Source organism: Mauremys reevesii, linkage group 27 (genome assembly GCF_016161935.1).
Source record: "Mauremys reevesii isolate NIE-2019 linkage group 27, ASM1616193v1, whole genome shotgun sequence".
NCBI classification, from domain to species: Eukaryota; Metazoa; Chordata; order Testudines; family Geoemydidae; genus Mauremys; species Mauremys reevesii.
In genome coordinates, this window is record NC_052649.1 from 9350101 (window position 1) to 9492239 (window position 142139).

The following is a 142139-nucleotide window of genomic DNA, read 5'->3' on the forward strand; positions in this document are numbered from 1 at the left end:
CCCCCTGGTGCCCGGCCCCGGCCTGCATTTCAGATCAGCTGCAGCCACCCAGGTTTGGAACCATCTGCCAAACCTACCCAGCTTTAGATTGGGAGCGTCTCCGTGCTGTGCACAGAGGGGCTGGCTCCTCCATACAAATAATGAAACGCCTGGAGCCAAGAGGGCACCTGTGACAGCATCCACAACAGAGGCGATTTTGGGCATTGGGCTCAGAACCTGACAAATTCAGGCGTGTTTTCTGCTTCGAGAGAGACTTGAGGCATAAGAGAGGCAGGTGCAGATACATCTGTCTGTGGCCATAGCATCTCACAAGCCTCCTGGCAGGCAGCACAGGGCTGTTATCTCCATTGTACAGATGGGAACAGAGGCACACAGCAGCTGAGTAACGGACCTAAGGTCACACAGGGAGTCTCAGGCAGGGTGGGGATTTGAACCCAGGTCTCAAGTCCTAGGCTCGCACCATGACCACAAGACCACACCTCCTTGCAAGCCTGAGAGTCACAGACACCCAACGGCCGGGACACAGGGTCACTGTCTCCATTAAACCCAAGAGAAACTGCGAACGTTTGGGTACTGCTGGGTCTGCCCAGATTCTGCCCTTCTGGCATCTACCTCTGCCACTTCCTCCCACAGACCTGAGGAAGGGCTCCGGGTAACTCAAAAGCTCGTCTCTATCACCAACTGAAGCTGGTCCAATAAAAGATGTTACCTCCCCCACCTTGTCTATCTAGTTCCCTCCCAGTCAGTGCCCATCCAGCCACTGCAGCAGCAATCAGCCATTCAGTAATTACACAGCATGACAGAAAGATGAGTCCTGAAATCCTTGTCTCCCTGGGACAAATAAGAACTGGTATCACTGTCCTGACAAGAGGAATTGACTCATCCCATTTACAAGAGACCAAGTGTCACCCAGATTCTACAGTCCTAATTTACAACCCATTTAATAACCTGAAGTCATAAAACTACTAGAGTAAAAAAAATACTGCAAAATGAAACTTGAAACAAACAACTAGCTGTGCTAATCTGCATGGATACCCAATCTTCCACCTTTGTGACAGCCTTAGTGTGCATTGCAGCATTTTCCATGATAACAGAGAATCTATTTCAGATCCAGTGAGCGATGCAATGAATTAGCCAGTAATTCTGCACCCTTATCAGCTGTGGTTTTGCACATTTGCAGTTGGATGCCGTGTGGAATGGCAAATTGGCAACTGACGTGCAAGTAAATGTAAAAAATCCAATTATGCAACTGAGCAGTGACATTTTCTTGAAAAACTAAAGAAAATATGAGGCTGAATTCTGGATGTTGTCAGGACCCAGGCAGATGTTCTCCATAGGCAGGTGGCTGCATCAGAATCTCCTGTGCCCAGTGGCACATGAGGCAACCCACTGCTGTCAGTCCACAGCAAGGTGTTCGCCTGTGTCAGAAGGATTGTGCCAAAGAAGGCTTTGCATCTCTGTACCCCTTACGTTGGCAGCAGATGGGAGCTTGAATTAATCTCTTTTCTGTTTCTGAGCCTTGTCCACTGAGAGGTGCCAAGACGTTCCAATAACCTCCGTTGACATTCTGCGCTGGTTCTGCTTGTCCCCACCTGCATCTCACTGTCCCTTTACTTATGACACTTTCCTCTGCTGAAGCATTTGTAAGTGAAAGCTTTTCGCGCTGCTTCTTCTAACCCTGCGCCCAGACAGATGGAGCTTTTGGTCTTCACAGTGGTCTACAGTGATGGCAGGTGTGAGTGGGTATCTGTTTGGACAAGCCTTTGATTAATATAAAGACCCGATATTAGGAACTACGAGGTGGTCTTTGAAATCTGTTGGCTGTTCCAGCTGGTGTTAAGTACTCCACCACCCAAAAAAACCCAGCCCCATAATGCTCCTGTCTGCAAAGTCCATGAGAGAGTGGACATGGTCAATCAAAAACAACGAGGAGTCCAGTGGCACCTTAAAGACTAACATTTATTTGGGCATAAGCTTTCGTGGGTAAAAAAAACTTCTAAAAACCACTTGAAGAAGTGGGTTTTTTTACCCACGAAAGCTTATGCCCAAATAAATCTGTTAGTCTGTAAGATGCCACCGGACTCCTCATTGTTTTTGAGGATACAGACTAACATGGCTACCCCTCTGATAATGATTAATCAAGACCTTTTAGATTTTATTGCATCACTTACACAAACATTTGCTCTTTACTTCCAAAGTGTTACACAAACGGATTCATCCTCACAACATCCCTGCTAAGTGGATCCTCCTATTCAATTTTATCAATGGGGGTCACACAGTGGCCAGTGCAGAATTAGAGTTCAGGGAGTCCTAGCATCTGCCCCCCCCAGTCCATTTGACTGTGCTTCCTCTCAGCAAGTGATGATTTGGACATGGAAATTGGAACGGAAATTGGAACTTTTTGCCTTAGTCTGGACTATGCAAGCTTTGTTTATCAGGTATGGACAAGAGCTCCTACAAGTGGTGGGACTAGGGCATCCATCTCTCTCTCTCACTCACAAAATGTGGGCTTGTCCCAGGCTCTCCTCTTTCCAGCCAAGATGTCTCATGAAGAGCTTTGCTGCATCTGGTTTGCCTGTACTCAGTTTATTCCACCATCTCTCCCACACTAGTTACAAGAGATGTGTGTGCGCCAAAACGCATAGTCCTAGGGAGTGGGAAAGATCTCAGAGGCAGAATGGCAGGAGTTTGCTACCAACACTTAATTTGAGAGGATTGTTTCATCCAGCGTGCAAATATCTAGCATGACTTTCCCATATTACATTCAACCAGCGAGACCAGATTCTCTCTCTGCTTGAAGTTCTTTCAATTTGCAGGATACCTGGTGAAGGGCTGCTGCAGAACGTCATGGACTTAGCCTGGGCCACTGGTCCCTGGGCTCCATTCTTTCCCATTTGCAATGAGCAGCATGGCTGGATGCTCTATTGTGGGATCACATGAAACAACCCCCCCAATACTACAACAAGGCCAAACCCTCTCTTCCTATCCAGCTCTACCATCAAGCTTGCAGAACCATGTGCTGACTTGCCGGCAGCTGCAGTGGAACTTTTATCCCCTCTTTTCAGTGTCACTAAGCCACGGCAGCTCCCTTTTCCCAGCTTGCATGCCTCCAGATGGTGGGGCTCAGAGTACTCCTTCGCACACTGCTAATCACACCCTGTTGCGATGCTGACTTTATCCATTCTGTATCTGAATCAGCCTGGCCCTTCCCCACAAACTGAAGCATTGACTAATCATCGCAGATGTGTATTTTACATCATTAAAGTCAATAAAAGTGACTTACAAAACCATTTGTTTTGTTTGCTCTTGTTACCTTAAGGGAAGCCTGTAATTGCTTTTTTAAGTTGTATTTGCATATTTCTATACTGGCATGTAAGACAGTCTTGGTGGATTCATTGTAATTTAAATATTAATAAAACAATCAAATTCCAGTTTAATTTTTTAAAAGCAATATTCCTTCTGTTCTCAGAATGCTGTATTTTCATAGCCCGTTGTTCATTACTCCTTTTGTTTTTATTTTAAAAGGCGAGTGTAGCAGAAATTCAAGGACTATCCAAAACATTGAAACACTTGTAACAGCTTCCCCTTCTCTCCCCCACTGTGCCCGAGTAAGCAAATGAGACGAAGATGCCATTCATACACACATTTTCAAGTTCAGTCTAATTTCCTGCCAGACTTCTTTGGGCTGTTCCAGTAGCCCCTAGGGGACAGCATCTTCTCCTTGAACTCTTAAAGGGGACATGTTCACTATCTCTCTTTTATAGCAAACTTTGCTGTGAACTAATCAAAACTTAACACTCTTGTTATATGCAGGGTTGGTGTAGCCTTGTGGGTCCCAGGATACGAGAGAGACAAGCTAGTGTCTCTCACCAACAGAAGTTGGTCCAATAAAAGATATTACTTCACCTTCCTTGTTTCTCTAAATGTTAATGCTGTTAGCTGTGCACGCCGAGTGCACAGGAAGCTGGGAGTTAAGGCTAGTGTTAGTTTGCTTTGTTGGGCACAGATGCTCTGAACAATCACATGGCATGGCTCGGTCCAGGCACAAGGGAGGTGAAGCATGCATAAGCCACATCACAGTATTTGCACCTGCTGCTATGCCTGGGAAAGGGCTAGGACACACAGAAGAGGCTGGAAGTTAGGCTACACTATGGCAGACTTAACTTTGAATTTCCTCCTTCCGCGTATTAACATGTGAGCCAATCCCCATATAGACTTATGGGCGCACGAGTGATTTGGCAGCAGAGCCTGCAGATGAGGGCTGGGAGGCAGGAGCCCAGGCACACTTCACTCTAGCAGTTCAGTTGTTTCTAGGAAGCAATGCTTGCGCTGACACTTCCCAGAGAACCAGCCCTGCTGCACTGGGTGGAGCAAAGCAAGTGTAAGCGGGGGAATTGTCCCACGATTGTGGGAAACTTTCCTGGCTTCTGCACTACCCTGGTGAAGTGGGCTAGCGAAAGGATCTGAGTCCTCGCTCCCACTTCCTTTACCCAGAGACCTGCCTGACCTCGAGGGCTCCCCTTCCACTCTCCCCTGTGGCAGAGTCCTCGTGCCCCTGACAAGGCTGGGCCCAGGATTCCTGGGGGGGGCTCAACCCCCAACCTTGTCGTGGTCACTTAGGGCAGGGGCTAGGGTATCCCCACTCCGGGGTGCTCTCTCTGCACTGGATGCTTCCCTGACCCACTGATCATGACATACAGTTCAAACAAATACAATTTATTTAACAGCAATCAACTAAAAAAAATAAGGAAAAAACAGGACAAGTTAAAGGAAAACCCGTCACCCCGCTCTGTGGCACAGGGACGTCATAAGGGACATCTCTGGAACGCAAGGGAAGTTCAGTCTGTTCCTCACAAGTCCCAGGCCCCTGCCCAGGCCCTGGCTACGCTGCAGGGATGCTGCAAGTCAGACACTTGCTCTGGCGGTGGCCACGCCCTCAGGCTCTAGGTGGCAGGACCCTTCTTCCCACTGTCGCCTCCCCTTCCTCCCCAGGGTTACAATCCCCCTCCAAGTCTGGGGCCATCTCCCTGTGCAGGGCCCGCTGCCCAGGGTCCCCCTCGCTCTCCCCAACTGCTCACCGTACCCGACTCCAGCTCCACTGCTCTGCCTCCAGCTCCCTGGGCTGCTTCTCTGTCCCCTCTGGCTCTGGTTGCTGCAGCTCTGCTCCCAGCACAGGTCTGCTCTGTGGGCTGCTTCTGTGACTCTGCTCCCAGTTCTGACCTGCTTCCTGGACTGCTTCTCTGGCCCCTCTGGCTGGCACAGCTCTGCTGCCCAGCTCAGGCCCCTGCTCTCTCCTTAGCTCGGCCCCACTCTGTCTGACCCAGGCAATTCCAGCTCACCTGGAGGACAGGACCCCCCTGGCCTCCTGACTCCTTGATCAGCCTGCCCGTCCTGTCAATCAAGCTGACCTGGAACATTGGCCTCTCCCCATTGTTCCTGGGGACTGTCAGTCTCAGGGTCCTGACTTCCCATCAACCCTTCCCCTTCCTTTGGTACTGGGAGCTAGCAACCAAAACACCCCCACTGAGTGTTAGTACGGGGACAACAGTCCCCTTACACAAGCTTCCTCATGCTGACCCATCACTGCCTCTCAGCCTTTGGCTGGGGTACCCCTTTGAAGGGGTAAGAAGGTAAGTCAGGCTCCATGTCCATCTAGCCATTGCCTCCTGTGCAGAAACTGACAAGGCAGCCAAGCTAGTGGCAGCTGTGATGCTGCTGATTTTTGTGATACCCAGGATACCTGCTGTGACACAAGCTCTGGTGCCTGCTAACAAAGTGTTCACTAGTCACTGGGGGAGGAAGCTGGGGCTACCAAATCATTTCACAGATGGTAACATGGATTTAGGTCACTACCACCTTGGACCAAATTGGAACCAGGTTCTTTAATCCCACTCAGTCCTTAGCAATGCCTTTGTTAAGGAGCCCAATTGGAAACAGGCCTAGACTGTAATTCCCACATGCCAGGATCTCAGCAGCACCATCCCCAGTGAAGGAAAGAGATAACTAGGTATTCAGGTGAGAGATGGAGCAGTCACTTCCAGGTTACGTACTGTAGGCCTTGCCCCTCATTCCTGTTAATACACTAGACCTCCACCCTCAAAATCCAATCAGCAAGCTCTAAAGATGTCTAAAGCACAGCCCGTAAAGTGGCACAGGAAGAGGCCTGCGTTTGTGACAAAGCCTCCTGAATCTTCCCTCTGTCCTGGCTGCACACGGGGGAGGAGGCTGATGGTGTGTGGACAATAGTTGAGCTCACATTTCCTGCACCAAGGCAAAGTTGGGCTGAGGGAAACTGACCAGCTCCTTTGAGCACCTTGGCTGTTGTGCGGAAGCTCTGTGGAGTTTCCAGAACACTTGAAAGTGCCAGTGCATTGATATGGAGCAGTAAATGGAACAGGCTGGAACCCTCAGAACAGCCCTCCTGCTGAAACAAGAGTGGAAATGCCTCCCAACTCAGACACACGTGGGAACAAACCACCACATACAGGCTGCCACTTGGCCTACTCAGAGTTATACCACGCTAGTGAAAATGGTAATGGAGTTTAAATCTACAGCCACTTTCTACTAAGTTATACGTCTTGCCGTGGCAGATTATATTAGTGTTAAGCAATCCTGTACATGGAGTCAGACTAGCTGCTAAAAGTCTAATACGCTGTCTGCCAACTCATTTGGGAAATGTGAGCTGGCTGTCCCTCCTCCCCGTGAGTTCCCTCTCCTGCTCCCTGGAAGAGGAGCAGTCCAGTCGTCTTGCTTTTAACTCCGCAATCCCCACCTACATCTATGCCACCAGGTAAAAGCAAAATGCTATCAGGTTGCCATGGCAACTGCTGGGACAAATGACAACCACCTGATGTGGTCTGGGCTCTTTGCCCGCCGCCCATCGTTCAGAACCAGCTACTCTTACAAAGCCACAGAGCTTCCAGGGCCAGACCGATTCTGTGGGAACAGCGAGATACAGGAGGGAGTGGGGCCCGGAGCCTGGAGCCTGTTTTCACTCCCTTTCCAAAGCACCTCGAGGCACATTACCATTTTAGTCTGTACATCACATGACCGTCAGAGCTTTCTTCAGAATGCCCAGAGCAGATGCTCCCCTTGCCCCATCACCCTCCCATGGGTGCAGACAGCTCTAAAGATACAGTGATCCAGCTCTTCTACTAAAACTGCCTTTGGAAACTGCTTTCTGTAAGGGAGCATGACTGGAGCCAGAACTGGAACTACAGTTATAAACAAGGGGCCCAAATTCAGACCTGGTGTAAACAGGAGCCGCCTCCCCAGTTTAGATCTCTGGGAAAACAGTGGGTAAGTTAGCCAAAGAATGAGCCTAGGTGGCTTATGTGAGCAGCATAACTTGCGCTGATTTGGTGTGCAGAGTGAGTGCGCCTGATATGCTGAGGAAGAGGTGATGCAAGGAAGGTGAGTAACTGGGAAGCGTAAGTGAAAGGAGGGCCTCCTCTACTTTATCTCACGTCCACTTAAATTTCTTTCTCCGCCATGCTCCCATAGCTTGTAGCATGCACCTCTATTTATACCACTACTGAATCTGGCCCAGGGATCCTGCATCCAGGGCTTTTGTGCTAAAAAAAGAGAGAGAAAAGGAAGATTCTCCAAGTAACAAATGGTCGTAAGGTCTTGTAGGACAATCTATCATTCCTACTTTTAAAATATGGATGGTTCAGAGGGCTGCTGCCTGCTGACACCAACTTTAAACCCACCATTATCTAGACTCCCAGAATACTTGCATGTCACCCAGCCCCACCTTTTCAGAAGGTCCCAAGGCTGCTGAAGTCACACAATGGCAGACCGACAGAAATCACGAAACACGGGAGGACCTGTCTGCTTGAGTGAGCCTTTTCCAGCAAGCCAGTGATAAAGCTACATACAGATTGCCTTCGTCTGAGGGGTCACTCAGACTGACTCAGACCAAGACATATTCGGTGGATTAAGATTACACTGTGAATTCTGAAGACAAGGAGAAGTGATTTTTCCAAGGCCCCACCAAGGGGTAAAGCTGCCTCGGCATTAAGTGCACATACATGCTACAGACTGATAAAGTCTCCGGCCTTTCTGGTGAGAAGGGAACACTGATATTTAATACAGATGCACATGATCGTATCCAGAAGTGCTGCAAGATAATAAACTAGACAGAGCAATTTGTCCAAGGCCTGTATGCTGCCTCAGAGAAGGTGCTGTCAGCTTTGTCGTACCTTTCCTACAGGCTACCATTGCCTTCATTTACCATTCCTAAGTCACAAGCTACAAAGCAAACTCCAATTAGATTCTGCGTCCCTGGTATTAAGCCTGCTGAGTGTAGAGCATTTCCCACAAGAACATCAACTGAAGCAGCGCTTGATTCCTCCAATTGAAACTAAGCAATGCAAAATCTTCAGTAGACATTTGGAGTCCCTACAATGCTGCTTTGTGTTGTTAAACCTTCCCTCCACAAAGGTAGCGCTTTCAACCTCAGGTCTTTAGCTTTGGAGAGCCATGTTTAGTTACACAGGGAGAAAGACACTTTCGGGAGACCAAAGCCAATATTTTCAAACCTGGATGGCTAATGACAGGAACCTAAATAAGCAGCTAGATTTGCAGAGATGCTGAGCTCTCATAACTCCAGCTGACAGCGACAGGTGCAATGGGCGTTCGCTTCTTCAGTTGAGCACCAACATTTAAAAATCTTGGCCACACTTTCTATATACCAGTCTGTAGAAAAGTGACTCTAGTTTCAAGCTCTCTCTCCTAGAAACAAGTCTTTGCCTGAATTAACATTAAGGCAAGGGATTTTACATGCCACATGGTAAGCTCTGGAACACATCTCATGAGTGAACAGTGCAACCGGTTTAATGCACTGATAAGCAAGATGGTCAAGCACTTCCCAATACAGGCTTCTAGCATCACAAAACCAGGTAGCTTTATGCTGTAATGCTCAGCCACGAATTAGATAGATATTTTGCTTGACATACTGTTTGTTTTTAAGTCACATATTGTTGAATTTGATCCCTGTAGGTCTCTATTACAGCAGGCCTCTGAGCGACAGGCACATGAGCTCACAGTAGCTATGGACACTCAGGACAACCCAGCAGAGATGCCATGACAATACTCATTGTTGCTCTAGCTTCATGCTCCAGTTTCCCGTTTTCTATTTTACATGCAGTCCATTGGCCTAGCACTAGTTGAATGTGCACACACATGCTGTAGGAACACAGAATCCTTTCACCCGCTTATTCACCAGCGCCTAAAGAGACTGTCTATCCAAACCTCTATATGGCATTCATTAATGCAATATTTGTACATCTAAGACAAACCGTTATTTCAGTGAGGATCTCACATTCACACTCCAGGGAAGTCGGGTTAGATTTCTAGAGAGGGACTGAACTTAGACTTGAAGAGATGACTCTCATGTTCCCAAACTGCAAGAGGACTGAGGCTAGAAACACAGAAAATAGCAAACAGGAGATGGGGCAAGAGAGCATGGTTTCAAGTCAGCCTCCTTTACATCTTGCTTAAGTTTTCCCTCACTGTTTTGTTCATCTGAAGTTAAGGGGCCAAAAATTAAACCAGGAAAATCAAAGAGTTTTCTTAGCTGAGCTGGAACTTATTCAAGAGCTGACATGACATTTTAGGCCCCTTTCAGGTTGTGATAGCCGTTAAAATCTTGTAAAACGTTCCTGATTGCTAGAGGCAGCCAAGCAGTGACAGAGAGGCCAGATTCCTTGAAGGAGGTAATAACCTCATTAGAGGAGAAATTCGAAAGAGAACAGGTTTCAGATTGATGAGGCAGTGTGGCTGCTGGGAGATTGTAGGGGGCAGGAGCTGTACAGAACAGAAGTTACTGGAGGAAATTAAAGTCCAAGATAAAAACTGTTATACAGACGTAGGGAGGAGAGAGGGAATAAGAACAAACAACATGGAAGTCAGAAGCATGATGTGGTCCCTCTGAGAGAACGTAAAACCAAAGTGCATCAAAGGAGAAAAGTCTCTAACAGATGCAGAGAAGGGAGAGAGAAAAGATGGTTAAACATGGCCCTGCTCACCTAGGGCCAGACTGGGATGCTTTAACTTACTATTCCACGTGGGCAAGTTATTTCAGCCTGGCCCTTTGATTCTTAGCATTACAAGGCAGAGGAGGGCATCTTCTCTCAAGTCACCTGCTTTAACCCAGCACGTACCCGTGACACTGAAGGAAAGGGGGCCTATGCAGAGAAGGAGTGATGGTGACTATGCCCATTTTGTTGGGTTCAGAATTCCAATCAGCCTCCGGGAAAGCAAACATTGCCTTTTCCTCTCTGGAGGAGGCTAGCCTGTTCTTGGATCAACTTTTGTCAAGACTCCAAGGCAGAGGCGGCGATGATCATTTCTGACATGAATGCAGACAGCTGGGGCTCATGCCAGTAGAAATTTGCTCTTAGCAGCTGTAGTTACTATTAGACTCCACCACCATCATTGCAGTAGGCGTAAAAGTGAGACATAGGAGAAGGAAGGGAGATGCAGCTCTACCACCACCTTATTTGGAGAGCAATCTCAATGATACCTTTCCAGGTATGAGAGGGGCATTCAGTCAGTCTCCATAGCTCAATCAATCACAGGCCTCTGCTACAATGCTCACAACAAAGGGAACAATCTAATTAGGATTGTGTTTGTGACTCTCACACCTGCACTACTAGGAACTGGACTGAGGCCCCACCCAGTTCACTTCCCAGGGGTCAATGGTAGACTTCTGAGGACCACTCACCAGAGCAGGACTGGAACCAGTGGAGATGAAAGGCTCCAACTCATTGGCAAACTAAAGAGCCAGTCTCAATTCTATTAGTTGAGTCTCCCCCTTTTTCTTCAAAAAAAAACCAACCAAACAACAGGAGTACTTGTGGCACCTTAAAGACTAACAAATTTATTTAGTTAGTTAGTCTTTAAGGTGCCACAAGTACTCCTGTTTTTTTTGCGGATACAGACTAACACGGCTGCTACTCTGACCCCTTTTTCTTGTTATTTTAACAGTAATTGACAGGCTGTCCCTGCATTCTCTCTCCTTATTTCCCCGTCACTGTATGTTGTAACGATCGGGAGCAGATCATCAAGGAAACATTCCAATCACAAACAAAAATAAAGAACCATCCACCAAAATGTATACCCATCCAAACCAACCCATACACACATACTGTCATGCATATTTACAGGAAGAAAGTGCAGTGGCAACATCAGCCGTAACTGTTCTAATCCCTCAGCAATCTCGGAAAATCCAACTTTCACCCAAAACAAACTGACACAAACAGGAAACCTCTGCACCAAGAACCACTGCTCAAAGCCTCTCTCTTCAGCCCTTTGCCTGAGTTTTGCATTTTGTGTAACTTTATGCAGAGCCCCTGTATGCTATGGCTTGTTGTGTGTGGCCTTTCTGTAATGTCTGTAGGCTCATTCTGGGGATGACATGGGTGCAGGGTATGTGACAGATATTGCAATCCCATGCTCTATCTTTGGGGACCACACTGTATAGTTATGCATCATAGTGGGCCTGGGGCTCTCTGCAAATCCAGCAGGGAAGGTTCCCAGGAACCAAAACAGTGAGGGATATAACTTTAGATAATGTTTTACCCCTCAGCCATTACAGTGGATATAAACTATTTAAGCTCTTGATGAGTATCCCTTCACTTCAGCATTTGCTTTTAGCAGCGGTAGTTACAGACATGGCTGTTTTTCCAAGGATTTTACTTGGCTCAACCTTTCTGCTGGTGTAGTGCGAGACATCCAAATTAAGTCTGATATTTCTCCATCACTGTATACACTTGAATCTAAGTGTTAGTTCTGCCATCACAATATTGTTTACTCAGACTTCATACTGATGTTACCAGCCCTCTCCATGCCTGAGAACCAGTTAAATTCATATCTACTGCTCAAATCCTAGGGAAGCTTGTTAGTTTTGAATAATTTCAATGCCATGCAAGCTAGCAATTGCCAACTGCTATTTAATGGAATTAGTTAGCTAGAGCAGCAGTTCTCAGACCTTAGCAACCCCAGGACCCCCATTTTGATTTTAAAATTTTTGTGGACCCCTAAGCCCTCTGCTCAGCCCCAGGCCCCACCTCCACTCCACCCCTTCCCCCAAGAACCTACCCCACCCCCTGTCCTCCTCACTCCGCCCCTTCCCTCCTACATGCCACTGAACAGCTGTTCCATGGCATGCAGGAGGCACTGGGAGGGAGGGGGAAGAGTCACGGACCTCAGTTTGAGAAATGCTGAGCTAGAGATCGGATTGAGCCTCAGCCCTATGGTGTTCAGACGGAAATGTAAGTCACACCTTTCTGATAATGCTTTCCCCAACACCACCACATTTATCAGTATAAATCATTGGCAAAGCACAGCCCCGGCAATCCAGGAGCATGGAAAGAGAAAAGCCTCTCTGGAACTTCATGCTCATCCATAATTTTGTTCTGTGTCTAATCCTAAGGAGCTGTAGTGCCTTAGACATATCTAAGATCTTTTTTGGATTCACCTACTGCACAAAGTCACCCCAGGATGTCACAAAGGACACGCAATCCTGATTACTAGGAGTTTCCCCTCAGATTGTCCTGATGAAGTTGGCAGTTGAGCTGCAGAATACTGTCAGACTAGAGCAGATACCCATAGTTTAGCTGCACAATCTGCTATGTCCTAGGGGCTTGGTTTCAGTCATTACGCATCAGCGATGTGCCGGAATGCAACATTTTCACAGGGAACAGAGAAAAGTCTCAGGACAGAGATACTAGAAAGCTGCAAGAAACATGCCAATACAATATGAAATCTGAATCTATGCTAACGAAGAGTCCTTTATGATGGGGAATGAGGTGCCAACTGTAATTTATTGAAGCCATATGATTTAACCAGATTTTAAATTGGGTGAAGCTAGTTAATTTCCCCCTGCAGGCTCTACAAGTCCTTCTCTGAGCTCTAGGCTCACACTCTCACCCTGGGAGCTCCCTACGACATCCACAAACTTTGCCCATGAAGTGAAGGGTCACCACTATGTGATGTGACTCTCCCTCTTTTCAGAGGCTGCTCTTGCAGGACTCCCAGCCCTTCCTGACCTGAAGCATGAGAGGGAGGGAACTTGCACCTAGTCTCCAGCTTAAGGCACTGCCCTTGGGCTGACCTAAAGCTGGTAATTTTTTTTTTTTTTAAATGGCAAACAGAATGAGGAGGAAAGAGAAAATGATCTGGTGAACATAAAGTTCTAATGCATCCAGAACCAGAAAATACACCTTAGGGCAGAGGGGCAAGTTGCAGCTTCAATTAATCCCTATGGTAACATAAAAAAAAAAAGTAAGTAATCCTCAACTGGGTTCTCAAAATAATTGAGCTTTTCACTCAAAGCTTAACTCAGATGCAGATTACTATGCAAAATTTGTACATGGTACTGCTTAGAAACAGCTTCCAGAGACCTTGTCACCTGTACAGCAGCTTTTCACAGAGGGAGGAGGACAGCGTCACACGTATTGTGCCTACTGACAATAATCTAGCAGGAACTATTACATTACCTCCTGGAAAGGACAACTCTTGTGTCCAGATCAGAGGAACAATTTCACAGTGGCAGCTGTGAGAGGGGCTCGGCCTTTCCCTCTCATCTAGCAGGCAACATTTACCCCCCTCTCCCCACAGCTATAATCTTTTGAGAGGTAGATAAAAAATCCAATGTGGACTCCAGAGATAAGAGGAATGTCAGCCTGAAGGTGAGGCTGTGCTGAGCAGCCGTGACAGTTATGAAATACTGTCACACAAGCTTGAAAAAGGAACCAAAAAAAAAGGAAAAACAACAATATAAGCAGATTGAGGCAAATGCTCCCAGCACTCATCCTACTCGCAGTAAGTCCTAGCTAGACTACATCTGCCCGTGTTTAACACTTGATAACACATCTGCTTCTCATTCTGATGGAACCTACATACAATTGTGTCTCCAGCTCTGAAATTCCAATTTATAATTATAAAATCTCTTCCAGCTGGCCTCCTCCTCCACCTCCCCCCATCGCCAGGAGATTAGATTTAGAAATATTTCCATATGGGTCTTAGTGCCAAGGCTGAATGGCTGAGTCACACCCAGAGAGCTGCACAATTAAGGAAAATACTTGCCAGTCACATTTATTTGCTTTGAATATTCTAACATTTACAAATATACTTTATACAAATATTCTAGACCAGCCTACTGCAGGTCATTGTATCAAACAATTCTTTGAACTGTACTATAAACAATTTTTTAAAAATATAACTATGAAAACAGTTTCTCTGCTCTGAAAGTACAATATTATTTATGAAGGTGGATTCCTTGGCAACAGGCAAAAGCAATATGTTCTTTCTACTTGTGACCTCTCATTTTGCAGGCATGAAGTATTAGGATCAAAGAGTTTTTTAGGGCTTTATAGGTAGCAGGGATGTGACAATACATCTTGTTCACAACTACATCAGGATGCTATAAATACTCTCATATAGAACTAAAATTATCACAAAGCAATCACTAATAGAGGTTAAGGACTGATTTACTTTAACTTGTTAGTGACTGTTGGTTAAGTTGGCTTCTTTTTTTAGGCTCTTTCTTGCAGATAAGTTTTTAGGATAGAAAAATTGTGTTAAGTGCCAACTAACAACAAAAGAGCTGTTTGTACTATTTTCTAAACAGCTTTTTCCATGGTCCAGAAAAAAATGAGTTGATGTACCATTGATCCCAAAACTATTATATTTCAATGTGTTGGCATAAGCACTATACAGTGGGTATTTATGTAAGCAAAAATCAGGGAGATAAATGGCACTTGCACTGCTGAGTTAATTCAAGCCCCAAGCTCCATATAACTCTTGTAAATAGTTATGTTTCCAAAACATCCTGGAGTAAATAGTCAGGACCTGGCTGGGGTGGTAAATAATGCATCAGTGTTTCTCTTTGGAGGTCGGGCTTTAAATCCCTGATAGGTGACAAATGTGTTTGATTCACTACATACATTTTATAGGGCTACTTTGAGCAAGAAGTTTTACAGTCTTGAAACAGTAGCAGTTATGCAACTTTTATAGGGCAAAGGCAGAATTAAATATTTTTGTGCTGATTGAAGTAAAACTTTGGATAATTTGTCTTGAAACAACATTGCTTATTAATGACAAATGGTGTACAAGATATTCTAAAAATACCTGGTCCTTAAGTGCCTGCACTGATAAGGATTTCTGAGCAATGGGAACAGAAGAGCAGCAGCACCATCATGACTGGGAGACAAGGTAGGTATCAAACTCCTGACACTCATAGCATGCAACGCTGTCTAAAACCCACTCTCGGGTCACCACGGCAGTACACTTCTGTTGGATTGCTGCAAAACAAAATATGAATGATAAAATCATATCTGCAGGTCAGGGTGAGATTCAGATTGTGAGCTATTCTATTTCAGCATTATTTTCATTAACAGTGTTCAAAATATCATTTCAAATCAGTTACATGGTGGCTACTACTCTACACGTCCTGACGTTGCATAAAATGCAGCTGTTTCATGGCCACTTGACAAATCGCCAGTATCTACACAGGAACTCTTTAAACCGCCATACAAGAGAGACTACTAAAGGTAAGAGCTGAGCAGTCTTTGATAAGCATCACTTAAGGATTTCCAAATCACAGACTCTCAGTTTCTCCCCGCACACACACATTCAGCGTGTGGGGCATGTTTCTAGACATGTGAGGACACTCTCATAGGGGAGGATGGCACAAAAGGGTGTTTGTGGCATTAAAAGGCTCCCAGGTTACATCCATTTTTCAGTTTAGGTGAGGTAGGGAGAAAAAGAAACGAAGGGACCCTCTTGTCCCAACCACTGCCCAGAAGGCTGAATGTCAAGGGGGCTGTGTCTTTTTTAAATAAGTGGGGTGGATGGCCAGACACAAATGAGGTTTTTATATTTTATTTTGGGGTTGGGGTACTGGTGCTTGAATAGTTGGAAAAGGAAGATTGTTGGCCGCTTACTGCTGGGTATTCTCTCTCTCTGCTGAGGTTTTCTGCTAGATCTCACTGGTCTCTACAATGCAAAGCCTCTCCTAAACTCTGTACATTTTAGAAAAGTAGCCCTGCTGCCAGGGATAGATTTCAGTTAAACCTGACTCTGGAGACATGCAGGATACATGGGCTGGCAGTTTATTTTAGTGCATATTTACATTCACATTTCATCACAACCTTCCTACTACACATCAGGCTAGGAGACTGCCTGGCAAACCACCTCTCAGGACTTTGTTTACTCTCAAGATAGGTAAGGGAAAAATTTGAATGACCAACTGTGTCTGTTTTGAAATGTAGGAATGTGCTCCCAATTCCAAACATAACAGGACTTTATTCTGCTTCCTTTATAGAACCCTACTACTATTTTATTACTCAAACCAGTGGAACCATAAGCACTCACCATGTGCACCACAAAGCAATTCATAGCTCCATATAATCTTACCTCTGTACCCTGAGTTTTCGAGCCAAGCATCAGGCTGTACAACTATTACAGCAGTAGAGTTCTAGGATTTCAAGATAAGAAACAAGATAAAAATAGCTACCGTTATTGGTATTACATAAAATCAACCCTTCCCATCTGTCTGCAGATAGCAATAACTAGGTATTTCTTTGCTTCACCGCATAGCTCCAGTGAAGGAGTCAAGAGGAGGAAAAATAAAAAGTGTATTAAGTTTTGTAAGAATATTCTACAAGAGTTTCTGTTCAGGGAGACTTGGTGACTATAAGTTAATGCACGAGAGCCTTTTTGCTCCTGAAAGCTGAAGCCGGAGGTGAGCCCCTATGACAGTGGTCCCCAACCTTTTTGGTCTGGCGCCCGCCAGACAAAGGACCATGGCAGCAGTGGAGCACCCGTCGAAATGCTGCCGAAATTCGGGGGCGACGCCTCTTGATGATGCCGCTTGTCAGCAGCGAGCGGCGTCATCCAGAGGCGTCGCCGCCAAAATGCTGCAGAAATTCGGAGGCATTTCGGTGGATGCTCCACCGCCAGCCAGGACGCGGGCACACTTAGATGCCCCCGCGGGAACCTCTGCCCTATGAGATGAGTTAAGTGGCCAGTACACAGTGCTCTGTGAACCTCAACACAGCAAGACCAGCACGTATCTTGGCACTACTGGCACTGTGCTCAGGGGAGGCCAAGCTTGAGAGAGAAGGGCTGCTACAGATCAATCTCTGGTTCACCCACAGAAGTGTGAATGGCACCTACCTCTATCTATATCTGGATACATCAGTCTTTTACAAGCACCAAAAATCACTAAGTATTTAGGGAGGGGAAAAAATCAATAGGACAGTTTACCTTACACCATCATCACTGAATACTTACAGCTTTGTGTGTGAACAGATGAGGCTGCTTCACCACTGAGGCGCCACAAAGCTCCGCCATCCATTCTAGATCACCTGATTAAGTCACACAAAAGTAGCACATTACAATTATGACTGCGCTGCCCTGGGGACCAGCATGTCAGAGGTCCAGCCCTGGTTCTCCATACCTTGCTAGTGTGGTTGTTACAAGTGAAATAATTTTATCCCCTTTATTTGTGGCATAAGCAGAGAACAAGGAGCCCTGCTCTTACTAGTCTGTGCAGGCCAATTATTACTATAGTCCTATCCTAGGTTCTTCAGTAGGGAGAACCACCATGGGAGCCTCGGGGTCCCAGGGAGACAACAGACAGCCCCTGGAAAAAAATGCTGCCAGTCAGTTCATCTTAACTTAAAGAGCCAAAGCATGAAATTACAACTGGAATCAAAAGTTACAGATCTGTGATAATTTTTCATTAACACAAACTAGCCAGAGTGTTTAATTCCCATTAATTTGCTGAACTCTTGATGAAAAAACATAACAAAATCTCCTAAGCAGAGGAGCCTGTAATTGCTCATCACAGCACTAGGAGTGAGCACTGCACACGCTGTGGTAATTACTGTAAATGTCAAGAGATGTGGGGATAATTCATCCAGTCAGAAATAAATGTGATATTGGACAAATCAGAGTTTGCTGCAGAGAAGAGAATGAAGAGCAAAGATGGGAAGATATGTGCTTTTACTACTGAAAAGTTAAGCTACAAGTTTTGCTGCTTAATTGTCTTCATAAGAGACACCACATACCTGCAGCTTTAAACTAATGAGAAAGCTGCAATTGTTTTCATCTACTTATCCTATGTGCATAATTGCAGGCTTTAATATGTGTTTTACTTTTCACAACTGCTCTTTTGTAAGATTAGGACGAGATAAAGTTACACTGTGGCTGTCTCAGTTGTTGAGATAATGGGTAGGAGCTGTGTGTGAGGGTAGAAAAGTACTCAAATAACTTCAAATGTTCAACAGTGAGTACATAAACTTTTTCCAGAGAGAGTGGTGCTTACATATCTGCGTGCTTTTTTTTTTTTAAATGTGAAAAGAAAATTTCAAACATTGAATGGAAGGATTATGTCTAAAAATATTTGACGTGGCCAAGGCAGACACTGGTGGGAATGCATTTAGGGCTGCCAATATTCTAATGGCAGAAAACTGAACACCCTTGCTCCGCCCCTTCTCTGAGGCCTCACCCCTGCTCACGCCATCACTCCTCCTTCAGTTGCTCACTTGCTCATTTTCACGGGGCTGGGGAAGGGGGTTGGAGTGTGTGTGTGTGTGGGGGGGGGGAATCAGGGCTGGGACAGGGGTGCGGGAGGGGGTGAGGGCTCCAGGCAGCACTTACCTCAGGCTACTCCCCAGGAAGCAGCCAGCATGTCCCTCCGGCTCCTAGGCATGGGGTGGGGGGGGTCTCTCCACAGGCACTCTCCCTGCAGCTCCCACTGGCTGCAGTTCCTGGCCAACCAGTGCTGCAGAGCCGGTGCTTGGGGCGGGGGTAGTACACGGAGGCCCTATGACCGTCCCTATGCCCAGGAGCTGGAGGGACATGCCAGCTGCTTCCTGGAAGCCACCCAGAGCCGGGTAGAGTGTCTGCCAGCCCCATACCAATTGGACTTTTAACGGCCTGGTCAGCGGTGCTGACTGGAGTCGCCAGGGTACCTTTTCAACTGGGTGTTTCTGTCGAAAACTGGACACCTAGCAACCCTAGAGACATTATGCAAAAATCTTTGGACAATCAGGGAGCAGAGCCAGAAATGCCTAATTTCATGATTAAGTAGATTCTTCTAAGAATTGCCTACTGAGTAATAAGAAGAATGAACAGTCTTCTACAGACACTTGGGCAGATGAGGCCGGGAGAGACAAGATTCTCTCTCTCTGATTGGGCTGTTCACACAGGCCTGACTTTTCCATCCTCACCTCAGGTTGGGTAGTACCTGACCTCACAAGTAGTGTATTTCAGTGGAGCTACGTGCAGTGTAAAGTACAGCTCAGTTTGAGGGTGACAGAATCTAGCCCTTTGATATTTCTGACAGTTTAGAGGACTGAGACTTGCCACATTCAGTAAAAGAAATTTAAATGCCAGATTTGTCAAGACTCTTTTTTAATTTTTTTAAATAAAGTACTTCTGCTCTAACCCCTTCACTGCACTGCACTCTAGTTATTACTGGTCTTGAGTGCTTTAATTTGTTACTTATGGTAAGAGTATTCATTGGAATAGGTGGGCATTACAGAACTTGGAAATCTTACTTTCCATAATCCTAAACTGTGCAGTATTTTCCTCAAGGCTCTAGTTCTTTCCTTTTTATTCAATTTACCTATAGGGATTTCTGTAGGGCTCATCACCTTACATTAAAAACACCATCACATTAGTAACATCATGGTATGAATTTCTGTGCTGTAAGGAGAGCTTGGGGCCATCACTGTATTTGTTAGGGCCTCTAGTCACCTGCAAGTGCTTTGGGGACAGACTTCCAAGACGAAAAGTGTTTTATAAAGCCAAATCTTATTCTATTTTGTGCCATCCCTATGCCACCAACACAGAGATGGAATTCTCCTGAGATCGGTGTATCATGGCATGATGAGCTTTCCCCCAAAAAGAATTGCATCCAAACTTTTTTTTTTTTTTTAATATAAAGTCAAGCAGTCTCTTGTGAGCTAAGGAGATAAAACTGGAAAAAAATACCTAGTGTATGTTTCATTGTGCTATACTGTAAATTGCAGTTTAAATAGCCCTAAAAGGTGGGTCTCCATGAAAGGGCCAGCAAAGGCAACAATTCTGGAGAATTTGCAATGGCCACTGCAGATATTTTCTGTGGATTCTAGAAATGATAGTACATTCCCTTAATCCAGAACCCCTCACCTGTGCGCATATCGGTGAAAGGTCCATAGCAACAGATCTCAAAGTCTTTGAAGAGCTGAAAAACAAGGCACATGTGAACAAAGGGTAGTGGTTCCAGGGCAAAAGGGACATTCAATGAAATGTTTGTTTTATTAGAGTGATGTATCAGGTCCCCTCTATGGTTGGGATTCTCAAGCTATGCTCTGTGAAGCAGCTGTGGTGCAGTAAACTCTTCCTGGTAGTCCACAAATTAATGCTTTGACAACCAAGCAGGGGACGGTTGTGGAACTGGAAGAGGAATCTCTTTCTCATGAAGTTGTCTGAAGAATGAAAGCACTGGAGACCCCTGCACAACAGTATACAGGTATCCTCTGGGAAATGTTAGTTCCTGCGACTTTGGTACATGACTTATGCTAATATATACACAAGATCACAGTGTATATTTTGGAAAATACACCCCTCACTTATCTTATTAGTTATGCTTGCAGCTTGAACATCAATGGATTTCCTCACTGCTAGCTGGTTAATTTAAAACTGATATTCTATGTTGAATTGCTCATGGATAGTAGAAATTGATCATGCCTACAATACATTTTTTGGGATCTGCTAGAATTATTTCAACAATTGTTTCAGAAACAAATTCCCATTCACGCAGCGTTGTGTCAACCACCCTCACTTCAGTGGCCCATAGGCAAGGTATACAGTTTCTTCTTTCCTATGGAAAGGGTTTATTAGGTCAAGGAGAGAGCCATTCTGCAATTCATGCTTGTTCCATAACCCACTTGCTTAATCATTCAATTAAAATCTGCAACACTTATGATAACTGCTTAAAGATCTTTGAAATTCCAATGACCATTCAAAATTGGGAGAGAAGAGTTGCCAGACCACGCCCAGCCCTGGCAGTGCTGTTGTCCTCAGAAAGTCAGAGCAAACACACCCAAGAGTGTGCACTAGATTTAGAAGTAGCTTAGTGTGAACATCACATTGGATCCTGACATTTTATGGGCACCACACAGAGAAAACACATCACAGAATACTGATCATAAATCAACAAGCACAGCTGCAACCAGACATTCTTGTGTTGTGAGCCCAGCAGATATCACAAGGCAGGCAGGAATGCACCAAATCATTACACTTCCAACTACCAAACCTAGGTGCTACAGAAGTGGTGTTAACAACAGAATGTGGCACAATTATCTCTAAGTCAGCACTGAAATAAAACTCCAGCATGATGTTAGGGGAACTGTGCTTCCAGAGATGCCATCTTCTGAAGGAGGTATAAAACCCCTTCTGGACATATTAAAATAGCACCCTTCATGAGCGTAGGGCTATCCTGCCTAATTTCCAAAGCAAGTAATTACACTATCTAAATTTCCTATGCATTTTCAATGGATGCAGTATCCTACAGCATTCCAGATGTAGCTGAGGAGGTGCTAATCTTTATCTACACTCATAGGGCTTTGTTCACTAATATTGGTAAAATATGGGACTTTGAAAACTTGGGATGAAAGCTACCATAGACTTGAAAAGTATTATTTTAGCTCCTATAGGAGCAAAAAGAAAAAAATCAATTATATTGCTGGCAAAGACTGAAGAGCACACTCTTTCTACAGTACATGCATATTACATCTTGCTTTTAATTTATTTTTATTTTTCTCCTTCTACTGCTGCTTCCCAGAAGTGCCAGCCCAGAGAACTATACAAGACACTGCTGCTCCACAAAGCAACCCATATGCTATAAAAAAGGATAAAACTGGAGTTTCTTTAGGTTTAATACTCGAGTTTGGCAATTGTGTTAAAAAAAGGAAAGGAACACTGTATGAAGTCTTGTATCTTGTTAACGGTTATTCTTGTATTTACAGTTTCTTAATGAATATTACCAAACATGCTAACCAGAGAACAGGGTGAGAAATGTCTCCAAGTAAGTGCATTGCACATACATGTATAACTAAGGGGGGGAAGATCAGGGATGAATTGCCTCTCTCTCCTTTGCAGTAGGATTCAATTTGAGAGAGAACCTCTGGCTTCTCATTCTCCAGCCCAGTGGAGACAACAGTCTGTTTCCAGCGGATGGCTCTGGCATCCTTCTAATGGCAGTCACACAGAGCATTATTAATGCCATTCTATGGGAACACAACACATTTCCCCAGCAAACTGGAGGGGTTGGTACCACAATGGCAAATGTTAATGGGAAGGAGCTTGAGGAAAAACCCATGTGGTTCCAGGATAAGGGCTGGGCTTTCCCCAAACGTAGATGATTGGGGTCTCATCTGACAGCATAAACAATGTGGTGTGAAACAGCAACAAATTATGCCTGCAACATTTTAAGGTCATGGACTATTTGCACAGGACCTTGAAGATAATGAACACCCAGATTTGATAAATGAGAGAAAAAAATTCAAATTTTCTGCATTTTTTGTTAACAGCTGAAGTGCAGTTTGAACACAGCCCTAAACCCAAGAATAAACAATATTTATCATTTTGAGATTTGGTTTTGTACAAACCCATTTCTTTCCTACTGCAGTGGCAAGACAGCATGACATTTAGTATTTTACAGTTCCATCACTCTGCAAACTGTTTTCTGTAGAAGTTTAGTCAAAAGGTACCTACACAGAGAATATAAATAACTATCTTAAAAAAAATCCTACGCTTAAATCGTGGGAAGAGTGTTTCATGTACAGAGAGAAAGTTTCAGAGGTTAAACAGCAGGTGATCAATGGAAACATTGCCTGTTTCTTTTAGCTGAGAATTAGTGTAGATTGGTTATACCTATCCCTTCCCCCAGGCCTCTGTTTCCCAGAGCCCGGAGGATCACCTACACATATTTTTAGTTAAAATTCACCCTGCCTGCAAAAATCATGTCTTGTATCTCACTCATTCTATTTTCTGTAGAAGGATTATAGGATCTCCCTTCAGAACCTATCAACACTGATCCTTAATCAGGCAGAGGGATTGCAAATAGTTTCCTAGGGAGCTGTCTCTATAGCAGAGCACCTCCTTTGAGCCAGCCCACACCATAAAAGATGTAATTCACTTACAGTATGCGTGTTGCATGACTGGCAAGCTCTAGGAGCAGCACTGCAGAGACAGAGCCAACTACACCGTTTATGTACAGTTCTGTACCTTTGATTTCATGGGAGGATAAAAGACAATTTTAAAATATTTCAGCTATTCAGCTGGCATCATAAACAACAGTTTATGCAGAATGGGATTCTTCTGACAGCTATGAATGGTTTCTTATGCTGATGTGCCTGTACCTTTCCAGCCTGGGATCGTCTAGCTCTCTTGGGGCCTTGGTGGTTTCTCCCATTGATCACGTCTCCTCTCACTTCAAAGTTGTACTGGAAGATAATGTAAAGAATCAGAAGTCAGAGACAGAAAAGGCCGGCATGGTGAGCCCATGATAAAAGATAAAAGAGCAGTTGTATGGGACTCAATTAATGCAAATCACCTTGAGTTTATGAAAACTAGAACCAGTCAAACTAACCTGATATCTTTGGGTTTTTTTTTTTTGTTTGTTTGGTTTTTTTTTTTAGGAGATTATAAATCTGAGAGCTGGAAACGGCTCAGATTTCAGAAACTGGAAACCTTACAACAAACACACGCAGATGACTGACTAAAAAGCATTGTCCTTTATCAGTTAGGACATTCAAGCATTCAAGATAATTTTCTTCTGAGTTATCAGTGACTCGGTAACCAGTAATGCTATTTTTGACATAGAATGCCATTCCCCCTCCCCCTTTCCCTCATTCAGTCCTTCCTAAATAGGTTATAGCCATTGATTTTAACATTCCAATTAAGAGACTTGCCCCACCAAGGTTTCAGTAATACCAATTAGACTGAATTTATGCTAAAAACACCGAGCAATTCCAATTCCTCTTGTTTGCTACCCAGGCTCCTAGCAATGGTAGAGAAGAAATTATCCAATTGCCTATACATCAGAAGTTAGAAATTGTAGAAAAATTGATAAGGAAGCAAAAGGACAGAAGGAGAAATTTATGGCCAGCAGAGTTAAGGAAAATTAGAAAGAATTTTTAAAATATATTAAGAACAAAAAGAATGCTACCAATGGTATTGGACCATTACTAGATGGAAATAGTAGAATCATCATTGATAATGCAGAAAAAGGAGAGTTCAATAAATATTTCCGTTCCGTATTTGGAGAAAAAACAGATGATATAGTCTCACCATATGGTGATAACACTCTTTCCATTCCACTAACATCCTCCAAAGATACCATACAGAAACTTTAAATATTTTTAAATCAGCAGGTCCAGATTACTTGCAACCAAGAATTTTAAAAGAGCTGACTGAGGAGCTTGCTGGAACATTAATGTTAATTTTCAGTAAGTCTTGGAACACTGGGTAAGTTCCAGAAAACTAGAAGACAGCTAAACGAGATGACCTTGGTCATTATAGGCAGGTCAGCCTGACAGCAATCCCAGGCAAGATAAAAGAACAGTTGTATGGGACTCAATTAATAAAGAATGAAAACAGGGTAATGTAATTAATGCAAATCACCTTGAGTTTATGGAAACTAGAACCAGTCAAACTAACCTGATATCTTTGGGGTTTTTTTTAGGAGATTATAAATCTGGTTGATGAAGGTAATAGTGTTGATGTAATATACTTAGATTTCTACAATGTGTTTGACTTGGTACCACATAACATGATGATTAAAAAGCTAGAATGAAATTAAACTAACATGGCACACATTAAATAGATTAAAAATTGTAGCAGATAATTACCTCCACCCTGCATTTGCCAACATCAACAGTCATATTTTATCTTTGGAACTGTTGCTAGACAAAAGGTCAAGAAAATATCACAGGGGAGGCTCTTTGTTCAGCAGCACGGAATACCTACATTCTGCAGAACTTGGTACGGCCTAGAAGCCTCACTCCGGTCCTATGCCAAATTCTCCTCTGTCTCAAACACCCCCAACTAATTTTCAGTTTCAAATATTTAATTCCTGGTTCTGTCTCAGACATGATTAATATGCTTTATCGCCATAGTGTCTGGATGCTAGTGCAATGGACATATTATGCATTTCACTCTTAAGACATCAGACCCACCTCATCAAGTATCCTTCCTTCCTTAAAAGACTGAACAATCCCTAAACAAAAAGAACAGAGAAGAACAGATCACATTAAATCAGGCAGGATGCTCTAATCAGCGCCACCAGTCTAATTATGAAGAGAAAGTATTTCTTTGGGAGAAATCGCTTACAGTTATTTGAATGAAGCACTAGATACTTAAAAAAAAAGTGAGTGTTATCGTTAAATATCTAAATATTCAGATGGTACTCTGAAAAATACCAGATGCTAAAATATGAAATATAAAGGAGGTGGTATTAGGAAACTGGGGAGGACAGGACACATAGCTGCTCCAAAGAGTATTATACTTACATTCATAGCTAACTACCCATTTTCTTCCCGCAATGCCCAGAAAGTACTTCAGTGTCCGCTCACACACTAGCTCCATATCTGCAGATTGAGTAGAAATATACTGGGATCACTCTCAGTTTTGCCATCTAAATAACGTAAAGCAACTTTGAAAGTTGATTCATATTTAAAGTGATAGGCCACCAGAAAAACACATACTACCCAATGACACGGTTGACGAAGGTACTTTCAAGGGGGTTCAAACTACCAATGTCCTAATGCTGCTCCCTCCTGGGTCTCCTCAAAGGGAGGAATCTAGTATAGTAGTCCGTGGAGAGTCTCTGATTGTACACCCCCACCCTCCAGCCCAGGTTTCCTATTGAATTGAGCTCAGAGATGTTCGAAAGGCAAAATACAAGACTCTGAATTTGTATGCAAGTGAAATATTCAAACCCTCCCAATTTTCCCCTTGTGGCTTCCTCACCAGCTTTCATTAGGAGAGGAGAAAAATAGTATGTTGAGGATCTAATGGATTAAAAATGATAAAGACTTTTTTCCCTTTCTACATCATTTTTTTAAACTGGTAAGAAGAATCTTGAAAGAATTTTGAAATGTTCCTATGAAGCAAACTAAGGACAGAGTAGGCTATTTTATTATAAATAACGAAATCCTGTAACACAGCAGATCAACTAGCAGCAGTAGCTCATAAAATACTTTACAGTTTAATTTTTCAAGTTTTTTGTTTAACATTTACTGATAAAATAGATCTAGTAAGGAGCTTAAAACTAACCTATGCCAAGTCATTTTAAATTTTGAGGAACAAATGTGAAAGGAGAGGTCTGATGCCTTCTTGAAAACCAATCAAATAATCTTATGCTAATCAGTTAAGAGTTTGATTTGCATTTGTAAAATCTGAAGCTGTTCTGTGTACTAAAGTTTATATAAAGTTTATTCAAGTCTTTAAGAGAGATGAGTGAGCTCTACTAAAGAACAAAAAGCAATTTAAGTGCTGTAATTAAAAAAAAGTCAAGTCTTTTACTTTCTGAAGTTAATGTGATCTTGCAACACTGTTACTTTGTTCCAATGGAAGTATGGCCTCCATTGATTTTCTCAGCTACTATTAGAAAGCCAAATAAAATTCAGTTTTGGTCTGTTTTTGATTACAACAGACTATTTTGACTTTTGAGAAAGAATTTAAGTGAGCTTTTTAAAAACACAAACAAAGGATGCTGTAAGAAGGAAATGTCTGGCTCTCCCTTTGGTTGGTTGTGAATTATCTAAAGTCAATGTGCTGCTGACACCTTCTTAAATGTACAGGCATGACATGACATCAATTGCTCATCATAATGATATATCAATTTCAAATTCTAATTGTAACCATGTCAATGCCACCATATAACAAGCAACCAAAATAGAAACTTCTCATCTGGACTCCATTTAATGGAATAAAAGACAGATGGGTCAAGTTTTAGTTTAGACTTGGGATCACACAAACTCTGATACAGAATAAAAGAGCAGTGAACTGTAAATCCCACATCCTAATCAAACATCTTCAGACCATCATGCTGAATGATCGTCAATGTGCTCTTTGTTTAGCCTGGAGTTAGTGTTTTATGTGGCATTAAAATATCTGGTTTGTTCACAGAGCTTCCAACACACCTGTTTTCATTATGACATGGGTTGTTCCTTCAGTAATTTGATTAGATAAAGTGCTCTGGGTTTTCCTGGCAAACTTCTGCACCAGTAACTGAAAGCAAATAAATATTGAATTAGAAAGTATTGATTTAATTGGAACATTAGACATCTCTGCCTTTGAATAGGAGTTTCCACATTACAAGATTAGCTTTCTAATACGGCTGAGAATTAAATATAGGTCAATGGAAGTTGTAAATACAACAAACAGTGGAGAGGTACTTTGAAACAAATGGAGAAATGAAGTTAAACTGTTACTTCAAAAATGATGTTCATTTTGCTTTTAATAACAGAAAGTATTTGACTGGCTTACATAAACTCAAGTAAAGCAATACCCTGCTATACAATAATTCAGATCAATCAGTAATTTATGAACCAAGTGAAATGGAAACATGTGCTGCAGTTATCTGAGGCATTAAGCCCATATTCAACTTCTGATGGCAACAAAACATTCAAAACCCAGATGATGTGAAAGCTCAGTGATATAACCATCCGTTTCAACCGACTTACAGAGAAGGGTTTTAACCAGCACGTTCATTGTTGTAGAAATCTAGAGTTTTCCAGTTACCTATTAACTAAATAAAATTAATAGCCGTATATGCAAATCTGTTACTCCTCCAGCATCATAACTGGTAACTATTGATTGGTAAATAACTTTCTTTATTAGAAGCCACTATTTATCAATGAACACCACCAAAATTAGTATTTTTATATTGTATAAATATTGTAATTTAAGTTATTTCTCTCATGCTGCTTCATCGAGTAGTCTACATGACCCAGGGAAAGCCTTTTATAAGTTTAGCTCATTTCAACAAATCCAAATAGCACCAAAAGTTTCTCCCTCGCTAGTTAAAGCTAGGATATACTTAGCCATTAGTGATGTAATCCACAGCTTAAAAGATAGCTGTTGCCAGTGCAGCTAATAAATCCTTTGCTTTATTAGACCAAACTGGATTCTCTGCAATTACCAATACAATAGATCCAATGTCTGGGTAGCAGCTGCATGATAACTGACTAAATATACTGAAACATTTTAAGCAAGCGGTTTGCCTCAGATATACTAGTTGAACGCACTTTGTGTGACTGCAAGGAAAGCTTTGGCCATCAGATCTTTGAGTATCGAGTGCAAATTATGGGGAGGCTGCAGCTTACTGAGTCTCTTGTGAATACACCTTCCAAGACATTTAAACTCAGGAGGGAGATACTGTAGGCATAGCATGCCAAGTCATAACATCACCAATTTTGGGGCAGAGGTTGCACAGACAACTGAGATATGATTTTATGCTAGTGATGACTGGTTCGGAAAGTCAGTCCAATTGCTTACACTACAGTTGGAGAAGCACTGCTCTATGTAAGGTGGTTTTAAGTATATACCACAATATGAGCCTCTAAAACTTGCAAGGAGTCTACTCAAATGTATAAAAACTAAATAAATTATGTTCTTTGAGGTGAGAGTTTCCCCTTGCTTTGGAACAGCGAGCCTTCTTTTTGCCTGCTTATGTGGACGGCTTTCCAATCCATTTAGAAGCTCTGAACCGTACTTAATTGCATCATTACATTCAAACCCCCATATTTATCAGTACTAGCAAACAAGGCAGTATCTAATTTCAAATACTCTGGTATTATTAATGGGTAATTCATGTCAAATTAAGTTGTGTTGCATATAGGATCTCTTTAGGGAGAGGTTAAAATTTTATTTAGGATCACAGGCATCATGGTATGTGTATATTAACAGGGGATTGACAAAGATAGCGAAATACACTTACAAGCTCACTCTGGTTCAGACCTGATGCCACAATTGACATTTGTCTTCTACAAGTCACAACTGGGCTTTTGGCATTTTCTTTTACAACTCCAGTGTGCAGAGCAGATGCAGAGGAAAATGCCCTTCTCTCCTGCTTACATCCCTGATTACTCTTCCCATTAACAACATTCCACGATACAGCTACACTATTCGTTGATTCTGCAGTTTGACAGTGGGTAAGTCTTTCAGAAAATTTCAAGGGAGAGCTGTTTGGAGTCCTCCTCTCATTCCCACACGGAACAGCTGCACTGTTTATCTTTGTTCCAAATTCCTGCTCAGCTGCATTTTCTGAAGGAAAGAGGAATCAGTCACTGAAACAGTCCCAGTCTTTAATTAAGGTTTCTCATTGCAGTCATGTTGGAGGATGTTGCTCCATCTTTTAAATTTATAGGCTACAGTCATTTTCTCCGCTTAATTATTCACTATTTCACCTTTACCTCATTCATTATTTAAAATCACCAGGAATCATAATTTTTCCTGATCTAAAGCTAAGGTGCTCAAACACCTGTGAAACCTTTCAGGATACAATTAGCATTTCCTGGAAAAACTATACATTTGGGACTAAAACATTACAATTCATTATTATATCAGAGTATTATCCCCTCCCAAACTGCACCTTTTGATAGCATGGGATCCCACAAGGAATTATCAATGTTTCAATAGATTAAAAGTCTCTTGATTCACAAGAAAACACTATATAGTTAATTTAAACGCATGTTCTTTACGATTTCTCTCATTACAGATATATAAACCAGGCCAATGACTGGGGTATAAGTAGAAGCCAAAATGCATGTGTTGGGTTTGATCAGTCCCGTGTGTTACCTGGTTCAATTCTATACTGATTACATTGTTTCACTGCCTCTTGTTCCAACAGCACTGCCACATCAACCCGCTGAAATGTTCCCTCCTGGGAGTGAGTTTTGGCTTTCCAAAGGCTCGGGCACCAGTGGCCTTGCTCCAGAGCTTCTTTTTTTAATAGATGGGATTTAGGATGGGAAAGGTGTAAAGCAGGCGAGCTAGAACTAAAAAAAAAAGATAAACAATTTATCATCTCCTTAGCTATCAGAAACATTGGATAGCAACAGTGGTATTACGTGTTGGGGAATGATTAGCAACAGAACTGGTATGAAGACACAAAAGCAGTACTGTTGAATTTAAATTGACTAAAATATTTTAAAAACTGCATGTCGACATGTCAAACTGTCATGTAAATGTTCTCAAACTAACCCCAAAAGATAAATGCTAATAGCTTGCTGCTTAACAACATACCAGCTGTGTTTCACCACACTATCCAGCCTTGTGAAACAAACTTAATTTTGGTCTCTCCTCCATGCATCTACGTTCCAGAAATTTTGCTAGAACCTGGGTCTCCCTTAAAAAGAACAGAAATCTTTGCTGATTTCACAGGACCAATTTATTAGGGCCGTCGATTAATTGCAGTTAACTCACAAGATTAACTCAAAAAAATTAATTGTGATTAATTTTTAAAAAATTGTTAAAAAAATTAACAGTGCGATTAATCATGATTAAACAATAGAATACCAATTGAAATTTATTAAATATTTTGGGATTTTTTTCTACATTTTCAAATATATTGATTTCTATTACAACACAGAATACAAAGTGTATAGTGCTCACTTTGTATTATTTTTTATTACAAATATTTGCGCTGTAAAAATGATAAACAAAAATAGTATTTTTCAATTTTCCTCATACAAGTACTGTAGTGCAATCTCTATTGTGAAAGTGCAACTTAGAAATGTAGATTTTTGTTGTTGTTACATAACTGCATTCAAAAATAAAACAATGTAAAACTTTAGAGCCTATAAGTCCACTCAGTCCTACTTCAGGCAACCGCTCAGACAAACAAGTTTGTTTACATTTACAGGAGATACTGCTGCCTGCTTCTTATTTACAATGTTACCTGATGCATTAATTAAATTTGTGACTGAACTCCTTGGGGGAGAAATGTATGTCTCCTGTTCTGCCGCATTCCGCCATATTTCATGATATAGCAGTCTCGGATGATGACCCAGCACGTTTGTTTTAAGAACACTTTTACAGCAGATTTGACAAAATGCAAAGAAGGTACCAATGTGAGATTTCTAAAAATAGCTACAGCACTCGACCCAAGGTTTAAGAATCCAAAAGTGAATTTGAAGTGCCTTCCAAAATCTGAGAGGGAGGAAGTGTGGAGGATGCTTTCAGAAGTCTTAAAAGAGCAACACTCAAATGCAGAAACTACAGAACCCAAACCACCAAAAAAGAAAATCAACCTTCTGCTGGTGGCATCTGACTCAGATGATGAAAATGAACATGCGTCGGTCCGCTCTGCTTTGGACTGTTATCGAGCAGAACCTGTCATCAGCATGGATGCATGTCCTCTGGAATGGTAGTTGCAGCATGAAGGGACATATGAATCATTAGCACATCTGGCATGTAAATATCTTGCAACGCCGGCTACAACAGTGCAACGTGAACACCTGTTCTCACTTTCAGGTGACATTGTAAACAAGAAGCAGGCAGCATTATCTCCTGCAAATTGTAACCAAACTTGTTTATCTGAGCGATTGGTTGAAGTAGGACTGAGTGGACTTCTAGGCTCTCAAGTTTTACACTGTTGTATTTTTGAGTGACTTTTTTGCACATAATTCTACATTTCTAAGTTTAACTTTCATGATAAAGAGATTGCACTACAGTACTTGTAGTAAGTGAACTGAAAAATACTATTTATGTTGTTTTTTTACAGTGCAAATATTTGTAATAAAAACAAATATAAAGTGAGCACTGTACACTTTGTATTCTGTGATGTAATTGAAATCAATATATTTGAAAATGTAGAAAACATCAAAAAATATTTAAATAAGTGGTATTCTATTGTTTAATAGCATGATTAATCTTTTTAATTGCGCGATTAATCATGGTTAATGTTTTTAATTGCTTGACAGCCCAATTTATCTTTCCTCCTCTACCTCATCCAACCAATACCTCAAGTTCCTATTTAATATCCCAGCTGTCTTTGACTGACACATGCAATGTTTGCTTACATTTAGGAAACACACAATCAACCACCGAACAGTAATTAAACAAGGGCGACTGAATAAATAAATATTTCAAACTATCTTCCTGCATTGAGTTACATAGAAGAGGTTTGTCTTCTCTATGCTTATATCTTATAGACAGAATATTTGCTAGTAATTTTAGTTTTAACATTTTAATTTTGGGCACACAGCATAGAAATTAGTGCTGGAAAAGACCTACTAACCATCTCCAAAGCCCAATGAAGACTTGCTCTCTACAATTTGTTTTCTAGTATTTTGTACAGTCCAAATTTAAAGGATATAGTTGATGGGGCTTTGTTATTCCAGTCTAACAAATCTCACTGCTGGGACAAGTTTCCATGATATTTAGCCTGAAGTTTTCCCCTTTGCTCAATTTGGTTCTGTTACTTGTAATTAAGTTTCCTCAGATCAACCTTAACTATTCTTCTTCTTCCTTGACGTTTACGCCCTTCAATTATTTGTGCAGCGTTTACCTGTCTTCATTTTAAAAATGGAAGCCAACCTCTTCCTTTTCTATTAACCAAAGGCACTGGCCATAAATAACTTCAGGGCACAACACAGTATGGATCATTTGTAAACTAATCACTCTTCTGTGGAATAGTTCATCTCTAGTTAAATCCCATCTCTATTGAAGTCGGTTATTGACTTAAGAGGGGACAGGATTTTATCCCTATTGCTTGAACGGATAGCTTGGAGGGCCTTGAAAAGAAACTTCCAGGTCCCACTGATCTCTACACAGCCAACACAAGAACAGCCCCTACACTTCTCTATCCCAAATGAGGGAAAAACAAGTCTGCTCTAAACTCAGGTTTCCTGTATGCATGCGTGAAAAGGGTTAATCCTGCACCACTGAAAGAGTTTGCATATCTGTTATTAAGCAGAGATGACAGAACAAGCTACATGAAATCTAAATAAATAAAAAAAACAGATTATTTTGACTAGAGATGGAATCGCCAATCAAGGAAATACTAACAAAATGCAGTTCTTCTTCTTCTTCAAGGGGCTAATTGTTCATAGAAGACCATAAATGACAAACAAAAAGCATTTACCCTTCTTTTTCTAGCTCTTTATTCTTTGTGTTGGAATGATCACTTGGCATTACATGGAACCCATCAGCTGAAAGTCCCTTTGAACTGCTGATTTTGTGATTTTCAAGATTTACTTCTGAAATTAATGCTGTTCCTTCAAAAGAAAAACAATATTTACAAAAATCCAAGAGAAATAAAAACACTAGTGTTTTCAACCTTGTTCTTAAGGTAGGAATTCAATTATTTCTCCAAAGCAGCAACCTTAAGACAAATCAGATTTGTTTTAAAAGAGAAAGAATTCCTGATAAAAAAATAAATGCAAAATATCAAGTAAAGCAACAAGTATATGAAACTGTTATCACCAGGAGAATGACTGAAAAAGAACAATTCTCTCGGCTAAGGACATAAAGATACGTACGAACAATACATGGTTTGAGTGAACTATAGTGCCAGTGGCACATTTACTGTCAATAATGGTGAAGTGAGATTAGTTTTTATGTAATTTTCAGTATTCTGCAGAATTATAATGCAGCATTAACCATGAAAAAAAGGAGCCATATTAATTTCTGACCCCTGCAAAAGAAAAAAAAAAGTTACATCTTACAGACTCTAAAATCCCAATGTCCTCAAATCAAAATGTGTATAAAATACTACCCCAGTTGAAACATAGCAAACTTCATATATTCAATCATTTACAAAAACAAGGTGTCAACTGATGTATTAGGTGGAACTAATGATGAAATAGGGAAAAGTAGAAACATTAAGGCAGAATTCTGCTAATTTTATACACTTTTTATTTATAAAGCCTCGAAAACACATGAACGTATCTCTGTTCACCAGTAAGTATTTTAGAAAGGCAAATACTTAATGGCTGGGAGATGCTTGTAATTTTTAACAAACCATCAATAATTGTAATCAGTTTTTAAGCTTTTATGAGAAAGCCTGAAATCCATATTCTAGCATGACAATGTAAACAAAGTTTATATTAAATTGTTTTAAGTCACTTTGTAGCCTGAAGGAAACTAATCATTGATTTCCCGACTTAATCCTCAAACACAGTATTTATAGTTATCTTATGATTTAGGCTTATTGGATCTAGAAATGTCACACACACTCATTCAAAAGTTAGCTCCATCAGGAATAATGTATCTCTCCTACCGAATTAGGCCCACCAGTGTCAACACACTTTTCAGTTTCTCTACCTGTCAGCAGTCTGGACCTGTCCTGCATCACCTCCTACAGCCAACCAATACTGAAATCCACTCCATTCTGTTTTGCCAAAGGACAGACCTTCAGTGACAGAAGCTGGAAACCTGTTGGGAATTTAGTAGCTTTCACAGCCCCCATCCATCCAAGGGACAGAAGACACACAGACTGGAATGAATGCCCACAAAACAAGCAGCATGGATCGGTATTGCTAAGCCATGAGGCCTACCCAATTTATTTTTGAAAATATCTTAAGCAAGAATAATTGTATGAGAGTCAGGAACAGATAAGTATGTGTTTTGTAGCCTATATATTTTACCGTGTAAATCATATAAATACAAAAAAGCCACTACTATTGTCCTGTGCATTTCACTGAATAATTGAGTTTAAGCAAAACTATATTAAGATTAAGCCAGCTCGACCCAACACCTCAGCTTCTGGGGGGAAAAATAATCATGAGATTCTCAGCGAGTTGTTTGGAATAAAGGTTAAAAATAATTTTCATTGATGTTCTGTTACCTCTAGCTGGTCTCATCTGTCCCACTGTGAGTGTCCCTTCCACTCTGGAATTAGGCGGTTCACTGGCTGGGGGTGGAAATTCAAAGCCCTGGCTTCCATGCTCTTCCAGCACAGCCTCAAGCACGGCCATTTCCTGTTGAAGTTTTTTTAAGTTGTTTTGCATGGCATCCTTCTGCTGCAATAGAAGAAACTACATTGTGCTACCAGGAATCAGCTCAGTAAAAAATAATTTCTATTCAAATGCTTATGAATGGAACCACAGCAGAACAACTCTGATCCAAAATACTGAATCTAATTCATTTACATACTGGGTGCTTGGGAAATTACAGTGAGTTTTTATTGTAAAAACAAACCATGTCATGGCAGAAGAAAAAAATATATTCACTTTGCAATTGTAAAACATTTTGGAATAGATTCCAAGTTATCACAGCCTCGCAGTAGGAGCAAATACAGGCATTGGCTTCTACAGAATGATTTACACAATTCAAATAATAGATTACTACTTTTTCCTTCCAGTCATCTTAACCTGTTGAATGCCCTAAGACAACACGTCTAACAAAGTGGCCCTTGCATGCCCATTGAATTGGTCCTAAAATTGCACATGCTATTTATTCAGCAGTGGAAAAGGTCCCTATTACATGAATTCCAAGCATACTGAGCCTAGTACGTGAAGGGTTAATAGGCCACTTTATTTAGAAAGTGGTAGTACAGAGCCTCTAATTAAAATTTATGTTTGCTCTCTACTATGACTCAGAAACCCAACAGCTGTTTTCAAATAGGAAAAAATTGCATCCCTTCCCTTCTTAATGCTGTCTCGGATCCTTGAGAACTGCTGTCCTCTCTACTAAAAATATGACATTTACCTCTTACACCACACAGAATACATGTTTCAAAAGGATGCTTTTATAAACAAACAGTTTTCCAAGCTTGACAAAGGTGGTTTCTATAACAGTGGCTATTACATTGCCAGTTCCACCACTGCCACCACGTGGAACTTTCTGGTTATTGCATCACTGACCAAGCCAGAAATGAGAAGAACAACTCTTTCATCAATAAGTCCAGCCCAAAGCTCTTAGGGCTTGTCTACACTGGGCTTTTCAGGGCATGTCTACACTAAAAAATTCAGTCGACATGACTTACTTCGGCATACAGCCGCTGCAGTAATTACATTGCTTGTGCGTGTCTACTCTTGGCTCCTTGTGTTGGCGGTGCACATCCTCACCGGGAGAGCTTGTATCGATTATACTGTCAGTGTGGGGCACTGTGGGACGGCTTCTGAAAGCCAGTAACAGTTGATGAAAGAAAAGCAGTGTCTACACCAACAATGCACTGACCTAATTACATCGACTCTATGCCTCCATAGAGGTGGAGTTATTAAGTCGGCGTAGCTGGGTAGTTACATCACGGGAGTGAAATTTTAGTGGAGACACATAGTTAGCTTGATGAAAACTGCCTTGTGTCAATCTAACTCTATGGTGTAGACCAAGTCTCAGTCACCAATGAAGTAGCACCACTGCAAACCCACAGCATAGTTGTGCTACACCAGTACGAACCATGACTTGCAATAGTGCAGCACACACTGGTTTGAACATGGAAGGGTCACCCACACAACAGAAAGGTGAAATTTATTCTTCCTTGGATTCTCTGTTGAGACAGCCAACAGGGTGTGACAGGAGGCCAAGGGGGAGTTCTGTGGGGAGACCTGTCCACTAGAAACTGGACTGAGGTCAACCAGCCAGTACATATGACCCAAGGCACCCTTCCAACGTAGTCTGGTCTGGAATCAGTGACCAAGAAGGCAAATACTTTTTGCTTCTAATTAATCACCATAGCAATCCAGTACCTCTTTCCCCACAGACAACTGGAATCAGATAATACAGTTAACCAGGGTTATAATTTTAAAAGTCTTTTTACCATAAATCCAATATCAATTCCTACCAATGCAAACCTTTGGTGTAGGAAGCACAAGTTTCCAGCACTAATCGAATGCAGAAAGGAAGTTACAGACACAACCCACAATTAAGCATCAAAATCTTAATGCTATATGGTGAATAACCTGTAGTAGGAATGTGTTGCTAATGCATAAGGCAAAATCTGTCAAATATCAGCATTAAAGCAGCTCTGCAGTTCTGGATAGCTTAGTACCTGAAACTAACAGCACCTTTTCTGTAGGCCTGTGGCATCCAGTGATGACAGCTCCATAATTTTCACATAAAAAAAAAAGGTAATATAATTGGAGATATACCAATCTCCTAGAACTGGAAGGGACCTTGAAAGGTCATTGAGTCCAGCCCCCTGCCTTCACTAGCAGGACCAATTTTTGCCCCAGATCCCTAAGTGGCCCCCTTGAGGATTGAACTCACAACCCTGGGTTTAGTAGGCCACCGTATCCAACCATATCTGGAAAGTGCATTAAGCAGTTAGAGAGCTCAGTGCATGAACTTTCATACCTGCGTGGTAAGGATCTCACATTGGGAGGACAGCCCAGAAGAATCTCCTGGGTGACTGGCTTCACTGTCATATCCGGATGCTTCACCTTGAAAAACAGACACTATGATTCATATATTAAAAAGTACTGTTAACAACAACGTCTCTCACTCACCACGGGGCCCATCGCTGCATGTTCACAATGAAGAGATTAAGGGTGATGTTTTCAAAAGCACCTAAATTACTTAGGAGCAAAAGTCCCATATTCAGAAGTGACGTAGGTTCCTAAGGGAGTGATCTTCTAAAGCATCAAAGTAACAAGAGCACAAGTCCCTTCCAATGGGACTGGTGCTCTTAAGTCCCTTGGGCACTTCTGAAAAATATTTATTTCTATTACTGTAGCACGTGGGAGTCCTAGTTATGCCCATCCTGAGTCTCACTTAATATCAATGGAACTTAAGAGCTTTTGAAAATTTTACCTTAGGTCGGTATCCTAAGAATAGCTTATGCAAGCATCTTTAGAAAAAAAAAAAAAAGTATAATTATCCTGTGAATTTAAAGCTTCTCTTAGCGTAGTAAGTAATGTAGAGCTGAACAGCAAAAGATATCAATTTCCATTTCAATGGATATTTTTTTGGGGAAAACCACCTTAGAACTAACAGTGAAGTTTTGTCAGCAGATCCAGGAATCAAATTCTTATATGAAATTCAACCCTTTAGTCAACAGGTGCTGGGGCCAAATTAATTCCAGGCTCTATTTTAGTCATTTCCTCTCTGCTCTAAGAATTACTACGAGAATTTAACTTAAAGGAAACAAAAATGAACAAAAATGCAGAAAAGTAAATAATTTATTTATGCTTCTGATTTGATTGCATGTTACTTAGATAGTAAGCTTTTGGTGCATGGACCATCTTTTTGTTCTGTGTTTGTACTACACCTGACCCAATGGGACTCCTAAGTATTCAGTAATACAAATAATAAATTGGAGCAAGGATATCTTCCTTTGTACCTAAATTTGGTGGCACATTCTGGTCTCGTTGGTGTCCGCCTTCCAAATCAGTTTTTCTTCCTGTCAGCTCTTCATTACCATTTGGAGTAGCTTCTCTGCTTACATTCAAACTGCTCATTTCTTTGGAACAAGGAGCTAATGTTATGGGCTTCTTCAACTCTTGTGGTCTATTGGTTGAATCTTCGGATATGTTGGACTGGGAAGAAAATAAGTTAACTGAGCATTCTGACTCTTGGCTTGGAGAAACACACGTATCTCTCAAGATGACTCCAGGTGTTTTCTGTACAGCTTTATTATTGCCACTGCTACTGTTCAGCAATGCTAGAATCTCTGCCGGGGATGAAGACTCTACCATAGACATGATCTGTTCTGTAGGCTGCAATGGTGTGCTTGCTGATTTGCCAAATATTAATGCCTGAAAGCACGGTAGTTCTTCATCTTCACTAGAATCCTCCTCAGAGGACTGCAATTTCCAGGCCGGTCTTCTGGGTTCCCGAACAAAGTTTTGAGACCTAGACTTAGAACTACTGCTGCCACTGTCCAGTTCTCTTAATGAGGTATCCTGACCCTTTTTAACAAATACAGCAGAAATTTCTTTCCTATCTATTTCACAAATGCTTATGTTCTCTTTAATGTCACCAGCAGAGCACAATAAGCCATCAGGGGTCTCTGACAGCAATGGAAAACCACTAGTATCTTCAGTGGGTTGTTCCAGAGCCTCCTCTGAAATTAAGCACTCAGGCACACCTACACTGGCAATTTGGGATACTTGTTCTTTATCACTCTTTACTTGTTTGCACTCCCCTTCATAACCGTTCTTTTCAATTACTTTGCAGCTAAATTCAGCAGGGCTTTGTTGACAAACTACAGGAAATCTCAGGACTGGCTTAGGCTGTAAATTTAATACCGGCCCTTTGTTTTCAGCTTCTTCAGCTTTTACTCCTGGATTGCTTTCTGTTTCATTCATTGTGCTTAAATCAGTTATTTGGAAAATTTGCTCTTCTATATTACTCCGGTCACCTAGGCTTCCATTACTTTTGTTTAGGTTCTGACTTAATTGACTTTCTACCACCATTTCAGGTGAAATTCTCTTTTCCTTTGGTTGTCTTCGTTTTTGCAGTCTGCCCCTACTCTTGGCTGTGGCTGCTCTTGGTGGTGAGAATAACTGCACTTGATCTGGAAGTTGTGAAATAGTCTCGCCATCATCACCAACGTGTCCATATTCAGTGACCCTGGAAAAGTGAGTTCCTGGCCTATGCCCAGAAATACCTTTACCACAGTCAGATGTTTTAGGCTCTTCTCTCTCACAAACCTCATCCAGACCCACTGTTTTTTTAACATACGTAGGTTCATTTTTTAAGTCTCTATTGTTATGCCTATATTCTACACAGCTAGCACTTGATTTCCTTAGAGTTTCAGAAGCAGTGCTTTCTGTCACTGATTCCTTCACTGGACTAGGATGAAGGGTAAATGATAGTCTTTTTGAATGTCTGAACATATTTCGGAGGTACTGTGTATCTAGCTCACTGTCTTCAGTTTCTGTGTTCAACTCTGAAATGATTTTAGCTTCAGGTGACTTTGGGTTTCTGAACCTTTCCAAGTCATTTTCTGTGCAATGTCTATTGGTCTTGGGTGAACCCGCACACGACTCTTTCTTCTGGGGCTCAATTGTCGCACACTGATTATTCTCAGACAAATTCTGCACTGGCCAGGCAGCTTGATCCACATTTGTGGAATGAGGCTGCGGGAGTGACTGGCTGCCTTGATTTTCACAAACTTGAGAATCTGTATCAGGCATAACAGAACAAGCATTTAAATCCTCCACTGATATTTTGACATAGAAGAGGCCCTTTCCAGTTTGCATACCGTCAGAACAATTTTCAGGATTAGGGTGTGTTTTATCTGCTTGCAAGTCATTGCCCTTCAGATCAGTGTCTGACAGAGGTATGCTATAGTTCAGTACATCCTGCTGCTCATCAGGGTCTTTGCATTCAGGAACATGGACCAACACATTCCTCTGTAACCCAGAGGAGGAATCTTTGCTTTCACTGGCATGCTTTCTTGCTCTCTCATTTGGCTCACCTCTTCTCCTGGTTTCTTGTGTCATTTTTTCAGTCAGTAACTGAAGCCTCCTGCTGCGTCTGACTCTTTTTTCTGAATCAACTTCTCTTGGCTCTTCACTGCTTGGGTAACTATCAATCTGCATCTCAGTCTGATCAGGGCAACTTGAGTTTCTATGCACTACCAGCTGTAGAGAACACACAGGCCTACCCGAATGTCTGCTTCTTTTTGTTTGTGAGCTTCTCATTTTTTTAGTACTCTTTCGGTCACAGGTATTCTGTGCTGGCTCTCTATCAGTGCTGTTGCAAGTTACTTTCTCAGTATCATTTTTCAATATGGATTTCCCCTCTTGGAGGGGAAGTTCTGCTGGTATATTGTCCCCATTTTTCACACCCATGGGACTCCCATTAACAACAGTGGAACCTTTACCACCTTTTTTCCTTCCAGTATTTCTACCAACAAGGCACTGATTAACACCCTCAGAGTGCTTCTTTAGATCCTTTTCGTCTCTCTTCTTGATGAAGTCCACAGGTTGCAGATCAGAGGCAGTCTTTCTTTTCCGTTTTAATTTACTTGTTCCGGAATTACTTGAGGGTTTCACATCAGTAGTAACATCTTCCACTTTTGGACTCCGTGGCATCTCTCTCGTGTGGACTAGGGAGTTTGACTTCCTCTCTCTTTTATAAGTTTTCCCAAATATTTTATCTTCAATATTATGCACAATTGATTTTGACAAACTCCTATCATTTTCACATCCCATCACAACTTCCGTGCAGTTTACCATCAGGTCAGTCTTCTCTGAAATACAGGACTCTCTATCTGATAAATATGAATCGTCATCTTCTGTGTCAGCTGCCCCAGCAGGAGCATCCTGGGAGGAACTAGAAGACAGCATCTCATTGCTTTTAGAAAACCACTCGTTGACCTTTTGAATGCTTCTCTTCAGTCTTTTCCCAGAAACTTGACTCAAAGGATTGCTGTGAAGAGTCTTAGGTTGCAACAGGCTTTCCAAAGCAGGTTCCCTTTCATGCAGGGCGTTACTCTCAGGTTGACATGTTTCTACAGCTTCAGTATGCTGGACACCAATACCTGTCTTCTTGCTTTTATCTAATTGGTTTTCTGAGCTGTGTGCTAAACCAGACTCTTTGTTTTTACTACTGAATGGAGTTTCCTCAGCATCCATTTCTTCTGCACTGTGGAATAAACTTGTGTCCTCATTCAGTAAAGAGCTGGTGTTGGCTGTTCTGTCACACTGCTCTGCCTGTGAGTTTGAAGCAGAAATGCCCTGGCTCTCCTTTAAATGACCCTCAGCCACATTCACTTGAGCAGCCTCTAAATCTTCGATGCCGTTCCAAGTGCCTTTGCTGTCTTCCTCTGAGACACCACATTCACCTGAAAATACATAAAAGACTTACAAGATGTTAAGCACCTCAGGGTTTGTATACACAGGAATAATGAAGTGCTTAACTGCTAATATTTTGTTTGCAAATATGCAGAATTTTATTCATAAAAACTAGTTATAGCTTAAAAAAACCTACCTACATGCACACTCAGATACAACTATCAGACTCACTTGATATCTTTTGTGTAATTATTCCAGACCTAACTCATCTCTCATTTTTCCCAGGATACTTAATTTCAGAGTTTTTGTTACCTCCTCTACACTGTCCTATTCCCTGATCTTCAAAGGCTAATTAACACCAACTCATTCTTCATTTTTCTGCATTTTGAGGTGGGCACGTTATTCCATTTAAACTACAATGAGTCTTTCAATTGCCAATCCTTCAAAACATTTTTAGAAATATTATGACAACCAGTATGAGTAGGTTACAAAAGCAGACTTTGTTTGAATACCTGGAACTAACAGAAAGTTCACCAGCAAAAGAAAGACAGAACTGCTCGTTAGTAGTTTGATTATACAGGCATGAAAGAGCCTCACTAACCCCTGCAGCTCCTGAAATTTCTCTGGATTGAATTAAGTTCAAGGTCTCTGTCCTTATCTTCAAGGTGCTATTTGGCCTGAGCACAGGACACCTAAAACATGACCAGAATCCTCATCCTGGGGCTTTAGTCGACTACTCTGCTGCCCTGGTAAAATGGAACTTTTCCCATAAGGGTAATGCTCATCTGTGCAAGAGTCAGAGGCTTCTCTGAGACTGTGGAATGAACTCCCACAGGAACTAAGGACCATCACAAACCTCACCACTTTGCACTCCAAGTGCAAGACACACTTTTTCAACTTGTCTTCTTTAATTTAAAAACAAAAACAAAACCCTACCAATAGAGTTCGCTGCACACACTATTCTCCATATGTGGAGAGGATGGGAGAAACACTGAACCACATGTGACATATGTTCACAGTGATGCTTAATGCACTACTGGAAGGTACTCAGATACTACTGTGATGAGGGTGATATAGGAACCCATGCAGAGAAGAATTTGTTTTGCACTTTAAACAAGTTCATTTTTCTGTTTCCATGCACACAGACAGTTAAATATCTGCTAATAAGTCTGATACAGACAACCAAATGCCTAACATTTTTGTGTGTCTAATCTGTAAACAGCTAGCCTCATAACTACACACACTCTACTGAATTCATTTTTGTTAATGACTTTGACTACAGTACTGAGAGTGCACATTACCTAAACATGGAAATGAAAGTTTTAATTGATAGGAAGCCAAAATTAATACTTTAAGTACATATGGAGAGGAAGGAAGTTTGAAATATCTGGCACAAAAATATCACACATACCTAAGATATCTGACAAGAGTATTTCTCCTGCATTTGACTTGATAGGCCATATGTTGTATGGACTTTCACTTTCCTTCTCAGCATACTTTAGTTCTTCCTCACACTCTCCTTTTTGAGGTGGTGTCTGAAATAATTCTTTGTCTCCCATTCTGTTTGGAAGGATTGTGAAAAAGAAAATCCATGTAGTCACAAGTGCAATAATGCTTTGACATAATCAGAAAATACTATTTTATACCCAATAGCAAACAAAGATTAATTTACCAGATAATAATAATTATTATTATTTCTGCTCCTCTGAAGACATCGTATTGCAGGATTCATTCTCATTCAACCCAGCTCCTCCCCTCAGAGTGTGGGTAACTGTTTCTGAAGTCTTTTCCCTCTTGCACCTGATTTTTCACTCTCTCATATAGATAGAGAGAGAGAGAGAGAATGAACTGTTGTGGTTATGATGGTGCTGTATCAAATCCTTTGGGATATACAGTACCTGATGTTTGCACCATGGAAAAGAATGATCTGAACCTTCATAAATGAATCATCAGAATAGAAACCTAGAACATGAGGACTGTGTACGAAGGGAAGCTTGCCATTGTGAATTGAAAAGAATTGAAAAAAGATGTAAGATAGAAACATGTGAAATCTCAGAGTTGCAGTGGAATGGCAGGGGACATTTCACGATGATGGATGGGTATGCCATGTACTACGCAGGCTCTGTGAAAGTGAGAGAAAAAGTGGTTACATTTATCTTATCCAAGGAGACATCCAAGCATGTATTTGGACATAATCTAGTCAGCAACAGAATAATCAGAATTTGCCTTTGAGATAAGCCAGTTAACATTGATCATATAGGTTTATGTTCCTACGACAGCAGCTGATGACAATGCAGCTGATGAGTTATATGATCGGTTTGAAAAGATACCCATTGAAACACCAAGTAAAGACATCATCCTGGTAACTGGAAACCTGAATGAGAAAGTTGGAGCTATAAGCCCTCAAAGAAGTAATGGGAAACAATGATCTGGGTTTACAAAATGAGAGAGGAAGGTGTTTCGTTGAATTCTGCTGTTTAATCATCTAGTCATTACAATTATCATCTTCACCCAGCATCCTAGACGTTTATAGACATGGAGGTCACCTGACAGTGTGACAAAGATCCAAATCACCTATGTAATGATACAGGGACATTGGAGATCAAGCATCCAATGGGCGAAGATTTTCTTGAGTGCAGATTGTGAGTCAGACCATCAACTGTTTGCCTCAAACATAAAATTAAAACTTAAGATAACATGTTTGGCAGGTCTACTACATCTGGACCTGTCCAAAATCAATGAAAACTACATGACTTCTGTAAAGAATGCATCTAAGTCATTGTCACAGGTGAAAGAGGAGAACAACCTGAATAAACTCTGGGATAAAATGAAAAACTAGCATGCTCAAAGCCTCCAAACAACACTTTCTGAAAAGCCAGCATCAGATGGCACTACAGTTAATGGAGAAGTTGTTTGAGCTGGCAAAAACACAATGCAGAGTGAAAGAGAGGTGTGGAGACTGAAGAATGCAAGAGAAAATACAAGGACCTGAGCAGATGGATTCAAAGGCAGACTAGACGAGACTGACAGATGCTGCGACTGAAGGACAGGAGTTATAGCACTCGATAATTGCCCTGTTCTTTTCGTTCTCCTTGAAACATCCGGCATTGGTCACTGTCGGAAGACAGGACACTGGGCTAGATGAACCATTGGTCTGACCCAGTACGGTCATTCTTATGTTCTTATGACAAGAATAAAAACACAATAGGGCAAAATGCAAGGAACTTGAGAATTATAAAGGCAGTAATACTAAAAAAGCTATTTTCCCAGTGGTCAGTCTCCTTACTAAAAAGTTTTCCCCACGACCACCCATAATAAAAAGATTACGATGACAGAGTTCTTACTGAAGATGATAATATCAAATGCAAGGGGAGCAATTACTGTACCAATCTATATGCTTCATCAGAACCACTAACTATACATGACAGCAGAGAAGAGAATACAGAGCTGAAGCCATAAATCCTGAGGGGAAGTGGGGTGTTATATTATGAAAATTAAGCCTAGGAAAGCACCATGGGTGGATAACATACCAGCAGAATTGCTAAATGCGAATGGTGTCCACAATATTGACCTCATGTGGAAAATCTGCAATGATGTATGGATGACTAAAAACTGGCTGGACAACAACTGGACAAAGGGAATCTTTCTGCCCTTGCTAAAGAACAGGGATATAACCGAATGCAGTAACTATTGTACCATCTCCCTGATATCGCACATGAGCAAAGTGCAGCTCTACATAATTCAGGATACCATGAAGTACAATAGGAGCAGAACTACCACTACAACTATGTGATTTCAGAGAGGAATGAGACACAGGGGATCAAATTTGCAAATATCCATATCACTGAAAAACCCAAGGAGTATAAACACCCATTGATCACGTGACGCCATCTGACATAACCATCATTGGAGGATATACACGGGGACTCCAAAGCATCTAATTAAACTCATTGCAAGTCTCTTCTGTCAACAACAGGCCATGGCGTGAAAAGCAGAGATTGGTTTTCCATTGAGCAGAGTGTGAGACCACGGTGCATTTTTCCCTCGAGTCTTTTCCACGTGTTCACAAAATTTATTAAAATTCAAGCTCTGGAAAGTTTTGAAAAAGTGGAAGGAGCTGAGGTTCCATTGGTGGACACTTCTTAACTGATCTCAGATATGCTGATGATATAACACTTTTTGCTGCAACCACGGACACAATGCAATGAATAAGGAAGCCTGTAAAAACATGTAATCAGGAATATGGACTATTCCTGAATGTGGCAAAAATGAAATGCATGTATGTTGCCATGATCAACAACATGATACAAGTGGACATTACGATTAATGGTCAAGCTGTAGAGGCAATAGATGAATTTAATTATCTGGGATCATATACATACCAACCAAGGAGGCTACTCTGAAGAAGTTGGAAGACTAGGAATGGCTTCCCTTTTGAAAGTGTGGAAAAAACAATGGAATCTGGAAATGTATGAAGGTTCAGCTGGTGAAAAGTGTAATATTTTCCATAGTAACTTATGGATGTGAATCCTGGGACACTAATGTTAGCTGTCAAGGGAGTGCAGAATGTGGGTAGAAACTGGATTTAACTGTAAACATGTCTTCAGACACGTTTTGTGAATGTTTACCACAGCATTGTCGTCATCTATTTGGAAAGTCCATCAAAGGTGCCTAGTGCCGCTAAATGCTATAGGTTCCTCTTGACAGCACTGCAGCACATCTGAGTCTCTAAGACCCAACAAGGAGTAGTTAAATGAGATAAACTAGAAAATACCAACCACATTCCAAGTATTGTTCTCTTTTACTTACCCACCACCACCTGCTTTTTTAAAAAGATCGTCAGAAGAATCAGATCCTGAAAAAAAACCCAAATCAGCTGTTAGAACTCCGGCTGAAAAGACCCAAAAAGCAAACCAGGATGTGTCATTGTTTCAATGTGCTGTATTCACAGAAGCACTTATACCCTGGTCTTTTTCAGTTAAGTTCTTTCAGCTTGTACTGTGTGAACTCCATCTTGATCATGCCAGCAATTTATGCTGGGTGTAATTTCTCTGTGCAGATACATTGTTGCCCCCAGCACAAAACAATGTATAAAAAGCTTTAGTACAGAGCCAGTTAGTGAAAGAAAAGTTCTGATTTGAGTTTCTAATTTTTTACCCAATACAGAAGGCACTGGCTAGTGTCTAAAGCATGAGACTGGAAGTCGGGAGCTCTGGCTATATTCTAATCCCAGCTCAGGCTTCTGTGGCTCAGTTTATCTCCTTTTTATAAGTGGAGAATTCTGCACTCCCAAGGAAGGTGCAAGTCTAAATTAATTAGGAACACAGGAACTGTCAGATGGAATCAGACCTGAAGTCCACCTACTCCAGTATCTTGTTTCTGACAGCGGACAGCGCCAGCTGCTTTAGAGGAAGGTGTCAAAACCCCACAGTAGGCAGATGTGGGATAGTCTGCCCCGAACATTAGGTCTCATCCTGATCTCTAGCAGTTAGAGATTGGGCTAAGCCTTGAAGCATAAGGTTTAATTACCATCATTATTTTTAACAAGTCTGGATATTCTTGATATACATATAACTATCCAATCCTTTTTTAATCTTGTTAAGTTCTTGGCCTCACAGACTGCCTGTGGCAGTGAGTTTCAGATTTTAATTACACATTGTTTGAAAAAGTATTTAATCAGTTTTGAATTTCCCACCCAATACAATTAAAATGTCCCCTTGTTCTCGTGTATGAAACAGAGAGAACTGCTTGTAAAACACTTTGCTATTCACAGGCAGAAGGTGCTATACAAGCATTATTATGCTTCTCATTAGTACATTTACACACAGGGGTTCTTACCAAATTCGATGTACACTGCTTTACCAGATGCACATTTCTGCCTTTTGTTTCTGAGGGAACTCCTCCTGACCATGTTGTCTGCAGCCTGGGCACCAGCATTAGCTTCCTGCCAATAAAAGAGTACAGAGGAAGTGGTTACTTCAAAAAACAAAAGTAAGCCTGTCAGGTTGAATTATATAATCTGTAGGACCGTCAGATATCTTATGGAGCATAAGGTAGAATGTTTATATCTGGAGACTCGGTACAGAACTTTAACATGTGCAGTTCATGAGAGTGGCTTTGACCTGACTTATTTGAGAGGTATTCTGCAATTAATAAACATTCTTCTGTTGTAAAAGCAGAAATGTAATTTTTAGTCATTTAACATTTCAAAGCATTTGTTACAGTTCTGCCACATTTAGCATAGGATTATATTCAATATTTGGCAGATCAGACAAGTGTCCTAATGGGTCCTGAGAACGAGCTTAGGCTCAAAAAAAAAAAAAAATTACCACCCATTTGGGAAATCTCTTTTTGATTATAAATAGCCAAGAATATTTTCTTCAAATTCACCACTTTACTACCAAAAAATTAAACAGTGGCCAGTGTTTAGGTAGACTGTAAACTAAACAACCTTTTTTTTTAAAGCTCTGCTTTAAAAATCAATTCTTTCCCGAACATCACCAGTTGCACAGGAGTAGAAAAACCATCCAACAGAAGCTCATGCTACTGTCAGCTCTCACAGAAGATACACTGAAGCAAGTGGAAAGGCAACATTTGAAAAGTTTTTATTTTTCAAGGTTATTACGGGCTATTACAATGTCAAGTAATTTTCTTTTCTAGTTTTTTTTTTTTTTAAAGTCTGCAATGGCCTTTTAATAGTTATTCAATTAGGATTCACCATTATACATTAGTAGAAAAAACCTCATAGCAGTAATTTCAGCAACAATTAATATATATTACAACCTTGCATAATAAAAAGTAATGAAGCCCTTTTATTCAAGCAACATCTTTAAGGAGAGTTATTTCAGTCAAATAGTAATTTAAAAAACAACACAACATAAGGATTTTGGCTCATTTAAATTAATTCAGAGTTGCATTCCTAAATCACTAGCCATCAGATGATAGTCCAGATTAAAAATAAATATAAGAGAAAAATTACCAATGTTGGATTTTCTTGTTCTTGAATTCTTTTTTGTCTGTTTCTGTAGCCTTTACTTTGGATAATGGAATCTTCCTTCCACAGGAGCTCAGTAGAACTGGTTTCTACAGGTTTTTTAGAAAAATCCTGACTGTTTAAAACTGAGAAACGATAGAAGAAAAATATTAGGAAACAAACTTTCTTTCACCATAACCGTTAAATAACCATGAACTGGACACTAATACATCACGTGCAACAGTAACAGAAGTCCTGTACAGACGTTCCCCGGGTTGCACAAACGCGACTTACGGAAATCCAGAGTTACGGAAAAAGTTCCGTAAACACCTTTTTTTTTGGCGCGTAATTGTCGAAGGTACGTTCCCAACTTACGCAAAACTCGACTTACGCAAGGCCTTCCAGAATAGAACGCCTTGCTTAAGTCGGGGAGCTTCTGTATGTACAATTGTATCTTGTACATAATGCTCCAAGCCCCAGAAAATAAAGTTATTGATTTTAAGACTAGCAATGAACAAATTACTAGCATTAATTTTACACTACAAAACTATCCCTAACCTAGATTCATGAGAAATTCCTTACAAACTAATTTACTGAAGCCCCAATCTTAAAAACAGATCGCCCAAGCAAATCGGTATGACCACATGGATCAGCTTGCAGGATCAGGGTCTAAAAGTAGTAATTTTAAAGTGATGCAAAACAATTAAAAAACCTGAGAACTGTCCAACTCCATATATCAAAACACCTTCCCATAAAAAAGCCCTATCCCAAAATATGAACAAAAATATGTATCTAAAAGTCTACAAGTTCCAGTGTGCTAGAAAGGATCGTTTCATATCAGAACAACATGATTGAGAGTGTACATTTAAATGTAATTAGTGCAGTGATTCACAGTTCAGTCTCATTAGGCTAAAAATTCATTATATCACAGTTTAGTTAAAAAAATAAATAGAAGAAAGCAAAGACACAGTAAGAGGAGTTGGGGGCAGCGGAAAGAGAGGAAGCAGGATAAGACTTTTGACATGGTTACAGAATTAAAATTAGCTAACACAAGTTCAAACATATCTCAGATGAACACTGAAAATATGGTCAGATACCGTAGTCATTCCACACACAGAACAGTCCTCCAAGTCCTGGGGTGGGATTTTCAGAAATGCCGGGGTGACTTTCTTTACAATTTATGGCCCTAAATAACTAAGCACTTCTGAAAAACCCACCCCATGGAGTTTTACACAGTGACTGTGGCACTGGACATATAATTTTGACACAAATGCCCAAAAGTTTACCATGAGTGCAGACCCTTGGAGACAAGCAATACCTACACTTGATTCCAGTGTCAAGTTCAAAAGCATGGATAGTTTCCAGTAGTCCTTCAATTAGCTGCTTAAATCTTGGATTTTCCTGAAGACTTCTGAAACAAAAACAACAGATGTGTGTCAGAGAGGAAGGCATGGGTAAGTTACCAGTAGTTCCCTGGGAATCTGAGCTAAGTAAGGAGGGGGATGCAACTGGGTATGTAGAAAATGAGGCAGTGCTAAGAACTGTTTCCAAGGAGCAAAGACTCGATTCCCAAAGATGCCATAGCCGGTATTACTGTAATTAAAGCATTACTCACTTCAGAATAAACCAAGAGGTGGTACACATTATCCTTACAATTTTATACTTAATTATTCTAATGTAGCTTTAGCATAGAAACTGCCTGTGATGGTTAAACAATGGTGAAATCTGAGATATTTTACAGCACAAACATTTCCTAAGAGTAGATTCTGAACCATACAGCTGTTTTGGAGATGGTCACAGAAAACGCTAAGAGACAATTCTTCCTATTTTTCTACTCTTTCAATTTTTTGTTCCTTATTAGTGAAGGCATTTGCACAAAACAGGATCTTCTGTTTTAGAGTTCCATCTGCTCTCTCTCTATCCAACGCCATGGTCCCCAGAGTACACATTACCTTTTGGTAACCTCAGTCTTACACAGTGGACACTGAGCTGGGCCTTTTTTCTTTTTGCTGAGAAGTTTAAACATACAGAATCTATTAAAAGAAAGAGGAAAAATCATGCTGGTAATATGTTTTAACAGAAGAAATTGGTTTTTCTAAAAAGCGGTATCCATTTTGATAGGTTTCACTTTGCTAGGATAACCTCATATCTGTACAGATCTGTCATTATCAAGCTGAGTACCTACATTATTACTACAGGAGTTTAAACCAAATTGAGCATATTGCTTCTGAAATGGTCTCCGAAGCTGCAGCTAGTTCTCAGCTGGAATGGATTTTCTTCTCTTGAAATAGCTAATCATTAATTTATTAAGTAGTCTACTCCATTAGCATTGCTGGGAGAGAGTATGCTCAGAGAGCACTATGTGCTGAAGAAGTTTGGAGGCCCACCTGCAGAATATATGGTCACATTTTGTTGAGACTGGCTCTTTTATCAACTCCAAACTGAAAGAGGAAAAAAATATTCACAGTTATACATTTGAAAAGACAATACAACAAAAATAAATAAAGGCAAAAACTTCATTAAACTAGAAAACAATACATAATCTTTGCCAAGAAAAGCAGAATATTCAACAAAAAGAACGAGGAGTACGTGTGGCACCTTAGAGACTAACAAATGTATTTGAGCATAAGCTTTCGTGGGCTAAAACTCACTTCATCGGATGCATGCAGTGGAAAATATAAATACACACACACACACGAAATGAAAAAATGCCATACTAACTATAACGAGAGTAATCATTTAAGGTGGGCTATTATATTCAACATAATTTTTGTTTGGGCACCAGGCAAGGTGGCTGACTTTTCCAGTTGTGCAGCCTATTGCACAGTATTAGTTTTTCTAAAGCAATTTCTTTCTTCCTTCCTCTCTACCTAAAAGGTATGCTCTTTCTGGAGATGCCAGTTCAGTATGGCAAGGGACAAGCTGTTTTGCAGCTACAAAAGATGTCCTCTTCCACTCTGTCCCCTTGTGGAAACACTGGGAATAAAAGCCTTCCCTATACCAATTTTATTCTACTCAGGTTGTTATGTGACCCTCATCACTGCAATATGATCATTTTCCAGAAGTGCATTAAGTGATATGATTAGTATCTGTCATGTGTGATTCTCTTTTTCTGTTTTTCTCCCAAAAAGAAACTGTGTGTGGGGAGTGGTTTACTCTATTTTTAAAATTTATTTATTTATATCAATTTAATATATGTACATTTTCCTGTGTGTTTACATTAGCAAAAGCAAGGTCAAAGATGTGAACCTTGCATTTAGAGCAGAAGGGGGAGATGGCTGTGGTAGTTCTTAATCCCTGTGAGAGTCTGTTCCAGTCTTGGATAGACCCCCCCCCCCCCGTGAAAGTTCTGTCTCCTGCACAAATGACCTTTATCTTTGCTGTGGATAGTTCCATTGATCCAGAGAAGCAGCACTTTCATCTGCAGACCTCATCCTAGAGTTTTAGGGATCTTTTAAATAGCCTGGACTCAAACCATTTAGTGTCTTGAAGATAAGGACTGAGTCCTTGAATTGACATAGTAGTATATAGTGAGGCCCTGAAGAAAGCAGAAGACAAGTTTGATGTATTTGCAGTAGCTCATGTTGCTGGGGAGATGGGTTGCCACATTCCATACTGGTTGTAGTTTCCAGAGGGCCAACAGCTTCATTCCCAATTAGCCAGCATTTCTCTAGCCCAGTGGCCCCCAACGTGGTGCCCGCAGGCACCATGGCGCCCACCGGGGCATTTATGTACGTCCGCCTAGTGCCCAGCAGGGGAGAGAAGCTGCAGCCCGGCACCTGACGGGGACAGAGAACTCAGGCTGCGAGCACGGTGTTCTCTGTTCCCAGCAGGCACAGGGCCTGCCTAGTGCCCAGCAGGGGAGACAAGCTGCTTCCCTGCGCCTGCTGGGGACAGAGAACTCCGGGGCTGCAGGCTGTGGGCGCCGGTGTTCTTGGTCCCTGGCAAGTGCGGGGCCGTGGTGTAAGCCAGCGAGAAGCCGCAGCCCTGCGTCTGCTGGGGACAAAGAACTCCGGGGCTGCAGGCGCCAGTGTTCTCTGCCCTTGCAGCTTCTCTCCGGCTTCTCTCTGGATTCCTATATTATGTTATATTAAATATGATGTTTTTCGTATTATTTAATGTACAAATATGATGTTTTTCGTATTATTTAATGTACGAATACAAAATAAGCCTTGAAAAATTGTTGGCGCCCGCCACACTCTTCTGAAAACATGAATGTCCTAGTGGTCACAAAAAGGTTGGGGACTACTGCTCTAGCCTGTTGAGATGGGACCCAATCTCCTAGAACATGTGACTTGCAGATGCTACTTAGAAGCACTCCTAAACTGTGCACTGAATAGTACAGTCGTGCAACTTTAATTAAGAGAAACTGCACCATGCTGGAAACTCCTCAAAAAGTTCACTATGATTATGATAGTTCTCATGTCTTGGCTAGATTAACTCAAAGCTTTGAAGCAGACAGACAATTCCTGCTTGGATACAACCCTACTGCTTTTTGAGATACAGCACAGAGAGCAGAAATCAATGTTATTGGGAAGCAAGTTCTAGCTAGGGTACCACATGCTCATCTAATACCACAGAACTGGAATAATTACATTCCAGCACAGTAATTATAACCCAAACCAGGCAGACATCCTGCAAACAAACTCAGAACACAGGAAAATTTCATCACAAAATAAATTAAAAAAAAACAAAAAAAACATTCTTGTAGTTTGTCTTACAAACACTGACTAACAGGCTAAGAGAGACATTTCCTCCTCTGCCACATCTTTGACTAAAATGGCTCACTGCACCATGTTCAGCATCTTATTTTTCAGGATGACGTTTCATAATGAACATTCACACACCCATCTTTGGATTGGTGAAGGTTCATAAAGACAGGACCTGCTCAATCAGTGAATGATATTACTAAGCTGCCCCCCCCATCCAAAAATCCAATACACACTATGTTTTAATAGGAAGTAAGGACTTCAAAGATCTCCTATCACCAACCCACCTTTTCCCTCCCCCACTCCCACACACAAGCAACTATTGCTAGAGGGAAGATATGAAATGAGTTTCTAAGCGGGACAGAGGGAAAAGAGTAAGAACAAAAGAAAACCAGAAAGGGATTAGAACAACTATTCCACTGGGGATAGTCCTTTGCCACACTGTGATTTTTAGTAGAACAGTTAAATTCCATTTCCTCTACCTTTCAAAACTAAGTTGTGGCACACCAGGTGGAACCCTACATTTCTTGTGAGCATGGGCAGACAAGGTCAAAACAGTTAAATCTGCTCTAGCCTCAGTACAAAAATAAAACGAATACATGCAGTAGGGAATTACAGTAGCAAAATCCACCTGGTACAGAAAGAAACATTCAGTAAATAACTTGGCTTGAGTCATTTTAACTCTTTCAACTGTTCTTAAAACATGTTAGACAGGAATGGCTTCAAAATATTAACTCACTTTTGACCCTGAATCCTTTGTTGTTGTGGCTTTGAGATACGCTCCTAATGGATTTACTTGAACAGTTTCCATGCTTTAGCCATCTTAAAGATAGCAAGTACAACCTACCTTCAACATGTGGAAAAATTCCCCTTTATTTAGATAAAATGTCATACATCTAGGCAAGCATGCTGTTAACAGGCCGAGTCATGCTGCGAAACCCTTAGGGGTTTCACAGTTGTTGTATCCACATCAGGAGGACAGATCATTCAGAATCCCAGAATCTCAGAAATTAGCAGCATGTAAGAACAGGCTAAGTATTTTCTGTTCACTGCTACCATTCTTCTTCAACAGCTGCCACAGAAATGGATTTCAGCTCAATGAACCTCAGTGAATAAAGTAGAGAAGAAAAACATGCTATATAAACTTTGCCAAGTACCACAATGACTCCAATTAAAAGGCTACCTCAAAATGACTGTTACTTGCAAAGCAAATAAAGCAGTTTCTGCTGCAAAATAGTCTAAATAATAATTGCTAATATCAAAATCTACAGCAATAGTAGCCAAAAAAGCAGCATCAGCATTAACTCTCATTCCTGCATCCTTAATTTTTACGAGTCACCTAACTTTTAAAATTGATAATTTGCTAGAGTAATAAAGAAAGATTACACTTTTATTACTTAGATTCTCATGAAAATGCAAAATAAATGGACCCAACCTCCACAGTATCCACAGCTTTTTGCTCACTTTATAATTACTACCACGAAAGGTTAGTAAGTGTTGTAAAATCCCAGAAGTATTTTTTAATATTGCCATCTACTGCTTCTTTGGCTTAGTGGTTCTTAAGTTAGACTATGCATTTTTCCATGGTTTATTATTTAGCAAATATGCTGTTAGCTTTAAGAATCAAATCCATGTTGCCTCTCAGAGTTCTCCCATCAATGAGAGGTGAAAGTTCCACTGGGCAAAACTCTCCCCTCACACAAGATATTCTACTGTCCCTTAGGGAGCTCCACACACATATGGGGAACAGAACATGGTAGAAAATGTGCACCAGGGAAACCTGAAAACAAAATCTTGACAACTGTGTTGGATTATATTTTCTCTCTGAGCAATTATGACCTTATAATTTTAGCTGCTCTCAAATGGTTCACTATTTATTGTCATTATAACAAATCATGCAGTGATTCAGAGATTTACCAAAGAAGCACCAGCATTATTACACCCTAAATGCTCCGGAAGAGGTAGTACAGCGACATTTGACTAGTCATAAAGAATATAGTCTCCTACACTGTGGCTTTACAATGAAAGAGATCACACCATAACATGTCCACTGCAGTTAGGCCAAGTCATTTTCTAGTCACTGGGGCAAAAGCTAGATGTTAAGCTGGTTTAAAACTCAACTCAGACCTTTCATCCCTGAATTATTTGCTATTAAATGCACACTCTACCACATATGTGGTTCTTAGAAATTTTAAGAGTCTGTCCTAAATTCATCAAGAGTTCTGAATTCCCTAGCTTTAACTCTGACCCTTAACATTTTAACATCCTGTTTGTTTTGAAGGACTATGTACCTTGTGTAGAGACAAACAGGCAGGATCCAGGCTCTCTCACAAGCTGCACTTGGATCCAGCCAGTTCCAGTCCCCCCCCACTACTGAATAGTTAAGGGAAGTTCATGCTTCCTTGTTAATAAAGGCAGGATTTGTTAGAACACGTTTGTTACATGTATCCAGGTGCTGTTAACTCTTCATGCTTAGATCTGAGCAGATGCAAGTATTTTCTCAATAAACTCTCCGAGATACAGAAAGCTTGGACCTCACAAAACCCAAATATTCATTTTCCAAACGGCCCCAGCTGTGGCTGTGCATAGAGTAAGTACAGATGAGCAAACTGCGGCTCGCAGGACCGTCCTGCCCGGCCCTTGAGCTCCAGCCGGGGAGGCTAGCCCCTGGCCCCTCCTCTGCTGTCTTGCCTCCCTCGCAGCCTCAGCTCGCCATGCTGCCAGCACCCTGCTGCGAGCTCCTGCCGGGCAGCGTGACTGTGAGAGCTGTTGGCCTGCCCTGCTGCTCTAGATTGCACGGCAGCGTGGCTGGTTCCAGCCAGGTGGCGTAGCAGCCAGTCCTGGTGCTCTGAGTGGCACGGTAAGGGGGTGGGGAGCAGGGGGTTGGCTAAGGGGCAGAGGGTCCCAGGTGGCAGTCAGGGGACAGGGAGCAGTTGGATAGGCGTGGGAGTCCCGGGGGGGCCTGTCAGGGGGCGGGGGTGTGGAGAGAGGTAAGGGCAGTCAGGGGACTGGGGGTGGTGGTGGTGGGGTTAGATAGGGGGTAGGGTCCCAGGGGTGGGGTGGTTAGGGGCAGAGGATCCTAGGAGGGGACAGTCAGGAGACAAGGAGCAGGGGGGGTTGGATGGGTTTGGGGTTTTGAGGAGGGCAGTCAGGGGGGCAGGAAGTGGGAGGGGGCAGATAGGGGACAGGGACCAGGCTGTTTGGGGAAGCACAGCCTTCCTTACCCGGCCCTCCATACAGTTTCGGAACCCCGCTGTGGCCCTCAAGCCAAAAAGTTTGCCCACCCCGGTGCAGTATGAAGTCCAGATTCTTCCCCTGACATACCATATTGGGCACTCCAAGTTCTTCTGCATAGCCAAAAGCACACTTTGCACATCTCCAATGGCAGCCACAGACGACTCCATTCCTCAATTCCAAACACAATCTACAAAAAAGAAATGTATTCTGGCACATAGTATCTCATTCACATTTGCCTGCAATGTGAACATTACTACATTAATATGTACTATGTTGCATGTATTAGGCTCCTCAGAGAATTTGATGGATCCTTGCTCTAAAGAGTTTACAATCGAGAATACTGACTTGACATTACATAGGAAGGTGACCACAAACTAGAGGAATAGAGTAGAGTGGGGAAAGTAACAGAAATAAGATCAAATGGCGACTCAGCGAACTCATGTACACTTCTTGATGAAGAACTTTTTTTTCCCAAGCTTTCATTTAAAATATGAATTAGTTTATTTCTTTGAGGCTTTGGGGCAGATGTGAGTCTTTAGGAGGGACCTGAATGCAGTGAGGGTGATGCCTTAGCGAATAGGCTTCAGCAGAGTTTTCTAGATACAGAAGGCAGCATAGAAAACAGCAGAGATTTATGTGAGAAGTCAAAAGCTGGCATCACCGGTGGACAGAACAGATGAGGACATGAAAGTAGATTATATTAAAGATATAGGGAGGAACTGAATCTCATAGTCTTGAAGGCCAGAATTTGACCTTAATATGCAGAGGGTTGGTGAACAAGTGCAGGGCTTTCAAGGTTGTGAGGGAAATGCTGTTATAGCAGCTAACAAGGAAATTATTTTGTCAACTGAATTTTGGACAGAAGAGAAATGGATGAGGTGCACGTCAAGAATCATAGACTTTAAGGTCAGAAGGGACCATTATGATCATCTAGTCTGACCTCCTGCACAATGTAGGCCACAGAATCTCACCCACCCACTCCTGTATCAAACTTGTGTCTGAGCCACTGAAGTCCTCAAATCATGGTTTAAAGACTTCAAGGTGCAGAGAACCTTCCAGCAAGCGACCCGTGCCCCATGCTGCAGAGGAAGGCGAAAACTCCCCAGGGCTTCTGCCAATCTGCCCTGGAGGAAAATTCCTTCCCAACCCCAAATGTGGCGATCAGCTAAACCCTGAGCATGTGGGCAAGACTCACCAGCCAGAGGAAGCTGTAATAGTCAAAGCAGGAAATGGTTAGGGTATACAAGTATCTTAGGCTATGCCATGCTGCTGTAAGGTGTGCAGTGTAGCTCTCTCCTGCCGACAAAATAAAACCAGCCCCAACAAGGGGCGGTAGCTTTGTGGGCGGAAAAGCGTCTCTCACTGACAAAACGCTGTCCACACCAACGCTTTTCATCAGTAAACCTTTTGTCAGTCAGGGGTGTGGGTTTTTTTCATACCCTTGACTGACAAAAGTTTTACCGAGGAAAGTGCAGTGTAGACGTAGCCCTAGTTGTGAGGAGGTCCAATCCTGAGCTCCACTGACTCATGCTTCCAGGATCGGGGCCTTGCACGTGAACAGTTTCCAGAGCTAATGAAAAGCTAAATAGATTTACATAAAACATTTAATATTTCTTACATTAACTTGCAGAAAACATGAGAAATTATCTGATAACGGTAGTCCCTTTAGCCCCTGGCATAAAATCTTTAGAAATGATTCTCTATATGTACGTAACTGCTCTGCTGCTCAAATGAAATGCAAGAAAGCACAAAATGGATCTTCACCTCTGTATGCCTGTTATCCCTCCGTCTCTTACAATGTGTAAACACTATACCTAGCATAATAGGGCCCTCATCTCAAGTGTGGCTTCTGGGCACCACCCTACTACTTAATTTGGTTTTTTTTTTTAAATTAAATACCTACATAGTGAAATACTTTAGAGAGGCCACTGCAAAGATTCTAATGGGACAAAAACATAATTATTACTACTTTTATTGCTGTTTGCTGATGATTCCAGTATATGTCTGTAGCTGAGCAAGTGGCAATGCACATCATACGTCTGCAGAATGAGAAATCTTGTACCCTCTTGGCTGACATAGTAGACTTAGAATCTGGAAAACCTATTAGATCACACAAGGAATAAAACCAGCTTTTGGAGTTGTGGGTATCAGGGCACGAGTACACAAATCAAAACTGATTGAACTCAGTTTAGATCTTACAAGTATGGGCTATTCAAATGATGTGCAGTTGGAGACCAGAAACAAAACATGATATAGTCACAGTGAGCACTCAGCAGCAAAAGCAGGTGGCACTTACATAGATTTTGAACCAAAAGGATGCTCTGTGCCACCTTATTCAAGGATGGCAGTTTCCAGGTATGAGACTTTTCACTTGAAAGGGATTATTGCATAGACTCAGTTCTGAAGCTCAGACAGGTGGGGGCAGCAATGTCTTAAATTTACACTGAAGCAAAGACAAAAGTAAACACAGAAATAACCAAGGGAGAATCAGCCACACTGAAACCGAGAGAGCAACAAGAGGCAGACAGCCTAGTACTGTCCTCACAAACAGAACAGGTGAAAGGAGGGATAGACAGGCAAGCAAACTGCAGAGCCCAAGGGCAATCACAGCAGCCCCTCATTTAAAGAGAATGAGTGTTGACACCCCAGAACCACAACAGTGGGGGCCCTCCTCAGCCAAACCAAGAGACTGTAATGGTTCCGCCAACCAGAGCTCTCTCCTGCTCCTACTCACTGCACCCCACTCCCCGTGCCCTGTCACACCATGCCCCTTACCCCCAAACCTTGTCAGTTTAGGGCTTATCCCTCCAGATCCTGCCCCACACATGTCCCCCACCCTAAACCTTGCCAGAATCAAGCCTACCCCTTGCACCAGCTTGGCCCCTAACCCCCAGAGATCCTGCTTTGCACATCCCCCCCCAGCCCCTAAACCTTGTCAGTTTAGGGCTTATTGCACCAGCTTGGCCCCTAACCCCCAGAGATCCTGCTTTGCACATCCCCCCAGCCCCTAAACCTTGTCAGTTTAGAGCTCTACCCCCCACACACCCCCGAGGGCTCTGCCCCACACATGCAGCCCCATCCCCAAACCGTGACAGTTTAGGGCCTGCACCCAAAGCCTGTCCCACCCACAAGCCCTGTCAGTTTAGGGTCTACCCCCGCATCCTGCCCCACACATGCACCCCCACGCCGTACCAGCTTAGGAACCTATCCCACACCTGAACTCCGTCAATTTAGGGCCTAACCCCCCCCCCGGCCCTGCCCTGCACATGAGCCCTAGTAGCTTACGGCCTACCCCCTCATCCTGCCCCACACATGCACCCCCACCCCTACCCCGCACCCGAACCCTGCCTAACCTCTTCCCCCGCCCTGCCCCGTCGACGAGCCGCTACCCCTCCCCTACTGCCCCACCCCTGCACCCCAGGCCGGCCCCAGACATGTCCTCTTCCCTTTCCCCATCCCAGGCATTACCCACCGCCCCACACATCCCCGCCGGCCCTGACACCCTCCCCAATCCCTGGCCCTCTCGCACACTCACTCTCCCAGCGCCTCGCTCGATCTGAAGGTTTTTCGCGCCCTTTCCATCACCTAGGAAACCACCGCACCCAAGCAGCCAATCAAATATCCGAGCTCGCGTCACATGGGGAGAAGAGTTTCTCCGTATTGGCTCCCCACAGCCACATGACTGTTCGCGCACCCGGAAGTGAGAGTCACAGGGTAGAACACCTGATTGGCTGTGCTGCCCCATGTGACCATTGGGCTTGTTTATTCCGTCACGGGCGGAAAGCGAGCCGCGAGGCCTGGTGTTCGTGCAGGCCTGGAGTCCCTCACCGAGTGGGGCAATGTTTGGAGCCAGGCCCAGCCTAGGAGGTACATGCCGCCCCACCAGGGACTACGACTCCCAGCGTGCACTGCACACGCCGGACCCGCTGGGGAGTGGTGTATGCTGGGAACTGTAGTAATCAGAGTGAGGCATCCTGGGAGTTGTGGTTCCGGGTGAGGCGGGGAACGTCGTGCGCTGAAACTTGCGGCGGCGACGCTGTGCATGCCGGGAGTTGCCGTCCTAAGGGGGCTGCGTGCCGGCAGCGGTAGTTCACCCCGGAAGTGGAGGGTGTTGGGAACCGCTCTGCCCCGGATCCAGCCTCCCGCGCCCCTCTTGTTTATTGTTGTGGTCCCCAGACACGTGGCTCCACCCCTCATCGTTGAGACCAATCCAAAGGAGGGAGGCTGTGAGTGGCAGGCGCGCAGACCAATCGGGTGGCAGTAAATGGTGCGGGGCAGACGAGGTGAATCCGCCATGTTAGGAGCCTCTGTCACAACAGTGAGGAGCGAGCGGCGCCGGGAGCCTCCCCCTGCCCAGGGAACCGCTGAACCGCCCCCCTTCCCTGCCGGGACCGGCCTCAGGCGGGTAAGGACCCCCAGCGGCGGTGTGGCCCGGCCCAGGGGGAGACTGAGCCCGGCCGGGTACTTCTCCCGGTGCCCCCTGCCCGACCCCGGGGCAGATCCATGAACTCCGAGCCGGCTCCCTGAGCCGACCCCCGTGCTCGGGGGCCGTCACAAGCCTCTCGCTGCAGGCCTCGGGCTGTGTGTGCATCTTGAGTGGCGGCGTCACTGCCCAGCCGCGTACGCGGCTGCCCGGCCCGGTCTCCCCCTGGGCCTGGCCCGGTCCCAGCCCCTCCCCCCCTGGGCCTGGCCCGGTCCCAGCCCCTCCCCTGGGCCTGGCCCGGTCCCAGCCCTCCCCTGGGCCTGGCCCGGTCCCAGCCCTCCCCCGATCCCCTGGGCCCTGGGCCCGGTCCCAGCCCTCCCCGATCCCCCGGGCCCGGTCCCAGCCCCGCCCCGATCCCCCGGGCCCGGTCCCAGCCCCGATCCCCCGGGCCCGGTCCCAGCCCCACTGGCCCCGCCCCTGGGCCCGGCCCGGTCACGCCCCCGATCCCCTGCTGGGCCCGGTCACAGCCCCCATCCCCGCTGGCCCCGCCCCTGGGCCCGGCCCGGCCCCAGCCCCAGCCCCCGATCCCCCTGGGCCCGGCACAGCCCCCAGCTGGCCCCGCCCCTGGGCCCGGCCCGGTCCCAGCCCCGATCCCCACTGGCCCCTGGGCCCGGCCCGGTCCCAGCCCCCGATCCCTCCCGGCCCCTGGGCCCGGCCCCAGCCCCCGCTGGCCCCGCCCCTGAGCCCGGCCCGGTCACAGCCCCACTGGCCCCGCCCCCTGGGCCCGGCCCGGTCACAGCCCCTCACCGTCCCGGGTGCCCCACTGGCACGGGGCCTGGCCCGCCAGCCCCCTGATCCCCCACTGGTCCCTCAGCCTAGCCAACTCTGACCCGCGTCCTCTGCCCGGCCTGATCCTCTGCTCCCCCGTCCGACTCTGTACCCTCTACCTGCCCCGTTACCGCTTTCAGCCCCCAGGCATGGACAAGGCACTGCACTCTCACTACCTGGCTGCCCTGTGGGCCTGCGTTATTAGCACAGGCAGCGAATCCCGCACCTGGAGTTAGGCACCCACTCTGCCTTGCATGGGTGCTGATCTCTGGTAGCTGTTATCCCAGAGACCATTCAGCTCCTGAAAGCTGGGTTCTGGGCATCCAAGTTTGAAAGGAGTGGCCTTGGCTTTAAATCCTATCGAGGAGTTAGGTAGCCCTCTCACAGCTGGCATCAGCTTTAGGGCAGTTTCCTCTGGAAATATAGCCTGGGAGCGGCCCCCTGGACCACAAGCGGGCTTGCCTGATGCTCTAAGGTTAGCAGTAGTGGGGTTAATGCAGGTTCTGCAAAATCTAGTTATTGTTTCCTGCTTCTCACAAATGTATTGACTACAAAACAGAGTGCCAGAAAAGCTTGGTTACCTGAAGCACAGAGAAAAGCTGTGTGGAGATTGCCTGAAAGGGCAGTGATCACTCACTCAGCTGTGTGATCAATCATGAATACATCCTAGCCCCTTCAGGACTGAGGGAAGGAATTGCTACTAGTAGCCTGACTCTACGTTGCAATGCAAACAGTTGTTGGAAGAGATGTAGCAAATTTCCAGTATTGACACGGAACCAAGACTCCAGTTGAAGTCTCTGTTGGATGGCTAATTTGTGAAGAGAAATAGCTGAAAACTCATGTGTTCTTTGTGTGAGCAAAGCTGTCATTAGTTCCTGGACAAACAAAAGGGCTGCAAGCATTTTAGTTAAGATCACTTTTGTTGTTTTAACAGTCTTTGTTCAAATCTTAAATATTAAGGACTAAATTCACAATTCCAGTGAAGTCACTGGAGTTGCATTCCGTTTCCACAGAAGAGACTTTGGCCTGAAATGTCTTAACATATTTTAGGGTAACAATCTTTCTTTTTCCATAGCCCCACAGCATGGAGCCCCAGGTAAACCTCAGTGTGACTTTTAGAGGTGAGACTCAGAGTTTCCTGGTTTCAGATTCATCAAACACTACCTGGGCTGATGTAGAAGCCATGGTGAGTTTTGTAATTGAGTTGATGGATCCTGTATACTATCCTTTCTCTTTCCAACATTCATAGAAATCTAGGAATTAAAGAACATTTATTTTTAATATAGGCAACTGTATTTCTTAAAGTTCCTTTTATTGATGCAGTTAAACACAAGATCCTCTAGACTTCATTAAACTATTAGCTACGTCTATGTTACATATTTCTGCCGGCGTAGCTGTGTTGGTCAGGGATGTGAAGAAAAGTATCTCTGGCCAATGTAGCTGTGCCAATAGAAGCCCCTAGTGTAGATGCAGTTATATTGGCAAAACTGCACTTTTACTGGTATATCTTGTTTTCTTTAGTGGTGGCAGTACGGTAAAAGTGCAGCTTTGTTGCTATAAACTGCATCCACACTAGGAGCACATGGCTGATACAGTGTAGACATGGCCTTAGTAAACTTAACCTAAAGCTCAAGTTACCTTGAATACTAATCCAATTTGGTTATGTTATTTCAAAATCATAGTGAAGTTCTTATGTTTGATTAATCTGTGAAAACTTTAAAAATGAAGCTTCTCTCCCTTTCCTTTTCAGCCGTGGGAGTCATAATTATGCTATCATCTGTTTTTTTTTCTCTTTGTCTCTCTAAATCCCACCAATCTCGTTCACTTTTACCGTTAATTGTGTTTTCTAAAATTGGATGCAACAAGCTAGTTTTTGGGGTGAAATTATATTTTATTGTGAAAGTATGAATCTTTCATTTGGCTTGTCTGAAAGTAAGATGTAATGTCTCCATATCCTGTTCTTTTCCACAGCACTAACAACTATTAAGGATTCAAATTTAGGCTTTTTCCACCATCAAATGCACTGACTAGTCCTCAACCTCTTAATTCCCTGCCCGACCAAAATAGATATAGGGAAATGACGTACCTTAATGGTTCTCTGCGTTGACTATGACTGGTTCTCCTGAAACTTGATCTTTGTTCTGAGGTGCAGTGGAATTGCTGACATACGAGTTATCAGCTTCTTGTTATGTTAGTGCTTTTTTATGGACTGGTTTGCCTTTTGGATGCAAGTGTTTATCTTGCATATAAGCTGTGTGTGTAGACTCATACAGTCACTTGTACCAATCTGTATATCATATGGTAGGTGACTGGTCGCTGAAAAGTGTTAGATTTGATTTGCATTTCCAACATTTTCTAGTTAAACTCTTTCACTGGGATAGCTGTCTGGGAGAGTTCACAATCCATTAGCCATAGCAGAAATAATGCACCAAATTCATTTCCACCTGCAGTAACTCCCCCATCTTTTTCCTGTTTTTGTTTGTTAGTTCTTCTGTTCAGACCCTCACAAAGATGCATCTTGACATAATGGGCAGTTATCAGTTTATATCTCTACTTTCCATCACTATCTAAGACTTGGCTATTATCTTTGAATGATACATCTTGGGAAAGGGCCCTGCTTCACAGCTCTCATCCTTGTATTCAGGAACTGAACAGCACTAACTCCCTTGAGAGCGGCACTTTAATGTTCTGGGAGGCGTTGTAGTTCAGATTCAAAAATACTTTCTTGGCATGACAAGCTATTCAGATGTTTCTAAGGGGCAGAAAAGGACAGGACCATCAGGTCTGTACTCCAATTTCCTACTCACACCGGGAGTGAGGGACATGAGTCACTTGCAGCGCTTCCTATAGCTCCATTGAGATACTTGAATGCTGGGGCAGATGCTCCAAAACATTCAGTGTTGCAGTTTCTCAACTGGGAGCTTTGCCATTTTATCTATAAATTATCTGCAATGATAAACCTGCAGAGAAGGATTCTATTAGGAGTGCTGAGACCACTTTTCAAAGGTGCTGATTCTGGGGTATACTACTGGGGACAACTGCATTTGTTGTCCTGATACGCTACACTGATTGTAGTTATTACACTGGGGAGTTGCTCAGTTTCTCAGGAAACTACTGTATAAGAAACTCAGCTTTCACTTGTCTTCCATCCCCACTGGTTGTCTCTACTAGTCTCAGAATTGCAGAAACCTGGCCCATATGTAATTATTCCTTCTGTCAAGTAGAGAGACTTGAATCTCCTTGGGGAAAAAAAAGGATTGTTTGCTTATGTAAATTTCATAATTGCGAAAACATACATGGCCCTCAAAGACTTATCACAGTAGGAAACATCTGCCTGTGTTTATGGCTCATTTGGAGCCATTCAGGGTCTTCTGCTAATGCAAAATACAGAATGGCTGCATCGAACCATTTTCCTGAATCTGAAACACATGAAGTTAGAGATTCTGTGTGGTCCCACAGAGCAGAATATTAGGCAGTGGGTAATGCAGGAGTAAGGTACTTCACTCTGAGTGCTTGTGTAGCTTCAGTATCTGAAAACCCAAGGGGACAAGTGAAGCAGGTATGTGGAAAAAAGGCTCTTCAGATTCCATGTCTCCTGATTGCTTGTTTGTGTAAAAGTGCAGGTGCTTAAGAATAGTTTGCCTCAGCCTTTCCCTACCGCAGGGTGTTTACACAGAATAGAACCATTAACCTTGTGTAAATCCCATTTCAGTGAAAAGGTTGCTAAATGAAGCTTGGGTTTAGGTGCATATTAACTAAGGAAGAAGGGATCAAAGGGGAGTATTGCCCTTGGTCATGATAGGTATTTAAATTGTGTAAGGCCTAAAGGAAAGGCAGAGAGAGGGATGTAACTTGACTGCAGAAAAATGGATTTCATAAAACTTAATTGATCTCAAATGAGAGACAATGGGAGGGGAGAGAGTTTAACCATCTCCCCTATTAATAAGTATGACTAGCTGAGTTCCTGTCTCACTCTTTATTTTTACTTGCAGGTGAAAGTTTCATTTGATCTAAACAACATTCAGATCAAATACATGGATGAGGATAATGATGAGGTACTTATGTTAGTGATTCCTGTTGTGTGTCTCCCCCACCCCCCAACATTTGTGTGAGGCCAGTAACCAATTGATGGTTTGTAGCTGGTTGTTCAGGCAAATGGTTTGTGTTGTGTTAGGTCCGAGTTAACTCCTTTTGGAACGCTGAAGCTCCACATGCAAGATTCACTTTGCTGGTTTCCCCTCTTGTAAAATGAGATGTTCCTGTTTAAAAAAGATGGAACACTGCTGTCCTGTTGCCATCTCCCATGGCCTACTGAAAACCTGTAGTAGTTCCATGCTGTTATGTGGGAGGGATGTTCCTGTTCCTGAAGACTCACAGGGTTGTAGCTACTTGTGTTCCCAGCCACTGCAAAGCCCTAGCTTCTTAGTTCCATGCCTTTTCTCATGGAAAATTTAGGTTTGTTACTATGATGTGAAGCATTCAATTTCTTTGCATGTCTTATTCAAACTCCATGGTCTCTATGAAGTGATGCTTCCCTTCCGAGTGAATAAATTGCCTACTTGTAATTGTTCTTTTGGGGTAACTTCCTGCGTGGCATAACCTGACACACTCACTGCCTCTCAATATATAGTTAGAGGTTTAGATCACAATAAAACTCTCAGATAGCTCCTGAACACTGCCCCTGTTGGATAGCTCACAGCTCTTCTTGTATGCTGGGAGAAAAGACAACACTTCTGGAAGCTTTGAGGAGAGCCCTGTTTGGTACTTTACTTTAGCAAACAGATCAGTATTGTGTTGTCTCCAGAAAAAGATTACAGGAATGGAGTCTCCCTTTACCTTTTAAGGCACACCTATGAAGACTAGGTACTCTCTTTGTTAAACTTGCCCAGAATCTTCAGAATCAGCAGTGTGTAGTGATGAAATAGGATCTATCTTATGCTACAGATTAGTAACTTTTCTGTGCACACTTACTAATCAGGCAAACTGTAGGAGATGGGGCTGGCTTGTGTTTAATTCAGTTGAGCATTACACCTTGAAAGGTAATAGGTCAGACCCTGCTCGTATGATTGTTTCTGTCAATGGCCCAAAGACACGGATGGAATCTTCTCCAACTTGCTTCTAGTAGACAGGATTGTGCCTCGAGGCCTCAGTTGGGGATTGGTATATAAATCTAGTAAAAAGACCCAAAGAGCATACAATCTAGGTTAATAACAAGATGCAACAGGATGAAGTAACACCTGGGTGGAGATGAGGATGAGGTAACAGAACTAAGACAGTGTTTCTGAAATTCTGAATAAGAAATAATTTTATTTGAATACATTTTCAAATGTAGTTGGAAAATATGGGGAGTAGTAATAGGAAATATTAATGATGTGGTGGCTTTTGCTCACTATTATTTCTCTTCACAGGTCTCTGTCAATAGCGAAGGTAAGGTATTACTTTGCTTTTCATACTTGGTTTATTATTTTCAGTAAAATAATAGCACTGCTTAGGTTTCTGGGGAAACATGGTACTGCTAGGCAGTGCCAAGTCAGGGCATCTCAGTGGTGAAGAGGGAAGGTCTGGGCTTCTGAAAATCTATAGCGCTGCTATTCTTAAAACTCTCCTTTTAATCATCCTTCTGTTGTCTCCCTGACTTATTATCTTTGCTGGAAGCTATGTAGAGAGATGGTTTTTAAATTGTAGTTATTAAAAAGCCTGTGGAGGGTTGGCTAGTTCTGTCGCCCTCATGGAATTGTCCTGCTTTTGTTTTGTGTGAGTGGCATCTGATCATAGAATCATAGAATATCATAGAATCATAGAATATCAGGGTTGGAAGGGACCTCAGGAGGTCATCTAGTCCAACCTCCTGCTCAAAGCAGGACCACTTCCCAATCATTCCTCCCCCTAAACTTCCCTGGATGGGGAATCCATGCTTGGGTGCTGGATGCTGGCTTTATCATGTTCCTCATTCAAGCGCTTCATAAATGAAGGGCTGTTTTGTCCATCAAGGCTGCTGATGTCATGAATTTCTACCCGGGTAGGTCCTGACACTCAGGTCTTCTGCGGAGTTCTAAGGGTTTTTTTTGTCATCCATTGGCTGGTTGTATGGGAATTATGAGAAATGGGTAGAAATGAAGGGAGGAATGTTACATTGCCAGACTGCAGGTGCATATACTATCTTTTGTGCTACTTTTGTAAATTGCAGAAGGCCCTTTAAATGCTATTGAGTCCCTGAGGAAGAGCACTCACGTCCTGACACAGGAACCCAAATAGCATATGCTAAATGCCCCCATGTGTGACTATTTCCATGTCCCAGACATAACATTTCTTCTTTTTTCTTTTAGAGGAATATGAAGAAGCTCTGAAGGTAACTGGTCCCTGTAACTTTTTCTAATATCTTAAAAAATCTCTATAATGGAAATCCATGTAGTGCTGGATTTTTCTCAGGCATGTAGCATGTGGGGAATCAGAACAACCTGGTTGTAAAGTTGTCTAGTTTTAGATGCTAGTTTGAAGACTTTATTAGAATAATTCTTCCAGGCCAAAATATTGTTACACTGACTTAGCAAATGTTTCCCATCTTAAAAAACAAAACAGTATGCAGAGAATGTAAAAGGGACTCGAAAGCATGGTCTCCAGACTCTTAAAGGCCTTATCACCTGCATTCCTGAATAATGTAAACTACAGTGGTGGTGAGCTCAGCTGCTGTATCTAAGGTTAATTTGTTAGAGCAGCTATAAACTGTAAACCACTTGCTGTGTAACTAGCACAAGAAAAATCCTTTCATCACTTGGTTCAGTTTTGAATTTCTGTTCTTGAAATAACGTTTAAATATTCAAAAACAAAAGAATTGTGAAGTTATCTCCTGACTGCTCCGGGGCTAAAGTTTTTCATAGTCATCCTGTTTATCAGGTCAGATAAACTGCTCTGTTGTGGATTTAGCAAAACCTACAGAAGCTCTGTCTACTTTCCCTTCCATTTATATTATGACTTATGATTTTATTTGGTAATAGAGACCAGCTGACTGTAGTCTGGAATGTCACTTGCTTTTTTGGCTTATACTACAACGGTATGACGGAAATGTCTCTTCAGGAAAACTTGCTTGTTGCTTGTGAAATGGCGAGAATGGGAAGTGTATGTATCATGCACTGTTTACTTAGATTGCAGCTACACAAGGAAATCAGCTCCAAATGAAAGTGTATCAAGTAAACTCCCTTCCAAGTGAAACTTCGCATTCCTGTTCCACGCAAGTCTGTGAAAAAGCTGGATTAGAAAACCTGTCCATTCCCAAAGATGGAAAGCGACCTCTCTCTCACTATTCCATGCTTGCTCAGGCCTTAGGGCAGGACTTAAAGGCTGAAAGGGAAACCACAGCACAGGTAGGATACAGAGCTGCATTGTTCAAAACAAATGATTCTGAAATGTTTCACTGGATAGCATATTATTGCAGGCTGGTAGTCATCTACCTGTACACGAGATGGAGGCTTGAGTCAAAATTTTGCCTCTTGGTCGCACCTGTTCAAACCCACTGAAATCAATAAAGTTGGTTGGATGTAACTGAGGGAGATTTGTTTGGTCTGATATTAGGATGAAGGAATCCTTAATGTTGAGGACAGAGTCTTAAACATTAGAAGAGGTATGATTGTTAGATTCCTACAGCCTTGATGAAGTGGGTTCTAGCCCACGAAAGCTTGTGCCCAAATAAATGTGTTAGTCTCTAAGGTGCCACAAGGATCCTCGTTGTTTTTGCTGATACAGACTAACTCGGCTACCACTCTGAAATTTGATTCCCTCTGTAATTCTCAGCTACAAACTAGCTGCTCTCAAGTAATTTTCTCTAGCTGTCAGTGTGTAATTTTGCATCTAATGCTAATAATGGAGGAAGCTTTCAGTAAACTTAGTGTATGCAGACAGTGGCTTGCTTACGTGGCTTCCAGTGTTCTTCTAGGAGACTGAAACTCTGTTTATGGTGAAAGGTGTTTGAGGGGAATATGTTCAGAACTCTCCTAGCTGTTCGTTGGGGGGGGTGGTGGTATATATTTGGACTTGGTGTTTTTGTTGATTACTCCCAAATTAATTGGAGATACATACAAGGAAATTATATATTTAAGGTTTGCAGTTTATTTTTGGCTCTACAGCAAAAGCTAAATCAAAACGAAGCTGAAGGGACCAATGAAAAGCCTCCAGAGTGGTTTACTAGCTACTTGGAATTAGTAAGTATTTCCTTGGATCTTTGTCCTCTCAAAGATTTATGTGAGACACTGTGGAGGATGGGGGGAGGATTTTGTTTCTTACAAGTATAGGTCTGGTTAATGTGGTTTCCTTAAAGCATATGGCACTTGGCTTCTAAATATCAAGAAGGCACCACAGTTCTATAGTGTAGCCGTTTCCTAAAATGTGGTCCACACTGAATGTTACAAGTGCTCTATCCCTTGTCAAAGCTGGATTGTTCCCTGTTAAACATTTACAAGGGTTGTCCAATCTGATTTTAAATAATCTTAGCTTTGACAAGGGTTGGAGTAGTTTAGGGATTCTCCTTCTTTCCATCGGGAGACTCTCATGGTAGAATCCATGTTGCATTCCACACAGCCCTTAGGATCTCATGGTCATTGTCCTGAAGAACTTACGTAGAACATGGTGCCGCTTTTAGAAAGTCCTGTTTGACCAGTTCAACAGGTGTAGCCCTCAGGGCTTCTAAAGACTTGGAACCACAACATAAACAGAGCAATTAAGAGAGGCTAGGCCACTAAAGGTAACACTTCTTTGGAGACAAGTGGGTATAACATATAGACTGTTAATATGGGTTATTAATATCGTTGTCGTTGATCAGCTCCTTAATACACAAACTCACAGGAGAGCTGACTAGCCAGGAATAATCAGCTACTACCTTCCTGAACTAATCCAAATCATAATGATCCCTGTAATAATAGCACCACAAACTAAGCAGCCCCTTATTTATAAGGCGCTAGCTAGTGATATTTAAAGTAGGATCTGGTAAGTAAAGGCAGGATTCAGAGTTTTAGGGATCCTCTAAAAATGAAGGCTGGAGACCTGCTTGCTGTCTAGGAAGGTCCATGCAAACCTGGAGTTTAAGGGAAAATACTAAACTTACCTAACTCCCAGAGCTACCTGACTTGCTTGGGAAGCTGTGCCATAGAGTCAATATTTAGAATCTTCTGTTTGCTTTTCTGCTATAAACTTGATTCATTAAAATAAGTGGTTTGGTATTTTGTAAAATGCCAACTGACTGTCTGAGGAGGGTGATACTCCACTGATTTCAGTCTGGAAGATGCCAGGAGAGGAAAAGGGATTAACAATGAACTTTCTGTCTTAAAAATTGGGAATATTGGGACTATGTGGACCAAAACCTAAAGTTGTCCAGGCAGGTGCCATTGGTGACCACCTTCTTTTCCTCAGTTTAGGGAACAAGTAGTTAAAGAAACTGTTGAGAAACTTGAGCAAAAACTAAGTGAGAAGCTCATCCTTCATAATCAGCCCCCAGACTCATCCAGCAGCTCCACCGTAATAGCACAGCCCGCTCCAGAGACCCAGTCGACACAAGGCAGCCAGTGTGACTGGCTCATCTCCTGCAGCAACTGCCACGCCCAGATTGTGGGGATCCGCTACCAGTGCAGGTACAGTCTGATGGCATCTGGTTGTTTAGAAGAGTGACATATCAGTGTTGTATGCCTATGCATTATAGGATGAGAAATTGTTGGCACTTGGAAAAATCTCCAAAGTTTGAATTCACAGGGTGTGATCCTTGTCTCAGATGCTCCTGTGTGCATTGCTGCATGTCTTGTATAATCAGCAACTGTGCCAGTACTTTTGGTGATTTGACAACTTTCTCAGTGGCATATGGGCCTAGATCTGAGATCATGATGTCTTCAGTAAATAGTTCTCTTGTTGGTCATGATTGGTTACTAGGCTGTTGCACATTTTTTTTCTCCTCTTCCTCTCCATAGCCACATCAGAATTCAAAGCACTGAATCCTGCATTACAGATACATTTATAAGGGTCTTACTGATAGGTCTCTTAAGTGCTGTGTGATAACACAAATCCCATAAAAAGGGGCAGCTGCCATTTGAGTTTCTGTAAAAATAAATGCTTTGTTCTTATGGCCTAAATAGCAACTGTAGCTATTGACATAGTTCAATCTGATGTATATTTCCTCTGTCACTCAGAGTGTACAGATTGAGATACTTCTATTAATTCCATTTCATCAGTACATCTGCTTTAAAGCCCTGGGACGCTGCTAAGAGCTTTGGTGTCCTGTCCCCTACACTGTATCATCCACTGTACTGCAGTATATTTTACAGAGAATTTTGCTTAGTCTTTCTTACCCTCTGTTGCAAACAATCTGCAGTCAGTCACTCATGAGCTGAGAAAGGGCATGCTTTAAGATGTGACACTAAGGAGGAAATGAATCAATGTCCTGGATGGAGTTGGGTTGGAAAGAATGTTCCCGATAGAGGTGGCTGCACAAATGATGAAGTCGACTCCTGCTCCACCCAAGCAGTCTTGTCTAATATGCAGAGGTTCCGATGCAGTGATTGCTTCTTTAGGGAGATGGGGGTGTTACCCATATGAAGATTTCTTTACACACACACACACACACACACACACACACACACACACACACACACACACACACACACACACACACACACACACACACACACACACACCCCTTCCTTTATTTGTCTTTAAGTAACCTGCTTGCCTTTACTTCTTTTGCAGTGTGTGCCCAGCCTACAGTATCTGTGAACCGTGTGAGGCAGGGACATATGCACATGATCCTAATCATGTCTTGTTGAAGTTGCGGAGACCTGTTCTATGTGTCTCAGAGACATACAGCGTTGGGCAGTTCTCTCCTCGTCTCCCTGCTACTCTGGAGCAAGTTAGGTAAATGCGTAGCTGCCTCAGTTACATGGCAATGTTCTTCTGGTCTGCAGGAGGCGGTTTGAAAACACCTATATTTGGGGTTTTGTTTAGGTTTTTATGGTGGATATAGAAGAAAGCAAGAAGTAGAAACTGGCATATGCGTTATTTCCAGAATATGGAGTAGACGACTAAGCAGAGTAGCATACTGTGCCACATTAAATCCAAGACTGTCCTAGACTCTTCAGCAAGAAGGTGGAAGAGATAGTTAGGCAGAGGTTTCTTCTCCTTTCTCGTCTCATAGCTGGGTTCTACAGGACCTAACGAGTTCAGTATGTCCCTGTGATACCACATATGTTAATGTGGCTTCCGTGGGTTAGCTCTTTCATCAGGGCCACAATGAATATCTTCACCAGCTACTCTTCAGGTAGTGTCGCAGATTTGCATCCTTTGGGAAATGTGCCCTTCAGAAGATGTCACTGGGATATTGCTCATAGAAGCCTGAGGTTTTTCATTTAGCGTTCCATGAAACATTCCTGGCAGAATTAGAATTTATGTTGTTGGAAGCTGAACTCCAATTTGGTTGCCAAGTGTATGTTGTACAGAGCTGGATATCTTTATTTGCAGGCTCCAGAAACAAATGGACAAAAGATTTCTGAAGGCAGAAAAGCAAAGATTACGAGCGGAGAAGAAACAGCGCAAGGCTGAAGTCCGAGAGCTCAAAAAGCAGCTCAAGCTGCACAGGAAGATTCACCTGTGGAACTCTGTCCATGCGCTGGAGATCACCAGCTCACCCGCTATCAAACCAGAGAGCCTGCAGCCCAGTGCCCTCATGTAAGGAATGCTGGGAGCCAGAGCAGCGCTTTGTGCATTGCTGTGCTATTTCTTGATCCTGTGATGCAATGAGGTTAAAATGTCATTTAGAATTTTATGAAATAATGAAAGGCTAAATCCTGGAGACTCCAGTGAGAGTCCATGAGAGCTTTTACCTATTGAGGACTGCAAGGTTTGATGCTGTTTGTTAAAATCCTATCCCTTACCAAAAATCTGAAAACAGGTGTATATGGAGCATAAACTGGGCATGTTGTGAGTTGGGAGAGCGTGAGGGGTTTAAATTTGAGGTGGTGTAACAGGGAGGGAGGGCAGCATAAATTGAGGTTGACTTGGTGCCTCATTTGAACAGACTGCATGTTTTTATGGTCTTCCTGACTGGCTCCTTTTGGAATCTAGTCTGTACTCCATGTGCACAGTTTTTGCACAAGACCATGCTGAGGTAAGAATGGAGGCTATAGCACCCTTTTGTCCCATTAGATGGGAGTCTTTCACGTAGCGAAGTCTGCTTGAGTTTTTCCATTATTCTACTTTATGCATGTACAGATTTAAAACATATAATATCTCTGGTTTCTCATTCCCTTAAAATCATTGGGGTGTATTTTTTCCCTTTACGTATGTCTGAATCCAATTAACATTAGTTGGAGCTACTTTATACTCATGGAGAGTTTAATAGATTCAGTTGTGTTACCTATTTGCTAAGTAGGAAATATTTCCACTTTTTTTAAAGGACACCAATTTGAATTGTAGTGCAGGACCTGAAACTGTGTTTAAATGAACATGTCCCTAAGCCTCCTTCCAAATTTTGTGTGGGTGGGTGGGGAACATTGAAACCCATCTATTGCGGAGAGTCCTAACAGGGGAAATGATGAGGCTGACTAGATACTAGTATTCTGATTCAACAAAGCATTTCAGTATGTGTTTTAAATGCTTTGCTGAATCTAGGCCAAAGAACTGTCAAATGAAAGTAAACCAGCTGGGAACAAATTATTTCATTAATATAAATCTTTAAATGTTGTAACTATACTAGGGGAAGTTTTCAGAAAAGTGTTTTATCTTGACCCCTATAAGCAAAGGAAGACCAACTGCTTAAATGGTGGATTTTAAAACTTAAGTTGAAGAGATTTATTTAAAATGCTAGGGCTTTGGCTCTGCTTCCACAGGCTGAGGAGGAGGATGACAACTGAAATAGGTCAGTCTGCTTCATTCAGTCAATTTCAGAGCGGCTTCTGTGCTCTGTTCTGTATTCAGGAGTCCTGTCCAGCCCTGCCCAAGAGTTGTCCCTACACTGAGCGCAGCGTTCGTGGATGAGAATTTGCCTGATGGGACTCACATACAACCAGGGACACAGTTTATCAAGCACTGGCGAATGAAGAACACTGGCAACGTGGAGTGGAGCTCAGACACCAAGGTGCCCCCCCCTTTGCTATTGCTGTGTTCACACTTGTAAATCACTTAAGTTCCAGGAGGTAAAGTTTGTGTGCGTTGGCTATGGACCGGGATTTTGGTTCTGACTGCGGTCAAAGCAACACCTGCCTCAGGTTCTGGCTAGTCTCTTCATAGAAGAGTACGCTTCTTGCAGTCCTCAGGAATAGATGGCAGAGGACTGAAAAAAAGGGGTTAATGACCACCATAACCTTGGGAAACTATATTGAGTTAGTGACTTGCCAAGGCGGGGTCCCACAGCATGGTCGTTCTATCATACATCAGCTTTTGCTTCTATCACGCATACAAACATCTGACCATAGCACCGCAGCCTCTTTCTTTCATTAGTCTAGACCAAAATTAAAACTGAAACATCAATATTTTATCAGCCTTTGCTGTGACTGCCACTTACATAGAAAGTCTGAAGGGTTCATTAGACAGGTCCTCCACTGGAAGAGTAGAGCTGGTGCGTGTGGGAGAGGTTAGGGTGCCAATAAACTAGTTGGTTTTGTTTTTTATCCTTCAGCTGAAATTCATGTGGGGAAATCTGACCCTGGGGTCTTCTGAAAAAAAGGATGTATTGGTGCCATCCCTGCCAGCAGGGCAAGTGGGGATTGTCTCGGTCGAGTTTATTGCTCCTGCTCTAGAAGGGACCTACGCTTCTCATTGGCGGCTGTCACACAAGGGGGAGCAGTTTGGGCCCAGAGTTTGGTGCAGTATTGTTGTGGATCCTTCCGCAGTCACTGCCTGCCTGGAGAGGAATCAGAAGACCTCTAGTTCTATTCTAAAGGATAAAGATTCCTGTAGAAATGAGGCAAGTATCCCAAACTGATATGATAGAATCTGCCTATGGAAGAGAGAATAGCGTCTGTTTCTGTTTGGTGCAATGGTGTAGTTGCTTCCATCCGCCCGCAGTGTTGATCTAGTGTTGGGGATTGTTTCAGTTGTTTCCCATTGTTTAAAAAAGATGGCCTAACTTTGTTGCTGAAGTAGTTGCTGTCATAGAATATCAGGGTTGGAAGAGACCTCAGGAAGTCTAGTCCAACCCCCTGCTCAAAGCAGGACCAATTCCCAACTAAATCCTCAAATGGCCCAAATGAACTCTTCACCCTGGGTTTAGCAGGCCAATGCTCAAACCACTGAGCTATTCCTGCCTCCCATATTACCTGCTGCTTTGCCGAACCTGGAATTAATTGTTGTCGTATATTACAGCTGGGTTTTTTTGGATTTTGTTGTAACTGAAACCTTGCAGGACACCACTCTTACGATATTTGCACCTGTCCATAAGGCTCCAAGTAGGTGGAATGAGGCTTTTTTCATATTTATACTGTCCTTCTACATAACATTCTGGCTTCATATTTTATATAACTATATTTTTGAGCCTCCTGCAAACATCAGAGGGTGTTAATCTAAGGTGCCTCTGGGATGTATCTCCTCCCCACCCTTGGTTTTTTGCAGGTGGTTTCTTCAAAATCAGAAGCGGAAGGCCAGGAGGCTGGTGAGAGGATGGAGCAGACAGACTTGCCAGTGCCAGGCATCCCTCTGAAGATTAAAAATATCCCCAGCGAGAGAGAGTTTTACATCCCATCAGTTGATCTCCTTACTGCACAGGTAAAATACTAAATTAAAGGCAAAAGAAGATTTTGTGCCCTGGTTTTAGTTAAGTGCATAGATATTCACAGGGGTTAGTTGCCTGTCTTCTTGAACTGTCAGCTGTTTTGGGTTCAGGAAAATACAGGCCACAGCTTTCTTGATTCAGTAAAACTACTATTTCCCTGGAGCAACCAGTAGTGGGAACTTGTTGCCACTACAATAGAAATGCCACCCATCTTGTGACCCGAGTAGAACCTATTCCACGCTGAGTTATATGGGAACCTTCCCTCCTTTGCCTCTAATAAAGGGCATTTGTTTGTGCATTGCTCCCACTGTATAGTCTCCCTCTTTCTGGCCATTCACTGATTTTAAAAACACAACTATTCTTCGGCATTGGACATAAGAGTCCTGCTAGAGAGCAGCAGTCTGCCTGAAATTCTGAGGCCCTTGGAGAAGTGGAGTAGATTTATTTATAATAAATGTGGGGCTGCTAGGTTCTGTGGGGGGGTGCAGTGCAGGGCACACTAATGGAAATAATCTGGGGTTTCCTCCTGTAGGATTTGCTGTCCTTCGAGCTGCTGGACATTAACATTGTGCAGGAACTGGAGCGAGTGCCACACAACACTCCTGTTGGTAAGGAACTTCTTAAATTCTGGTGCACAGCAGCTCCCATTCCAGGAGATCTAGAATAGAGGAGTATGACTGTGGTCATGCAGACAGCTGATTCTCCCTTTGGGCCTCCATGGACTGTGATGCTGGAGAAGCGATTTGGCACTCTGCATGCGAGACTTTGCCTCTTGAGACACAGAGGTAGAGTAATGAGCTCTTCCAAGCTCCAGTGTCTTCTCCACACTTTGATCAGAATTGGCCTTGCCCTGGCCCAAGGGGAATCTTGAGGGTCCCTTGTGCTTTCATTCTTGACTCCCTTTCTCACTCACATCACCATGAACAAGGTGATGGACCTCAAGGGAGGCTGCTCTTCTGTCCACCCACCCAGCCAGTATCAATGGAGCATCATAGATAAGCCTATTTGAGGTATTTGTTCATGACACCTACGGCCCCCATCAGCCTTGGAGCAAGTAACCTGAGGGGGGGGTGCTAAACCTAAAAATGGCTAATTGCTTGAAAGGTTGCCTTTTGTTTAGCAGGAAGTCTCCTGTAATGCAAATAAACTTTTTTTTGCCTTTATTTTCCAGACATGACTCCATGCATGTCTCCTCTGCCACATGATAGCCCTCTGATAGAGAAGCCTGGCTTGGGTCAGATAGAGGAGGAGAATGAGGGGAGTGGATTTAAACCAGTACCTGGTAAGCAGTCACCCTTGGAGTCCCCAGGATCATTTCCCATTTTCTCTAGGTTGCTAGCAGCTTAAGGTCTGTAAGTGGGAACCAGGAACTCTACCTGCTGCCACCACCAAATGCAGCAGTGTGTTTTTCCAGCTGCATTCATTGCAACCTTTTTATTGCCTTAAATTGCCACTGTAGCCTGAAATGCAGCGAAAATGGTTCCTCCTTATTCAGCATTTCTGCTCGCTGAGTCTGAGTTCAAACTACTTTAGTGACTTAAACAAATGTTTACTCTTGTTAACCCTTTCTAAGGAGGAGCAAATGAGAATGCCTGGCTCATAATCTACCATTGGCTGATCCACTCTGATTGCAGGATTCACGTGGATTTTAGATCCAGTGAGAAACAGCAGTTAGAAAATCCCCAGCATTGATCCAGAACCCCCCCTTGCAGTGGTGCATTGAGTTATGCTCCGAACACTGCAGTCTCTTTGGTCCACGCTTTTCTCAAGATTCTGCTCACTTATATTTAACTTAAAGGAAGTGAACTGTGGAATGTATCTGTTTCAAATAAATAATAACATTTGAAAAACAAGAGGTTTTCTTGTGCTAGCCTCTGCCCTGGTCAGGCTGCCTTTCACACGGTCCATGTGATACATTCCTCTAGCTGTACTAAAATAACCTGGAGTACTTCACTTGCAAAGTGCTAATTGAAGCCTGCTGTCCTGCAGATGCTCACATGGTGAAAATGAAGGCTGAACATCCAGTGAACTTGGAAGAAGGGGAGGAGGACATGAGTGGGACTCAGTTTGTATGTGAAACAGTTATACGCTCACTCACCCTAGATGCTGCACCTGACCACAAACCCCCTCAAAGGAAGAAATCACTGCAGAGTGAGTGCTCCCCTCAGCTGAGTTCTGTGGCTTTATTTAATTTTGTGCAGCTGAACCTTGGTAAGAAATTGCCTCACCCTGAAGGTGCATACGGCATTTTAACTGTTCTTCCTGTTTCTTCTATTAGGCTCCCTGCAAACACTACAAGACACCTTCAGTTACAGTGTAAAAAGTGAAGAAGCTGTTAGGACAAAAAGTAATTCCGCTTCCAAACCCAAGGAAATGGGGTCAAAGAGCGAACAGACAGAAGAAAATAGGTTTGGTAAGTGAAATGGATTCTGAGTCCGGAATGGACCACTGTGATAATCTAATCTGACCTCCTTCTTAACACAGGACAGGACTTCTCTCAAAGTAATTCTTGTTTTGATTTAGAGCTGCCTTAAAAAAAAAAAATCAGTGGGGTCAAAGGTGTGTTTGACTGCCTGACTCTAATGGCTCTAAAGCTATAATGGATCCCATGATAAAAATTGTGATGAACTCTGAAGTACAGTAAGAAGTCCGTGGAAGGGAATCATTGTTGCGTTAAAAAATCTGTGTCTGTACTTTAGCCGAGCAGCACTGGAAACAGTTTTCTTCTGCAAAATGGAATTAAACTATAGTGGGCTAATGAAAACTTGAAAGGGGAATTCTAGTTGGGTAGGTGCCTGTTGTAACACTAGGTGAAGGGCCTGGTTTTCAGCCTGTGTCCATGTTAGGCCATATCTACACTAGCATTTATGTCGGAAAAACTTTTGTCACTCCAGGTTATGAAAAAAACACACCCCATAGCAACATAAGTTACACTGACAGAAGCGCTCGTGTGTACAGTGCTATGTCAGCAGGAGATGCTCTCCCGCCAACTTAGCTATTGCCGCTCATTGAGCTGGTTTTATTATGTTGATAGCAGAGCTCTCTCCTGTCGACATAACACAGCTACATAAGCGCTCTTACAGCGGCGCGGCTGTAAGCTTGTAAGTATAGACATGGCCCCAGTGTGCACAACTAGATGGGAGCACTTCTTTCTTTGTGTTGATAGTTGGTAACCTGTGTATAGGTGCATACCTAGCCAAAGACTGACAATCAGGCTCAGATTTCTAAGTCCTCACTGTAATTAGTGTGCATGTTGCATTTTGCATTCACTTAATAATACGACCTGTCCCTTTCTCACATCCTCTCCCTTTTTCCACGGGATGGGGTGCACTCTGTAGATCTGTACTCTGCAGTCAGTCCCTAAGGAGGTGAGTTGCAAGCCCAATTGATCTGTGTGGTTGTGAGGTTTCAGCTACCTGGTCACTTCTGGAGGTAGCTGTGACAGGTTCTCCCTGGGGTGCCACCTGGAACTGGGGTACCATGGAGCGCTCTGACTCACCAGCCTGGACTCCTCTCACACTATGCTGCTGTGACAAGTTGCAGACCCACTCCCAATCCTACACCTCCATCAGCAATCGCAGAGGCAGGGACACACCCAGCTGCAGTTACACGCAGGCTCTCTGACCAGCCACTGCATGAACCAACAATTGAGAGGCTACAGCCAAAATAACCACCCGCTTCTCAGTGTAGGACCCCAGAGTCGTACCTTCCTGCCCTGGTCAAAACCCTGAGCTGTATGAATTTATTATCCAGTTCGCCTCCCACCCAATGTGGAAGGGAAATGCAACAGCTTTTGCCCCTTGAGCTAAGATTTCCAAGCACTTCATTCAAACTCACTGGTTTAGATAAAGCAAAAACAAATTTATTAACTACAAAAGAGAGATTACAAGTGAGATCAAAGCAGATTACCTAGTAAACGCAAACGCAAACTAAGCTTAACATACTAGATAGATTGGATATACATTAGTAGTTTCTCACCCTGAGTGATGGTACAAACAGGCTTGCAGATTCTTAAAGCACAAGCTGCACTTGCTTTATTGCTTGGATTCCCCAAGTTTCTCATATGCAGGCTAGAAATCCCTTTAGCCTGTGTCCAGCACTTCCCCCAGTTCAGTCTTTGTTCCTCAGGTGTTTCCAGGAGTCCTCTTGTGTGAGGAGTAAAGAACAAGAGAAGATGTCACTCTCTGCCTTATATTGCTCTAGCATATGGCAGGAACCCTTTGTTTTAAACTTGGTTCCTAGACCAGTTTGTGGAAAAATACAGACATCCCAAGATGGAAGTCTGGAGTCACATGGCCTTGCTTAACTTGCAGAGTCATAGGAGCCATATAGACTGTCTGGAATGTTTACAGGAAGGTTAAGTTCTTTCAGGGTCCATTGTCTTTGCTGATGGGCAATCAGCACTGTCTGGCTTCATTGTTGTACCTGGAAGGCTAGTTCTGGAGTCCCCCAGAGTAAGCACATTTGAAATACAGATACATAGTCAATATTCATAACTTTAGATACAAAAATGAAACATGCATACAAATAGGATAATCATATTCAGCAAATCATAATGTTTCCAATAACCCCTCACATGGCCCATCTTGTACAAAATGCATCATAATTATGCCATGATCATATTATAATAATATCACTGTGAAGAATATGGGATGCAGTGTCACAGTGCCTTTCTAACTTCAAGTACCCAGGCCTAGTGCAGTTCCTCACCCCTCTGTCCCGGTGTGAGCACTGGATAAACAACCTGATATACAGCTGGAAGGCCAGGCAGTAGCAAAGACAAAGTGCAACCCCACTAATGTCATGCCAAGGTCATTTAGACAAGGTCTGCTTCCCAGCCAGTCGACAGGCCACACCATCACCACGTGCACACAGGGAAGAAAACCTGGCCAGCCTTGGCACCAAAGGTCCTGCCGTTTTTTCTGAGCTCTTGTTTTGTGTTTGTAGGCAAATGGTGCCTTTGTTGCCAGGCTGGTCTTAATGGCAAAATTCTAGTACACCGTTCTTTTTCTTCTGTTAGAGAAACTTGCAGTGTCTGATGGAGCAAATCTCAGTGGGGAGCCTAGTGATGCAGAGTATGAAGAGGAGGAGGATTTTAAAGATGAAGATCAAAGCCAAGTGTCCTCTGCTTCTTCAGAGGATTATATCATCATTCTCCCTGAGTGCTTCGATACCAGCCGTCCGCTGGGAGAGTCTATGTATAGCTCTGCCCTCTCTCAGCCCAGTTTGGAAAGAGCGATAGATACTGACATGGAGATGGTGATCCCAGAAGGAGAGAGCCAGCCTCAGGTCCATAATATCAACGACATCTTAACAACTTCACAGACGTTGGATGCAGTACTGTTGACCCCAGAGATAGTCAGCACCCTACCCCAGCCACAAAGGTATGGAGGGTGTGGGAGCTACTGTGACAAGAACAAAAGTGCTAAACATAGAATTTCTATGTCTATGGGGCACAGCCTGAGCCCTGTGTGCAAACTGAAAAAGTTACATTTGTGCTGTTTGAAAAGTATATATGCAAGTATGAATGTCTCAGATCCTGCTGTACCGTTCAAAGGAAGAATCGTCTGTACAGCCTGTACTGACTCCAGAACTGAGGTTTGCGGTGTTTGCTTCTGTATCTTTCTACATGGTTTTTATATATAACTTTTTTTTGCAGGAACCCCTCTTCTCTTCAGAGTCATGGTCTCCAAAAAGCAAATTTGCCATTTACAGAGGAAATACCTTCAGCTGTTCCTGATCAAATCAGACAAGGTACCTGCAGCATATATTATAAATTCCATAGGCGGCTGCTTCATAACATATACTGTTAACTACATGGGCTACTTGTTGTCACCTGTTTGTTGGGTTCTGCAGCATATTATTTCTATTAAAGTAGTGTCTAAAATCTGCCAGTTGCCATAGAGGCAAAGTTTCTCCCCACGCTCTTTGTATGTTTGTCTTTTATACTATAAATTCTTTGGGGGTAAAGTCGTACAGCATACAGTCAGAATGATTCTTTTATACACAAATGATCCCTTTCTACTTTTCAGTTTATCCAACCAGCAATGGTTAACTTCTTGTTTGAGTAGATGTGTGCCTGAAGGGAGGGATTTGGAGATGTGCTAGCTAATCCTGACCACATTTTCTGGCAAAGACAGATCTGCTGAGGCAGATGTGGGACTGTGGAAAACAGTCTGTCTTAGTGGTGCTTTCTGAATGCAGAGGGTGCAGGGGAAAAAGGGCAGTGGGGGTGAAAGATAAGTACCCCTGTACTTTCCCTCTCTTCTTATCCCATGATCCCCAAACACTGGATAGCTGCAGCACCCAGCTTAGAGTATGGTGAACTGTCTGCCTACAAGCTTGTGATATCTGTGTTAAACATAGTTTCTTGAGGACTGTAGGAACCTCACTACTCACTTCAGTTCACATGCGCAAACCTCAGCTGTCTACTATGCTTGTTGACTGCACCTGCTCACTTGTTTTGATTTATTTCTAGAGCCTAGATATGAAGACTTTCCTGGACCAGGACCGTCAAGAATTGTAAATAATAATAAATCAAAGTGCCCAGAATACACAAGGTAATTGAAACCAATCAGTTATCACTTCAGAATTGATGCACTTTGGCCTTCCATCTCTTTGAACTAAGAGAAGCAATTAAGCGCATAGGTTCTCTTTGTAAACTGTGGAGATAGAGGGAGCCTGTCTTAGCAACGTTCAATTCACGATTTCAGAAATTAGTGCCGAATTCAATGGGGCCAGATCTTTAAAAGAGCTCTGCTCGGATTTATGCACCTAAATGAAGGGGCCAAAGTTGATGAGCACTTTGAAAATCTGGCCCTTGACTTGCATGCTTCTGTTGGAGCTGAGTCCTTCTGAAAATCTGGTTTGTTGCCTCCAGGTCTTTCAGATTCTTGGGAAAAATTTAAACTAAAGACGCAGTGAGAATGCAACCAACTTCTAAAGATGTTGGGAGTTGGATGTACAGCATAGTAATCTAAACAGAAAATGGTCAAGAGACCAGGCACAGTATCTGGTTAAGTAGATGGCACCAATAGAGACCAGAAATGGTAATGGCAAATCTGGGTGTTAGGATTGTTCTGAGAGAGGTATTTGGCAGGCAACACAGTATGCTGCTACATACCCACGTACAACCCTGTAGTTCTCTGTGGGCAAGCAAAGAATAGTTCCACTGTAGAAAGCTGTTAAGTGTGTCTATACTTTCATAAAACATGTTGATAAGGTGTCTTGAAAGAAATGGACTGACCTTCACAAATAGCTTCTGAATGATTCCTTTGGATAATACCCCATTTTCTCCAATGAGACTTAAATCTCAGTAGGTTCTCTAACAGGAAGATACCATAAGTGAAATACACTTTTTTGCCTTTACTGACTTCAGATAACATCACACTTCTCCACAGACACCCCCAAGGAAGCAGCATTGCAGGAGGACTGGTTAAAGGAGCTTTGTCTGTTGCTGCCTCTGCCTACAAAGCACTGTTTGCTGGACAGTCCATTGCAGAACAGGTACGTGTATCTCTCGTTTTCTGATGCACTATGGGTGGAGGTTTTTTGTTTTTGTTTTTTTAGAACTTTAACCTTGCATTACAAATATTAATTATGTGAGTTTGTTACCCTGTACAGGGGTAAAACTCCTGTCCTTTTACTCTTGGAACAGGAAAATATTAAACAGGTTTGGCAGTAACTGTTTCAACTGCAGACTCAAGCACAGCGTCCCTGACTACTTCAGGAAAGCCAAACAGCTGGTTGATTGGGGGACATTAGTAATCCTAGCAGTTCATACAAAGCAATAACTGGCTTAATTACCAAGTAAATCTGAAAAGTCGGATCATGTCAAAAGGGCTGAACTGCCAGAGCTGAGCTCTGTATGGTTATCACATTGACTCCAGTGTCTGGAAGGTTTATTTCTAGTCTGCAGTTTAAGATGCAAAAATGAGGGATATGCTATTTCCTTTGCCAGGACAGATTTACAGTTATGTGTTGTTGACTGAGTTGAGGGGAAGTTATTGGAGGGAGTGACTTGTATAAGATAGTGATGCAGTTGGACAGCTGATGTCATCATAATCCAATGTAATGTAACTTTCAGCCAATTGCAAGAAGGAGAATTGTTTCAACCACTCAGCCTAGAAAAATCAGTTGCCTTTCAGTGAATCACCTGTGTCCCATTCAGCCCATGACTTCTTTAGAGTATCCGCAGGCCCTTGTTTTATCTAGTGTAATAACAGTCATCTGTTGCTTGGTTGTGTATGCCTTTTGGGATTGGCTAATCATCTCACTGTTGTTTCCACCACTAATAAATCTCAGCAGCTGTTTAAGGTTTCGTATATTCCAATATGGCAAGGAACTGAGTTACCTCCCTATTATAGGTCTCTTTGCACTGTTTTTCCTGACAGCATGGAACCATAAAAGTTGCAAATGGGAGAGACCTCTTAGGGTATGCCTATACTGCAGTTAGACACCTGCGGCTGGCCTGGACCAGCTTACTCAGGCTCGCAGCGCTCCTGGGACTATTTAATTGTGCTGTAAACCTTTGGGCTTGGGCTGCAGCCTGAACTATGGGATCCTGACACCTTGCAGTGTCCTAGAACCCAGTCTCCAGCCCAAGGCTGAATGTCTACACAGCAGTTAAACAGCCTGTTACCTTGAGCCCTGACAGCCCAAGTCAGCTGACATTGGTCAGCCAAGGGTTTTTAACTGCGGTGTAGACATACCCATTGAGGTCTTTTTTCCCATCTAGTCCATCTTCTGGCCAGTGAGCATATAATGGTTCTTTAGTTACTCGTGAAAATAACTAAGTTACTCATTAAAATAATGATTTGCTCACGGTCCTAGGATCATTCTGGGTTTTCTCCAGCAAGTAACTTGCATTGATTTCTAAACACATGCTGATATATCATTAAAATAAAATAAACCAGATGTTTCTGGGTAGAAAGCACTGATTTTTCTAAAATGTTCTGTAAACTAGGACAGTTGGTGCTTATTGTGAAATCAGTAGCACTGCTTAGTACTAGCCATAGTGCTGGCAGACATTTCAAGTTCCCCAACATGACTTCAGTTCTACCCCTTTCTGATTGCTCTTCATACACATTTTTTTATGTAGGGTGATGAAATGTACAACCACATATAAAAGGTGGCTGTACCTGGGCCCTGCCCCAAAAAGCATAGTTTGAGGGGTGATCCTCCTCTTGACTTCAGTAGGGTAGGACATGGTAACCTTGATTCATTTGGAACATGAGTCGATACTTTAATCCATCTCTGAATGGCTAATGCACTAACCAGCTGCGCTAGATGGCCCATGCAGACTAATTCTCAGTTGCTAAATGAGACCCTAAAAAGTGAGGTCATTTAAAATATCAGAGACTGTAAACAAGTTCAGCTGCAAATAAAGCTAAGATCAGCTTTAATCTCTTTTTATAACGTATTTTTAAGTTTTCTGCTTTGAAATAGAGATGACTTCAGTCAATTCAGTATTTTGAATTTAAAGGGTTCTCTTTTCTTTAAGCAGTCTACAACTACAGAGGAGCAGACTGCCACTCTCCTAGCCAATCTATGTGAGATGGGATTCTGTGACAGGCAGTTAAACCTGAGACTGCTGAAGAAACACAACTATAACATAGTGCAAGTGGTTACCGAATTGCTTCAGATCAATAACAATGACTGGTACACCAGCAGATACTGACTCCTCCTGGTAGCCGAAGCACCCATATTTGACCAGACTGTTATTAAACACCACAGCAGCAGACTACTCCCAGGCTTCCTTCTGTTTTGGGGTTGGGGGATAGAAGCACTTCATTTCCATTTTTCTTGAATTCTTGATTTGTTCCTTCACTGAAATCTCAAACACACCACTTGCGTCTCAGAATTTTATGAATCAAAGACCAGAATTTTAACTTTGCTTTAGACACTGGATAGATAGTTGAATAACTTTTAAATCTGATTTGATACTAAATCTCTTGTATCTAGGAGTTCAGTAGAATTATTTAAAACTTCTCCAACACAACTCTTTTACTGTGTAAGTTGTTTTTAGGCAGTTGGGATATTTTGTTTTGCTGACCTCAGCATGAACAAACATTGGGAAGAGGGGCCAGACACTGCTGTTAAATGTAGTCTCACCTAATCTTCAAAATCTGCACACAGCTAGGAGGTTGCCACTTCTGCTGAGATTTTTTTTTTAATCTACATTTCCAATGCATGATAGAAGTACTAATAAATTAAAAATACATGCTAAGCACTCTTTTTTTTTTAAAAAAAAAAAAAGAAAGGGGGTGCTCACATGAAAGACACCTAAAAAACCCCATGATTAAAATTTATTTTAAAATACTGAAAATATAACCAATGTTAATTAAAATGTAGTTAATGAAGGTCAGAAATTTCATTGTTTAAGGTCATTGTCGATAGAATGAAGCATGAGAATTAATTCACCAGCAGCTTCTGAACAGTATCTGTAATGGTGAATAGTACAAAATGTATTTCTTCAGCAAAGAAACAAAAAGTCATATAGCCTACGTAAGATATTTTCCTAAAAGGAGAATAGAACTGTAGGAAAAAGTCCACCTATGAATCCTTAGGGACCTTTTGCAAAGGATGACAGTTTGACACTTATTTTTCCAAATCACTGCAGTGCAAACCTCCTGTTTTAGTGATAAAGAACTGAAGAATGTGATCGGTCAGGCCTATGTAGGGGTGTGAATTCTAGTTATGTTTGGGAATGTGAGTAGGAGTGAGAGGTAGGATTTGGTTGACTTCTGGTTTTAAAAAAAGCATTAACTCCAGCAGCATTAAGTACCCAGTCTCTTGATGAATCAGGTTATACTGTGTAACAATTACAATATATTGTATACAGTTATACTGTATGATACAGTGCCATTGCAGCTTATGTGCAGTATTTGAGAGAGATGAAAACCTGAGAAGATAATTCCCCTTGAAACCCGTCAGGGCTAGGGTTTGATTCTTGGGAATGACAAGAAACCATCAGAATCCACTGCTGTGCAGTAGTGTGCTGGTGCTTTGTAACTCGGAACCCAGCCATTTGGATTTGACAGCAGTGTTGACTACATTCTTATTTTGAATCTGTCATGGTTTAAGTGATTTTTTTTCCTTGCTACAGCAAAACTCAGACCATTGACAGTATTGAAAACATGTTAAATTCTGATCTCTGCCGCTTCTATTTAAGGTGTTAATGTTTTGACAGGATGTGGCTAAACAGTCCAAAGCAGTATCAGTATTTTGATTGACTATATAATAATCATTAGCCATACAAATATAAATTAGATTCTATTAAATAAAGTATTAAAAGAAAATATGTATCAGATACAATTTTGTTGTTTAAAACCTATTTTTATAGAAGATGCTAGATAAATTGTTAAACCTTTATTTTGAAATACAGCGGGACTATTTTGCAGTGTGGTTTTTTTCCCCAGTACATTTCTATGTGCTGTGGACCAATTCTAGATAATTTCTCACTTGATAAAACTACAGTTTAATACTTTTACATCACCTACAGTATGTGTGCAAACTCTGGTCTGTAGTGTTATAGCTCGATCTTACAGAGAATGAAATGGTGAGGATGAAGTTCAGTTGCTGGTAAGCATCTTACTTTGACCTGGATTGTTCAACAAGAAAAACTTTTTCCTCTTAATACATACCTTCATACTGAGGGTGGGGTGTTTGTTTTTTTGTTTGTTGCTTTTTAAACAATTTTCCATTCAAGCTAATTTAAGTAATTGTTAAACACTGAAAGATTTGCAAGTAACACACTTCATTTGAGATTGAAACCCTTTCAAGTTTGCAAGACCTATTCTTTTTAGTTTCCCCCTCCATAATGCTTGGGTTAGTTTTACTGTTATAACTCTAATCCATTCTCCTGTATCCTGATCGTTTTAGATAATGTATGCTTGGACTTAAGAGATATTTCTGTTGGCTTTGTATATTTTGTTAATGAATGCATGATATAATTTATAATATATTCCATAGTGCAGATACGGTCTTTGTATATTATTTAGAATAAGCACTTTAAAGTCTTCAAATGTGATGTAAAAAAAAAAATTAAAAAAAATCTTTGCCTCAGTCCTTATAATAAAATTCTTAACTATTTGTTGTTCATCAAACTCTTAAAGTGCACTTGGTAGCCTTGCAGTGACACCATGGGGGTGACAAGTACAGTTTTAATATTATGAACTAGTAGGATACCTTGTCTTTTTTTTTCTTTCACTTAACTAGTGATTGACTGTCCCACCATGCAGATTACTTATCAAGAAAAAAGTTCATGTACGTTAGTAGCAGGGTTGAGAGCAGGAAGCAGGGAACAAAGTTTCTGAACAATTCCAGTTTTGGCACAGCTTTGGTAAGGGCCCTTGTGCAATCCCTTTGACAGATAAGGGGAGAAATACAGCAAGGGTAAACAAAGATGGTGAGTCACTTAACTAATGTTTCAATGGAGCTGCTGAGCATTATGACTCTACAGATATAGTCTGTGCCAAACTTCTTACTCCCAGCTGTGATTAAAGTGGACATCTTGGTTCATTTCTTCTTTCTGTTGCTATTGTTCTGGTAGAAACTGCTGCTGTTTGACTTTTATCATAGTTCTGTTGAGCTGCAACCAGTGTCCAAAGGCGTGCTGAGGCCCTGAGCCAACCAAGTAAGAGCAGTGACACACAGGCTATGACACAGCCTAAAACTTCCCACTGTTGTACAACCCTCTGCAATTCCACAGCTGGAGGCAGTGCTGGAGAATGAGTGGTATTAACAGGGCACCTTTAACTAATCCTAGATACTCTTGGCAGCTCTCTACAGTAGTAGTGAGGCAGCGACAGCAGGGGATTAAAAGTCCTGTGTAGACAATGCTAAACACCAAACTAATGAAATGTGATTGTGGCCATAGCCTAAATGTAGCTGTGCCTGCTGGATTACATCATCATATAATGGACCCAACTGTGCTGATCTACTCTGCTATCCTTTCGTAGTGTTGGCAGGTAAAATCCATTTGGTATTTCTTTGTATTATTCCTTTCTATTTAATTACTGTTTCAACTTTCCTGAAACATCCTCCTCTCTCAGCCAGCATCAATCTTCCTATGACACCCATCAGTGAAATTTTTGTGCAGTCTACTCCAAATCTTCCAGTGGTGGTAAACCACCCTTGGCTACTGTACAGAATTCTGAATATAGGCATAAAGTTTCTTCTATTTTCTGTCAAAGGGCACAGTTTGCTCACTGGCAGTGGACTGACAAGGCTACAGGCTTGCTGCACACGTGCACAAAAACACCCCTGGCGCTGCTGTGGGAGTGGGGGAGAATGGCAGGCTTCCCTACTCCTGCTCCCGCTCCCAACCTCAGAAATACATTTCCACCTCCAAAGGGGCCACTGCCAACCTGTGGAACTCTTTGGCAGAGGAGGTTGTGAAGGCCAAGCCTCGAACAGGCTTAAAAAACAAGTGCCAGAGGAGTTCCTGGAGGCCAGGTCCATCCATGGCTGTTAGCCAGGCTGGGCAGGGGAGGGGTCACTGACGAGTCCCTGCTCGGTTCATTCCCTCCGGGGCACCTGGCGCTGGCCGCGGTCGGCAGGCGGGACCCGGGGCCGGATGGACCCTGGGTCTGACCCGGCCTGGCCGCCTTGAGTCTCGGTACAAACTGTTCCAGCGCCCCCGGCTGCGGCCACGGGGGAACCGAAACCCGCAGGCCCGACCGGCCGGGCACAGCCTGGCCCCGGGGTTCGGGGCGCCGCGGGCCGGGGCGGGGCGCGCCGGGTGCTGCACCTGCGGGGGGGGGGGGGGTGCGCGGGGCGGGGGGTGGGGCCGGCCCGCCCCCCGCCCCCCGCCCGAGGCGCTTTTGGTTCCGCTTTGCCCGGCCCCGAGCGGGGCTGGCTCGGCTGCTGCCGCCGCGGGCCCGGAGGAGCCGCCGCCGCCGGGGTAAGAGACTGGGCCCGGCCCCTGTCTGGGCGGGGGAGGGACCCGAGCGGCCCGGCCGCCCCCTGCCCTGGTTTCGCCTCCGTCCCCGACCCAGCCAGCCACGGGGGCCCTCAGCACCTCCCCGTTACCTGAGCCCCCAGGCCCGTGCCACAGACGCCCCCCGGCCCCGCCAGCCATGGGAGCCCTGCCCAGTGAGGGGACCCCAGCCCCCATTACCTGAACCCCCAGCCCCCTTCCACAGACACCCCCACCAGACACGGGGGCCCTCAGCACCACCCCGTTACCTGAGCCCCCAGTCCCGTTCCACAGACTCCCCCAGGCCCAGCCAGCCATGGGGGCCCTGCCCAGTGAGGGGGACCCCAGCCCCCCCATTACCTGAACCCCCAGCCCCCTTCCACAGATACCCCCCACCCCCAGCCACCCACGGGGGCCCTGTCCTGTGAGGGGGACCCCAGGATCCCCGTTACCTGTACCCCCAGCTCCCTTCCACAGACACCCCCAGGCCCAGCCAGCCACGGGGGCCCTGCCCAGTGACGGGGACCCCAGCCCCCCCGTTACCTGTACCCCTAGCCCCCTTCCACAGACTCCCCCAGGCCTAGCCAGCCACGGGGGCCCTCAGCACCCCCCAGTTACCTGTAACTCCAGCCCCCTTCCACAGACACCCCCAGGCCCAGCCAGCCATGGGGGCCCTGCCCTGTGAGGGGGACCCCAGCACTGCCCCCAGTTACCTGTACCCCAGATCCCTTCCACAGACACGCCCAGCCAGCCATGTGGGCCCTGCCCTGTGTGGAGGACCCCATCATCCAGCACTGCCCCCAGTTACATGTACCCCCAGCTCCCCTCCACAGACACCTCCAGGCCCAGCCACCCCCAGCCCTGTGCCCAGAGCTAGCCATGGAGGAACCTTGCCCCCACACATCCTCCCCAATACTTGTAACTTGCTCCCCTTGTACAGGCACCTCCTGCCTCCAATACACTGGTGCCCTGTTCCCCATGCACAGAGCCAGCAGTGGGGGATCCCTGCCAGATAAATCCAACCCCCAAATCTGTTACCTCCTCCCCCCGACCCCATAGGATCTGTAGGAAATGACATAGCACTGTTTGAAAACACAGCAACTGGCTCCTAAGCAAGCAGGAAACTGATGAGCCCTGTCAGCAAGAAACATGTCACAAGCTTGAAAAATCTCATGCAAGCCCCCTCCACCCCCTAGGCCCCTGTGAAAGGGGTTTCTGCTCCTTCCTAGCCACTTGTACAAGCTCACAAACACCACAGTGGAACAGAGGAGCGAATGGCACAGGTACTGGGGTGACCTACAGGACTGTACTATTGCAAATGGAGAGGCAGCTGTTCAATACTAACCAGGCAAGCAAATGGCAGTGTGTTTAGTAGGCACTGCAGAGGTGTGAATGGCACCCTTGGACGTCTAAAGCTGTGTCATCCCTGCCAGACCATCCTGTAGTTCAAACCCCTTTGCTGTCCATCCCAAAGAAACCCCATGTGACTGAGAGAACTGAACAGAAATCGGGGCAGAAGTTCCCAAACCCCCACACAGTCTCCCTCTTGGGGAAGTAGTGTTGCCTCCTATGGGGCTTCTGCTCTACCTGCTGGAGGCCAGTAATCTATAGATTCCAAGGCCGGAAGGGAACACAGTGACCATCTGGTCTGATCTCCTGAATAACACAGGCCAGAGACCTGCCCCACAATAATTCCTAGAGCAGATCTTCTAGAAAAACATCCAGTCTCTAATTAAAAATTGTCAGTGATGGAGAATCCACCCCAACCTTTGGTAAATTGTTCCAGTGGTGAATTATCCTCACTGTTAATAACACACCCCTTATTTCCAGGCTGAATTTGTCTAGCTTCAACTTCCAGCCATTGGATCATGTTAAACCTTTGTCTGCTAGATTGAAGAGCCCATTATCAAATTTCTGTTCCTGTGTAAGTTCTTCTAGACTGTAATCAAGTCACCCCTTAACCTTTTGGACTAGATGACCTTCTGAGGTCCCTTCCAACCCTGATATTCTATGATTCTCTTTGTTAAACTGAATAATGAGCTGCTTGAGTGTGTCATTGTAAGGCAGCATTTCTAGTCTTTTAATTATTCTCGTGGCTCTTCTCTGAACCCTCTCCAGTTTATCAGTGTCCTTGAATTGTGGGCATCAGACCTGGACACAGTATTCCAGCAGCAGTCCAGCATGATGCCTCCCCAAATATTTTTCAGTTACTGCTTTCCAGCATCTAGTCCCCCATCCTGTTAGTATGGCCTACGTTCTTTGTTTCCAGATGGATACATTTCCATTTATCTGTATTAAAACGCATTGTTTGCTTTCACCCAGTTGGCCAAGCGAGCTAAATCAGTGACTTACCCACTTCATTATTTACCACTCTCCCAATTTTTGGTAAATAACTTAATCAGTGATTATTTTATGTTTTCTTCCAGGTCATTGATAAAACTGTTAAATAGCTTAGGGCAGAAAATCAATCTCTGTAGGACCCCATGGGAAACACCTGCTTGATGATGATCCCCTGTTTACATTCACATTTTGAAATCTATCAGTTAACCAGTTTTTAATCCGTGTGATGTGTGCTGTGTTAATTTTATATTGTTAGATTTTTTAAAATCAAAATGTCATGTGATACCAAGCCAAACACCTTGCGGGAGTCTAAGAATACTATGTCAACACTGTTACCTTTATTTACCAAACTTGTCATCTTGTCAAAAAAAGATACCAAGTTAGTTTGACAGGATCTATTTTCTAAACCCCATAGTGACTGGCATTAATTCATTACCTCCTTTAAATCTTTATTAATTGAGTCCCATAGCAGCAGCTCCATTATCTTGCCCAGATGTGAGATTGACATGCCCGTAATTAGCCAAGTCATCCCATTTATTGTTTTTTAAAATTGTCACATTAACTTTCTTCCAGTCTTCTGGAACTTCCCTGGTGCCCCAAGACTTACTGAAAATCATCATTAACAGTCCAGAGAGCTCCTCAGCAGCTCTTTTAAAACTCTTGGGTGTAAGTCATCTGGACCTGCTGATTTAAAAATCCCTGATTTTAGATTCTGTTTAACATCCTCCAGAGATATTACTGGAATGAAAAGTATGTTATCATTCTAGGAAGAGACTGCACCATTTGTTCCCCTCCCACCCCCAAATACAGAACAGAAATATTTATCCAACACTTCTGCCTTTTCTGTGTTGTTATTGATAGTTTTACTGTTTCCATCTAGCAATGGACCAATACCATTGTCAGGATTCTTTTTGCTAATATATTTTTAAAAACTTCTTACTGTCCTCAACTCTGCTGGCCATAGATTTCAACTTGTGCTTCCCTTATTGATTGTCTACAGTTCCTTAGTTCTAATTTATATACATTACCATCAGCTTCCTCTTTCTGCCATTGATTATTTTTTATAGCTGCCTTCACTAACTCCAACCCAGATTGCTGCTTTTAACAAGCAAAGCCTTCTTGCCCCTCTGGCCTAGTATTTGCAGGCAGCATCACTAGTGATGCACTTGCCTGTTGTAATAGGCAGCAAGCTGTCAGTCCTTTGGGCCTTTTGAAATGATACTCGTTTATCAGCTTCCAGCACCATCCTTCAAATGTGTTTTGTTCTTTGATCAAGGAGTTGCTCTTTTCTTGTCTGTGAAGTGCTGTGCACACACACGGTGCTGTATAAATAATAATAGTTACACAGTCAGTGCGGCTTCTTCCCAGTGCCCAGATTATCTACATACATTATTAGGCCATCTTTTTGTATCTTGCAAACCACATCAGCCTAAGCCCTCTCCCTCAGGGGTTAAGCATGTAAGAGCGATTTTATACTGGGAATGAAAGTCACAGCTAAGAGTGCTGTTCTAATGTATTGCAAATCAGCAAAGGAAAGGGTTAATCTTATGCTTGGCTTTCCTTGGACATCAGCAGGGGTCTCCCAGCCCCTGTAGTCTTTTGTCCTAGTTGATTAAAACCCACCTCTTTAATCACTCCTCCTCATTTTTTACTCCTGGGACAGGAAAACAAAGCACAAGTATTAATAGGGGGAAATTTGCAAGGGTAAGAGGCTGAGACCGAACTGGCTAGTGGAATCTTTGAAGCCGCTAGCTCAGCGGTTCTCAAACTATGGGTTGTGACACTAGGGTCAGAATTACACTCACTGGGCCCCACCGCTTGGGGCTGAAGCTGAAGCTGGAGGGCTTGAGCCTGGGGCAGCAGGGCTCTGCCCCCCAACTCAGCCCAGGGTGGGGGGGCTCAGGCTCTGGCCCCCTCCCACCTGGAGTTACGTAGTAATTTTTGTTGTCAGAAGGGGGTCATGGTGCAATGAAGTTTGAGAACCACTGCCTAGCTCTCCAAAGGAAGCTGCAGCGCTAGGGGATGGGTCCTTAGCAGAAAAGCCTGGGATCAAAAATCGCAGAGTCACTGGAATCTTTCCAGCCTCAGGGCCCATGTTCTCACCTGTAACCTTCCAAACTGCAGGATTGCAAAAGGGTTGGGTGCTCAGTGGATGCAGTATCTCAGCAAATGGGGTCTCAGGGAGCTGCTGTGGGAAGATCCCCTGGTGATCAAACCATTGCAGCACTGTTGATTATCTTACTTCCTTACTTTAATCAAGTCCAGAGGGTTCCTTTGTCACCAGGAATATCACTACTTGCCTCCATCTGATAAATAGAAGCGCTTTCGGAGTTTGCTGAGACTCTGACGCTGAGCTCTCAGTAGCGGTGGTCTCTGAGGTCTGGGGACTAAAGGAGAGGTCTGGATGTGTCCATGGGTGTTGCGCCCCACATCCCCAAGCACGTTTCAAGCAAGAATCAAGAGTGGTTCTTTACATCCAGCCTCTCAACCTTCTGGGTGAGTGCAGTTAGTCTTCCTTTAGGCCCTTTCTGTTGAGAAGCAGCCTGTCTCCCAGTCATTAAAGCAAGGCTGCCTAGACTGAGGGAGCAGTCCTCGCTCCTTCCTGCTGGCAGGTGACATCATGGAGGAAGCTGCGTTCAGATGGTCTGGTGGTAGAATATTGTTCTTTCACTTCTGCTATTTTTCTTCTTTTGTTGCAAACTCTCTCTAATAATAAGCCTTGGCTGTGGGCTCATTGCGACAGCTGATTCACGAGTTTCTGATTGCCAGGGGTTGCAGTGAGCCAGGAAGAAGATCTGAGAAGTCATTTTGGTTTAAACTAAAGAGGAGAGACAAACACTGATCTGATTTTAATTAGGCATCTGTTTAGTAAGGTTAAGTTTGGTGAGGGGTTGATGCACAGTATTCTTGCTGCCAATCGGATGAGTGATCTGCCATATGAAAAGAACCTCAGAATTGTTACTTGTAGATTTTTGCAGTGTTGCCACCCCCTAGAATTCAAAAAATCATGAGTCAGACCCCCAAAATTAATGATTGGAAAAACCAAAACACATTGGGTTCTTCTTATTTACCTTCTGTTTTTGTTGCCATTAGCTCACACTCAAGTTTTTCCCTGTAACCATTAGGGCTAGAAAAAACGTACTTTTATTTTTTTTAAATTGAAAGCTGAGATTCTGACACATTCTCATGACTCCAGGAGGTGGGGTTTTAGGAAGTACTCCACTAGTGTAATATTTGCTATTAAAAACACGAGTTAGCAGGACCGATCAATAAAGAGACTTTTTTTCTGGAATGTTTTTGGTTTTGGATCTAGTGGAAAAATTCTCTTTCAACTATGGGCGAAACGTTCTCCCAGTTCTGGAAGGTCTCTGACCAGAAGGAGAGGGGCGGGAAATCGATTCTGCGCAGGAAATCGGCTGGTGAGGATGAAGTCACCAATTATGGCACTATCAATGGAGGAGACTCTGCCGCATCCTGCATGCCCTGTGTGGGCACTGTGAGTCGAGGCTACATCAACTGCCCAACGTGCCAGGGAACAGGAAGGATCCCCAGGGGTAGGTGGTTCTTGTGTGTGCTTGGTCAGTGGTTTCCACCCTTTCCAGTCCTCTGCTTGTTGCTTCTCACTCAGCTGTGCGCCCTATGGAACACCAGTCATGATGGAGTATTGCATGCTGTGACCTGCAGTCTCCATCTCTGTACTAAAGAGAGAGCCTGCAATTGGCTCCATCTTGCATTAATCAGTGCAAGACCTGGGGCTGTTGGAAGGTATCTGTGCAGCCCTAAGTTAGCAAAGCTCAGTCTGTCTCTATGCTTGGCCGAAGCCAACAAGGGTTATTTGAGTTAGACCCCTGCATCCCTCTGAATGGGGCAGCATTTGTAACGAGAATGCTGATAGACCCTAACCTGTAGTTGGGTGCTCTGCAGCCTGGTGTGCCCTGTTCGCCACTGCACCCAGTGCGCTGCATCTCTTCTGACCTGCGCCTCTTATCGTCTGTCTTTCAGAGCAGGAGAAGCAGTTGGTGGCTCTGATTCCATACGGTGACCAGAGGCTGAAGCCCAGACGAACGTAAAGTCCTGTTTCTCCCGTTCTTTTAATGCTCTGGCTGCATTTAAATGGGTGCAACTGGGGGGGGGGGCGCAGCATTACAGGAGGAATCTGTTTGCAGAGGTTCATTTAAAAGCTTCGTTGCTCATTGGGCCCCGAACTGCACTGGGTTTGATGCCTGCAGGGCATCTGTTCTGTGTTGGCAGGGGGCTGTACTAGCACTTCTTGATGCAGGAGGGACTGTGGGCTGGGATTCTGGGCTAGTTCTGTTTGAAAAGGGCCACGTGGGACTGCTTACTTCTAGCAGTGACAAGCAGCATGTGTCTGGGTCTGAAACCCACCCCTCCTAGCCCCAAGGTGAACGTGCTGCCACTAGATACTACACAGTCCCTTTGCAGGCCCTCATGTCTTGGTGCTGACTGTGTCTGGCTGGCGCTCACTCCACCCTGTGCTTGTCCGACCCTGCAGAGACAGGGCTGGGCCAGGCGCGTTACAGTCCTTTGATGCTGTCTTGCAGGAAGCTCTATGTATCCCTTGCCGTGACGATTTGCCTGCTGATGTCATCTCTCATCATATTCTTCCTGTTCCCTCGCTCTATTGCTGTGCAGCCCGCAGGGCTGAATGCCTCCTCCATTGCCTTTAATTCCACCGTTCCCAGTATCAATCTCAACATGACAGTGAGTTCTCAGTGCGGCGCGTACGGTGATGTTGAGCTCATATCTCATTATCAGTCCATAGCTGGCTCACTTCTAAGTCTTAAGGACAGCGCGGCAGGTCAGTAGTGAGCTAGGTGGCTGAGCTGTGTGCGCATGGCAGGACAGCAGGCAAGACTGGAGTGCCCAGTCAGAAATTAGGCATGTTGGTGGAGCAGTGTGTGATGGGGCAGGAAGTGCTGCTGGGTGGAAGTGAGCTATGTAACAAATGTTGGGAATTGTTTGTCGCTGTGTGTTGCATTTTTCCCCCGCTTTCAGCCCAGCCATGAATGTGTGGCATAGGGAGTGGAGCAGGGGGCAAGTGATCCCCAGAGCAGCTCTGGGGCAGGTGAGGAGTTTTGCTCCTGTAACTTAAAGAGCTAGTGACCCTCACCCAAATGTGATCTTGGGTGTTTCCTTGGGACAATCCTCAGCAGAGGGGAATTGCCATGGCCAAGCTACGAGTGTCTGAGGACTGGCGTTTGCAGGGGTGTGCTGCAAGGTCACTGCATGGAAATCCAGCACATGTGTTACCCTCGCTGCGTGAGGGCTTCGGGCTGAGTTTGTCTCTCTCCTTAGAACGTGTTGAATGTAACCAACAACAACTTCTACCCAGTCACTGTCACCCAACTGGACATTGAGGTCTTACATCTGTCCGTGGTGATAGGGAAAACCACCAAGAAGAACCTGCTGAATATTGGCCCTTTGTGCAGCAGCCAGGTGGGTGCTGCTGCCTCTTGCTGCCCTGTCGAAATGTCTGGCCCCCCTTTGGGTGGAGAGAAATAGTGGTCCCCTTCTCTGTCGCCTTGTATTTCTCTTGCCCCAGGGGCAGAGAGTCCCTTCTCCCCCTCCCCCCGTTCCTGTCTTTCCAGGTGCCCATTCACCTGCTGGCCCAGGGCAGTACTTAGCAAACACAGGAGGCAAAAGACCAAATGCTGAGGTCTCATATGGGTGTTTCCTGCACCGGTTCATGCTGCATATTGTAACTGCCATGTTGTAACTTGGTCCCAACACAATGTGGATTGGATTTTAAATACTGGCTCTGAGCTGTGTGGAATTGATGGGATAATCTGTAACTCTCTGTGTGCTCGGCTCACTGGGCTGCACCTCTACATGGTTACTGTATCACTGTAAATCTCCAACTAACTCTTCTGTTTTACTTGCAGATATATTATTCAATCTCCACTATTATACTGGACTATAATACCTAGTAAGTATTTCTCAGAGACTTACTTTCCTGGCTGGTAAGTAGCATTAATGTTTCTGGGCTTTTCTCCAGGGGCAGTCTGGCATAAATTTATCACTCGGCCGTAGCCTCATTCTGTCTGACCCTGCAGTGCAGCTGAGAATGTGTCCCTTTGATTTTTATGTATGTAATCATGTTGGGACAGAAACCCAGCATGTCCATTTTAAATTCCTTTCTAGTTCTTCTGCATTAAATGTTTTCCCAAACTGCAACTGACAAGACTGTATCACTTTCAAATCTAATACCCCCCACAGATTAATAAGTCTGGTTTGGAAATGCCTGATACAAATTAGTCCATCTGTGTGCAGTTAAGTGTATCTAGCACCCCCAATCTCTGTGAATGAGCGGTTTGCTGATTCTCCACAGGCATCTTGTGTGATCTCTTTCCTGCTCTGCCCATGGCGGGGGAGATGTCAGGTGTTGCCGGAATGTGAATTCTCTCATCTTGTTCTGCTTGATGCATTTGCAGGGAAGGTGTCAGGTCTACACTACAAACTTCTGCTGCATAGCTATGTCTGTCGAGGTTGTGATCTTTGACCAAATTAGCTGTGTCAGTAAAAGCCCCTAATGTAAATGCAGTTATACTGGCAAAATGGCACTTTCACCAGAATAGCTTATATTGCTCAAGGAGGAGAGGGGGGCATGGCTGGAATAAACTTTGTCAGCTAAAGGTTTAAAGGAATAAGGTTTGCCAGTATAAGCAGTCTCCATACAAGGAAGTAAGCCGATCGGTCCAGCCACATAGGCAAAGCCTTCCAAGTGTAGACCTGATCGGAGAAGCTTGCGCTCTCTCCAGAGGCCTGGGTTGTTCTGGGGGGCAGGACGGGTCTTGTTTGATGAAAACGTTGTACTGCACGATTAATTCTCTATTTTCTGTCTCCTAAGCAACATCTGCACCTGGATCAAAATCAAAGTCCACAACGTTCTACTGCACATACAGTAAGTGGCATTTGGTTAAAAGCGAATCACTCGCCATTGATCTGCGCAGTCCCAAACATTCCTCATTGAGGCAATCTGGATTTCCCGTTGTATTAGTGTTTTCAGAGACCAAGACTGTTCGAAGTTGTAATTAGTCTTTCCCCAGGTAGGTTTGCAACTGTTGGTGTGGGTGTGTAACAGTTATTTGAATTTTAAGGGGAAAGTCACCCAAACTATTGGTGCAGAGAAACATGCCCTGACTTCAGCCCCCAGGGAGCTCCAGCAGTGCAAACCCAGAGTGTTGGTGAGGTGACTTGTACAGTGGTGCTGTTTCCGCCTGCATTGGGAACAGCTATACCTGTGTCTGGGGTGAATGGTGCAGGGGGAGAATGAGCTTGGCCTGTTCCCCAGAGGACAAATCCTGTACATCCACCATGTTGGGGCAGAGTGACTCAGACTGGTGCTTGAGGTCTTCAGCATTTGAACAAAGACCCCAGATGCGCAGATGGCTGAGACACCAGGGTGTGAAGGAACAAAGCACATTCTCTCTCCTGCAGACATCCTGCCCTGGCCTCATCTTCTGCAGACATCCTGGCCGCAGAGGAGGTCCTGGCCAGGAAGAAGGCATTGCACTCAGCTTGACTGCACATGAATTGTGCTGTATTTTGAATGAGCCAGTGAGAGTGGCCCACACCAGGCAAGCCAAGAAAGCTTTGCCGCCTCCTCCTACGGAGGTGGGAGTGAGTGTGGGCCCACACAGTCCTTTCCAGGGGTTGGTCAGTAACATGACCCAGAAACTGACCTGCCATTGACAGCAGTTTCCTGTCTGGCTGCCAGTGGAGCAGTGACGACAAACCCATTTCCAACACTGTTCTTGAACCATGGCTTAGGCTGTGGCTCTCAGCTGCAGCCCATGTGACATCCTCAGGGCCATACGGGTAGTACTGGATGCAGCCCGCAATGGTAAATAGCTTGAGAACCACTGGCTTAGACCTAGTGCGGCCAAGTGCCTGTGGTACAATCTGGGATGATAATGGTTTGGCCCGTCTGCTCTAGCAGTTAAACAATCTGTATCCCCACTGTACTGAGACCCGGTGTTGATGGGGCTGAGTATCGAGTAGGATGGTGTGAACATCTGCAGTGGCGCTGGTGCTCGGCCACAGCTCCTGCAGCCACACCATCTGTCTGCTGGCCATCGTTGTCACTCGCAGGAGACAGAAGGTGACTCAGTGGTGACCTTTGCTGCCTCTCTTCTGTGTTGTGCCACTTCCTAGTGGTGTTAGCCCTGTGGTGCCTGGCATGGTAGAGCACAAACTGTTCTTTGCTGTAACACTGAGAACAGAATGGGAAGGTATGTGTTGCTCTCGCGCTACTTTGTCGCTTCGACTATGCAAGTGCTCAATTTGTTTGGCGTGACCTTTAAGGAGCAGGCAGAGCAGCATAGAGGTTCAGAGGCTGTAGCAGTGAATTGGGCCCAGCTTTAAAGGCTGTGTTAGAAGAACACTGCAGATTGCTGATAGGGGATCGCTTAAATGCCGCCTTAAAAATTAATGCGGTCTGAGGGAGCCCCCTACAAATGTGTGAAACGGGGCAGCTTGGCCTGGACTTTTGGTGCGAGTGGTTTGGAGCTCCAGAGTAAGAAAGACGAAAATTGTCTGAGTGGTTGGGAAAGGCCACAATGGAACTTTTTCTTAAAGTGAAATCCCAGCAGAAGATCCAGCTTGGTGCTTTCAAACCTCTTTATAGTTCAAGTAAAATGGATTATTGTTGTGATTGTGTGTTGCAGGGGCACCCTGACCTGCTCGTACCTGTGCCACTCGGAGCAGCTGGCTTTTGAGAGATACCAGTATGTGGACTGTAGAGGGAATGCGACGCTGCCTCACCCACTGTACCACCGCCCACCATGATGGGGTCACTGGACAACGACATTCTTCTGTTGCAAAGGCAAGTTGTACCAGGGACACAGCAACTCCAGGGGCTTCTCTTCCAAGCCACGTGATTTTAAACAGGACATTTGGCTCTCCCTTGGGAGGAGACTTTCAGTCTGCTGCTGTTTCCTGGTTACAGACTGATAGAATTTCATGAACTTGGAACATGCTGCTCTGAGTTTGCAATTCCCATTTGTATCCTGTATGGGAGTTGGTATCAGCAGATTGTGCACACTGTGTAGGGAAATAGCTGTATTAACTGATTAAGAGACCTCTGCTAGATTGTTAGCTGCCTTACCCTGTGCAGTATTTCACTGTTGCGCTAGGGGAGGCATTACCTGTTGGTCAAATCAGCTCTTCCTGCCAAATAACGTTTTTGTGCCTGTGCCTTGTGGTGTGGGTGCTCTTGGCTGAAGAGCGTCTCGCCTAGTGATTCTTGGATAGCAATCACATCCCCAGCTCTGCGAAGCAGGAGAAACCCAACTTGAACTGACATCTAAGAACTTTTGGCTCTTAAATAACAAGCACTGAATAATTGGCTAAAACTATGCCTGGTTTGCACAGAGAGGGGTAAGGGTGGTGTAGTGGATGTTGGGCCAAGTTCCTCTGCCAGGGGGGCTGGGTAAGTATGTTCATTCCCTGGCTTTTCCTAATCCTACCAGAGGGATTGTCTTGCATGAAGGGTTGTGCAGTCCAGATTGATGCAGCAGCCACGGTCTATCTTGTACCCAAAGTGATCAAACTGAGCTGCATCCTTGCAGCGTGGAGGGGGGGAGGAGAGGGATTGTTACTTCCCAGATGGCAGAGGGAGGTGAGGGGCCCATCATGCGTTCTCCACACAGCACATGCCATTTGCTGGGGCGCTCCCTTGTGGGCTTCTGTATTAAGGAGCTTAACGAGTGGCAGGAGTCTGACTTGGATAAGAAAAGCTCTGTTCATGCAAATGCCAGGAAACAACAGCTGCCGTTTATACCTATTTGTAGCATTTTCTATGAGGGAAGAAGCCCTGGCTGCTCTTCCACCCTCTCCAGAGCCTTGTACGGTACAGACTCATTCTCTGTAGGAACAGCTCAGGCAGAGGACGCACACTCACGTTACTGCCTGCTAGACCCATGGGCATAAGCACCCTCCTTAGATCCCAGTGTTGCTAATGACTGGCACTTTCTGCCTGCCTGGATGGATGGATGTATAGAAATTGCTGGGCATATGATCTGACCCAGAGCAGCCCAGCATTGCCCTAAACACCTCTCCAGTCAGATGGGACATGGTGAGAAAAGCAACATGCATCAGAGTAGTTGGGAGAGGAAACCTTTGTGCCTCAGCAAAGAACTAATCACTGTCCACAAGACCCCTGCCCCTGGGGTGGCGCTTTCAGCAGAGACGCCAAGGAGCCTGACCTTCCTAGAGGTCCCAGCAGGGCAGTGTTCTGTAGCTTGCCTTTCATCTACCTTCTCGGTGGATCCAGAGGTCCAGTCTCCAGGGCTCCCAAACTAGCACATTTCAGCAGAGGCACGTTAATCATTAAGTGTCTTTTCCTGATTTTTATATGTTCCATTAAAGTTGCAATGGATTAAATCCCCGCCTGAGGCAGGGGTGAGGAAGCACCTTGTGTTCTGAAAGCGTCTCTTGTTTGTTGGCTCTTGTGCTTTCCCATCATCTCTCACTGTATATTTGTATTCACTGTGTTGTTGCACCTGCTCTGCTATTCTCTTCTTGCTGTCTCTGCCCCAGCACAGACATTGAGAGCTGGCTGTGCTCTGGCATGGCTGTGCCTGTGTTATATGCCTGCATCAATCTGTTCACAAATAAAAAGGGCTTTGTAAATCAGAGTGGTGCTTTCTCCTTATGATCTGTGCTGGGACGACTCCTGAGGATGCTGCGTGGGTACCTGATTCCCTGGGGAAATCAGTCTCCATGTAGTGTTACAGTGACACCTGCTGGCCAGTGGGAATCACTGCATGTTATGGCTTAAAAAGGGAGGAGGAAGGTTTTAAATGGGAAAACCAAGGCCTCCATGGAGGTGCATGCTGAACATCCCCTCCCAGGAGAGCAGTGTCCAGGGACACCCAGGGTTTTGCAGAACTGGAAGAGATCCTGAAAGGTCATCGAGTCCAGCCCCCTGCCTTCACTAGCAGGACCAAGTACTGATTTTTTGCCTCAGATCCCTAAGTGGCCGCCTCAAGGATTGAGCTCACAACTCTGGGTTTAGCAGGCCAATGCTCAAACCACTGAGCTATCCCTCCCCCTGCCTTCTATGCTGCCTGATGCTCAGGGCCGGCTCCAGGGGTTTTGCCGCCCCAAGCAGCTAAAAAAAATAAAAGCCGCAATCGCGATCTGAGGCAATTCAGCGGGAGGTCCTTCGCGCCGACCAGGAGTGAGAGACCCTCCGCCAAATTGCCACCGAATAGCTGGACCTGCCGCCCCTCTCCGGAGTGGCCGCCCCAAGCACCTGCTTGCTAAGCTGGTGCCTGGAGCCGGCCCTGCTGATGCTCTTATGGGTTAGAATTTGGCCTCTTAACTAGAACGTTTTCAGTATCTACAGCGGACTCCTGTGGGGAAAGGGTTTGTCGTCCCCTGTGTGGGTTATTAAAGTTAGTGCAATTAGGTGAGGAGGGATGGAGACCCCACAGTTACTCTGTTACCAGCTGTTGGAAGGATGAATGTGTCAGGGTAGGAAAGGAGCAGATTTCCTGCTCTGCCAGAGTAAAGGGCAGTACCCCTAGAGCATGCTGTCAAAAAGACTGTTCCCTTCACAAATCAGGAACAGATTTGTCACAGCTGTACACTTTCCTCCCCGCCCCCACGGTCCCAATGAAACACTTGCAGGATTTCACCCAGTGTGTAAAAAATCCTGAGCTGTGCCGATGCTGGCACTGGTGAAATGCTTCTTTCCAATAATAACAACTTACAAGAAATGCCAGAGGCTTCCTTGCCCAAAAAAAAAAAAAAAAGGAAGGGGGGGCCGTGATTGAACAATACTAACTCAGACTGGGAAGGAGAATCTGATTCCTGATTGACTGTAAGCAGCGGAGTGTAATGGGCTAAAATTGTCACTGTATTTATTGTCTGTTCCCTCAGAATTTTGTCTATCAAATCAATTTTCAGTGTGTGGACTGGTGACACTAGTTTAAAAGTTCTACGTCAATTCTTAAGGATGCTGCTTTCTTTGTCTGGACTTAGCATAGTTTTCATATAAAGTACCGGGCCTTGGTTGGTTGCAACTGTCTTAGCAGGAAGGTTGTGGCAAAGCGAATGGACTATGTGCACATACAGGGTGCTCTTGATTGCCTAAGAGAGACCATCCCTCATAATGTTCTGTGGGTGTGGAGAGTTTATTACACATGAAGGGTTACAGCCCCTAATGGGAAGTGGCCGGCAGGGCCTATGTGTTCTTCATGCTGATGGCTTCGTTATCGTGTTGGATTCAGCTGCACTTGTCTGGATCTCCTTGGTGCTTAAAGGCATGTTACAAGGTGAGGAGTCATTCCTGCGCTGCTGGTTACTCAGTCATTACCATTGTTGTATGTATTGCACAGCCTGGAAGGGTAAGGAGAGAGAATTTGCCTCCAAGTTTCTTGTGTATAATGGATGGGTGCATGGTGGCTGTTCTATGCCATGTCATTTTATAATTTGGTGGGGGGGGGATTTGTAAAAGATTTTAAAACAAAATGAACCTTTTTTTTTACCATTCACAACTGAATTTCAAAGAGAGATGAGGAGTGGGCAGCAGAGGGGGTTTAAATAATGATCCACTGTTGGCAAGAAAACAGTTTTGTACAGAACTGAGAGGAATTTACCTCCAGCAACCGTTCAGGTGCCTCTTGTTGATAACTCCTCCTCGTACCGGTAAAAGGCGCTGAACTGGAGTAAGTTAAGTTGCTGTAGGCTCTTTTATACCAGTGTAACTGCATTCACGCCAGGAACATTTTGCTGCTTTAGCTATACCAGTATAGTTAACGTGGCAAAACAACTGAGAAGAGAGAAACCCTAATTCTTGATGTGAATGAGATGCATTAAGATTGCTGTGATGGCAACAAAAGATGAAATCTCTGAGATCTCTTAGGGAATTTCCTTGCAGAGAAACCCAGGATTCTCATGCATAAGGATCACACCCTTACATCAAAGCAGCAAACAGCTAATTCTTGCTCCCAACTCTTTTCTCACCCCTTCCTCATCAACTTACTGAGAATCTACGTGGCAGTTTTGCGCTGCTTATCATCACGTAATGACACTGGCATGGGCAGCACTGGCAGGAGCAGGTGACTTCTGAAACAAATCGCAAGTTACTAACCAAACTCAGTTGCCTTTGCAGAAATTCTCTCTCTAAATGTAAATTTATTTTACTAAATGCCTTTGCCCTGAATGACTGCAAAGCCATGAAGAACAATAGATCCACCCAAACTTACTGTGTAACAGAATCCAGGAGCCCTGACCTGCAGTCCGCTGTACTAGCCACTGGAAACACTGCCTTAGTCCTAGCAGCCCCCTTCTACACTTCAGTCATTGACTCACTTCTCCTGTAACCCTACACCCTGCTTCAGTTACTAGCTCACTCAGCTGGAAATGTATTATTCACCAGCCCCCTAACTTAGCTAAACGCTACAGGTGGGGAATGATGGGTGAGTGGACCAATGCATTTCTCTACGGGAATTTTCTCCAATGGTGAGGAGGGAGCCCTAGCGCCTTCATCTCACTGTCTGGTTCCAGTCAAGTATTCGTGCAGGGAAGGCTTTGCCCACTGCATTCTGTGGGAGAAAAAGGCCTGATTTTTCAGAGGTGCTGAGCATCCTCAGCGCCAGCTGAAGCATGGAGCTCAGCACCCCTTCAGGTCAGGATACAATGGTTGGTGGCAGGGCCGCCCAGAGAATTCCGGGGGCCCGGGGTCTTCGGCGGCGGGGGGCCCGGCCCGGGGAGGGGGCGGCTCCCCCGCCGCGCGCCGACCTGGGGGCATTTTGGCTCGGGTTGGCTCCGCAGAATGCCTGCGGCAGGTCGACCCGGAGCCCGGACGAGTGACTGCGGCGGGTGCCGTGGTCCGCTCCCTGGCTCCTGCTGCCGCGCAGTCACACTGCGGGAGCCGAGCCGAGCCGGCGGACCCCCCCCTCCCGCCAGCTGTGCCTGCCGCGTCCCACTCGTCCCCCCCCCCGCCGGTGGACCTGCCGTTGGCATGGAGCTCAACAGAAACCCAGCCCCAGAGAAAACTGGGGGGGCCCTGCGAGACGCGGGGCCTGGGGCAAATTGCCCCTCTTGCCCCCCCCTCTGGGCGGCCCTGGTTGGTGGCAGGCTACAGGATAGGCCTTCGGCTCCAGTCGGGTTTTGACTCGATGCCCATCACTGCAGCACAGGAACCTATTTTGAAATCTTCAAATGTCACCACTCTCCCCCCTCCCCCCCCAAAGGGGGTTTCACAAAGGTCTAGGGCCCTGCGCCCCTGCAGGCCGAGCTGCCACCCGGGACAGTGACCCTCTCCCCTCACCTGGCCGGGGGGGGCCCTGGGGCTGCTGCTGGGGGGGGCTGATTTCAGGCCTCTGCTCCGGCGCCGCCTTGGCGGCTTCTTCCGCCTTCTGCACAGGAATGAACAGTGAGCAGCGGCGGGCAGGTCCTCGGCCCCTCCCCGCCCCCGCGGACCCGGCCCTGCCCTGGACACCCCGCCCCCGCTCGCCCGCCCCCCTCGGCCCGTAGCCCGCTCCCGCGGGCCCGGCCCTGGACCCCCGCTCGCCCCGGGCCGCCCTCGGCCCTTAGCCCCCCGCCCCGCACACACCTTCTGGAGGAGCTGGTTCCGCCCCCTGCGCTCCAGCATCATCTGCCTGCGCCGGGCCTCCCAGTGGCAGGCGGACATGGCGCCGGGCCGGGCCGGGGCTGGCTCTGCCCAGGGCAGCCTCAGCTGCAGCCCCCGGGGCCCGGCCTCACAATGCGGCGGCGGCTGCCAGGCAACCGGGTCCGGGGCGGTGCTGGGCCTGCCGGGTCCCCGCCCTCGGTCCCACCCCGGCTGGGCCCCGGCGGCCCGGGCTCCCGCCAGAGGGCGCTGCGCCGCCACAGGCGCCGGGGAGCGGGCTCCCGCCAGGGGGCGCTGCGCCGCCACAGGCGCCGGGGACCGGGCTCCCGCCAGGGGGCGCTGCGCCGCCACGGCCGGATCGGGCTCCCGCCGGGGCGCTGCGCCGCCACAGGCGCCGGGGACCGGGCTCCGCCAGGGCGCTGCGCCGCCACAGGCGCCGGGGATCGGGCCCCCGCCAGCGGGCGCCGCGCCGCCACAGGCGCCGGGGACCGGGCTCCCGCCAGGGGGCGCTGCGCCGCCACAGGCGCCGGGGATCGGGCTCCCGCCAGGGGGCGCTGCGCCGCCGCAGGCCCCTGCGGCCCGGGCTCCGCCAGGGGGCGCTGCGCCGCCTCAGGCGCCGGGGACCGGGCTCCCCGCTAGGGGGCGCTGCACCGCCTCAAGCCCTGCGGCCCGGGCTCCCGCTAGGGGGCGCTGCGCCGCCTCAGGCCCCTGCGGTCCGGGATCCCCGCCAGGGGGCGCTGCGCCGCCTCAGGCCCCTGCGGCCCGGGCTCCCGCCAGGGGGCGCTGCGCCGCCTCAGGCGCCGGGGACCGGGCCCCCCGCCAGGGGGCGGTGCGCCGCCACAGGCGCCGGGGATCGGGCTCCCGCCAGGGGCGCTGCGCCGCCTCAGGCCCCTGCGGTCCCGGGCTCCCGCCAGGGGCGCTGCGCCGCCACAGGCGCCTGCGGCCGGGCTCCCCGCCAGGGGGCGCTGCGCCGCCACAGGCGCCGGGGATCGGGCTCCCGCCAGAGGGCGCTGCGCCGCCTCAGGCGCCGGGGATCGGGCTCCCGCCAGGGGGCGCTGCGCCGCCTCAGGCGCCGGGGATCGGGCTCCCGCCAGGGGCGCTGCGCCGCCACAGGCGCCGGGGATCGGGCTCCCGCCAGGGGCGCTGCGCCGCCTCAGGCCCCTGCGGTCCGGGCTCCCGCCAGAGGGCGCTGCGCCGCCTCAGGCGCCGGGGATCGGGCTCCCGCCAGGGGGCGCTGCGCCGCCTCAGGCCCCTGCGGCCCGGGCTCCCGCCAGAGGGCGCTGCGCCGCCTCAGGCGCCGGGGATCGGGCTCCGCCAGGGGCGCTGCGCCGCCTCAGGCGCCAGGTACCGGCGGGCGCCTGCGGCCCGGGCTCTCCGCCAGGGCGCTGCGCCGCCTCAGGCGCCGGGGACCGGGCTCCCCGCCAGGGGCGCTGCGCCGCCTCAGGCGCCGGGGACCGGGCTCCCGCCAGGGGCGCTGCGCCGCCTCAGGCGCCGGGGACCGGGCTCCCCGCCAGGGGCGCTGCGCCGCCTCAGGCGCCGGGGACCGGCCGGGGCTCCAGCGGCCCGGGCTCCCGCCAGGGGGCGCTGCGCTGCCTCAGGCGCCGGGGACCGGGTTCCCGCCAGGGGGCGCTGCGCTGCCTCAGGCGCCAGGGACCAGCTCTTCCCTGTCCCCGCCGGGCTGCCCCGTGACCATCTCCGCTAGGGACCGGCCCACCGAGCCTGGGCAGCGCCCGCCCGCCCGCAGCAATAGCGCCCGTGGGCGCTCGGCCCGGCTGAACCTCTGCGCAGGGCTTGTGAGGGCGGCTGGCGCCCAGCTCCCACCCCCCGTTCGGGAGCTCGGACCCGGCTGTTCAGGTGTCAAACCGCCCAGGGCCCATCAGTCCCCGGGGCTTGCTGGGGTGACGGTGGCGTTAAGGGGCAATGCAGGAGGGGTGTCTCCTGTGCCCGCACAGCTCACCTGCCCATAGCAGCCTGCGCACGGCCATCCAGCCTGGTAGAATCCAGTTCTCTGATTTCCTTGGCAGCTGCACTGAATTCCGCCTCCCTCTCTCCAGGAGGAACCAGGGCTTTCAAAGAGCGGCTTACCCGTCACCAGGGTGCTGTAAGTTCTGCCTTCATATCCCTGTCTAGCTTCCTTCAGAGCAGAGTCTGCCAAGAGTGGGTGTTCCAAATAACCACCGTATTCCTAGGTACCCCAGAGCTATCGAATGACAGCAATAAAACATCCCATTGACTGATTGTCGTTCTTGAACATCTCTATTGTGGTAGTGCCTAGTTCCCAGGTACAGGATGGGACCTATTGGGCCAGGCACCACACAGTCATAAAAATGACTCCCTGCCCCCAAAGAGTTTACAAGCAAGAAATGACACAAAGAAGTGGGCAGGGGAACAGAGACTCGGGTAACAGAACAGGGTGTGTAGGACCGATGGGCTCTGTTGGGTGTATGCACCAGGGAAGTGGGCCTGCCACAGCGGAAGATGACCTGTGTTTCCTCACTGCTACTTTTAGCCTTGAAGGATCATTAATTCCAGAAGCTACTGAGTCCCTGCGTATGGACAGCCTCGGGTATTATCCCTGACTAGAGGCTGCCAAATTTGTCTACACATTAATGAGTTAAGTGTAGTGGATTATTGGGTTTAGCAAAACTCATTTCACTTGCAGGACTCACAGGAGGTGAAAGATCCACTTCTGTGTTCCCTGAACCATCCACCACTGACTTCCAGCAGGATGAGATGCTACCCATTAAATTACTCCTGTCATTGACAATCTGGCTTGGCTTGGCTTGATAAGTATAGCAGTGCAGTCTATTGACAGCCTCTGAATTAGCTCATCGCCCACTTGTGATGCCGACTGGCAGATTCATAGGCCTGAACAGCAGGGTTGTATCAGTGCTAAATCTAGAGTGACTCCTATAAGTAGTAGTAACAGTTTTAAGAAGGGGCTGTATTACACATGGGGAGGGAACTGTGCCCAGTGGTGAGAGCAGAAGGGATTGGGAGCCAGGACTCCTGGGTTCTATTCCTGGCTCTGTTACTGCTGTGCTGTGTAGACTCGGGCAAGTCACTTCACCTCTCTGTGCCTCTCAAACATGGGGCTATTTAATCAAAACCTGGTTATTTAGAAACCCTATGGACTATGCAAGTGCTTCATTCAGAATGAAGCAGCATCTTAATCTGCGGGGCGGAAACTCCACATAGCCCTGCCAAAACCATCTCGGTGACATCCAAACCCCTCACAGCCTTTAATGCATTTACTCTTAGAGTGCAGTAGGGAAATAGGGTCATCCCCCTTTCAGAGATGGGGAGTTGAGGTGCAGAGAGATTCAGTGACTTGCCTGACATCTCACAGGGACCCTGTGGCAGAACCAGGACCTGAATCCAGATCTCCTGAGTCCCAGGTCGCTGCCTCAAGACCATCCTTCTGCTTTAGATGCTCCCTAGCAGGGGCGGCTCTAGCGATTTTGCTGCCCCAAGCACCGCTGAAGCCGTGGGACCAGCGGACCCTCCGCAGGCACGCTTGCGGGAGGTCCACAGGAGCCGCCTGCCGCCCTCCCGGCGACCAGCAGAGCGCCCCCCGCGGCATGCCGCCCCAAGCACGCGCTTGGCGTGCTGGGGCCTGGAGCCGCCCCTGCTCCCTAGTTGTTTACACAGCCTAGGGGTGAGCAGGCGTCTTTGCTTATGCTCCCAGTCACGTATTTATTGGTTTCCACTATCTGCCAAAGATAGCAGGAGTTTATTCCTTTAACCCTGTTAAGATTGTGTAATTGGCTTCTCTGTCAGCAGGCTCATTGTAAATGAGCTCTCGCTGCCTGGTGAGTATCACTACCTCGAAGGCTAGCGGGAGCTGAAGCATGGAAAAAACCCTACCGAACAACACCAGCTATGATTGACAGCTGTCACCCAGAGCATACATTCTCCTAGAACAGGAGCCGCCTTCCTAGGAAGCATATTTAATTTGGTGATTGACTGTTAACAGTCACCATCTTCATTTGGGGAGCAGCATCTACCAGTGACAAAGGGACCTTTCATTCTCAGCTTGCAGGCACACCCGCACTTCAGCCAGTCCTTATAGACACTCCCCAATATAAGGAAAGAAGCTACTGCCACTAGCTGTGAGCTTTCTTTGTGAAAACAAGGCTTTGCCCTGGGGCCTGTGCGCCTTGAGGATCACTATTGTAGGGTTTTCTGTAATGTCCATTACCCTAGTACCTCAGCCAAACCAGATGTGCAGGTGAGGGCCTGTGCCTCATTCCCTGGGGAGAAGGTTCTGCCTGGGATAATGGGAGACACTTTTCATTTGTTGTGCCAGCTCCCGTTCCTTTCTCCCCACTCCTTCCCACATGCGTCAGCTGTCCTGGGAAAGGTGACACCTCCGCACCGGGACGGGGCTCAGCGGGGCGGAGCAGGGGGGGAGCTGCGGGCTCTCCTCTCCTCTCCCCCGCCCCGGTCACGCAGGGAGTTGGGGGCTGCTCCCTCCTTCCCCGGGGCTGGCTCTACGCTCCGGGCTCCTGGCCAGGTGCAAACAGCTGTAGCCAGCTGTGCACGGCGGCTTGCGTTGATTGGCTCAGGCGCCGTGACATCACGGGGCTGGCTCGCGGGCGTTTAGCTCCCTCGCCGCCGCCCTTGCAGGAGTTTCAGCAGCTGCTGCAGTCGCCGCAGCGAGGCGGCCTCGGTGGCGGCTCCGTGGCGCTGGGAGGGTCCCGCCGGACGGGGAGGCTCCGATCCCGGGCTGCCCCGGCCCCTGTGGCAGGTAAACGGGCTGGGGGCTGCAGCAGGGAGGCGCGGCCGGAGAGCGCACCGGGAGCCCAGCTCTCCGCGCTGGGGTTTCCCGGGGACCCCCACGAACCTGGCTGCGGGGGCGCTGGACCCCGCCGGGCACCGGGGAACTCCTCCCCCGTGGGGATGGGGGAGCTGGACAGGCGCAGGGGAACGGGCCGGGGCGGGTGCCTGGCCCCTCCCTTCCCTTCCCCGGGGGAAGGACCCTGTTCCCAAGCCGGCCCCTGGAGCGTCTGCAGCGGGGCCGGCTGCTCCGGGGGTCCCCTGCCTACCTCTCCCGGTGCTCGGCGCTGGGCGCTGGGGGGGGGGTCTCGGGCCGGCCCTTCCGCACCCCCCGGCTCACCCTGCCCTTCTCCCCCACCGCAGCCTGGAGCGCCCGCTAGCGCCGCCTCGCCCGGCCCGGGCACCATGGGGAACCAGCTGGCGGAGATCGCGCCCGCGCCGCCCTTCCTGCCGCACTTCCAGGCGCTGCACGTGGTGGTGATCGGGCTGGACGCGGCCGGCAAGACCTCGCTGCTCTACCGGCTCAAGTTCAAGGAGTTCGTCAAGAGCGCGCCCACCAAGGGCTTCAACATGGAGAAGATCCGGGTGCCGCTGGGGGGCTCCCGCGCCATCGCCTTCCAGGTGTGGGACGTGGGCGGCCAGGAGAAGCTTCGGCCGCTCTGGAAGTCCTACACCCGCCGCACGGACGGGCTGGTCTTCGTGGTGGACTCGGCGGAGGGGGAGCGCATGGAGGAGGCCAGGGTGGAGCTGCACCGGATCACCCGGACTTCGGAGAACCAGGGCGTCCCCGTGCTCATCCTGGCCAACAAGCAGGACCTGCCGGGGGCGCTGGCGGCCTCCGAGGTGGAGAAGCTGCTGGCCCTGCACGAGCTGAGCGCCTCCACCCTCAGCTGCACGCAGGGCTGCAGCGCGGTGGACGGGCTGGGCCTGCAGCAGGGGCTGGAGAAACTCTACGAAATGATCCTCAAAAGGAAGAAGATGCTGCGGCACAGCAAGAAGAAGCGATGAGCGGCCCCCGGAGCTTGCCCCAGCCCCACCCAGCCGCCAGGGCATTGCTTGATGGGTGCAGGGTGAGCGGCTCCCGTGCCAGGCCTGGCTCACCCAGCGTGGCCACACCTCCCATGTAGGCAAGGACTGGACTTTGTTACGGGACAGCGCCACACTCCGTCCTGTGTGCCTGCCCGGTGAACTCTCCACCCAGGACTTGGGACGGCTCCAATGGGAGTGTGCTAGGGGGACTGCCGGTGGCTGACAGGACACACAAGTGCCACAGCCAGACTGAGAGCAATGGCCCCTAGTGTGTCAAAATCAAATTTACAGAGAGGGAGGGTGGGGTTAGGAGACTGCAACCTGTTGGCAACTTGCATTAGATGAAAACACTGCAAGTGGGTTTTCTAGGCAGGGGGGTGTTAACTTCCATCATTGCTACAGGAAAGGTGGGGGAGGGGAATCTTTGTATTACTGGGATTTTTTTTTTATAAACCATGTGTATTTTTTTTGTAGGAACTAAACATAAGTTATTAAACAGACCGATTGGATAGCTGGGAGTGGCTTTGAGTCTTCACTTTCATACTGTCCGAGTTCATACTTTGTCAAGATTCCACTTGGCTGGATCAGGACAAAAGGTACTTTGGGATTAGAGGCAGGGCTGCCTTTTATTGAAACCAAGGACCTGTGCTAAACAGTTGGCTGGTCTTTAAGGAAAGAAGGCTTTAAAGTGACAGAAATCTAATCTATCCTTGTCTCCACGCTAAGGGAGTGAGCTCTTGTGGGGGTCGAAAGAAACCAACCAAATCTCTGGCTGCTGCACTAATGAATAGTAACAAAAACATGACCCGATGGGTTTTTTCCAGGGCTGGTGCCCCTGCAGCTCCCATTCATGCCAGCATTTGCTGTTTTATGCAGCATCTGGAGTTATAACTAGTGATGAGACACATTTTGCAAAGGAGAGATATTAAGCCTCAGGCTGTAGGTTTAAACCTGTCTTGAACTCCTGGAGACCAGGATGAGCCCTGATGTGGGGGTTGGGGGGTCTGTAAAGCAAATTATTTCACTCTGCTACTGTGATGTTCTACCTTCCTCTGATGCATTTGGTGCTGGTGTGGCAATTCCTACTACCCTGTCCATGGTAAATCTCAAACATTGCTCCCCTGAAACGCTAGACCTAAGTTACCGCTGAGCAGGTGTCATGGGTGAAAATGAGCTTGGAGCCTTTAAGTAACTGGGAAAAGCCCAAGGCTTCTTCCTTCCCTCACACCCAACTGGCTGGGATCAGATGTGCTACCCTGTCCCTGGGTCCCTTTCTGGTAGCGGCTGGGCTGTTCACAGGCTATAAACGCCACAGATGCGGGAGATCATCTTATTGGATCAGCTGCTGCTGGTGAAAGAGACACTTCTGAGAGTTCAGGAGCTCTGTGTAGCTCAAAAGCCCGTCTCTCTCGCCAACAGAAGTTGGTCCAATAAAAAATTACCTCCCGCACCGTCTCTCTCTAATCTCCTGGGCCCGGACAGTAACAACAACACTGCAGCCTAACACCTAGCAATTCGAACTGTACAAAGGGGACAGCAAACTTGGTTGCTGCAACAGGACCTGGGGGGCTGGGGGAGGAATAAGCAGGACAGCTCCGTTCTTGTGAACACAAGATGTTCTCCCCCCACTCCTTTAAAAATGGGCTGGTAAATGCGGTGGTGGCCAGAACAGCAATCGGAGGCATTTACTGCTGTGTTAGCCCCAGATGTGACCCAGAGTAAAAATGCGTCTTGGCTGCCACACGAGTTTGAATCAATGCAGGGTTTGTTCAGCTTAAGCTGGTCGTGTGTGAGTGTGGCTAGAACCCGTTTTACCAAACAAGATTATACTTTTGTATTAACTCTTGCTCCCTCGGCTGTGCTCAGGAGTTTGTGGGTCAGTGGTGGGGTCAGAGCCCCCTGACCCATGTGTGCAGCTGCCATGTCTCATGTTCCTGTAGCGGGTGAACAGTTTACATCATGAACTGCACGTGAAGATCTCGAGTTCCCCTTTTCCAGACAAAGAGAAGGTGCAGCCCTATGGCAACTGAGGAGCTCCTTTGGCTCCACGGGGAGGAGCAGCGGAGTCTGAGGAGCCAAGCCCTGGCTTTAAGCACAGAGAACTGAGAGCTGGACCATTCACAACTTCTCACACAGCAGGGAAGGGGGGTGGGGGCTGACTTCCTCCCAGAGAATCCCTTCTCCCTTGGTATCAGCCTGATGGGGGCCCTGGGTTTGGGTTAGTTGCCAGAGATGATGGGGATCTGCAGCAGGAGTTTGCACATAAGTTGCCTAAAAAGCTGTTTAACTAATGGGATGAGCTGTGTGAGCAGGGTCCTGTGGGCTGGCCTTGCTCTGCTTCTCCCTCGGTGGGGGCAGCCCCCAGCCCTGACACAGAAGGACCCTCACACCTGCAGTGGGTCAGTCACAAGGACCCAGATCCTTAGAGGTATTTGTGTGCTAGCTCCCATCAACTCCCCAGGGGAGGCAGGAGCCTAAGTACCTTTGGGAACCTGGGCCACGGTGAAGAGCATCAGGAGGAGTGGGCCTGGGCCTGAGGTGGGATGGGGAGAGGGGGGCCTGGAGGAGGGAGGGGGTTCCAGAGTTTAATAGGACAGGCATGCCCAGGGAGTGAGATCTATCGAATCAAAGTTAACCCTTCTGCTACACTCCCCCACATGGAGAGACAATGAAACGACTGGCATTGTTTCTTTTAGACTAAAAAGGGACATGATAAAAGTATATAAAACAATGAATGGTCTAGAGAAGGGACAGCAGGAGATTCTGTTTCCCTGTCTCCTAACATAGGAATAGAGGGGTGTTAAATTAATTTCACACGTGCACACTGCATAGGGAGATCGTGGAACTCACCGACACAAGATCTCAGTGAGGCCAAGAATTTACCAAGCTCCAACGAGGGATTGGATGATTCTGTGGGTAACAAGAATATCCAGGGTTGTAACAGTTAATGTTGAAAAGGGTTTTGGAAGGGAGCTATAAATCCTCATGCTTCAGGAGAGAAGGCCCAGATCCACAAAGGAATGTAGGCACCTGAACCCCTAAGTGCCTCAGGCCAGAGCAAGCATGAGAATGACTCTATAGCCTGGTGGGAAGCCCCTGCTCCAATGACATTTTAGTTATTTATTCAGTGGGGAACAGCTTGACCAGGAGAAATTGAGGAAGCACCATATGGGAGTATAAACAGCTCCATGGTTAGAACATGTTTGTAACAAGTGGGAGCTCCCCAATCCTTTTTCCACCATCAGGCCAGGGGGGACTTGACCCTAGATCTCACACCTCCTAGCAGGGGGGGGGCAAGGGGGAATTGAACCATAGCCTCCTGTATTTCTTGCAAGGGCAGCTTAGCTGCCGAAGCCATCAGCCTCTGAGAGAGGGAGGCCTAGCTGGAGATCACTAGCAGAGGTAGGTGCCTCCCTGCAGCCCAGGCCTGTGGTGCTGAGCTCTGTGACAGTGACGGGACGTAGGACACACCCCTCTCATCAGCATCTCCCATTGGCTAGTTTAGGTGATTCCCAAGTATCTAGCTGTCCCTGTGCATTGCTCAGGGACTTGCCTGCGTGCCTAACTCAACTCGAACACCTGGTCAAAAAGGGACCCTCCCCAGCCCGGTTAAAATGAGCGAGTGAGTGAGGGAGAGCGAGTGACAGAGGGAGGGGGGGATGGAGTGAGCAGGGCGGGGCCTCAGAGAAGGGGCGGGGCAGGGGTGTTCAGTTTTGGGTGATTAAAAAGTTGACAACCCTAGGCTTTGTGGAACCGATTCTTGTGCCAGTGATTTTCTGGGCACCTCAACGTTAGTCCTTCTGTTGATACTGGCAGTTTTCCTTATTAGTGAGACCCTGAATGGATCCAGCTGAACCTCATGAGAAATGCTCCACTAGGCTGCCCATTTACTCTCACAGCCAATCCCGCTCTTCTCTGATGGCTGCTTGGGTCACACCCATCCTATATAAGATCTTCCCCAGGCACACTCCCCTCTCTGCAGGCGGGCAGGCAGGCTGGCTGGCTCGCGTGCTGAGACTGTCTTGTAGCTTAGCAGCGCTGAACTCGTAGGGGGCTGGAGGGCAGCGGGGCTCTCTACATTGCACTAGCATCATCACAGTGCTCAGAATAGGGAACCTGTCCGGGGCTTAGAGGAGGAGTGGGGGTTGGGAGTCAGAGCACTTGAGTAACTCCGTATGGATAAGCCCTCAGGGGTCTCTCGCCTTGGCTACTCCCTTGGGTGGTAGGTAGGTGGCCTCTCTGGGTATGTCTAAGCTGTAGCTGGGAGGGAGCCTGGGTAGACAGACTTGTACTCAGGGGCCTCGAGTTACGGCGCTAAAATAGCAGCGCGGCTCTTGCGACTCAGACTGCGGCTTTGGCTCGTGAGCCCAGGCTGCCACCGGACCTGGAGGGGTTTAATGTGAGTGCAGGGATGGGCTGCCATGGGTCCAGGCTATTGCAGCAGCCACACCCACCTCTCCCCAGATGGCAGCGGGCGGGGGAAGGGAGAGCAAAGCCCGTTTGCAGGTGCCAGGGGATTTGCTCTGAGCAGGGCTCCTGGCCCAGTTAGCAGCGGGGGGGAGCTGAGCATTTTAAAGGAGAGGAGCTTTGCCAAGTGGTGGCAGGCAGAGTCCCATTCTGAGCCCCAGAAAGCCAGGTGCCCTGCTGACAGACTGAGCCTCAGCCTCGATCTCTTTATGTAACCATGTGCACTGCAATCCGTTTAAATCCCCCAGGGCTTGTTATAGAAGGAACACACAGCTGTGTGTATCTGGCATCCTCTCTGGCTCCAGCACCCCACCCCAGGAGTTCTGCTGACTTGTTTAAATCAGTAGAGCCCACAGGCCCCCTCCAGCTTGATTAATGGCAGGACCAGGAGGCCATATGCTTTCACTAAGAGTTTCCCATGGCATCACCTGGGAGGTCAAGGACTGGTACTGAGCAGTCACATGGGAGGCTGTGAGATGGGGATGGGTCCATGCACAGCATCTTTTCAGCATGCTTCAAAGCTTCCCAGCTGGCAGGGTACGTCACAGGGATTGGAGTCAGGTGTGGCTGGGGGGGAGCTGCTGAGTTTCCAAAATCATAATGAGCTTAATTCGAGCTTTGTTGTTACCTCTTAATTTTTTAATTAACTTGTACAACGGCTGCTCGCAGTGATTAAGTAGCAGAGCAGGTAAACCCCAAATAACCCCATCAAAGCCTCACCTGAGCGCCCAGCCCCCATGGTGGAAAGTGGGTCTGCTCTGCAAGAGAAGGCAAGTTCCCCCGGAGCAGCACTAGCAAAGCCCTGTGTTTACTTGCAGTCGGGAGCAGTCAGGCTTCACCTGGTCTGCTGAGCCACACAAGCCAGAGAATTGCAGGGGAGACGTTCTCACTGCAGCCACTTTTCCGCTGTGTCTCTCACACACCTGGAAATACACTCACGGGAATGGCCTTGTTCTGACCAGAGAGTGGAACTGGCTGAACCTTCCTCCTGGGCTGAGGGTAACTTATTGGAACAGGGTCTCCCCTGCCCCCATGTGCTTAACTGATCAACACTCAGGGTCTGTTCAACAGAGACTGGCAGCATCTCTAAAGCACTGGCCTTAGTTCGACCATGAGTTAGTGGGCTCAGCCAGGTTCACTCGTGGAGTGGGGAAGAATGATTCCCTCCACTGCCGAAACCGAGGGGGGAGGTTCTCTGGTGCGGGCCATGCAGGAGAGCAGGCTAGATAGTCATAACAGTCCCTCTAACCTTAAAATCTCTGAACTATCCAACTGATGGAAGTTTCCTACAGCTATTAGTTATTGTTGGCATATCTTGTTGTTGATATAGTGCCTGAGGTGGGGGGCTTCCAGGAATTCCTCATGCCATACAGCACGTGCTAAGTAATCCAGTGCTTTAAGGAAGCAAACAATCGTAGAACTTCCTGTCCAAAACAGGCTGCATTAGGAGCAAACAGAGCAAAACCAAAGAGGTGGGCTTTGAGGGCAGATTTATTCCAAGGGCCAATAGTAGAGACCTGGACGAAGCCTTGCAGCCTCTACCTAAAGCAGATGTTTGGGTAGGGGAATGCACAGCTCCCACTCCTGCCCAGCTCTTCCTGTGGGCTGCTGGCCAGTGGTTCAGAGAGGAATCTCATTCCTCCCAAAGGCAGTGGGCTGCAAAGTCCTCTCCCAAAATGAAGCAGAATGCTGGGCTCGAGAGGGCTCTGTATAAGTGCCTAGAGAGAGAGTGCTGCTGATTTAATTTCTTTCCAATCCCTGGGAAAGATGCACTAAAGAGATTCCACTTTCCTGTCCCTCTTGGGGGAGGCAATGATGATAACACAGCACTGACATGGCTTCCATTGGAAAATTCGGTCTTTTATAAGTCCTGTTTAACTGAGCCTCACAACAACTCTGTGAGGAAGGGACACTGGCATTTCACAGAGGCTAAGCGATTTGCCCAAGGTCACCCAACAGCTCAGTAGCAGAGCCCAGATGTTGTGGCTCTTGGTTCCTTGCTTGAAACACCTGGGTCGAGATTTCCCCTCCCAAATAAAACACAAAAGCGTTTTTCCCTGGACCAATCTGCAAACTGGCGCACACACGTGTCTGATTATAGACTAGCTTATGTCTCTGGAGGAAGATCGGGGCAGTTCAAAAGCTGAGGCTGTCCTGCTGCTTTCAGAATCGGTAGCACAAACCTAAAGATGGGCAGGCTCTTTGTGTGCCCAGAGAGGGCTCCAGCAGCTTTATGTTCTTATATCAGCTGCCTTCAAAAGAAGCTCTTTGAACCTGCGACTGCAGGGTGGAGGGGGAGTAAGGCAGCAAGGTTGGAGATGCTGGATGACTGATCACGTGACTTCTCCAGCTCCAAAGGCTACATGTGAGCTGGGAGAACAGACCCCCAGGTTCATGAATCTCATGGAGCAATAAAACTCAGCATGTGTCCCAGTTCCTTCGAACAGGAACTGTCAGTAACCAGACTGGGGTGTCATGGGCATAGAAGGCAGCAGTTAGAAAAACAGGTCCAGGAACTGGCGGTGCCAAGATGCCAGTGGGCAGAGGTGAGAGATAAGGACTAGCCCAGAAACACTTGATGGGTTGCAATGGCCAGTTCTGTGCTCAAGGAGCTAGTGCCAAGGGGGAGCCCTGTGACTGTCCCAGCTCCGGGTGTAAGGGGCACCGTCTGAGCAGCCATGTGGTTGTGTCTGGTGGGTTCTGGCTGCTTGCCCAGTCCTCCCAAGCCTGCAGCTTGGCAGACAAATCCAGAGCTGGTGTAAAGAGCTGTAGGGATGGGAAGCTGATGGTAAGGCATCGTTTCCCCATTTGTCTTGGTTAATTTGTCCCCTTTGGGGAGGAGCTTTGTTCTTCAGGCAATGCAGAATGAGCCTCTTGCAGAAAGTGCCTCGGCCAATCAGCTGCTCAGAGCGAAGTGATGCGCAGGATGGGCTTGTGGTTAAGAAGTGAGTGTCATTTCCTGGCTCTGCTACAGACTTCGTGTGTGTCCTTGAGTAAGTCCCTGCCCCAGCTCCCATGGGGAACATGGGGAACCTCCCAGGCGTGCCCAAGGACATTCAGTGACCCTATTGCCAGGGACCACTTCAGATTGAGCCTGGCCCAGACAGGTTGATTACCCCCAGAATTCGGCGTGGCACAGCACTTCGAGATGGAAAAGGCCCATTGGATCATGGTGTCCATGCCCAGAGGCGCGGTGCAGGACTGGCCTGCATGATGCATGAGCAATCATTAGGGAGCCTGCTACTTGCCATTGTCCAGCTGCCAAATGCTGCTCTCCTGTATCTCCAGGAACTGGGCTGAGCCGTCCCTGCATTTCAGCTTGGGAGGAGGTGATGTCAATGGAGGGATAAGTGCCTGGCACAAACAGGGTGGGTGATAGCAAACCTATCTGGGAAGGCTATGAAAGGCAAACACCCAACTGGAGATCAGCAAGGGTGGATCATGTGTGCAAGGAGAAGTTATTCACGCTCAGTACAATCATCTCCTGACCGTGCAGGGCTCAAGAGATTTAAAAGGTGACAGTGAGCCAGAGCCAGTGAGACAAATAAATGGGAGGAGACAGCTGCTGAGCCGGGGAGAAAGAGAGTGAAAGAGGCTAGGGATGGAAATGCTGACCTGGGCATTCGCCTCTCTCTGAGTCTGAGGTGACTGTCTCAGCAGAATTTGCTGGCAACACTTGCCAATCTACTGTCCTGACACTTGCAGTTAGACAAGATACCAAAGCAAGACCTCTGGGAAACCAAGATTGTTGGCTGGAAAGTGAAATTCGGGTATAAAATGTGAGTTGTGAGGTTGTGTGGCTCACTGCTCGGCCATACTCTCAGCAGCTTGGGTTTTGCATCAGGATGGCAGCGTAGAGAATAAAGCCAGTCCCCAGAGAACTGCGGCTCGAGGCTCAGCAATCACTCAGCAAGGCAGAGACGTGCTCTCAGCTGCTCGGTGCTGTGCTTTACATCGTATGATTGCAGCAAAGACCCCAGTGCCCACCGCACTGCAGAGAGACTCTCTGGAAAAGAACAAGGAGTCTGGATAACTACATCTGTACACCAAATTCACCACCCTGCTGAGTCTCTTTTCTGTGGCATTTCATTATCTGAGCTGTGAGTTGCTGGAGATGCCAGACCCTCTCTCTGGTCAGCACTTTCATTAAAGGGGGAACTTCAGTGCAACAAAGTGGGTCAGGCATGCAGTCCTGTGGAGTGATGCTCCTGGCTCTGACCTTGTGGGGGAGGGGTGGGCAGTGAACGCATTCGCTCAGACGCAGCTCAGTGCTTGGCTGAACCTGGAGTAGTTTGGAGGGCTCCTTCAGGCAATCTTCAGGCGTATTTATGCTGAAAACATTTGAGCAGGGGCTGCATTTGCATCAAGTCTCCTGGTTTTGCAAACAAACCACACATAGCCCCCTCTCTTTAGCTGGAGCAAGCTCACTGGGAGGGAACAAGGGGAAAGTCTGGGGGCTACAGCAGAGTCTCATTGCTCCAGCCACTCCTGGGCACTAGATTTGCTTGCTGGCAGGCCACACTGGGTGCAACTGACCAGTTAAAACCCAGAGATTATGGCAAGTCTTGCTGGCGTGTGCGTGCCAGGAGGGCTAAGCCGTTCGAAGGCTGTAAGGATGAATTGGTACCAGGTAGGGCTGGCTGTAGGGAGCAGTCTCGGGGGCTCACCAGTGCTGAAGTCACTGCAGCCAAACTTGGGATGTCCACGTAAATTCTCTTCTTTTCAGAGAGAAGCAGCGTGGGCTGAGGAGCTTGCTGTGATTAGCCCCACGTGGGTCCCTTTCTCTCCCTTTGACCTGCAACAGCCTCTGGTCTGACAGGTCTCTCCTGAGCCTGTAATGCCCAGCTGTCTGGTGGGTTTGTGCTGGTCACAATTCCAAGCACGTCTTGCCTGACTGCAAGGCCCTGTGAGAGCCCAGCTCTGCAGAGATGGATGCCTTGGGCATCTCCACAAATGGAGGCAGACCACAAACCTTGGACTCTGCCGATGTCATCAGATTCTCAGCCGCCCTCCCTACTCTTGATCTCCTGCTACGTGGCCCAACTCCCACCATGTATTCACAACCTGATGGGCAAGCTCCTTGATTGCCATCACCAGCTCCCTTGGAGAGGGTACCCTGGGGAGCAGGAATGACGCAGCCCAGCCCGGAACTGGGTGCCGGGGTTCCTGAGTCAGAGTCCTGGCTCTGCCTTGAATCCCTTTGCCCTCAGAAGAGGTGGGAGGTGGTGATTCCTTTGTGATAATGGGAGCTGTGGGAGTTGGGCATGTTTGAAAACATCCTCCCTCGGCTGGATGTCTAAGGGGAGCTGAGCCCATCTGAAACCTCAGGCCTCAGTCTCTGTTTCAAATGGGGAAAGTGCCCCCCTCGCGGTGAGGATCAAGCTGGTGATGCTGTTTGCCCAGTGCTCTCCACAGGGAGCGTTCCTGTTTGCACAGGCAGCAGGACCCTGATTCCACAGTGGCTCACCCAACTAACCACAAGGGAACTGTCTGTGACCCCAGAGCAGGCCTGGAGACACAGCCCCGACAAGGCCCAGGAATTGGGCCATTGCTAAAGAATCCAGCTCAGCCCTGTGCGATGGTGGCACTTAGCAGCTAACTCAGACCAAAGATCTGGCTGACAAATGGAGGCTGAAACCTGATTCTGCCACTTCTTCGGCCATGACCTGAACCAGATGGGGCCCCCTTTCCTCCCCAAGGGGCAGGAATAGCCCATGAGCTCCTAGTGGGAGATTCCTAACAGAACACAGCTGAGGTTGCTCCACACAGTTGATCTCTAAGTGGGAATTAAGTGGTGCTTCAGTCTAAGTGGCAGACTTTGTTACCATGGCAACGGATGCTATAGAAAACAAGGACATAGACAGAACCCAGGATTCTCACTTCCTAGCCTCACGTTTTGTCCCCCGGTTCGTCCCACTTCTCAGAAGTGGTTCCTCGCCCTTCTCTGAGATTCGTACACATCCAGCTCCCAGGACTGTATATTCTTCTTGTTTTCCATTGGTAAATAACTCAAGGCAAAGACAGATTGAGATGCTGCGATGGGAAGGCAAGGGGGCTGAGAACTGAAAATCACCTGGCAGATTTAGGTCCCACGTTTTCTGGTGCTAAAAGAAGCTTCTGGGGTGTCTGCTGTAAGAGGAAGATTTTTATCCATGGAGAGTTCTGATGTGTGTGATATTAGAAGCTGCCAGCTGGTGTGTGTGTGTAGAAGGAATATGCAAAGGCCGAGGTCTCCTTCTGAAATGCATTCTGCTCTCTCAGCTGAAGTCGTCAACACTATTTGATTATGTTTATTCTTGACAATTCAACCATGAGAGTTTGATCAGCTCCAAAGAAGAAGAAATTCCTGGCTGCAGTCTCTTTCTTTCCCATCTGTTCTCCCAAAGATAAACTGCCTTTTCTGTTCCCCTGAAGAATATTGTAAAATGAAGTATGAAATACTTGAATAATTATTAGACTAAAAGCACAGGCCAAAGATCAATAGAAAGGAAAGATGAAATATTGTCCAATGTGCTGTTTAAATTACTGGCTCAGAATTCTGCAGACTGTAATTTCTTCATGAAAATTCAGACGAGCATGGGGCAGTAGGAGACTGGGGGCTTATTGGTCTGAAATTCAATGTCTCTTTGGGCCCGGACTCTCTGTAATTTGCATCTACGTGCATAACTCTAAGGGTCATTTCATGCATCAGTTGGTTTCTTACGCTTCTCTGGGCTGTGCAGAATTGATTTCAATAGAGGTGGGAAAAACTCTTGGCTGCAGCTCCACAATGGAGGGCAGGGGGTGGCATGTCTGCGATAGCTGGCTAGGAGTCCTGCTGCGTTCTGCAGTTTTGGACCCCATCTGCAGCTCTCCAGGGAGCTGGAGGAACCCACCTGTGAAAGGCACAAGGGGAGGAAGACAGCAGATGCCAACTCTGCAGCTTCACTTGCCTCCTCTGGAGTGGGTGGAACACAAGTAAGAGAAGGAAGCAGCTAACAAACCAAACCCAGAGGGAGACTTCTGTGTCCCAGATTCTGGGGCTGAGAGAGCAATTCACTGCAAGGGAATCCGTTCCATGATCCATCTCCCCGGCATGCTCCCCACTGTCAGTGTCCTCTCTCTCCGGTTGTACCCTGCATGCTGCCGGCTCTCTGGGCCCTTTGGGCTGGGGACATCTTCAGCCCCCTAAGCCATCCAGACCCCCAGCAGCCTAGTTACTACTGCACACCCCAGTATGTACCAACAGGCCCATGCATGAGTGTTGTCATGTGGATACATACCGCCGTGTGCAGGAGCAGACATGGGCTCACACAGACCTGCAGCCGTATGATCCAAGTCAAGGTACACACAGGCATGTCCATGGTACAAGAGCACACATGGGGTCTGTGTCAAGCGGGCAGGGAATGGGGCTCAGTCTCTGAGTTCCCATCTGCCTGGTTTCTTCTGACCATCCCTGTCTGTAGAAGCCCAGATGCTCCTCACATCCCTGCCTGAGGAATCCTCCATGCACAGCTGACTCTCTGCCATCCGTGAAGCAGCAATGCCTGCCATGTCCTGGGCAGACGGGAGCCCAGCAGACTCTGGGCGCCTCCCCTCAATCATCCAGAGCAACTTGTTTGATCTCATCCAAATGATCAAAGCAGGAATTAACACCAAGCCCAGAGCAGGAAGACTGACACCGCTATCAGAGCAGGCATCTCGGCTGATCCTCTGGGGCAGTGTAATTGATCCCTGTGGAGCCAAAGGCAGCTACCTCTGGTCCCCCTTTCCCAACATGCTACAGCCAGGCGTGAAGAACAAGGGGGAGAGAATGGCTGGTTCCATGTTAAATGTCTTTGGTTTTTGGTTAATCCTAATTTCTCCCTCATCCCCAGCACTTGGGACCCTGCAGCAGTTAGTACAAGGAGGGCACAGAAAGGACACATGCTAACAAGGGAAAGTCCTGCCCAGTGGAGAGAGAAGTGACCCGGTTCCCATTACATGGACAGTGACCTTCCAGCACCCTCAGCTCTGAGCATCAGGAGGGGCTTGTGTCCTAGCATCCAGACAGCATTTCCCCACATCCTCTCCTCCAGCTCCCGTCCCCATTTACCTAGGTCCCTTCTCACTGAAGTGTAGCACAGAAGCCCCTGGAAAGAACACACACAGCAAAGGAACTCTCTCTCCTTCCTGCCTGCCACAGGGCATGGGGATAAGTGGGGGCTTTATTCAGTTTGATGATGTGCTAGTGAGGGGAAGCAAAGATGGAGAAGACACCTCTTGTGGCAGTGAGTTCCACAGGCAAGACCTGGCTGTTGGCCAACAGTCCTGTTGTGCTGGTGAAGCACAGAAGTCAAGGGAGACCGTCGTAACAGTGGGAGGCATCTCTGCTGGCCGGGGCCAGTCCCATGGAGAGATTTCAGAATCAGGACAGAGACCTTGGGCTGGACTCTGTTCATGGGGGAACCTGTGCAGAGCATGGGGGGATGTGTCCACAGTGGCCTGTGCTGCTGGGCTGCCGTAGTTTGTATGAGGCTGCATCCAGAGCTACGGTGAATCAATGTGGCTGAGGCAGGAGTCCACCAATGGCTGGGGCCAGCTCTCTGCCCGCCCTCCACCTGTCTGAGGCTTGGCTGCTGCTGCGGCACCTCCTGGAGGGCCCTCAGCTTGCCAGTGCGTTACAGGCCAAGCTGGGTTGGTGCATGAGGCATGACTGACTGTCCTGGTGCTCCTCTCCTACCCGTGACAGTCGGATACTCTGAGCCAGTGCTGGCCCGTGGCCCGTCCAGCCTCCCTGGTGACTCTCTCCAGCTGTGAGGCTGCTCGGAGGAGAGGCATTATGTGAATATTTATCTCGTGCTTTTCACGGCATTGTTTGCTGGCTCCCCCGTTGGCCTTCGTTACCAGCGTACATCCTCTGCAGTCAGAGCGCCTGCCTCAGGGACCAGCCTGCTCTTTGCATAACAACCAGCATGAATTATTGAGCTGGGGGGGTCGGGTCCTTCTTACACAGTGAGCCCCTCGCTCAGACTCACCGATGCTTGGCACAGCGCCAGCGTCCTCATGAGCAGCCGGAGTGGGAGAGGAAGGGAGGCCTGGGACCTCCTCTAGCGAGTCAGAGGGGATGTACTCTCCCCCTGAGAAAGCAGTGTGGTCTAGTGGCTAGGACTCTGGACAAACACTCCAGCTCTGCCACTGACTTGCTAGATGACCTCGAGCAAATCACATACACCACCCCCAAGCCTCTGCTTTCGCGCCCAGCCTTTGTCTGTCCAGGTTGGAAGCTCCTTGGGGCAGGGACCATTTCCTGATGTTTCTGTGCGGTGCCTGGCCCAGTGGAGACCCTAGGCACTGTTGCAATGCAAATGATGCTAACAGCAACCAATGGGGCTGAGGCACTGGGGTCACATCATGCCCATAGGTCACCAGGCCTCCTGTCTCCCCACACTGAAAGCCGTGGACATTTCTGTGGGACTCCTCCGGAGGACAATTGCAGTCTCTCCGTACCCTTTAACCTTGGGAAAGCTGCCATGTCCCTTGAAGACAGAGTTCTGTTTCCTTGGAGAGCACCGTGGGTAACAGGCAAATAACCAGTCAGCTCTGCTTAACCACAAGCGTCACATTTTGGCTTTCACAGACCAGAGAGAAACCAGAAATAGGGAAGAAGTTAACATCCATAAAAGTTATCTGGTCACCATAGCAACCAAGCAGGGCCCCTTCTCGAACTTAGCTCTTCTCCGGTCAGGTTGCCCAAGTGCAGCCAGAGACAATCCCCGCCCCTCCCCTCCAATGTGACCATGTCAGGATTTACAAATCACTCATTTCCCTAGGCAGGAGGGTGTCTAACTGCACATGGGCCGTGGAGGAAGCCTCCCTCCTGAAGAGAAAGCAAACCTACACCTATCATTCCCCTCTTCCTGGTGTGCAACATACAGACAGGATTGTGCCACATGCCCTGCAATCATGCCCAGACCACAGCATTCCCGTCTCGTCATTACAAAGGGTGGCGTTCCTTATCCCTGGGCAAGCAACCCTCCTGGCCTTTTTGTAATCAGCACCTTTCAGGCAGAGAGGTTCATTACGATGCAAACTGGATGTGCTGCATTTCCTCAGAACCTCATTGCTAGTCAGGTAGAGGCAGGCTATTTGCACACAGCTCAGCTCAGCAGTAAGAATCCTAAACACAGATACTGAAATGATTACAGGTCTGTCACCTCCGTCCCCCAGGCCAAGAGGAGAGAGTTTCAGCTAAGCATCCGGGTGTTTCGTTGGTTCCCAAGTATTATCCAAATAAAGCACAGCGTCCTTTCCCTCTGAGCAAATGGCACAGAGCCCAGGAGAAACACCTGTGTCACTGACTGGCTGGGCTTACTATGCGGGTGTATTGTTCAGGGCAAGGGATTCTCTCTCATGGTTTATGTGGTCACCAGATGAAATCCCCAGCAAGCCGGGGTGGGTCACCCTGTGGGGTGAAGATTGTTCTCTCTCTAAGGGGAGGCACCTCTGTCTATTCTTCCCCCCCTCCGCAATGTTCCTGCGCTGGGCTGCTCAGAGTTCACACCGTCATCATCTCCCCATGCTGCGTGCAGGCCTCGTGGGCAGTTGGCCTTGTTTTCCCCCATGACCCATCTCTGAGCCTGTCACGTCAAGTTGTGGGGAAGGGGCAGCGGGAGATCCCTCAGAGCTAAACTTCGCTGGCGCAGAAGATTTTAGCACAATATCCGCAAACAATGCTGGAGCCACTGTAAATAATGCGTAACAGCTGCCTGGTGCTGAGTGCCGTTCTACCAACCAGGACATGGCTGCAGACAGGCAGCCTGGCTCTGAAAAGACCGGTGTGCTGCTGCTGGGATCTCACTGTGTTTATGCCCTCTGGCAGTGCTGGATGAGGCCCAGGGCCAGCCAAGCACCTCTTGCTCCAGGCATGCGTCATCTCGGAAGCCTCAGCATTTAGCTCCCAGATGTTGCACTGAGCTGCATTGGTCTTATTCTTAGTGTGGCTCTGCCTTAGGAAGCTGGAAAACAGTCCGTGCTGAGCACAAGCACCTGGCTTTCTCTTGCTTTTACCCACTGAGGAGATGGGCAAAGCCAGGTCTATGGATTATTCTGCTGTTTATTCGTGTTTTTGCCTAGAGGACCTAGAGCTGGCAGACTTGCTCCACGCCAAGATGCAAGAGGTGGCTGAAAACAAAGGCCCCAGTTTGCTTGGACGCAGCGGAGAGGTGGCTGCAGAGAGCCCATTGAAAGGCCCTTGTGCTGGTGGAGGTCATGTGTAAGGCAGCTCGGCTCCAGGCTGCCCCCAATACACTCCCTTATGTCAGAGGTGCAGCCCGGGAGGCTCGCCTCCCTCCAGGGCGCTACACCTGCGGGGATCCCCCTACACTGGGGGAATTCTCCACTGTCAATGGGGATCCCTAGGACATGATACATTGGCAAAGGGGAGGCAGCAGGTTCATTACCCAGCAGTGTAAAGCTCAACTTTCCATTTCCTGCGCTGGGGGTGCCATTTTCACGGCATCCCCTGTCAATGGTGTGACAGGACCAAGGCTGAGTCCAACCCAGAAAGCTGGGTCTCTAGCAGGGCAACAGAACCTTTTCTGAATCTGCTTCTGCAAGTGAGGGGGAGCTGAGAGTGCAAGGGGGAAGGGTGTTTGCACTTTGGAGGGTGTCAGCGCTGGGCTGGTGATGCCTGTCTGAGTGGGAGCATGAGCCACGGTAGGGATGGGGCTCACACCCAGTACTTTGCAGCAGGCACCTGGAGGTGGGAGCTTGTCGTGAGATGCTCTGTGACGGTGCATGGATGCCGTGGACTCTCCAGTGCGAGGCGCAGCTCCATGTGTTGCAGCAGCGTGTGCATAGCGCCCAGGGCCATGGTGCCCCATCTTGACAGGAGCCTTTGGCCCTACTGCCACACAACAGGACACTGTGCCCCATGGAGCTGCATGCTGCCCCAGCTAACAGCTCGCACTGGGGCCCAGCTACCAGCAAGGAACTGGCCTCTGGACAGGCTGCTGCTCCCTGTCCTGTGAGGAGCAGAACCTGCTCCTGGATAACGACAGGAGCCATCATGTACAGAAGAATTAATTCCTAATTAATGAACAAAACCAGCTTTCACCTGGGGGAGTCTGAGGCACATTCCAAAGCTGTGTGGCCTGCAGTGCTCCAGGGGAGGGTGGCAGCTCTGCTGTGACACTGGCGAGGAATTGCAGAGTGTTGTCTAATTTCCGTCCCCTCCTTGAGTTGGGGAACACGGTACACTCTCTGCTCGTCGCTGGGCTGAGCGCTCCCAGGGCACGTGGCTGCTGCAGCCCTGGGGGTTCCCCACATAGGGTTGCCAATTTTGGTTGGATGCATTCCTGGAGATTTCATCACATGACATCGTCTTTAATTAAAGATTAATCTTTAAATCCTGGACACTCCAGGCCAGTCCTGGAAGGTTGGCAACCCTATCCCCACTAGTTCCTCATTAGCTTTGAATGCTGCCTGTGGGTCATCTGAGCAGAAGCCCCCTCTTAGACAGGCTTCAGGAGAGACTCCAAGGGGAGGCCGGTTCTGAGAGTTCCTGGGCTGTTGCTGCCCCGCTCAGGAGCAGCCTCGTGCATGTCATGTGGGGCTGGCTATAAATGGCACAGGATGGAGTCTGCAGCGTTAGCCCAGATGACTCACCCTGGCAGCTGGTCGGACAACCCTGGAAGAACAGGCACTGCTGGGCGGGGGCAGTACAGGCGCTGGGCACTGCGGGCTCAGCCATGTGACCTACTAAATCTATAGGGTGGCCCTGGGCTGATCCTCTGTGTAGATTTCCGGGGTGGGGAAGAGATTCCGAAGGAGCAGCTGGTCAGGATACAACACCAGATTCATGCCCATGCTGGTGCAGGAACAGAGGGAAGGCAGCTTGCACCTCTCTGGTTGTAGGGGCTTGTGCGGTCCCCAGTGCAGGCAGCGAAGCCCTTGGTCGTGCGCCTGCTGCACTGGCCTCTCTGGGGCATTGCAGGGCTGGAGAACCAGCAGGGTGCGGGTCCACCTGAGCTTTGCCCTGATGCGCCCTTCCTTCCTGTGCCCTGCCCCGTCTCCTTCCAGCCCCAAATGCCCCTTGCACCGCAGCTTGCTGCAGAGATTCTCCTGTGCAAGGGGATTGACACCTGCTCTGCAGTCCCTTTGCACCAGTCCAGCTGGCATAAACGGCCCATATGCCAATGGGAGGGACAAGGGGGACCCTGGGAACCTTAATGCAGGTATCACACACCGACAACCTTGGCAAGGCTGCATCCAGCCATTCCACTTGGTACCCAAGGATGGTGGATTTTCTAGCACTGAGAGAACTGCGCTCGCAGCATCCCATCCCTGAGGGCTTAACCAGCCCACAGGATGTATCACGGAGGGAGCAGTCCCTGCAGCTGGAAGGTGGATGTGGACCTCCAAGGGTCTCCTGCAGGAAGGCAGCAGCGTTCATAGAATCATAGAATCTCAGGGTTGGAAGGGACCTCAGGAGGTATCTAGTCCAACCCCCTGCTCAAAGCAGGACCAAACCCAACTAAATCATCCCAGCCAGGGCTTTGTCAAGCCTGATCGTAGAAACCTCTAAGGAAGGAGATTCCACCACCTCCCTAGGGAACCCATTCCAGTTCTTCACCACCCTACTAGTGAAAAAGTTTTTCCTAATATCCAACCTAAACCTCCCCCTCTGCAACTTGAGACCATTACTCCTTGTTCTGTCATCTTCTACCACTGAGAACAGTCTAGATCCATCCTCTTTGGAACCCCCTTTCAGGTAGTTGAAAGCAGCTATCAAATCCCCCCTCATTCTTCTCTTCTGCAGGCTAAACAATCTCAGTTCCCTCAGCCTCTCCTCATAAGTCATGTGCTCCACCCCCTAATCGTTTTTGTTGCCCTCCGCTGGACTCTCTCCAATTTATCCACATCCTTCTTGTAGTGTGGGGCTCAAAACTGGACACAGTACTCCAAATGAGGCCTCACCAGTGCTGAATAGAGGGGAATGATCACATCCCTCGATCTGCTGGAAATGCCCCTACTTATACAGCCCAAAATGCCATTAGCCTTCTTGGCAACAAGGGCACACTGTTGACTCATATTCAGCTTTTCGTCCACCGTAACCCCTAGGTCCTTTTCTGCAGAACTGCTGCCCAGCCATTCGGTCTCTAGTCTGTAGCAGTGCATGGGATTCTTCCGTCCTAAGTGCAGGACTCTGCACTTGTCCTTGTTGAACCTCATCATATTTCTTTTGGCCCAATCCTCTAGTTCCCTTGGCTGAGCTCAGTATCTGGAAGGCAGCCCCTACCTGGGGAAGGGGACCGAGTACAGTGGCAGGAACTAGCAGGAATCCCTCTCTGGCGAAAATGCACAAGCACTGGATTAGCAGAAAAACCTCTGTAGCTTCAAGTGAGAAACTGTCCATGATTTGCTCCCCTCCCACGCCCGGTCTCAGCCCCGTGCAGGCAGGAAGGGCCCAGAATAACTGAGGTGTTGGCAGCATCATCTCCTGTCTCACCCCTCAAACGTGGGCTGAGCACGGGGCAGAGTCCCGAATGATGAGTGAGGGTGTGTCTGCAACCAGGGCTGGCTCTGGGTGGGTGTTCCCAGCTGTGTAGGAAGCTGAGTGAGTGACAGCCCTGTCTGCAGGTCTTGGGACACAGCTCTGCACACCTGGATCCTGCACACAGACTGTGCTCCTCGTGTGGAGCCTTTCATGCACCAAGGTTCAGGGGCTGGCCCCTGGCTGTGGTGCAGGCCCCATTGCTTCAGATCTGAGTTGGATTTGCCCTGAGGGGGAAACATCGGAATAGGGATTTTAAGCCACGAAAAGCTAATTCCCTTTTGAGGGGGGCAAGCCTGGGCTAATGGTCAGAGCACAGAGCAGGTGTCAGGACTCCTGGGTTCTAGCCCCAAGTCTGCAGAGATGAGCTGTGTGACCGTGACCAAATGACTTCACTTCTCTTCTCCTTGGCTCCCCCGGGTAAGAGAAGTGGGCAACAACCTTGCACTGTCTTCAACACAGCTGGAGACTTAGTTCCTGTATGTTCTGAAGCACTTCAAGATCCCTGAAGGGAGGATTTTCTAGAGGTTCCAAGTCTTAAGTGACTGATGAGGATAATTTATTATTAGAAGGCTGCACTGAAGTTTGTTTTATGTAGGAATAAAGGGGAGATCTGCTAATGCCTTCCCTGGAGTGATTTTGCTTCTGACTCATAACAGTACATTGCTGTATTTCTCTTCCCCACATACTGACATTTCAAGAGGCATTTGTAGGATCTTTTTTCCTGGATGGGTCCATCAGCATCTGTCCCCCGTTGGCTTCTGAATCTGTGATGTCAGAATAATCTCTATAGCAACTAATGGTGACATCACAAATAAGGGACTGTGATGTCCGGGAGGGAGGAAGCAGCTGGAGCAGATAGAACTTATAGAAAATAAAGATCCTGTTTTCATGCAAATTTCCCAAGCAGTAAGAAACCAAGGGAAAACCCCTCCTCTGCCCCCCAACAGAGAGATGATTTGAAAGCAGCAGGGCATCAAATGGGAATGTCAATGCAAGAGGCCCTTTATGTGTCAGAAGATACTTAATATTTTCATTTCCAAATCAGCTTCAGGAACAGTTTGGATTTGATGTGAGTGTCACTGCTCAGGTAAAGCTGAATGTTATCAAGGGGTGCAGTGCTCGTTAGCTGCTAATTGCTGCAAGGGCACTGCAGAGAGCTGTGATAGTCAGTAATGCAGCCCACCTGTGCAAACAGATATTGCTTCTTGCAACAGGAATAAAGGGTCAAATGCCAGAATCCCAGATTCTTGCTGGTGCTTGTCAGAAGTTACAGTCATAGTTTACCTCAGGCTGAATCTGTTGGTTAAATAATAATAAGAAATAATAGTAAAGCTGCATCAGTGTCAAAATCTGTGAGCCACTGAAGGATACACCATGATAATAATATGCAGCACATCCACGGTGCTTCTCAAGCAGCAGCTCACAACCCCTCTGAGCTGCAGACGTTTATTATTTTGGCCATCAAATAGGCAGGGAGCTTTAGGCCCAAAAGGCCAGTGACAAGGCCAAGGTCCCAGAGCACATCAGAGTCAGAGCTGGGATTAGAACTCGGGACTCAGTCCTGTCTCCTAGCCTGTGCTAGTGGGGACTCCCTGCCCCAGCCAGGAGTAAGGTGAGAGCAAACGTGCCAGTGTTGTGCAGCTGTGACTCCAGGGAATGAGGCAGAGAGCTTGGGTGACCATCGCTGAGGGACAACTCGAGCCTCCTCCTCCTCCTCAGGCATTCAGTGCCTCTGTCAGATCTGCATCTGCTGCCGGCCCCGGCCCTTACAATGGCAAGATGCGCTGCCAAGTGAGAGTTGTGAGTGGCAGCAGCATGTGCACAGTGCAAACCCTGTGCTGTCCCTCTGCCCACCTGCAGCCTCAGTCAGTTCAATGGGTGCTCATGTGTGTTGGCTCTGACAGTCATGGCCTTGTGCCCGGCTCTGGGTCAACTCATGCCAGCTCAGAAGCCCCAGCTGCTGCAATCCCCCCTGCTCCCATCTGCTCCCCTGGGTTCGCAGGCACGTTGCTCAGTCATTTCATACCACCATGCGATTGCGGTTTCTCTCTTTTGGCTGCCTGCAGCCAAGGGCCTCTGCACTTCCCAGCTGCCTTCAGGGAGAGAGGGCGCTGAGCTGGCAGAGGGCATGGCTGGGAGCCCTGCAGGGAGCGGGTGCCATGGTCTGGTCATGGCTTGGAGACAGCAGGCTGTCCCTCGAGGGAGAAAGGGTGCTGAGATGATGCTTCCTGGGTGTGTCTGGACCCAGAGTGGACTGGAGCTATGGGGTTGGTACAGGGTGAAGGCTGGAGCTCTGCCGGGAGTGGCGCTGAGCTGGCATGGCACAAACGCACAGGAAGATGCGAGTTCTGCTCAGAAGTTCTTACAGCCTAAAGCAATGACTCTCCCAAAGTCATATGGAAAGTCAGTGGAAGAGCTGGAAAAGGACCCAGGAGTCCAGGCTCCCAGGCGCTTCGCCACTAGAGCCCCCACTCTGTCTCTGAGGTGTTTCCTATGGAGAGTGACTGCACCTCCTCCACACCCCCAGCAATGTCCCCCTGGCACAGGAAGGGTTAATCTGAGCATGGCTGTGGCACTGGGATAACTATTAACCTGACCTTTTGGAGCACAGCCAGGGTGGCAGGATTTTTCCTCCCCAGTCCTATGCAGAATTAACAGTGAACGGGACAGCACAGGCCCCTGCCCCCAAGTAGCCTGGGAATTAAATGTTCTGTCCTGGGCCATTAATCACACCACACTGGAGGCAATGGAAATTGCTTGTGACTTTGGTGACGCACAGTGAGTGGAAGGAGGCCATTTGCAGCGACACTGAGAGGTAAACTCTCGGCTTCCCCAACCTCCTGCAGTGTCCAATTTCAGGGCTTTAAGATGCCAGCTCCCATTAATAGCTGGGATGTTTCCTGTTGATGCAAGCAGGAAAGGACAGAAAAGGCTCTGCTGCATCTGTGAGACTATACCTGGGTTTGTCTCTGTGCTTTGGAGGGGAGTGAGGCACCTGCCACACATGGGACGCTGCTGACATAAATCACACACAGACTGACGGTGACAGCTCTTGGATCCCAGTCTGACCGAGAGCAAGGATGGTCCAGTGCTAGCCTGACACTTGGAAGTCTCTGGTCAGTTCCCTATTCTGCCACATACTTCCTGTATGGCCATGGGCAAGTCACTTAGCTTCTCTATGCTTCAATTCCCAGCTGTGCCCTGCCTCACAGGGCTGTTGCGAGGAGAAACGCATCACAGACGCTGTGCTGCTCAGATACCATTGTACTGCAGGTCAGAGAAGGCTCTTAGACAGTCAGACAGGTCCCCTGGGCTCAGCGCGTCCCTGGGGAGCTCTGCTGAAGTCAATGGCATCCTCCAGGGCTGAGTTAGACCCGCTGTGTTCATTCTGCTTTGTCTGGGCTCTGCTCCCCCACTTTAGACAGGGCAAGTGCTGCAGCTGGAGCACGTTTTCCCAACCCTGAGGTGTGCGCAGAGTTTGCTAAGATCATGTTTCTTTTACAGAAAGGTTTTATTAAAAATGAGGTCACTGCAAACCAGTGTCAGTTTAGAGCTTCAGAACAGGTGAAGGTTTCCGGTTGCCTCAGACCCCACATAATACAGAGGACACCAAAATCAGTGCGCGACAGAGCTGTGAAGGGTGTGTGTGAAGCAGTGCTGCGGTCAGCATTGTGGTGCAGCGGCAGAGCTGTGAGTGTGGTCAGTGCTGGAGTAGTAGGGGCTGCTGTGGGGCTGGACTGAGGTGCGCTGGCACATGGGCTGCGATAGCGGGGGTGTATGGAGCAGGACAAAGGTGCATTGGCCCGTGGCTGCGATGGGGGGGTGTATGGAGCAGGACAGAGGTGCATTGGCCCGTGGCTGCGATGGGGGGGTGTATGGAGCAGGACAGAGGTGCATTGGCAGGGTTGTAGTGGGAAACTTGTGCTGCCAGTTCAGGCATTTTCAGGAGCTCCAAAGTCACAAACACAAGTTTAGAGAAGTCAAGAGCAAATGCTCCCAGCTGAGTCCTGTGCTCTGGACCCCAAGTCACACCTTGACAGGAATGTGTGCAGGAATTTAAATCTGACCCCCTTCGGAGGGGCACAGAAGCTCGCTGCCCCCCCTTTCCCCTCTGGCCCTGGGAATGAACTCGGTCTTCCCTCCCTCCACCCTGCCCCAGCCCGGCCCCAGAAGGAGCTTGCTCTTCCCTGCCTCCACAGCAGTTCTGTGCCCCTGCCAGTTACTGGGGGGTCCCTGTGCCCCTGTGTGCCTCCCCCTTGCACATGCCCCTGGTCCTTGATGGAAAGCAACATCAACGTGCCAGGATGTGGCTGGTGCAAGGGATTCAATGTTAACCTAAAGAGTGGCCCACATATTTTCTTCTATTGAATGTCGCATATGTGGGAAGCTGCTCTTGAAATAAAGCTTGGCAGAAAACAGTGGAAGGAACAGGAAAACCGCCAGCAAGTCAGAAAAGCCCACAGTTTGGTGAGCCCCTCACCTTGGTAGCACGGCACCCCTTGGCTCTGGAGTGCAATCAGCAGTGCAGAGACAATGCATGTCATTGGGACACGGCTGCAATGATCACCCGCAGACACAGAAGTGTGGTTTAAAGGCGTTGTCTGGAGCTACAAGACTCCAGCAGCAATAGTGTGCATTTATCGCTCGTAGCTCCTGCTGGCAGCCTGGAGTGCTCGCAATTCCTAGCAACTTACACCAGCCGCAGTGCCAGAACGTGGATGTCTTACGCTGGAATGCAAGCTGTGCAAATGGACATCATCATGGTGATGAGCAAGGAATAAAAACGTAGAGAGATGAGCAATAACTGTCTTTGGCGCTCAGGCATATGGCAGCCTTGGCACTTGGCTCAGAGAGGGAGAGAGCCACTAAGACCTGCACCAGCTAAAATCAATTCATCTGTTTCTTTGAAAGGAACTGGGGGAAATAATTTTACAGAAACGGATCACAAAGGGGTGTGACATGCATCTGACGAAGTGGGTATTCACCCACGAAAGCTCATGCTCCAATACGTCTGTTAGGCTATAAGGTGCCACAGGACTCTTTGCTGCTTTTAAAGGGGTGCGTGTGTGTGAGTGAGTGAGAGCTTCTAGAGATCACAAGAACTCACAGCTGAGGAATGCTGACAGGGTCCCATAGGAACTTAGCAACTGCCAGACTGGATCAGCCTCGAGGTCCATCTAGTCCAGTCTCCTGTCTCTGACAGTGGCCAGCACCAGCTCTGTAGAGAAAGGTGGAAGAAACCCCCAGTAGCAGATGAGGGATAATCTGGCTCCACATCAGGAGTCAGCCTGGTCTCTTAGCCAGAAAGCAGTGTAAACTCTGCTGCACAAGGGTAATTATCTCTCCCAGATCTTTGTAAGAATGAACGATAATGCTGTATATTCCTGATACCCAAATAAAGGGCCAATCCCTTTTAGAAGCCATCTAGTTCATGTCCCCACATCCTGTGTTTAGTACCCAGCCCTCCCTTGTCATGCAAAGAGAGAGACAAAATGTTCCCATGCCACCAAAGAGCAGCCTTATTCAATATGTTTAGTGAGCTACATAAGATGAACTTAGGGACCACTGCCTCTAAATGCAAATTGAGCATGAGTTTGAGTCAAGAGACTAGCAGGAGCTGGGGTTCAAACCCAGTAGCCAATACACAGCAGGAGGGATTTTTTTTTAAGAGCAAAGTGTTGGCCTAACTTGGCACCCCTTGCAGTCCATGGGTGTTTCTGCACTGGGAGCAGGGTTTGGTCAATGGTGCATGCTTCTGAGGAGTCCGCCCCATCTGCCATTCATTTGGGCTGTGGATGATAAGCCAGGATCCCAAACTGTCCAAACAAGCCCTGAAAGAAGATACAGCTTTGGAGGGTCAAGAAAAAAAATTGCAAATAGGTTTACATATCATCTGCATATCAATGAGGCAGCAGTTAGATTTACATACCATCTGTGTAGCAAAGGGAGCCAGGGTTAGTCTTGGAGCGGAGTGGAAGAATAGCACATAAAATACCATCTGAGCAAAATAATCCAGGCTTTAAATTAATAGGAACCTGAGAAAGACCAAGGGCAGAGGCTGGCAGTCCCAAAGGATCACAAGCTGGACGTGGTTACAAAGTGAAGACTGAGCCCCGTGGTGCTAAGAAGAGGTCTCATGCCACAGCCCTACCCAACTGGCAAGTCAAACACTACCGGGCCAGAAATCCAGGCAAATGGGCTGCGGCTCTGATTGTCGTAGGGCAAGAGACTCTGTGGCTGAAGCTGGGGAGGAAGTAGCCAGACAAGCAAGAATTTCCGAGAGCTGGAAATGGGGGTAAAATTCTATCCACACTATGTTAATAGAGCAAAATTTTCAAACTTGAGTATCTAAAAATTAGTTGCCTAAATCCATATAAAGGAGCTAGATAAAAATTAGCTGGTTTTCAGAGGTGCTGAGCACCTGCAGCTCCTGCTGACATCCACACTGGGTGCTCAGTACTGAAAATCTAGATCCTTACTGAAGTACCGAAATGTGGCTCTGTTGGCCCATCTGTAGGCACCTGGATCTGAACATTTTGGCCAGAGTTTTGAACATCAGAGTGGCTGCTATTGGGAGTCCTAAGGGGACAGACACCTTCGACAGGAAATGTGATTGCGGATGCTAACTCAGATACTCAGGCCAATGTGTAGGCCTGTGGACACATAAGTGGCTCAGACCTCAGGCTGTTTATAGAAAAGAGGAATATAAATATATATCTATATATCCTGGCTGATGCCATGCAACCAGTGACTCAACGAGAAGTTCCAATCCACAATTCTCCATGGCACTTTGTTTGTTCCCTTTTCTTTCAGAAACATCTGTTCTGGACTGAGAAGCATGATATGACTTTGCAGCACCTTGGCAACAGACAAATTAGCAGAGGTGCCCTGATGAAGCCAGGGTGCTGTGTGCAAGAAGCCGGGGGTCGGGGGGATTAATGATGCTGCATAAGGATACACCTTGAGATCCCAAGAAATGGGAGTCCAGAGACATGTTGCTTTTGATACATGAGGCCCCAGAACAGGCAGGGCATTCTCAGTGCAGCTGCTCTGGGGCAGAGAAAATCGACGTGTTTCTTGGGAGCAGCCCTGGATGCTGTGGGCAGGGATTAGGATGAGCCCAGCATGGTTCTCAGAGCAGTGGCAGAAGCTGCACAGAACCTGATTTCATACAAGCAGAGAGGCCATGCCTAGGGGACTCTGTCGGGCACGTGCAGCGAAGGAAGAAGCTTTACAAAGAGGTTTATAGGGCTCTCCCTCTCCTTGGCATGTTGGGGTTTTTCAGCAGCTCTTCCAAATCTGGGAAAATGTATAAATGCTTTTACCTGACCCTCAAACCCACCCAGGTTTGCAAGGGAGAAACGGCTGGTGGTTCGCATTGGTGTGTTTTACCCTCTTCTGGCCCAAAACACTTTAAAAGACTGAGATGGCAGAGGTGTCCCACAGCAACTGCAGACAGAACAGGTCCAGGGCTGCCTCTGCTCCTACACGGCTCTGCACCCAGCAGCCCTGTTTATAGAAGAGACTGAACAATTCAGTCTGTTTGCAGTTGGGGATGTCACTAAATCTCTATTTAAAAAACCCAAAATCTTGCTGTGGAAGATTTCAAACTTTGAGGGTTTCCCCAGCTGCAGAAATCCTCTGCAAGCACTCCTTGCTCCCACCTGCCTCAATGGAAAACGCCTCCAGCAGGGCAGGTGTGCTGGGTTCATGTTGGGAAAGAAACCCACACCCTAATTCAGAGCTGCTCCACCCTCTGCAGCACACACTCACCCGCCTGAGACACAGGAAACGTGAACCCAAGAACCTTGGAACTTTCCTCAGTATTGGCACTTTGGAGTGTGTGAAGGGATCCGAGATCCTCGGAGGAAAGGCTCATAGACTTAAGGTCAGAAGGGACCATTATGATCATCTAGTCTGACCTCCTGCACAACGCAGGCCACAGAATCTCACCCACCCACTCCTGTTACAAACCCCTAACCTATGTCTGAGTTATTGAAGTCCTCAAATCGTGGTTTAAAGACCTCAGGGTGCAGAGAATCCTCCAGCAAGTGACTTGTGCCCCACGCTGCAGAGGAAGGCAAAAAACCTCCAGGGCCTCTGCCAATCTGCCGTGGAGGAAAATTCCTTCCCGACTCCAGATATGGCGATCAGCTAAACCCCGAGCATGTGGGCAAGACAAGAGAGGGGTCATATGGACAAGGTGCAAATCACTGGAGAGTCCAGCACTGCCTGCTGTCCTGCTAGCCACTGCCCAGCCGCCCTAAGCACAGTGCAGGGGCCATGCACAGAAGCTGTGCCCTGGGTTGCTGTTACAGGATGTGGTGCTTAGCACTGCAGGCGGACTCTGTGCCATACTGACGGGATGGCCGAGCCAGCTACCACTGGAGCCTGGAGATTCAGTCCAGTTCAGGTCACAGAAGTGAAAAGAAGTTTGGTGCTCAGCCTAGTGGCCATCCGTCCACATTACAAGTTGGCGAGATTGTCAGCCCCTGTCCCAGACAGAGGTGCTGCTGGCCAGGAGTCACCGGCTGGAAGTCTGCACCAGGACTGGGTTTTCCCAGACTCCCTGTGGTGCTATGTCCTTCTCCTTTATTATTGGTATTGTGGTAGCCGCCAGAGGTCCCATTCAGCATCAGGGACCCTTTGTACTGGGTGCTGGACAAATACGTAATGACAGACAGCCTCTCCCAAAGCGCTTACCATCTACCGTAAGTCAGGACACAGCAATGGGGGGGACCAGAGAACCAGGGCCTAAGGGGAGCAGGAGCAGGAGCAGGAGCACTGCATGAACTCCCCCCGTGCATGCCGAGCAGTAGCTGGTAAATAGCAGTCATTTGTACTGCCCACCTCCCTAGTCATCCTCATCTGGCAGGTTCCCTTCTGGTCCGACAGCTGAGTGGTGCTTGAGGAGGGGTTTGGAGGAGGACTGGGCAGTGGCTTTAGGGGCAGGTTTGGGAAGTGTGTTCCCCCAGGGGGTGGCAAAGAAGACAGTGGGACGGGGCTGGTGTGGGGAGCTGACAAACAGCCCTTCATTCTCACTAACATGATAATGGCTGAACTCTCACAGGACTTAGTGCCACGTTCCCCTAGATCTCTGAGTAATCCATCTCCCAAGGCAGGCCCCCATCCCTCTGCCAGAGACAACGCACAGCTCCTGAGATCCATCTCTTAAGCAAGCAGCTCCACCAGGCTCCTGGTGCACCTCAGTGCCGGGCTTGGGCACCTCTCCAGCCCTGGAGAGAGCTAATGCGCCTGCGGCGATTGGGGCGAGTGCACTGTGCGCTCCCCAGCATTTGCAGCCTGCGCTGCTCTGAATCATAACGGGAAGGATGGAAAGGCCTTGCGTCAGCAGCGGGGTGAGTCGTAAGCAATTACCATGGATGGGGAAAGCACTCAGTGTTTACAGCTCTGTGCGGCTCCAAGCCATGCACAGACACCACGGATGAATCCTCACAACACCCTTTCCTCCCCGGGGGGACAGGGGCCTGCCTGTTCCTGCCCAGCTGGAAATGCAGGAGAGCCTGTCTCAACATGCTACCAAAAAATACTCTTCCCAGCGCCTTACAGGGAGCACTGAGTACGATCCACCAGCTGCAGCTTGGCATGGGCAGTTCAAGGACCCATCCGACGAAGAACTGCACCTTCAGAAGTCCCCAGCCCTTGGTCAGGATCCCAGCCAGGCTGGTAATATTGTGATCCCAGGAGAGGGGGTTTTCTTTAACCCCCAGAATCCAGAGCTGTGGTGGTGGTGTGGGGGGGTGCACAGATGTGTGTCTGTGTGTGGGGGGGCTTCTATTTTAGTCAAACCCCTAAAGATATAAATCATGGTCAGGAAAGGGGGAAATTGCGTTATTGCTCCAAGAGAAATAAG

At 46.7% G+C, this 142139-nt stretch overlaps 5 protein-coding genes across 18 annotated transcripts; 3 read left to right on the top strand and 2 right to left on the bottom strand.

Annotated features, from left to right (window-relative positions):
- Positions 1-14077: 14077 nt before the first annotated feature.
- Positions 14078-60407, bottom strand: BRCA1 (BRCA1 DNA repair associated). Of its 3 annotated transcripts, XM_039516364.1 has the most exons (25): positions 60157-60407; positions 58918-59064; positions 58591-58721; positions 56709-56808; positions 51063-51116; positions 50628-50708; positions 49998-50086; positions 48682-48821; positions 47541-47646; positions 46512-46557; positions 43114-43262; positions 38300-41752; positions 37315-37400; positions 34865-35039; positions 33161-33293; positions 29872-30071; positions 29012-29337; positions 27213-27300; positions 25578-25655; positions 25245-25285; positions 23427-23510; positions 20191-20245; positions 17305-17378; positions 16426-16486; positions 14078-15311 (listed from the first exon to the last, which is right to left on the bottom strand). In XM_039516364.1, exons 4-25 carry the CDS (start codon positions 56786-56788, stop codon positions 15205-15207), a joined length of 5706 nt encoding a protein of 1901 aa, XP_039372298.1. In that variant the 5' UTR covers positions 56789-56808; positions 58591-58721; positions 58918-59064; positions 60157-60407; the 3' UTR covers positions 14078-15204. The 3 variants fall into 3 exon arrangements, with proteins under 3 accessions (XP_039372298.1, XP_039372297.1, XP_039372296.1); XM_039516363.1 differs by lacking the exon at positions 58591-58721; XM_039516362.1 differs by lacking the exons at positions 58591-58721; positions 58918-59064.
- Positions 60345-86354, top strand: NBR1 (NBR1 autophagy cargo receptor). Of its 10 annotated transcripts, XM_039516370.1 has the most exons (23): positions 60345-60488; positions 60798-61026; positions 62948-63058; positions 65865-65927; positions 67281-67299; positions 68199-68221; positions 69015-69233; positions 69966-70067; positions 71272-71489; positions 72595-72759; positions 73363-73569; positions 74818-74977; positions 75518-75805; positions 76450-76602; positions 77142-77217; positions 77781-77891; positions 78599-78760; positions 78888-79022; positions 81630-81993; positions 82269-82363; positions 83088-83169; positions 84010-84115; positions 86112-86354. In XM_039516370.1, the coding sequence occupies exons 2-23, from the start codon at positions 60886-60888 to the stop codon at positions 86286-86288; spliced, it is 3177 nt and encodes a 1058-aa protein (XP_039372304.1). In that variant the 5' UTR covers positions 60345-60488; positions 60798-60885; the 3' UTR covers positions 86289-86354. The 10 variants fall into 10 exon arrangements, with proteins under 10 accessions (XP_039372304.1, XP_039372309.1, XP_039372303.1 ...); XM_039516375.1 differs by lacking the exon at positions 60798-61026 and having other exon boundaries at positions 60375-60488; XM_039516369.1 differs by lacking the exon at positions 60345-60488 and having other exon boundaries at positions 60713-61026.
- A 4053-nt stretch (positions 86355-90407) lies between these two features.
- TMEM106A (transmembrane protein 106A) lies at positions 90408-103541 on the top strand. Of its 3 annotated transcripts, none has more exons than XM_039516429.1 (8): positions 90408-90515; positions 96184-96424; positions 96873-96936; positions 97433-97592; positions 98187-98327; positions 98774-98817; positions 99739-99792; positions 101558-103541. In XM_039516429.1, exons 2-8 carry the CDS (start codon positions 96205-96207, stop codon positions 101676-101678), a joined length of 804 nt encoding a protein of 267 aa, XP_039372363.1. In that variant the 5' UTR covers positions 90408-90515; positions 96184-96204; the 3' UTR covers positions 101679-103541. The 3 variants fall into 3 exon arrangements, with proteins under 3 accessions (XP_039372363.1, XP_039372364.1, XP_039372362.1); XM_039516430.1 differs by having other exon boundaries at positions 90429-90510; positions 96169-96424; XM_039516428.1 differs by lacking the exon at positions 90408-90515 and adding an exon at positions 91790-91813.
- A 1471-nt stretch (positions 103542-105012) lies between these two features.
- LOC120392002 (translation initiation factor IF-2-like) lies at positions 105013-109457 on the bottom strand. The gene is made up of 5 exons (XM_039516272.1): positions 109430-109457; positions 107458-107981; positions 107173-107260; positions 105883-105965; positions 105013-105236 (listed from the first exon to the last, which is right to left on the bottom strand). Exons 1-5 carry the CDS (start codon positions 109455-109457, stop codon positions 105210-105212), a joined length of 750 nt encoding a protein of 249 aa, XP_039372206.1. The 3' UTR covers positions 105013-105209.
- Positions 109458-112100: 2643 nt separating this feature from the next.
- On the top strand, positions 112101-114497 carry ARL4D (ADP ribosylation factor like GTPase 4D). The gene is made up of 2 exons (XM_039516445.1): positions 112101-112222; positions 112615-114497. Exon 2 carries the CDS (start codon positions 112657-112659, stop codon positions 113257-113259), a length of 603 nt encoding a protein of 200 aa, XP_039372379.1. The 5' UTR covers positions 112101-112222; positions 112615-112656; the 3' UTR covers positions 113260-114497.
- Positions 114498-142139: the final 27642 nt, after the last annotated feature.

Coding starts and splice junctions, on each gene's coding strand:
- BRCA1 (XM_039516362.1), bottom strand. CDS start 56,788: ATGGAGTCGTCTGTGGCTGCCATTGGAGATGTGCAAAGTGTGCTTTTG. Junction 25,656..27,212: donor CCATGTCATAATGAAAACAG/GTGTGTTGGAAG, acceptor CTCAATCTGCAG/ATATGGAGCTAGTGTGTGAG. Junction 15,312..16,425: donor CGAAAACTCAGGGTACAGAG/GTAAGATTATAT, acceptor TTTGTTTTGCAG/CAATCCAACAGAAGTGTACT.
- NBR1 (XM_039516370.1), top strand. CDS start 60,886: ATGGTGCGGGGCAGACGAGGTGAATCCGCCATGTTAGGAGCCTCTGTC. Junction 61,027..62,947: donor CCGGGACCGGCCTCAGGCGG/GTAAGGACCCCC, acceptor CTTTTTCCATAG/CCCCACAGCATGGAGCCCCA. Junction 63,059..65,864: donor GGGCTGATGTAGAAGCCATG/GTGAGTTTTGTA, acceptor TTTTACTTGCAG/GTGAAAGTTTCATTTGATCT.
- TMEM106A (XM_039516428.1), top strand. Junction 98,328..98,773: donor GCCCTTTGTGCAGCAGCCAG/GTGGGTGCTGCT, acceptor TTTTACTTGCAG/ATATATTATTCAATCTCCAC. Junction 99,793..101,557: donor AACGTTCTACTGCACATACA/GTAAGTGGCATT, acceptor TGTGTGTTGCAG/GGGCACCCTGACCTGCTCGT.
- LOC120392002 (XM_039516272.1), bottom strand. CDS start 109,457: ATGGCCGTGCGCAGGCTGCTATGGGCAG. Junction 107,261..107,457: donor GGAACCAGCTCCTCCAGAAG/GTGTGTGCGGGG, acceptor ATTCCTGTGCAG/AAGGCGGAAGAAGCCGCCAA. Junction 105,966..107,172: donor CCAGGGCCCCCCCCGGCCAG/GTGAGGGGAGAG, acceptor GATTTGTTTCAG/AAGTCACCTGCTCCTGCCAG.
- ARL4D (XM_039516445.1), top strand. CDS start 112,657: ATGGGGAACCAGCTGGCGGAGATCGCGCCCGCGCCGCCCTTCCTGCCG.